We start from the raw sequence: 144,179 nt of genomic DNA, 5'->3' as shown, positions 1-144,179 counted from the left end.
TCGCACAGAGTCGGACACGACTGAAGCGACTTAGCAGCAGCAGCAGCAACGTTTCATTAGGTTCCCTAATGACTTAGGGTTTCATACACTTTCTGATTGAAAACTCTAGTTCTTTCGTTCACGCCTAAGTAGGTTCCTGATAATAGGTGCCAGTACTGTGCCCCTTCATGTCCTGAGACAACTTGTACTTTGTAGAAGAAGAAAAACAAAAACATTTCATTTTTGGTGGGGGGTGGTTATGTTGCTGTGATTTTGCTTTGTATGAGAAAACTATGTGTTGTCTTTATTCAGTGTTTTCTAACCATCAACACAGTAAATGAGAATGTTGTTACAAACGCTCTCCTTTATGATATATAGGAATCCCGACTTGACATACAGTCCTCATTTAATTTTGGTTGATTGTGTCATTATCATTTTCTCTCTAAAAAGAAAAGAGAGAGAATACGAAAGAGTGTAGGAATTTCCCGGGCAATTGATAAATAATTTTTAGCGCAAATGCCTAAATGCAGGATTGTCCTGGTTATGGCCAAGCTCCCTCCCCACTTAAGTGAAATTTAGCCATCAGACCAGTGTCTAAATCCATTTAACAGAACCCCAGGCCAGAAGAGCTAGAAAATCTAATTTTACTATTTTTTGATCCCCTGTTGGCAGTGTCAAGCAGAACTTTAACTGACGGAATGGATTAAATAGAACATGTAACCCAAATCAGCCCATATCCTGTTCCCATTGGCTTGTCCTTTGCTCTGCTTTGCCACCCATATACCTCCTTCCTGTATTAGGCAGGACTCTTGGGCAAATCAGAAATAATAGTGTGTGTGTGTGTGTGTGTGTGTGTGTGTGTGTGTGTGTGTATAGAAATTAATTATGAGGAACAGACTCACATAACCATGAAGGTTGAGAAGTCTCACAATCTATGCAAGCTGGAGACCCAGGAAAGCAAGTGACGTGATTCATTCCCCATCCAAAGGCCTGAGAATCAGGGGAGTCAGTAGTGTAAATCTCAGTCTGAGAACAGGAGAAGGTGAGATGAGACATCCCAGCTCATCTCTGAGGCAGGAAAAACAAGAAGTGACTTCCTCCTTTGTCCATCTTTTGTTTTGTTCAAGCTCTCAATGGATTGGATGATGTCCACCCACACTGGGGATGGCAATACTTTACTGAATCTACCAATTCAAATGCTAATCCCATCTAAAAGACTGCACAGGCAGACCCAGAAATAATGTTTAATCTGGGGACCCTATAGTCAGTCAAGTGGACATACAAAATTAACCATTACATTACTCATTCCTCTCACGATATATTTTGGTTTTCTTTCTTTTTATTTTTATTTTTTCCAATTTTATTTATTTATTTTTTTCAAGTTGAACAGACTAAATTTCTTTTTTTTTTCTTTTCTTCTTTTTTTTTATTTTTCTTTTTTCTTTTCTTCATTTTTTTTTTAGAATTTTTTTCCCTTTATTCTTTTTTCTTTTGATAAAATAAATATATTTTTTTCTTTTTCTCATTTTTTTTTCTCTGTTTACAAACCCTTGTGTTGAGGGCAGACTTTAAATAGATCGCAGCGAGGGAGCTGCTCTGCTACATACGAAACCCCGACCCAGAAGCAGGTCGTCTACCAATGGTTTAGCACCAGGTTCCCCACGAACCTGCGGTGCGTGACGGGCGAGGGGGCGGCCGCCTTTCCGGCCGCGCCCCATGTCCCGGGACGAAGGGCTCTCCTCACCGGACCCCGGTCCCGACGCGCGGCGGGGCGCGCCGCGCCGCGCCCCGAGGGACGCGGGCGATGGCCCGCCGGCGGGGACGGCGGGGGACCGGCTATCAGAGGCCAACCGAGGCTCCCGCGGCGCTGCCGTATCGTTCAGCCTGGGCGGGATTCTGATTTAGAGGCGTTCAGTCATAATCCCACAGATGGTAGCTTCGCCCCATTGGCTCTTCAACCAAGCACATACACCAAATGTCTGAACCTGCGGTTCCTCTCCTACTGAGCAGGATTACCATGGCAACAACACCGAACAGACTAAATTTCTTTAAACAAACTTACTTATACTCCAGAGTCCTTTAAAAACTTAATAGCATTTATACATTGAAGGTATTTGATTTTCTTGTAACTAGCACTTCAAATGCAACAAGCATTTGAAGCAACAAGCATTTGACCCAACAAGTAAAACTTTCTACAGTTCATAACTTTTATAAATAAAATAAATTAAATGTACAGTGAATAAGTTCTCTGAAATATTTCAATATTTCTGCAGGTTTAGTAACATCGTAAAATACATTTCAACTAAAATTCACAAATCTAAAAACCTGTTAGGCATTTTTAGGCATTTTAAGATGGAAATGAAGACCAATGTTACATCGTAATATGCCAATTACAAATAGTACTTCAAATAGCAAATACTATAGTTTGTCCCAAACTTTAAAAACTATTCATGAACTCAACACTGAACTATTGATGGCTATGAGAATTGTTTCCTAGCCTTTTTGAAAATTTCAACCCATTTACGTTTAAGGTAATTATTGATAAGTACGATCCCGTAGCCATTTTCTTTATTGCTTTGGGTTCAAGTTTATACACTCTTTCTGTGTATCCTGTCTATAGAAGATCCTTTAGCATTTGTTGGAGAGCTGGTTTGGTGATGCTGAATTCCCTCAGCTTTTGCTTGTCTGTAAAGCTTTTGATTTCTCCTTCATATTTGAATGAGATCCTTGCTGGGTATAGTAATCTGGGCTGTAGGGTATTTTCTTTCATCACTTTAAGTATGTCTTGCCACTCCCTTCTGGCCTGAAGAGTTTCTGTTGAAAGATCAGCTGTTATCCTTATGGGAATCCCCTTATGTGTTATTTGCTGCTTTTCCCTTGCTGCTTTTAAGATTTGTTCTTTGTGTTTGATCTTTGTTAATTTGATTAATATGTGTCTTGGAGTATTTCGCCTTGGGTTTATCCTGTTGGGGACTCTCTGGGTTTCTTGGACTTGGGTGATTATTTCTTTCCCCATTTTAGGGAAGTTGTCAACTATTATCTCCTCAAGTATTCTCTCATGGTCTTTCTTTTTGTCTTCTTCTTCTGGGACTCCTATGATTCGAATGTTGGAGCATTTAACATTGTCCCAGAGGTCTCTAATATTGTCCTCATTTCTTTTAATTTGTTTTTCTTTTTTCCTCTCTGTTTCATTTATTTCTACAATTCTATCTTCTAGCTCGCTTATCCTGTCTTCTGCCTCTGTTATTCTACTGTTTGTTCCCTCCAGAGTGTTTCTGATCTCATCTATTGCATTATTCATTGTATATTGACTCTTTTTTATTTCCTCTAAGTCCTTATTAAATCTTTCTTCCATCTTCTCAATCCTTTTCTCCAGGTTATTTATCTGTAACTCCATTTTGCTTTCAAGATTTTGAATCATTTTCACCATCAAAATTTGAAATTCTTTATCAGGTAAATTCCCTATATCTTCTTCTTTTGTTTGTGTTGGTGGGCAATTATCTTGTTCCTTTACTTGCTGGGTATTTCTCTGCCTCTTCATCTTGCTTATATTGCTTTGCTTGGGGTGGCCTTTCCCTCTTCTTGCAGTTTGTGGAGTTCTCTTTATTACGTAGTTTCTTCGCTGTGTGTGGGGTTGGACGGGTGACTTGTCCGGGTTTCCTGGTTAGGGAAGCATGTGTCGGTGTTCTGGTGGGTGGAGCTGGATTTCTTCTCTCTCCTTTAGAAGACAATGGGCTGCTTTTCTGGGAGCCTGATGTCCTCTGCCAATATTCAGAAGATGTTTTGTGGACTTTACTCCGCGTTCAAATGTTCTTTTGATGAATTTGTGGGGGAGAAAGTGGTCTTGCCATCTTATCCCTCCGCCATATTGTTCCTTCCTCCCCAGAACACTGGATTCTTATATTCCACTTGGTCGTGGAGTATCTCTTCCCAGCTGCTCCAGCAAGGCGCAGCCGCTGTACCTTACCTTGGACGAGGGGTATCTCCTCAAGGCCGCGCCTCCTGCTTTGAATGTAGATCAGCTCCTCTCGGCCCTCTGGTGCCCAAGCAGCCACCGCCTCCTGAACGTGGTACAGCTCCCCTCGGCCACCGCCCTAACCCTGGGCGTGGGGTAGCTCATCTCAGCCACGATTCTGCACGTGGTCGGTTGCGCCGGAGCCGGGCGTCTCCCGCGTCTGCCTCTTTCTTTCTTTTTAAATGAAGTATAGTTTACAATATTATGTTAGTTTCATGTGTAGAGCAAAGTGATTCAGTTTTTATATTCTTTCTCATTATAGCTTCTTACAAGATACTGAATACAGTTCCCTGTGCGCTACAGTAAATCCTTGTTGTTTATCTATTTTATACACAGCGTATATCTGTTAGTGTGTATCTGTCAATCCCATACTCCCAATTTATCCCTCTACCCTGCCTTCCCATTTGGTAATTGTAAGTTTGTTTTCCATATCTGAGTCTGTTTCTGCTTTATGAATTAGGTCATTTGTACTATTTTTTAGATTTCATATATAAGCAGTATCATTTAATATTTGACACTTCAGTTAGTGCAATAATTTTTAGGTCCATCCATGTTGCTGCAAATGGCATTATTTCATTCTTTCTTATGGCTAATATGCCATATATATATACACACACACACACACACACCCCACATATTCTTCATCAATTCACCTGTTGATGGATATTTAGGTTGCCTACATGTGGCTATTGTAAACAGTCCTGTTACGAACACTGGGGTGCATATATTTTTTTGAATTAGAGCTTTCATCTTTTCCAGGTATATGCCCAGAAATGGGATTGCTGGATCATATGGTAGCTCTATTTATAGTTTTTAAAGGAAACTCCATACTATTTTCCATAATGGCTGCACCAATTTATGTTCACATCAACTATGTAAGTAGGAGGGTTCCCTTTTCTTCATGCCTCCTCCAACATTTACTATATGTAGACTTTTTGACGATGGTCATACTGAACAATGCTACTTCACTATAGTTTTGATTCACATTTATCTAATTATTGGCAATGCTGAGCATCTTTTCATGTGCTTATTGTCCACCTGTAGTCTTTGACTATACCACCCTGAAAGTGCTCAATCTCATCTATGCAATGTTTTTTGTTACCTTTTGAATGAAGGATGCAGTGAATATGGCCCACTGAACCTTCCTCAGACAATTTGACTTTACCATGAAGTTATGTAATAGCTCTAGGCATGGTCCTTCATGTATTAATACTATGTGACTTGTGAAAATTACATAATTTCTAAATACTTCTATTCTCTGATTTCTAAACATGGGATGATAATGACAGCACTTTTTCATAGGGTTTGGGCGGAGATTAAATGAAAAACAAGAGAAGCTCTTAAAACAGGGTGTGGTGCATAGTAATTGTTCAACAAGTGCAAGCTATTTTATTAATGGTTCTTCCTGGAGTAGGTACTAGAACATCAAATCTGAATTCAGCCAGTTTCTCCAAAATACTGTTACATGGCTTGGAAGAGTTTTATAAATTTGACTTTAACAATGATTTTTTTTTTCAACACAGAATTATATCAGTTCCATATTGAACAGAACATCTTTCTTTCTTTATCAGACAAATTCATTATCTGAATTGTCCATAATATAACAATCTGTGCTAAATTTAACTATAAAAATGTTATTGTATGGCAAGATTATATTTATTCACTAATTGTGAATTTCTTCACATCAAGGACAAATTTTTATTCCTTGTTATCTGCCACAGAAGCTGTGCCAGATAGCACAATGCCTTGCACACAACATACAATCAAATATTTAAACAGAAAATGACATTATCATACAAATTCTTCATTCTAAATGACAATTCATTGTAATCTGATAAAACTCTATGGAAGTCAAAAACTAAAAGCACAAGTTTTATTTTCAATAAAGTTTGTAAAACAAAAAAGTGTCACAGAAATACATCATGCTACTTATAGAATAATAGAACATATATATTGTAACTTTTGGAAATAATAATTCACATTTTCATTACCCAAATATTCAGGGCTTTTCATTATGTACAAGCAGTATTACACAATTGTAATTGTATGGTAAAAACAATCCTGTATCCTGTGTTTTACGTGGTAAACTCTTGCAATGTTATTCCACAGTCCCTTACATATGAAAGTAGTCACAAATCATAATTTACTTTTGTTCCTATACCGTTCGATAATTATTATCCAGTGTATCATTTGTATTTCAAACAACATTGTAATGATCAAGTCTGTCATAAAGCTTTTTATATTTAGAATTATTTTTCTAAGACCAGTTTCCAGGAGCATATGTTGTTATTTTCAGTTGCTGAGTTGTATCTGACTCTTGGCAACCCCATGGACTGTAGCACGCCAGCCTCCTCTGTCTGTGGGATTCTGGAGAATACTAGAGTGGATTGTCATTTCCTTGTCCCGGGGACCTTCCCAGACCAGAGATTGAACCCACATCTCCTGCATTGGCAGGCAGTTTCTTTATTACCGAGCTATTAGAGAAGTCATATATATGTATGTGTGTGCGTGTGTTAAGTTGCTTCAGTCACGTCCGACTCTTTGTGACCATATGGACTGTAGCCCACCAGGGTCTTCTGTCAATGGGATTCTCCAGGCAAGGATACTGGAATGGATTGTTATGCCCTCCTTCAGGTGACCTTCCTGACCCAGGGGTCAAACCCACATCTTTTACATCTCCCACATTGGCAGGAGGGTTCTTTACCAGTAGTGCCACCTGGGAAACCCATATACATGAGTGTGTGTGTGTACACATATCTTGAGAAAAGATCTACACTTTTGGCTGGAATTTCCTTTCTTACTATACAACATGCTTAGGACAGTGATATTCTTCACTGTATTATGTAAAAGCATTGTCTTCCACCAACTTATACGTGAAAATTATGGGCTTAAGAAATGTCTGAATGTTGAGGGGGAAAAAAAAGAAAAGATCTTAATATTATGCAGCCTTGCTTTCCAATGCCATAATTTTTATCATTCTTCCAATTATTCCCATTTCCCTGGATACTTCCTTTGCTTTCTTTAAAGGAAATAACTACATAAATTCTGAAATCCTGAAATTCTGAAATGGGATTAACAGATATAAACTACTATACTCATACCAGTCAGAATGGCCATCATCAAAAAAATTACAAATAATAAATGCTGGAGAGGGCGTGGAGAAAAGGGAACCCTCTTGCACTGTTGGTGGGAATGTAAATTCATACAGCCATTATGGAGAACAGTATGGAGATTCCTTAAAAAACTAGGAATAAAACTACCACATGACCCAGCAGTCCTACTACTGGGCATATGCCCTGAGAAAACTATAATTGAAAAAGACCTCAATGTTTCTTGCAGCACTATTTACAATAGCTAGGACATTAGACCAACCTAGATGTTCATCAACAGATGAATAGATAAGGATGTTGTGGTACGTACAGACTATGGAATATTACTCAGCCATAAAAAGGAGCACATTTGAGTCAGTTCTAGTGAGGTAGATGAACCTAAAGCCTGTTACAGAGTGAAGTAAGTCAGAAAGAGAAAAACAAATCCCATACATTAACACGTGTATATTGAATCTAGAAAAATGGTGGGCTTCCCAGGTGGCTCAGTGATAAAAAATCCACCTGCCAATGCAGGAGATGTGGGTTCAATCCCTAGGCTAGGAAGATCCCCTGGAGTTGGAAATAGCAACCCTTTCCAGTCTTCTTGACTGTGAAATTCCATGGACAGATGAACCTGGCAGGCTATAGTCCATGAAGTCACAAAAAGTCGGGCATGACTTAGCAACTAAATGACAACAGCCAGGGAAATGGTATGATGAACCCATTTGCAGGGCAGGAATAGAGACGCAGACAAGGGAAGGAGAGGGTGGGATGAACTGAGAGAGTAGCTTTGGAACATATACATTCAGTCAGTTCAGTTCAGTTCAATTCAGTTCAGTCGCTCAGTCGTGTCCGACTCTCCGCGACCCCATGAATCACAGCACGCCAGGCCTCCCTGTCCATCACCAACTCCCGGAGTTCACTCAAACTCATGTCCACAGAGTCGGTGATGCCATCCAGCCATCTCATTCTCCGTCGTCCCCTTCTCCTCCCGCCCCCAACCTTTCCCAGCATCAGAGTCTTTTCCAGTGAGTCAACTCGTCGCATGAGGTGGCCAAAGTATTGCAGTTTCAGCTTTAGCATCAGTCCCTCCAATGAACATCCAGGATTGATCTCCTCTAGAATGGACTGGTTGGATCTCCTTGCAGTATAAGCATTACCATATTTAAAACAGATAGCTAAATGGAAGTTAGTGTATGATGCATGGAGCTCAGACCTGGTGCTCTGACAACCTAGAGGGGTGGGGTAGGAGAGGGGGTCATTGGAGGGAGGTTCAGGAGGGAGGGGACATGTGTATACTTATGGCTGATTCGCATTATTGTTTGGCAGAAACCAATACAACATTGTAAGGCAATTATCCTCCAATGAAAAATAAATTAAAAAAAAACAGGTAAACAGCAAGGTTCTACTGTATAGCATAGGGAACTATATTCAATATCCTTTAATAAACCATAATGGAAGAGAAAAAAAAATCAAGGAACACATGTTATACAATCCAGACACGTAAAGTAGGCTTCCTGCTATCACTCCCAAGCTAATAGCAGTTATGAATACTAAAAAACTCTTCTCACATACATTCCACTCATAGAGCCCATGACAACACCTTTCTGGATTTAATTACCAATCTTCCCATGCCTCAAGGCTATGCTGAGAGCTATCTCACTCAGAAAGTAGCTCTGAAAACTGCCTATTAAATCATTCAAACATATTCCAGCTCAGTAGTTTTAACAGGCCTGAATTTACTTATAAGAAACTGTTGAAATATATAACAATTGTTGATTCAGGTTGGTTTTACATTTTCATGAATTTGAACTGCTTTCCTTGGCACATGGATGGAGACTATTTTAAGTACCCTTTCAACAACAAAACATGCACCTCAAATATTCATCCTCTCTAAAAGAGCGGCATTTAGCATTAATCTATGTGATTGTTTTTAGGGAAAAGGTCAAATGTGGATATATAGGCTCTCAGGAAAAAAAAGGATGTCTTCAAGTAGCACAATAGATGCCTGAGAAAAGATCTCAGTTCTGCTTTTTAAACACTGTCATTTTGAACCTGAGGAAACATAGAGAAGTAGTTACAGATGTGCACTCCAAGTTCAGATGGCTGTGTGGGATTCTGAATGCAAGTTTCTGTCCTATTGGTCACTGACTGGGTGTTACTCTACAGCTTTTTTAAACATCACTGAGTCTTAGTTTTCTTTAAAATAAATATAATGATAGCACTAATTGTGTAAGCATTGTGTAAAAACATCTGATTTACAGCTCAATAAACATTAGTTATTATTTTTACCTTCTTTCCTCTGATACATTAGGAGCTCTTTTGAGGGCAAGGGTTAACTCATTTCTCTTTATACCTAGAGTGTTCAGTACAATCTCTCAATAAATATTTGTTAAGTTTTGTTGTTATGGGATTCTTAGGTCTGAGAGAACCATCTGCAACACCGCTATAAAAATTTTTGTAAATAATGTATTTCTTGTGGCACCAGATTTCCATGGTAAAGCAGGTAGTGACAAAGAGCAGAAAATTCTTTCCATTGCTAGTCACAAATCTTGAACAGTTAACAGTCTCCAGGAATTTCCCAGTCTTTCTCTTCAGTAAAGGTGATTTGCTCTATGCGTAACTAAACTTTTTTTTTTTTTTTTTTGGCCACACCACATGGCTTGTGGGATCTTAATTCCCCAACCAGGGATTGAACTCAGGCCACAGCAGTGAAAGTGCTGAGTCATAAACACTGGACCATCAGGGAATTCCCCTTTTATAACATTTTTTTTTTTTAAATACAAAAAGTTGTAAACCAAAAATTATTATTTTGTGAATGATTATTTTATTTATTTATAAGTAAGTGAATATAATATGTCCTGATTTTTATTTGCAATATGTACACAAAACTGAAAATCAAATCTATTGATTGATACATAGTTCAAAGAATTTTGGACACGCCCTAAGCATTTTTTAAAATATATTAATGGCCTATTTTCTTCATAAAGGCTTCTCCCATCACTTGGAGGGTAAAAAGTCTGTCTGCAATGTAGGCGACACAGGAGACTCGAGTTCAATCCCTGGGTCGGGAAGATCCCTTGGAGGAGAAAATGGCAACCCACTCCAGTATTCTTGCCTGGGAAATCCCATGGACAGGGAAGCCTGGTGGGTTACATTTCTTGGGGTCAAAAAGAGTCAGACACGACTGAGCACCCTAGCACACATGTCTTTTTCTTCACAGTCTAAGAAAGATGGGACTCTTTTAGCTTCACTGAGTCTTAGTTTCCTCATCTTTAAAGGAATCTAAGAATGTTAAATGAATGTAGAGATCTTAATCAGCTAAGATCTTTCAAACTTGTTCTACAAATGTGGAATGATGATTCAAAACGAGGAAGGCCCAGTATAAAGAGGGGATGAACAACAATATTAATTTAGCCATTCCTTCATTCAGTAAATATTTGCCGTGTTCACTATCCTTCCTTTGTTGGGAAACAGAAGAAAAAACCAGAAATGGGCTGCCCTTACAGGGTTTATATCTCAGTGGGAAAGACACATTTTGAAATGAGCAAAAATTGCAATTGTGATGTTTAATAGGAAGGAGAAGTGCAATATACTCTGTGAACTACTATCAAGATGACTAAATTGAACCCGGAAGCACAGGGAATATTTCTGTGAGGAACTGATGTTTGAACCAGAAGAATGAATCAATTAGCCACCTGCTGGTGTGTGTGTGTGTCTGTGTGTGTGTGTGTTTCCATGCAAATGCATGTTGGCCACTTGTAAGGGGTAGGAGGGGGTAGAGGGGTAGAGAAAGATCACTCCAGGAGGGTGGGCAAGAGGAACACCGTGCACAGTTAAGCTCCAAGGAGCTGATAGAGGCCAGTGTGCCTGGATCATGAAGGAGCAAAGCGAGAAGTAGCCTGTAGCTACAGAGATGAATTGGGAATTGAACCTGAGAGCAACGGAAGGGCACTGCAAGTCTTTACATGGGTGTGTGACATGGCCATATGTGCATTTTTACAAGTTACTTTGCCTGCTGTGGAGAGTGCATTAGAAGCGTCCTAGAATGGATATGGAGAAGCTTGGTAGGAAGCTCTGATAGTAACCCAGGTAAGAGAGGATAGTAGTTATTATGGTTTGACAAAATTGCATGCGTGCCCATGTGCTAAGTCGCTTCAGTCATGTCCGACCCTCTGTCCATGAGACTCTCCAGGCAAGAATACTGGAGTGGGTAGACCTTCCCTTCTCCAGGGATTACAAGGCTATTAGCACTGTTGAGGAGAAAATGGATTCAAGTCTGACATAGAAAGTAGGGGAGAAGCAGGTGCCGAGGTTAACTGCCGCTTTCCCCGGGTTTCTGATATGAAGTGATGGTGCTGACTCAGATGTGCAACTGAAAGAGAAGCCAATCTGGTGACAGGATCAGAAGTTCAGGGCTTGGGGACTTCCCTAGTGGTCCAGTGGCTAAGACTCCACACTCCCAATGCAGAAGGCCCAGGTTCGAACCCTGGTACGGTACTAGATCCCATATGTTGCAACTAAGAATTCACACGCCCAGCTAAAGATCCCACGTGCCATAACTAACAGCTGGCACAGTCAGATAAATAAATAATAAAAATAAAGAAAGCAAAAACAAGTCCAATACTCAGTGTGAGATGCTTTGAGCCATCCAGATGGCAATTTTAAAGCATGATCTTTGGAATTTACTGTATTTAAGATTAACAAAGATAACAGAGAGCAAGAAAAACTAGACTGCAGAATAGCAAGAAGGTTCATCTTTGTCATGTGATGAAATGGCAGTAAGATAAAATACTTGGCTTGTTTGCTCAGTTGCTTCAGTTGTATCCAACTCTTTACGACCCCATTACTGTAGCCCTCCAGGAGCCTCTGTCCATGGCATTTTCCAGGCAAAAACACTGGAGTGGGTTGCCATGACCTCCTCCAGAGGATCTTCATAACCTAGGGATCAAATCCACATCTCTTAGCATCTCCTGAACTGACAGGCAGGTTCTTTACCACTAGCACCACCTAGGAAGCCCCAATATACTTGGCTTGAGGGAGCACTATTTGACTGTAATGCATAATAATCAGCAAAATAAAAGGAATAAAATTAGAAGTGATAGCAGAATATTAATTGCAAGCTAAATTTCCAGTTCCTGGGAAAGAACATGCAATATGACGATGATTCCAGTGTTCTTGCCTAGAGAATCCCAGGGATGGGGTAGCCTGGTGGGCTGCCGTCTGGGGTCGCACAGAGTCGGACACGACTGAAGTGACTTAGCAGCAGCAGCAGAAGCAACACAAGAGCTACAAGGTCATGGCAGGCTATGTCAAGTAACAGAGACAATGCAGTCAAAAATTCAGTTGAACTACAGAATCCCTCACTGGGAAGGACTAACACAAGGGAAACCAACTATAAGATAAGAGTCAGAATTCATCAGTGTCTCAAGAAAGGGTCATGCGATAAATGACAAGTTTTGCTATTTCTTTTACACTACTGTGGTTAGCATTATGTCCTCATTTTCTAATAATATGAGAAATGTTAATATAATTTAATGTATTTTAATATATAATTTTGAGCTACAACAAAAATGCAACTTGTAATGAGCAATATTTCTTTCATGCATTTTCAAGTATGTGCAACAAAATAAACCCCAGGTCTCAGTTGGCCAGCTTTAGAATCCCAGAAAACTGGACTTCAGATACTACTAAGGCAGAGTGTACCTTCGAACTATAGCCCTTCTCCTGGGTCCTGAAAAATGGTGATTAAAACAGGTAAGTCTAAATGAGGCAGGCTAGGACCTATGACCAGGACCGTTTGCTGCAGTGCTTGCATCTGGACAAGTATCCCCTCGAGTAACAAAATGAAAACAAAATATAAGAAACTAAAAATAATCATGTGCAAGTGTGGTTGGGGCAAATTATGGACAACATGATATGAAGAGACCAAAAACCTAACTGTCACTTTTGAAGAGCGGGAGGCAAAAACAAGGTACTCTGCATGCCCCCTGCATACAATATCACCAAAGAAGTGAGCAAACTACCTAAGCCACCCCTTCAGCCTGAGCCCTGGACCCACCCCTTGTTGTTGTTTAGTCACAACAACAAGTCCTTTAAGTCCTGTCTGACTCTCTGCAACCCAATAGACAATAGCCCAGCCCACCAGGCTCCTCTGTCCATGGAATTTCCCAGGCAACAAATACTGGAGTAGATTGACATTTTCTTCTCCAGATGTTCCTGACACCCCTACTGTCACCCCATATAAGGAACCAACTTGCCCCACCTCGGGGAGCAAGCGAGCAAGCAAGGGAAGCTGTTATTTGTTTTCCCTCCTCTTTGCTGCAGCATGAGTCCCAGTAATAATGCCTTGTCTAAATTTCTTGACTGGCCTCTCATCAATTTCGATTGATTAGGAAGGCCGAGAACCCTAGTCAGTAAGGGCAAAAATAAAATCAAGTGAGAGAAACTTGCCACAAAGGTGAAGTAAAACAGCTAGAGTCTGATTGCACCTGTGCCCCTAACGTACACCCTACAGTAGCCAATCTGAAATCTTCACCGTTAGGATCCCTCTCAACATGATAGAAAGAACAGCAAACTCAGTGTCAGAAAATCTATGTTGTCAACTCGACCCTTGCTGATTATATGGCCTTCAGTCAAGTGACTTAGCATTTCAGAGACTTGGTGTAATAAAAGACCTGCATACATTGACCTCTAAATTCTCATACAAGCGTAAACATCCATGAATCTAGAAGGAAACACTGGAGCGTGAGAATTACCCTACAGCAGAAACCATTTGACAAAAATAATTTTAAAAGCATTAATATTCAGTTTTGAGTAGGATGACCTCATGTGACTGAGACAGAATCTAGGATTCCCAAGATCTTAACTCCACCACTGATAACCTTCCTCAGCTCCATCCTGTCTCGGACCTCATGTGACCGAGACAGAATCTAGGATTTCCAAGATCTTAACTGCCTCATGATAACCTTCCACCATCCTGTCTCGGTCACATGGGGTCATCCTACTTAAAATTGCAATCTTTTCCTGACTGGCACAGTCCCCTTCCAGGATTTACCACAAAAGATTCATGGGAAGAAGAACCTCCTGAAGAATGAAAAATTCTCTTCTTAGGAGAAGAAGGAAAGTAGGTGACAGCATAAAAAATAAATTGTAAGAGTAGCTTGAAAAGGTAATGAAGGGTTGAGGGAGCTAGGATATAAATAGTCATCTAAATACACATCCAGAGAGCCTGGACATTCCTCAAAATCCATTTTTAGTCAGTGCTTGTTGGTTGATAAAAACACATGTAATGGATTTTCTATTAATGGCAGAATTTAAAACTTCTGAAAATTCTACATTAAAGAAATAAAAACATTTATTAACAACACATTTACAGAAATTAAAATGCAAGGAGTTGGAATTAAGGTTCATTTGTGAATAGTTTAATAGGCTGTAAGATAAAGCCAACTAAAGAAAGGTAGCTAAAACGCTGGTTGTTCCACGTCTAATATCTAATTTTTCAATGCACTGAGTGAAGCTCATCACTTATGAGACTCACATGGCAAATACTCTTCACATTTAAGATTGAGTCTCTGAACATGTTGGTGAGGACATGGAGAAAAGGGAACTATTGTGCACTACTTGCTGGAATGTAAATTGGTACTATCATTATGAAAAACAGTACGGAGGTTTCCTCAAAAAATTAAAAACAGAACCACTATATGGTCCAGCAATTCCATTTCTGGGTATTCACCTGAAGAAAACAAAAACACCAACATTAAAAGATATATGCTTGCTCATGTTCATTGAAACATTATTTACAATAGCAAAGATATGAAAACAACCTAAGTGTCCACTGACACATGAATAAAGAAAATGTGGCATGTATACATAAAATGAATATTGTTTAGCCATAAAAAGAATGACTCTTACTATTTTCAACAACATGGATGGATGTTATGCTAAGGGCGTTATGGAGGGCATTATGCTAAGTGAACTAAGTCAGACAGAGAAAGACAGATACAATCTGATCTCACTTATATGTGGAATCTTAAAAACAAAAACAAAACAAGCTCATAGATCCACAGAATAGACTGGTGGTAGCCAGAGGTGGAAAGTGGGAGTGGGACAAACGGCTGAAGGGAATCAAAGGAACAACTTTTCAGTTATAAAATAAATGTCATGAAGATGTAATGTACAGCAAGAAGTTAACAATACTCAATAACATATTTGAAAGTTGCTAAACCCTGCTACTTTGGCCACCTCATGCGACGAGTTGACTCACTGGAAAAGACTCTGATGCTGGGAAAGGTTGGGGGCGGGAGGAGAAGGGGACGACAGAGAATGAGATGGCTGGATGGCATCACCGACTCTGTGGACATGAGTTTGAGTGTACTCCGGGAGTTGGTGATGGACAGGGAGGCCTGGCGTGCTGTGATTCATGGGGTCGCGGAGAGTCGGACACGACTGAGCGACTGAACTGAACTGAACTGAAACCCTGCTTATTTAACTTATATGCAGAGTACATCATGAGGAACGCTGGGCTGGAAGAAGCACAAGCTGGAATCAAGATTGCTGGGAGAAATATCAATAACCTCAGATATGCAGATGACACTACCCTTATGGCAGAAAGTGAAGAGGAACTCAAAAGCCTCTTGATGAAAGTGAAAGAGGAGAATGAAAAGGTTGGCTTGAAGCTCAACATTCAGAAAACAAAGATCATGGCATCTGGTCCCATCACTTCATGGGAAATAGATGGAAAAACAGTGGAAACAGTGTCAGACTTTATTTTTTGGGGCTCCAAAATCACTGCAGATGCTGATTGCAGCCATGAAATTAAAAGACGCTTGCTCCTTGGAAGGAAAGTTATGACCAACCTTGATAGTATATTAAAAAGCAGAGACATTACTTTGCCAACCAAGGTCCATCTAGTCAAGGCTATGGTTTTTCCCGTGGTCATGTATGGATGTGAGAGTTGGACTATGAAGAAAGCTGATCGCCGAAGAATTGATGCTTTTGAACTGCGGTGTTGGAGAAGACTCTTGAGAGTCCCTTGGACTGCAAGGAGATTCAACCAGTCCATTCTAAAGGAGATCAATCCTGGGTGTTCATTGGAAGGACTGATGCTAAAGCTGAAACTGCAATACTTTGGCCACCTCATGTGATGAGTTGACTCACTGGAAAAGACTCTGATTCTGGGAGGGATTGGGGGGCAGGAGGAGAAAGGGACGACAGAGAATGAGATGGCTTGACGGCATCCCTGACTTGATGGACAGGGTGAGTTTGAGTGAACTCTGGGAGTTGGTGATGGACAGGGAGGCCTGGTGTGCTGTGATTCATCGGGTCACAGAGTCGGACACGACTGAGCGACTGATCTGAACTCAAGAGAGTAAAATCTAAAGGTGCTTATTACTAGGAAAATAAACTCCATAACTAGACATAGTGACAGATGTTAACTCGACTTACTATGGTGATTATTTCACAGTATACACAAATATTGAATCATTACGTTGTACACCTAGAATGAACACTGTTGCTTAGTTGCTGAGTCGTGTCTGACTCTTTGCGACCCCACGGACTGTAGCCCATCAGACTCCTCTGTCCATGGGATTTCCCAAGTAAGAATATTGGAGTTGGCTGCCATTTCTTTCTCCAGAGGATCTTCCCAACCCAGGGATCGAACCCAGGTCTACCACATTGCTGGCAGATTCTTTATCATTTGAGTCACCTGGGAAGCCCAAAACTAATACAATAATGTATATTAATTATATCTCAATAAAAAGATATAGTTTTTTGGTAGAGTTTTGCATACTAATTTTGCTTGACATTGGGTAGAAAGGTGTGTTTCAGAAGAGGTTAATGTTATTTTGAATGGAAAATAGTTTCAAAGAAAATAGGAAAACTATCCTGACAATGGCATTTCTGGTATCTCTACCACAGACAGTACAGTACCATATGAACTGTACTTTTCAGCACTATATGAACTGCAACACAACCAAAAAATAAAACACACGATCCCAGTCTATTTGGGCCAGAAGAACTTCTATGAATAAAACAATCTACAATCTCCCTGAAGGCAGAATTTAATGTTTATACCATCTATCACTATAATTTAGCACCTCTATGACTGTTGAAAATCTTGTTATTGTTTAGTGGCTCGGTCGTGTCCTACTCTTTTGTGACCCTGGGGAATGTAGCCCACTAGGCTCCTCTGTCCATGGGATTTCCCAGGCAACAATACTGGAGTGGGTTACCATTTCCTTCTCCAGGGGATCTTCCCAACCCAAGGATCAAACCCATGTCTCCTGCATTGGCAGGCAGATTTTTACCAGAGTCACCTGGAAAGCTTGTTGAAAGTAACAGAGAATACATAAATGTAGCTACATACATGAGTGGTGAAGAATAGCAAGGAAGGGCAAAAATAGACTGAGAAGGGGGTTTTATTACTAATATATAACAATTATTGAGTGCTTAATGTGTTTCTTTACCAACTGAGCTACGAGGAAAACTTCCCTGGTGGCTCAGAGGTTAAAGCATCTGCCTGCAATGTGGGAGACCTGGGTTCAATCTCTGGGTTGGGAAGATCCCCTGGATAAGGAAATGGCAACCCACTCCAGTATTCTTGCCTGGAGAATCCCATGGATGAAGGAGCCTGGTGGGCTACAGTCCACGGGGTCGCAAAGAGTCAGACACGACTGAGGGACTTAATGTGTTTCAGGCACTGTACAAGCCTTTTTTAATACAAAAATCACTTAATATTGCAATAACTTTATAAGGTATCATTATTATCTCCTTTTACCAAAGGGACAACTCAAGGACTGAAAAGTTAAGTAAATTGTTCAAACTTACACAGCGAAAGGGCTTCCCAGGTGGTGCTGGTGGTAAAGAACCTACCTGCCAATGCAGGAGACCCAAGATGTAGGTTCCATCGGGGTGTGAAGATCCCCTGGAGGAGGGCATGGCAACCCACTCCAGTATTCTTGCCTGGGAAATCCCATGGACTGAGGAGTCTGGCAGGCAACAGTCCATATGGTCGCTTAAGAGTCACACGTGACTGAAGCGACTTAGCATGCATGCAGTAGTTGAATCCAAGTTCGAGTTGTTTGTGGAATTCGGTACCATAAAAGAAAATTGCTGTCAATTAAAGATTTACATGTGGAAAGGCACAGAGAGACAAAAAGCAAATCATCTGAGAGGTGAGTTGGGCCAAAGTGGAGTGAACACGCATGTATGTGTTGGGCTTGAGGGAGAGTGTAAGGAAGCGAGGCGGATGAAGATGGTCAGAGAGGCAGTGTGTGCCACAGCCCTTAAAAGTCAAGGGGAAACTCTTAGATACCATACAGTTGGTGGTGAGGAGCCATTGAATGATTTCTAAGATAAAGTCATAAGATGAAAATGTTTCATGGGGCTTGAAAAGGCAGTGTAGGAGAGTGTACTGTAATAGCGTACCATTGCAGGCAAGTGGTTAAGAGTGTAGTTATGAGGGCTGGGAGCTGGATTGCTTTCAGGTCCTGGGTCAGAGGCTCACCAGTTGTGTGACTTTGGGCATGTAATGTCAAACCTCAGTTTCTGTGACTGTAAAATGGGAGTAACAATAAAATCATACATGTCAGAGGATAATTGTGAGGATTAAATGATTTAATCTCTTTCAAATACTTGGGATAGTTCCTGGCATACAGCCAGTGCTTAGTCAATGCTGCTGCTGCTGCTGCTGCTAAGTCACTTCAGTCGTGTCCGACTCTGTGAGACCCCATAGATGGCAGCGCACCAGGCTCCCCCGTCCCTGGGATTCTCCAAGCAAGAACACTGGAGTGGGTTGCCATTTCCTTCTCCAATGCATGGAAGTGAAAAGTGAAAGTGAAGTCGCTCAGTCGCGTCCGACTCGTAGCGACCCCATGGACCACAGCCCACCAGCTCCTCCATCCATGGGATTTTCCAGGCAAGAGTACTGGAGTAGGGTGCCGTTGCCTTCTCCTAGTCAATGCTAGTTATTATTATTCCCATAGCTATGTATTATTATTCCTGCAGGTATGTAATTAACTGTGGCAGGGATGCTAATTTTGAATGTTGGGAGAGGACATTAAAGCCTGTGGAAGGACTACATACCAGTGGAAGACAGGAAGGTACAGATTATGGGGAAGCACATTTCAAAAAGGAAAAACAGCTGCTTGAATGAAGGTGTATGAGTCAAGACTTGCAAAGGGGTTGCTTTCCAAAGGGTTTCACCAGAAGTTAATGAGGTTCATAGTGGAAGTGCCTAGTCCAGCTGTTCAATATTACCAGGAGTGGCTGGCAGTAATGTGAGACAGGAGTCAGTCTTTAAAATCAACTGTTATGGCTTGGGAGTAGCTGAACCATCCATTGTTTTAGGTCCATTGTATTTTATATTCATATCTTCATGCCAGTGGAGGAAAACAACTAATATATATATATATGTATAAGAGCTTTATTGAAAATTCTGTGCGCTATTCTGATCCTTAAACCGTGTATTCCTTGACAGAGATTATCACTTGAAGCTCAAGCCTGTAGAAATAGTGCAATCAACATAATATATGTTATACTTTTAAAAATATCCTGTTACTCAGTCATAAAAAAGAATGAAATAATGCCATTTGCAGCAACAAATGGATGGACCTAGAGATGATCATACTAAGTAAGTCAGAGGGAGAAAGACAAATATCAAATGACATCAACTTTATGTGAAATCTAAAAAACTGATAAAAGTGAACTTATTTACAAAGCATAGAGTTGCAGACATAGAAAACTTTTAGTTACCAAAGGGGAAAGGGAGCAGGAGATAATTAGGGGAATAATTAGGGGATAATTATGGGAATCATATATACACAGTACTATATATAAAATAAATAACAAGGAATTAATGTATAGCACAGGGAACTATATTCTATATCTTGTAATAATCCATAATGAAAAAGAATCTAAAGAAGAAAATATATATATATAAAACTGAATTACTTTGCTGCACACCTGAAACTAACACAACATTGACAATCAACTATACTTGAATTTTTAAAAAATCCTGCATTGTTTTAGGGAGGATATAGGGCATTTTCAAGGATATGTAAAATATTGAATATATGACAAGATCACATAAACTAAATGAGGGACAAGGTAAAACAAAAGTGGAAAAAAAGAGCAGCAGCATGAATCAGATTAAAAACACGTGGGAGAAAAGGGAAAGCCTTATACATTTGCCCCAGGTGGAACAAAGGGTTGGTGTTAAGCCTTTAAATGGTTGGGCTGATGCTGTACACACACATTTCCAGTTAGAACACAGAGAATATGAGTGGTCTGTTAGAAAGGCTAATTAACAGTTTGTAAAAAAAGAAACCTGATTGTATAACTAAGCAAAAAAAAAAAAAATCAAGGCAAAGAAAATCTGGAATAAAAGATGGAAAGAAAATTATGGCTTTGAAATATGAGTTACTTAAAGTACAGAAAATACACTATGCAGTAAAAACTAAAGATTTTCTTCTTTTAAACTTTTGCAGTGAGCTGAGAGGTAACTCCTCTAAGTCAGAGAACGCAGAAAAAAAAGTTACAAAAACAACCATTTCCCCTGGGTTGACAAATATGAAAAGCTCTGATGTGAGTTAACACTGCTTTATAAATTTGAATTGTGAAGATTGCACTTACTTTTCATCAATTTGAGGAAAAGAGAGGACCAGAAAAATTGTAAATGGTAACAGTAGATGTGGCATTAAATTAAAACTAAAGTAACATGTTAAAAAAAATGATACTTTTAGAATCCAAATAAAAATATAAGAGTTTTAAAACACCTTGAGAAAAACAGGGAATTCACCTGATGGCTAAAACCCACAAATATTACACTCTTTTACATACATTTCTACCTTGAAACGTCCGTTTCGGCTTATATATTTAAGAAAAAATCTTCCTATTTATTTTTTGAAGCAGAAAGTGTTAGTCGCTCAGTCATGTCCGACTCTGCAACCTATGGACTGCAGTCAACCAGATCCTCTGTCCATGGAATTCTCTAGGCAAGAATCACTGGAGCGGGTTGCCGTTCTCTTCTCCAGGAGATCTTCCCCACCCAGGGTTCGAACCCCATCTCCTGCATTGCAGGTAGGTTCTTTCCCATCTGAGCCACCAGGGAAGACCATTTATTTGTATGTCTCTTTAAATAAAGGATAAACATATACACCTTAGAAACTGTCAAACATACTGAAGAAACACTTGCAGAAATATTTCACCTGGCCTTTCTAAAAATGCTGCTTGGAAGGGAATTTTCTTTTTTCACCATATCTTTAATTTGTTGCTATAAAGACAAAAATAGGTGACTTTAAAAAAACAAGTAACAAACGACGTGTAATGAAAAACAAAATATAAGAGAGCGGAAGGGAATTTTAACTATAGACTGGGCAAAGCTGGAGATTGTTTTATTAGAATATATTGGATGCGATATCAAAGAAAAATTTCCCTTAACTACTCGAGTCACAAGAAGCGAATTGTATAGTGACATTTATATCTATCTGTATAGTCATAATTTCGTGGACTTGTACAGACAAGGGCTCTATAAACGTAAAAGTCCTCGCTGATTCAGCTGATAAGCGTTCCCCTGCTCGCCCTTTTGCTGAGGGGCAACAGAAGCAAGAACATTCCTCCCACCATTCCAACCTGTTCTCGTAACTTGGCGCAATCAGGATTCAATAGGCCCGGCCGGAGCTGTCCCGAGCCTGCGGCTGATTGGCCGAGCGCAGAGCACCGGGCGTGGGCTTTGCGCAAGTTCCCCGCTCCCGGCTCCCAGGGCCACGGGGAGCCGGGGCGCGTTCGAGCAGCGGCTCTTCAAGACTCAGGGGAACCGAGACCGCTGTTCGCATCCGCCGCGTCTTTCCGCTGGAGTCTGAATCTCTTGTTCCAAGATTCACGCCTTAATGAAATCTAAGAGGGAAATCTAGTGAAATCTAGAGGGAAAGCCCAAGGTGGGGCGCGGGCAGCTAGGGACTAGACGGAGAAGGTTCGGGGGGAGGATGAGTGGGCTCTTAATTTCCTCAGTTGGGTCTTCTGGGGCGGAGGGCTTCGGAGGAGAGGGAAGGGGAGATTCCAATTGGCAAGTCCAAGGGGACCAAAAAGGGTGAGGCTTCTTCTCAGTCGGGGAGCTCTTGAGGCACCCGTCTCTAGTTTTTTGTGGAGTTTTTGCGCTAGTTATGCGTCCTAGATCTTCGCTGGTGGCTCACGGTAAAGCGTCTGCCTACAATGCCTAACATGTGGGAGACCCGGGTTCAATCCCTGGGTCGGGAAGATTTCCTGGAGAAGGAAATGACAACCCACTCCAGTATTCTGCCTGGAAAATCCCATGGATGGTGGAACCTGGTAGGCTACAGTCCATGGGGTCGCAAAGAGTCAGACACGACTGAGCGACTTCACATGCGTCCTGGAGTCTGCTGCCCCGAGCCCGCAGAGCCAGCGCTGTGCGGGCAGCCGGGCGCCAAGCCCGCGGGCAGGTGGGTGGCGTGGGGACCCGGGAGGCAGAGCCGCGGTGGACGCGGGCAAAGTTGGGGCCGGGCCGCCGCGCTGCCCCTCGGCTGGCGTGCGGAGGCTGGATACCCGGCGCTGAGGCTTGTCCCTGCGGCGACCCTCGCGGCCACGAGCCACAGGAGCATCAGGGCGAGCGCTCCGCCCTTCAGCCCGGCGCGCTGTACTAAAGTCCAGTTTCACCTTAGCCTTCTGAGGATCTTACGTTTGACTGATTGGCTGTGGTTGCTCCTCAGGTCGCCATGGATCTTGAAGACGGCCGCAATGGAAGAGCAGGGGGGAAGAACTTCTTGAAAAGGGACAAAAAAAGGTAGTTTTTTTCACTTTCATACCTTACATGGCTTGAAAAACTTGGGAGATTTGTTTCCGGCCTCCAACTCTGAAATAAATGAACTAATGATGGTGGTGGTGATGGGTTTTATTTTTTTATCTTAAATGCAGGCAGTTGCGGAGGTTCGCTGGCTTGAGTTGAGCCCAGCGTCTGCATGGTGAGCTTCTTCCTCAGCTTTCTGGTCCCACACAGACCAAGGCTCATTTATAACCTTCTGCTTTACGTGTGACGTTGATCGTGCATGAGCCTGAACCGTGCGCTGCTTGTGTTGTGCTTTGTGGTCCAGTCTGTTCGTTCTGGTAAAACAGTCACATAAACGTTGCATGTTTGTGGCACGCAGAACAAACATGCAACAGAAGGCCACGACTACTTTTAAGTATTCTTTTTTTTTCTTTTTAAGGCAATGAGTATCTGACTCTGGTAGAAGTAATTGTGAGACGAGTGTACTACCAAAGAATTATTAGAATGGTGTAAAATTATCCTGACTGTATATAGAATTGGTTCTGTAATCACGTAGGAAAAATAATTATCGTAAGTAAATTTTGATCACAGTTGCAGTATCTGTACAGGAAATTTTTAGTTTCACTCAGTAAGCTCTTTGTTAGTAATAAATGGTAAAATTAAAGTAGTAAAGTTATTAGAAACCAAGCTTTTCAGTGTAAGAGAAAAGAAATACAAGTGTGGACATTAAGTAGACTTTTTAAAACGTTGAATCTGAATGTGATTTCATGATGTTTTTTAATAGGTCGTCTTCTGTCCATTGAAATGGATCGTGAGTGGCAAAGAGCACACTCATTGTTAACCTTGGTTTCTCAGTATGGTTCCTTACAAAAAAGGAATCTTCACCCCATAGAGAAAGGGTTAATGCAACTGAGCCTGAGCTTGGAGTATCTTGTGGTACCTGAAAACAAGAGGTGGAGGGCGATTATCGAAAAGGACACAGGAACTGGCTTGAAGGGGCTTTCCCTGGCCCAAATCTGGGACAGTTTGAGCATCAACAAGAATAATGACTGTACTTGATTGTGAAATACTGAGTAAATTAATTTTTAATAAAATTCTGAGAGGAGGAGGAAAACTAAGGGGGAGAGAGAGAAAGAGAGAGGGAGAACCTTCTTCACAGAAAAATGTTGAAACCTGCATTGTTATAATTGGTTCAGGCAAGGATTGTTAATGGGTCCTAAACCACTCAGAGAAAGGTTGAATCTATGCATTAGCCACAGTTCTTAATTGGAAAAAGGAAAATGTGATTTTTCCAGTAAAGATACTGCAGTTCTCCACCTTAACCAAGTGATCATACCTGGCCTGGCTCCTGGTGGAATAGACTGCATTAGTGACACGACGCCACCTAGGAAGTATGTTTGCAGAATCATTTAGTGAATCTAACTTATCAAGCTTTCAGACTAATGCTGTCCAATAGAAATATGATGCGAACCACATTTGTAATTATTAATTTTCTAATAGCAACTTTTAAAAAGTAAAAAGAAACAGGTGAAATTAATGTTGGAAATACATTTTAAGGATTCAAGTATATTCAACCTATTATCATTTCTACATGTAATGAGGATTATTAATGAGATAGTTTGCATTCTCTTTTACACTCCATCCTCAAATCTGTATTTCATACTTACTGCACAATTTGGACAAAGATTGAAACAGACATATCCAAGATATGGGACATTCTATAAGACACCTGTTTTTATTTCTATAATAAGTCAATGTTTGGCGGGAGGTAGGTGGGAAGAAGAATTTCTAGATTTGAAAGAGAGTAAAGAGACAAATGGAGAAGGAAATGGTAGCCCATCCACTCCAGTATTCTTGCCATGGACAGAGGAGCCTGGCGGGCTACGGTCCATGGGCTGGCAAAAGAGTCAGACACGACTTAGTGACTAAACAACAACAAAGAAACAAAACCACCACATATGATTCATGAGCCTTAATTACACCAGAGTTCTAAAAAGGAAAAACCTATAGAAAACATTCTTGGAAATTTTGAATGTGGATTGATATCAAAATTGCTGTTAATTTTATTGTATGTGATAATGGTAGGAAAACATGTGAAGTGCTGTGATCTTTGCAACTTATTTTCAAATAGTTTGACGATTAACAGTTATAATGTAAACTTCCTTATGCATTAAAGAAAATATGGTCAAAATGTTCAGTTATTGAATCTAAATTTTTAATGGGTAGTCATTATTAGTATTCTTTTTTTGTTTGTTTGTTTGAAGGTTTTCATAATAAATTTTCATAAAATAGATTATATAGAGTGGAAGGTAGATACATCCCTTTTTGTTTTTAAGTTTTTAAACTTGGTACCTTAAATACATATTTTTTGACACAAACACTTAGGGACATTGAAATAAGAAGTATTAAGGCTTTGTGGAAGGAAAGAAATTTGTTTGACAGATTGGTGGTTTCCAGAGGTGGAGGAAAGGGGGACAAAACGAGTGAAGGGAGTCAAAAGGTCCAAAGTGCCAGTTATAAAATAAGTCCTGGAGGTGTAATGTACAGCAGTGTGACTCCAGTTAATAACACTGTATTGCATATTTGAAAGTTGCTAGGAGTAACTCTTAAAAGTTCTCATCACAAGAAAATTCAGTGACTGTGTGTGGTGACAGATGTTAACTAGACTCGTGGTGATGATTTCCCAATATATACAAATATCAAATCATTCTCTTGTACACCTGAAACTAACACAGTGTCAGTTATACCTCAGTTTTTAAAAATTTAATTGAAGGACAGTTGCTTTACAGTATTGTGTTGGTTTCTGCCAAACATCAACATGAATAGGTATACATATGTCCCCTCCCTCTTGAACGTTTTTGAAAAAGGTGTTCAATAAATATTTGTGGGATATTTGCTTATTTATTCTTCTGTAAGAGCCCATATTTTGAAAACAGTATTTCTTTTGAGCTTGCACATTCCTTCATTTTATTGTTGATTGGTCTACAAACTTTTTTTTCAAACTAGAAATTTTGTTTTTTTAGTTAAGTAACTCTTATTAAACTGTGCTCACCATTATTGATGTGAATCTGTTTTTTATAAAGCTATGTATTTTTCCAGTTTTATTGAGTTATAATTGACCTATGATACTGAAAGTTTGTTGCTGAACCACGAAAAGACCCCGGGATTCTTGGCCTCTGGAGAGACTTCAATCTGGGGCCAGATGCCCAGAGCTTTTGTGTAATAAAGTTTTATTAAAATATGAAAGAGACAGAGAAAGCTTCTGACATAGACTTCAGAAGAGGGCAGAAAGAGTACCCCCTTGCTAGTGTTAGCAATGAAGTTATATACCTTTTAATTAGTTATTCAGTTCAGTTCAGTTCAGTTCAGTCGCTCAGTCGTGTCCGACTCTTAGCGACCCCATGAACCACAGCACGCCAGGCCTCCCTGTCCATCACCAACTCCCGGAGTTCACTCAAACTCATGTCCATTGAGTCGGTGATGCCATCCAGCCACCTCATTCTCTGTCGTCCCCATCTCCTCCTACCCCCAATTGCTCCCAGCATGAGAGTTTTTTCCAGTGAGTCAACTCGTCGCATGAGGTGGCCAAAGTATTGGAGTTTCAGCTTTAGCATCAGTCCTTCCAAAGAACACCCAGGATTGATCTCCTCTAGAATGGACTGGTTGGATCTCCTTGCACTCCAAGGGACTCTCAAGAGTCTTCTCCAACACCACAGTTCAAAAGCATCAATTCTTCAGCGATCAGCTATTACAATGAATCAAAAGAATGTCTCAAGTTTGTGAAAATTTTACCAGACTCACTCCCACAATTTACATTTTAGGATAACAAGATTAGAATTTAACAATAGAAAGATCCTACCAGACCCACTCCCATAATACATTCTAAGATATCAGGATTAGTCAGAAGGTTTTCAGGAAGGAGAAACTGTCCTCAGGCCGGATACATTGTTGTTGTATAATCCCTCAGTTCAGTTCAGTCACTCAGTCGTGTCCGACTCTCTGCGACCCCATGAATCACAGCATGCCAGGCCTCCCTGTCCATCACCAACTCCTGGAGTTCACTCAAACTCATGTCCACAGAGTCGGTGATGACATCCAGCCATCTCATTCTCTGTCGTCCCCTTCTCCTCCCGCCCCCACCCTTTCCCAGCATCAGAGTCTTTTCCAGTGAGTCAACTTGTCGCATGAGGTGGCCAAAGTATTGCAGTTTCAGCTTTAGCATCAGTTCTTCCAATGAACACCCGGGATTGATCTCCTTTGGAATAGACTGGTTGGATCTCCTTGCAGTCCAAGGGACTCTCAAGAGTCTTCTCCAACACCGCAGTTCAAAAGCATCAATTCTTCGGCGATCAGCTTTCTTCACAGTCCAACTCTCACATCCATACATGACCACGGGAAAAACCATAGCCTTGACTAGACGGACCTTTGTTGGCAAAGTAATGTCTCTGCTTTTTAATATACTATCTAGGTTGGTCATAACTTTCCTTCCAAGGAGTAAGCGTCTTTTAATTTCATGGCTGCAATCAGCATCTGCAGTGATTTTGAAGCCCAAAAAAATAAAGTCTGACACCGTTTCCACTGTTTTTCCATCTATTTCCCATGAAGTGATGGGACCAGATGCCATGATCTTTGTTTTCTGAATGTTGAGCTTCAAGTCAACCTTTTCACTCTCCTCTTTCACTTTCATCAAGAGGCTTTTGAGTTCCTCTTCACTTTCTGCCATAAGGGTGGTGTCATCTGCATATCTGAGGTTATTGATATTTCTCCCGGCAATCTTGATTCCAGCTTGTGCTTCTTCCAGCCCAGGGTTCCTCATGATGTACTCTGCATATAAGTTAAATAAGCAAGGTGACAATATACAGCCTTGACGTACTCCTTTTCCTATTTGGAACCAGTCTGTTGTTCCATGTACAGTTCTGACTGATGCTTCCTGACCTGCATACAGGTTTCTCAAGAGGCAGGTCAGGTGGTCTGGTATTCCCATCTCTTTCAGAATTTTCCAGTTTATCGTGATCCACACAGTCAAAGGCTTTGGCATAGTCAATGAAGCAGAAGGAATGTACTTCCCTGATGGCTCAGATGGTAAAGTGTCTGCCTACAATGCAGGAGACCCAGGTTCGATCCCTGGGTTGGGAAAATCCTCTGGAGAAGGAGATGGCAACCCACTCCAGTACTCTTGCCTGGAAAATCCCATGGACAAAGGAGCATGGTAGGCTGCAGTCCATGGGGTCACAGAGTCGGACACGACTGAGCGACTTCAAGGAATGTAGAGAGAAAGAAACGTTTGTCCTTTTCTCCTCCTTGAGTATTACAGACCCCTATCTCCCCTTCAAGAGCCCCACACCCCTTTCTCCTCCTTGGGGACCCTGAACTTCAATCTGTCTAGGAATTGACTCTCTCAATATCTTGTAAGTTTAAAGCATAGTCGTTTGAATTACAAATATTGTGATACACTACCACAACAAGTTAGCCAACATCCTTCATCTTCTACAGATTAAAAAAAATATATTTCTTATTGTGATGAGAACTTTTAGGATCCTCCCTCTTAACAGCTGATTCATCTATATCGTACAGCAGTGTTAACTGCAGGCATCTTGTGGCACATTGCATCTCTAGCACTCTTTTATAACTGAAAGTTGGTAGCTTTGGACCAGCTTTCTCTCATCCCATCTTCCCCCTCTAGAAACCACAAATCTCACTTCTTTTTCTATGAGTTTGTTTTTTAAATTGTATATTCTAATTCAAAGTCATAAAGAAATATGTGACTTGCTGATAAAGTGAATAGGTATAATGCCTGGGTAATAGTACCCTTTGGCATATTTGTATTTGTAAAGATTCTTATTAAAATGTGATTGGATAAGTAGCTTCCTATTTGTCAGCACTGTGTTGGAGCGAATGGGGACAAATGAGTCTCCTAAGAGGGGTGACAGTCAGTGATCCCAGCAGGGCAGTGTCAGAAGTCTGACACTGCACCAGATAGCCTGGTGTCTGGGAGTTAGACTTCTCCGTGGAAAGCTTGGCTTCTTTCTGTGTGACCTTGGACAAGTGAGTTAACTCTTCTCACCTGCAGTTCTCTTGTTTGTAAAGGAAGGATAAAAATGTGCCTGCCTCACAGAGATTAAGATGAAATGAGTTCTTGTATGGGAAGTGTTTACTTAGCCAGTATCTGGAACATTATAAATTCTTCAGAGTAGCTGCAGTTTTGGGGAATAAAAAAATAAAAGCTTAGAGCTAAAACCCAATTCTTTATGGCTATTTTTCTCCTGTCATCCTGATTCCAGGGGTACTGAAACCGTGCCTTTACTGGGAATAGGGTGGAACCGAATCTGAAGACTTATGTTTGTGTATTTTGTGTGTTGTTCAGTAGTGGAACATTGCTCCAAAGCCAAATATGGAGTAGACTCTGGATTTTTTTTCTTTAGAAGTTTCTTCAACTCTTTGACCTTGCTTAGCATAAAGAACAAGACACAGATGAATTTACTTTTTGAACTTGAAAAGCTGTGTAAAAATAATGTACTTCTTCTCTGAGATAGTCTTTCTTTTATAAATAGGAAAATACTGATGTGGAGGTTATGCTCATATGCTGGATGGCAGTTAGAGTAGAACACTGGTTAGAGAGTTCTGAATCTGCACTCGAAATAATTGACCTTTCTCTGCGAGAGGATAGCTTGTTTTTTTGCAGTTTAGAAACCATCTTTTTTGATGGTGCTTTTTCTAGGTTGTGTGTATTGCCACAATGGCCCATTTAGGGCTCCAGACATCTTTTCAGAATTAGATTTGCTCACGGAGAGTGATTGAATTATGTTTTTTTCTTAGGACACTTTATGCCCTGCATGTTTGCCACTACTCTCCCTGAGGTAAGGACTAATATCTAGGTAGATAGAAGGATAGACTATCTGTTGCTAAAATCACTGAGGTGATAATTAAGGGGATTAACTCTGGGGAGCATGAGTGAGCTCTAAGTAGAAGAAAGACCGGAAGCTCTCTTTTTTTAGTGTTGGTTTTTGTAATTCCAAATTTGTGTGTCTCTGTGTATTCATCACAGAAAATTAGGAAATACCAAAGGCACAAGGAAGAAAATAATTTGAAATCTCGACAGAAATCTCAACACCCAGTGATAGCCCTGTGTATAGATTTATAGGTGTATGTAAACATACTTGAACTTTATAAATGGGATCATATTATAACCTGTTTTTTTAATGACACTGTAGACATGTTTCTTTGTCCTGTTTGTTGCTAAATATAAGCCCTACGTTGATTGAATATAGATTTACATAGTTTTTAAAGTTTTATGTAACTCTGTTGCTAGGTTTTTCAGTAAAAAAGATGAGAAGAAGGAAAAGAGACCAACTGTCAGTACTTTTGCAATGGTGAGTTTGAATGTATTCACTATTCTATATATATATGCACACAGCTGATTCAGTTTGTACAGCAGAAACTAACACAAGGTTGTAAACCAATCTCACGCCAATAAAAACAAAGCAAAACAAAAGAAAAAGTGCTGTGACTTCTCTTGATCTAAAAAAGAGGTATTTCATCTGGTATAATATTTTCTGGGGGAGTATGTTAATGAAGAGGTAAAATGAACTCATTTAATTCAGCTTGTGTTCAGGGAATGATGAGCATTGTACACAAACTTGCTGTGTGCAATGAGCTTCCAGAGTCCCCTGTCCTGGCCTGGGTTTCGGTATTCTCCTAACCAGTTATGTCACCAGTGATATGTCCAGTGATATGTCAGCTACGCAAGCACTTCTTCCATTGGTGGTCTCAGTCCTAAACAGAGGAAACCAGCCACATGGAGTGTGGTTCAAACAAAACCTGGGGTACCCTGTCTCCAAGAGCTCTAATCCTGGCAGGTTTGATGTCAAAGTCCCAGGCACTCATAATAGAAGTTAGCAATGGGTTATTAATTACTATGGCTTAGTACCTGTCACTATGCTTCTGTGCTGAATAACTGAAAATCTGGAATTTGAAAACCTTAATATACTTCTTTGTCTTATTTTCTGGTTTCATGGTGGCCACTCAGAAGATTTTCTTTAATTAGATTTGGAATAAGACAGGCTGGTTGATGAGCCCTCTCTACCTGTAATCGTTTTTGTTTTTTCTCCTGAGAATGCAGATTTAGGGAACTGTGCAATTAGAACCTGGAAAACTTACTGAACCCATTAAGTCTTATGGTACACACTTTGTAATTCAGACATAACACAGCAGACACTTGTAAAATTAGTGTGTGGGGGGGGGTAGGCTATCTTATAATATGAATATTAGTAAAATTGAATATTAAGTATGGTTACAGGCATAAAAAAGAGCTGCCCTTTATACTCGAGTGATCTTATATGAACTTCATCTTCTTGCACTCCAGTTGCTCTTGATAAAATTTCACCTTTGAGTCTATCTTTACTCTCTTGGAATTTTGGGGAAATGAGACTGTGTACTCGAGTTATACTCACAAATAACCAAGTGACAGTTTTACATTTTATTTTATATTCTTATGTTAAAAGAAGCTTTGATGTTAAAATAGGTTATTCCCCAGATTTAATTTCCAATTCTGTCATTTTGAGACCAGAATATTTCTGTCTTTTGTAATTTCATTTATATATATATATAATTTATTTATTTTAATTGGAGGCTAATTACTTTACAGTATTGTAGTGGTTTTGCCATACATTGACATGAATCCACCATGGGTGTACATGTGTTCCCCATTTTGAACCTGCCCCACCTCCCTCCCCATCCCATCCCTCTGGGTCATCCCAGTGCACCAGCCCTGAGTACCCTGTCTCATGCATCGAACCTGGGCTGGCGATCTGTTTCACATATGATAATATACATGTTTCAATGCCATTCTCCCAAATCATCCCACCCTCTCCCTCTCCCACAGAGTCCAAAAGACTGTTCAATACATCTGTGTCTCTTTTGCTGTCTCACATATAGGGTTATTGTTACCATCTTTCTAAATTCCATATATATGCATTAGTATAGTGTATTGGTGTTTTTCTTTCTGGCTTACTTCAGTCAGTATAATAGGCTCCAGTTTCATCCACCTCATTAGAACTGATTCAAATGTATTCTTTTTAATGGCCGAGTAATATTCCATTATGTATATGTACCACAGCTTTCTTATCTGTTCGTCTCCTGATAGACATCTAGGTTGCTTCCAAGTCCTGGCTATTGTAAACAGTACTTCAGTGAACATTGGAGTAAATGTGTTTCTTTCAATTCTGGTTTCCTCAGTGTGTACACCCAGGAGTGCAATTGCTGGATCATATGGAAGTTCTATTTCCAGTATTTTAAGGAATCTCCACACTGTTCTCCATAGTGGCTGTACTAGTTTGCAGTCCCACCAACAGTGTAAGAGGGTTCCCTTTTCTCCACACCCTCTCCAGCATTTATTGCTTGTAGACTTTTGGATAGCAGCCATTCTGACTGGCGTGAAATGATACCTCATTGTGGTTTTGATTTGCATTTCTCTGATAATGAGTGATGTTGAGCATCTTTTCATGTGTTTGTTAGCCATCTGTATGTCTTCTTTGGAGAAATGTCTGTTTAGTTCTTTGGCCCATTTTTTGATTGGGTCGTTTATTTTTCCGGAATTGAGCTGCAGGAGTTGTTTGTATATTTTTGAGATTAATCCTTTGTCAGTTGCTTCATTTGCTGTTATTTACTCCCATTCTGAAGGCTGTCTTTTCACCTTGCTTATAGTTTCCTTTGCTGTGCAGAAGCTTTTAATTTTAATTAGGTCCCATTTGTTTATTTTTGCTTTTATTTCCAATATTCTGGGAGGTGGGTCATGGAGGATCCTGCTGTGATTTATGTCGGAGAGTGTTTTGCCTATGTTTTCCTCCAGGAGTTTTATAGTTTCTGGTCTTATGTTTAGATCTTTAATCCATTTTGAGTTTATTTTTGTGTAAGGTGTTAGAAAGTGTTCTAGTTTCATTCTTTCACAAGTGGTTGACCAGTTTTCCCAGTACCACTTGTTAAAGAGACTATTTTCTCCATTGTATATTCTTGCCTCCTTTGTCAAAGATAAGGTGTCCATAGGTGCATGGATTTATCTCTGGGCTTTCTATTTTGTTCCATTCATCTATATTTCTGCCTCTGTGCCAGTATCATACTGTCTTGATGACTGTGGCTTTGTAGTAGAGCCTGAAGTCAGGCGGGTTGATTCTTCTAGTTCCATTCTTCCTTCTCAAGATTGCTTTGGCTATTTGTATTTCCATACAAATTGTGAAATTATTTGTTCTAGTTCTGTGAAAAATACCATTGGTAGCTTGATAGGGATTACATTGAATCTATAGATTGGTTTGGGTAGTATACTCATTTTCACTATATTGATTCCTCCGAACCATGAACACGGTATATTTCTCCCTCTATTTGTGTTCTCTTTGATTTCTTTCACCAGTGCTTTATAATTTTCTACAGATAGGCCTTTTGTTTCTTTAGGTAGATATATTCCTAAGTATTTTATTCTTTTCGTTGCAATGATGAATGGAATTGTTTTCTTAATTTCTCTTTCTGTTTTCTCATTGTTAGTGTATAGGAATGCAAGGGATTTCTGTGTGTTGATTTTATATCCTGCAAATTTACTATATTCATTGATTAGCTCTAGTAATTTTCTGGTGGAGTCTTTAGGATTTTCTGTGTAGAGGATCATGTCATCTGCAAACAGAGAGAGTTTTACTTCTTCTTTTCCAATCTGGATTCATTTTATTTCTTTTTGTGCTCTGATTGCTGTGGCCAAACCTTCCAAAACTATGTTGAATAGTAGTGGTGAGAGTGGGCATGCTTGTCTTGTCTTGTTCCTGACTTTAGGGGAAATGCTTTCAATTTTTCACCATTGAGGATAATGTTTGCTGTGGGTTTGTCATATATAGGTTTTATTATGTTGAGATATGTTCCTTCTATTCCTGCTTTCTGGAGGGTTTTTATCATAAATGGAGGTTGAATTTTGTCAAAGGCTTTCTCTGCATCTACTGAGATAATCATATGGCTTTTATTTTTCAATTTGTTAATGTGGTGTATTACATGGATTGATTTGCGAACATTGAAGAATCCTTGCATCCCTGGGATAAGGCCCACTTGGTCATGATGTATGATCTTTTTAATGTGTTGTTGGATTCTGATTGCTAGAATTTTGTTAAGGATTTTTGCATCTATGTTCATCAGTGATATTGGCCTGTAGTTTTCTTTTGTTGTGGCATCTTTGTCAGGTTTTGGTATTAGGGTGATGGTGGCCTCATAGAATGAGTTTGGAAGTTTACCTTCCTTTGCAATTTTCTGGAAGAGTTTGAGTAGGATATGTGTTAGCTCTTCTCTAAAAATTTGGTAGAATTCAGCTGTGAAGCCATCTGGTCCAGGGCTTTTGTTTGCTGGAAGATTTCTGATTACAGTTTCAAAATCCGTGCTTGTGATGGGTCTGTTAAAATTTCCTATTTCTTCCTGGTTCAGTTTTGGAAAGCTGTACTTTTCTAAGAATTTGTCCGTTTATTCCAAGTTGTCTATTTTATTGGCATTTAATTGCTGATAGCAGTCTCTCTCTTTTTTTTTTTTTAGGTTTTTTTTTTAATTTATTTATTTTAATTGGAGGCTAATTACTTTACGTTATTGTATTGGTTTTGCGGTACATTGACATGAATCTGCCCCAGGTGTCCTTTGTATTTCTGTGTTGTCGGTTCTGATCTCTCCATTTTCATTTCTAATTTTATTGATTTGGTTTTTCTCCCTTTGTTTCTTGATGCGTCTGGCTATTGGTTTGTCAATTTTATATATCTTCTTAAAGAACCAGCCTTTGGCTTTGTTGATTTTTGCTATGGTCTCTTTTGTTTCTTTTGCATTTATTTCTGCCCTAATTTTTAAGATTTCTTTCCTTCTACTGACCCTGGGGTTCTTGATTTCTTCCTTTTCTAGTTAGGTGTAGAGTTAGGTTATTTAGTTGACTTTTTTGTTGTTTCTTGAGGTAAGCCTGTATTGCTATGAACCTTCCCCTATGCATTGCTTTTACAGTATCCCACAGGTTTGGGTTGTTGTGTTTTCATTTTCATTCATTTCTATGCATATTTTGATTTCTTTTTTTATTCTGTGATTTGTTGGTTATTCAGCAGCGTTTTGTTCAGCCTCCATATGTGGGAATTTTTAATAGTTTTTCTCCTGTAAGTGAGATCTAATCTTACTGCATTGTGGTCAGAAAAGATGCTTGGAATGATTTCAATTTTTTTGAATTTACCAAGGCTAGATTTATGGCCCAGGATGTGATCTATCCTGGAGAAGTTTCCGTGTGCGCTTGAGAAAAAGGTGAAATTCATTGTTTTGGGGTGAAATGTCCTATAGATATCTGTTAGGTCTAGCTGGTCTATTGTATCATTTAAAGTTTGTGTTTCCTTGTTAATTTTCTGTTTAGTTGATCCATCCATAGGTGTGAGTGGGGTATTAAAGTCTCCCACTATTATTGTGTTATTGTTAATTTCCCCTTTCATACTTGTTAGCATTTGTCTTACATATTGCAGTGCTCTTATGTTGGGTGCATATATATTTATAATTGTTATATCTTCTTGGATTGATCCTTTGGTCATTATGTAGTGTCCTTCTTTGTCTCTTTTCACAACTTTTGTCTTAAAGTCTTTTTTATCTGATATGAGTATTGCTACTCCTGCTTTCTTTTGGTCTCTATTTGCGTGGAATATCTTTTTCCAGCCCTTCACTTTCAGTCTGTATGTGTCCCTCATTTTGAGGTGGGTCTCTTGTAGAAAATATTTATAGGGGTCTTGTTTTTGTATCCATTCAGCCAGTCTTTGTCTTTTGGTTGGGGCATTCAACCCATTTCCATGTAAGGTAATTATTGATAAGTATGATCCTATTGCCATTTACTTTATTGTTTTGAGTTCAAGTTTATACACCATTTCTGTGTTTCCTGTCTAGAGAAGCTCCTTTAGCATTTGTTGGAGAGCTGGTTTGGTGGTGCTGAATTCTCTCAGCTTTTGCTTGTCTGTAAAGCTTTTGATTTCTCCTTCCTATTTGAATGAGATCCTTGTTGGGTACTGTAATCTGGGCTGTAGGGTTTTTTCTTTCATCACTTTAAGTATGTCCTGCCAAGAGTTTCTATTGAAAGATCAGCTGTTATCCTTATGGGGATCCCCTTGTGTGTTATTTTTTGTTTTTCCCTTGAGGCTTTTAATATTTGTTCTTTGTGTTTGATCTTTGTTAATTTGATTAATGTGTGTCTTGGCATAATTCGCCTTGGGTTTATCCTGTTTGGGACTCTCTGGGTTTTTTGGACTTGGGTGATTATTTCCCTCCCCAATTTAGGGACGTTTTCAACTATTATCTCCTCAAGTATTTTCTCATGGTCTTTCTAAAAAGAAAGACCTTTATGCTACATTAAAAAGTCGTCTTCTTCTGGGACTCCTATGATTCAAATGTTGGGGCGTTTAACATTGTCCAGAGGTCTCTGAGGTTGTCCTCATTTAATTCTTTTTTCCTCTCTGTTTCATTTATTTCTACCATTCTATCTTCTAACTCACTTATCCTACCTTCTGCCTCCATTATTCTCCTGTTGGTTCTCTCCAGATATCTCATTTATTGCATTATTCATTATATATTGACTCTTTTTTATTTCTAGGTCCTTGTTAAACCTTTCTTGCATCTTCTTGATCCTTGTCTCTAGGCTATTTATCTGTAACTCCATTTTGTTTTCAAGATTTTGGATCATTTTCACTATCATTATTCACAATTCTGTATCATGTAAATTCCCTATCTCTTCCTCTTTTGTTTGGTTTGGTGGGGACTTATCCTGTTCCTTTCAGTTCAGTTCAGTCGCTCAGTCATGTCCGACTCTTTGTGACCCCATGAATAGCAGCACGCCAGGCCTCCCTGTCCATCACCAACTCCCAGAGTTCACTCAAACTCATGTCCACAGAGTCGGTGATGCCATCCAGCCATCTCATTCTCTGTCATCCCTTCTCTTCCTGCCCCCAATCCCTCCCAGCATGAGAGTCTTTTCCAGTGAGTCAACTCGTCGCATGAGGTGGCCAAAGTTTTGGAGTTTCAGCTTTAGCATCAGTCCTTCCAATGAACACCCAGGATTGATCTCCTTTAGAATGGACTGGTTGGATCTCCTTGCAGTATAAGGGACTCTCAAGAGTCTTCTCCAGCACCACAGTTCAAAAGCATCAATTCTTCGGCGATCAGCTTTCTTCACAGTCCAACTCTCACGTCCATACATGACCATTGGAAATACCATAGCCTGGGATAGACGGCCCTTTGTTGGCAAAGTAATGTCTCTGCTTTTTAATATATTATCAAGGTTGGTCATAACTTTTCTTCCAAGGAGTAAGTGTCTTTTAATTTCATGACTACAATCACCATCTGCAATCATTTTGGAGCCCAGAAAAACAAAGTCTGACACTATTTCCACTGTATCCCCATCTATTTCCCATGAAGTGATGGGATCCTGTTCCTTTACCTTCTGTGTATTTCTCTGCCTTTTCATCTTGCTTATATTGCTGTGTTTGGGGTGGCCTTTCCATATTCTCACAGTTTGTGGTTCCTCTTTATTGTGGAGGTTCCTTGCTGTGGGTGGGGTTGGATGTGTGGCTTTTCAAGGTTTCCTGGTTAGAGAAGCTTGTGTCGGTGTTCTGGTGGTTGGAGCTGGATTTCTTCTCTCTGGAGTGCAGTGAAGTGTCCAGTAATGAGTTTTGAAATGTCATTGGGTTTGGTGTGACTTTGGGCAGCCTGTATATTGAAGCTCAGGGCTATGTTGCTGTGTTGCTGGAGAATTAGCATGGTATGTCTTGCTCTGGAACTTGTTGGCCCTTGCGTGGTGCTTGGTTTCAGTGTAGGAATGGAGGTGTTTGATGAGCTCCTGTTGATTAACGTTCCCTGGATTCAGGAGTTCTCAGGTGTTCTCAGGATTTGGACTTAAGCCTCCTGCCTCTGGTTTTCAATCTTATTCTTACAATATCCTCCAGACTTCTCCATCCATACAGCACCAATGATAAAACATCTAGGTTAATGATGAAAAGTTTCTCCACAGTGAGGGACACCCAGAGAGGTACGCAGAGTTACATGGAGAAGAGAAGTGGGAGGAGGGAGATAAAGGTGACCAGGAGAAGAGGGGGAATCAAAAGGGGAGGGAGCAAGCTGGACAGCAATCACCTCCCTATGTGCTCTCCACAGCCTGGATCCCCAGAGGTGGTCACGGAGTCACACAGAGAAGAGACGACAGGGGAGGGAGATAGAGGTGGCCAGGAGGATAAAGGGGGGAATCAAAAGGAGAGCTACAGATCCAGCCAGTAATCAGTTCCCTAAGTGTTCTCCACAGCCCGGAACACACAAAGAGAGTCACAGAGTTGGGTAGAGAAGAGAAGGGGTAGGGAGGAGATAGAGGTGACCTGGGGAGAAAAAGGAGAGTCCAAAGAGGGAGAGAGCAGTCAAGCCAAATAGTCACGCTCCCAAGTAAAAATGGGTACTGAAGATTGGGTTCTTAAAGGTACAAAATTGATAATAAATACCAAAAAGCAAAGATTAAAAATCTAGAGTAGAGGTTCAGTTCAGTTCAGTCGCTCAATTGTGTCCGACTCTCCACGAACCCATGAATCACAGCACGCCAGGCCTCCCTGTCCATCACCAACTCCCGGAGTTCACTCAAACTCATGTCCACAGAGTCGGTGATGCCATCCAGCCATCTCAGTCTTGGTCGTCCCCTTCTCCTCCCGCCCCCAACCTTTCCCAGCATCAGAGTCTTTTCCAGTGAGTCAACTCTTCGCATGAGGTGGCCAAAGTATTGCAGTTTCAGCTTTAGCATCAGTCCTTCCAATGAACACCCAGGATCGATCTCCCTTAGAATGGACTGGTTGGATCTCCTTGCAGTACAAGGGACTCTCAGGAGTCTTCTCCAACACCACAGTTCAAAAGCATGAAAGATGATGCTGTGAAAGTGCTGCACTCAACATGCCAGCAAATTTGGAAAACTCAGCAGTGGCCACAGGACTGGAAAAGGTCAGTCTTCATTCCAATCGCAAAGAAAGGCAATGCCAAGGAATGCTCAAACTACCACACAATGCACTCATCTCACACGCTAGTAAAGTCATGCTCAAAATTCTCCAAGCCAGGCTTCAGCAGTATGTGAACCATGAACTCCCAGATGTTCAAGCAGGTTTCAGAAAAGGCAGAGGCATGAGAGATCAAATTGCCAACATCCGCTGGATCATGGAGAAAGCAAGAGAGTTCCAGAAGAGCATCTATTTCTGCTTCATTGACTATGCCAAAGCCTTTGACTGTGTGGATCACAATCAACTGTGGGAAATTCTGAAAGAGATGGGAATCCCAGACCACCTGACCTGCCTCTTGAGAAACCTGTATGCAGGTCAGGAAGCAACAATCAGAACTGTACATGGAACAACAGACTGGTTCCAAATAGGAAAAGGAGTGCGTCAAGGCTGTATATTGTCACCTTGCTTATTTATATGCAGAGTACATCATGAGGAACGCTGGGCTGGAAGAAGCACAAGCTGGAATCAAGATTGCTGGGAGATTTATCAATAATCTCAGATATGCTGATGACACTATCCTTAAGGCAGAAAGTGAAGAGGAACTCAAAAGCCTCTTGATGAAAGTGAAAGAGGAGAGTGAAAAGGTTGACTTGAAGCTCAACATTCAGAAAACAAAGATCATGGCATCTGGTCCCATCACTTCATGGGAAATAGATGGGAAAACAGTGGAAACAGTGTCAGACTTTATTTTTTTGGGCTCCAAAATCACTGCAGATGCTGATTGCAGCCATGAAATTAAAAGACGCTTACTCCTTGGAAAGAAAGTTATGACCAACCTTGATAATATATTAAAAATCAGAGACATTACTTTGCCAACAAAGGTCCGTCTAGTCAAGGCTAGAGGTTAGATTCTCAAAAATACAATATTGAAGAAAAAAACTAAGTCACAAAAATTATAAAATATATATAGAGTTTGCTTTAAAAATAGGGTCTTTTTTTGCAAAGTAATAGTAAGTTATAAAAATGAAAATTAAAGGAGTAATAAAGGACTCAAAATTTTTTTAAAAATTAAAAATGATAATAGTCAAAATATTTCTAGCACTTTCTCTGGAGTTGTTGCAGACAGTGTGGGGTCAGTTCATTTCCAGATAGTTCCTTGATCCAGCTTATACTTCTCAAGATCTATAGGCCCCTTCCTATGTAGAAGGTGCTAACTGCAGGGTTTTAATCTATTGCACCTGTTACTTCCAAAGCAGTTCCCTCCGTTTATTTTAGCTTCTTCTGTTTGCTGGTCTCTTCAGTGTCTAATTCCCGCCCTGACACAAGGGGGCGGTGGTGGTCACTTTTTTAGTCTTGTTCAGTCGTGCTGTGGGGAGGGAGGAACACTGCAAACAAATATCACTGGCATGTGTGGGAAGTGCTTGCAGTGTCTCCGCCACACTGGGTTTGCCCCTGCTAACGGCGTGTGTGCTTTCCCAGTCTACACTGCTCAGGCTCTAGGTTGTTCTGCTGGGCACTGTCTGAGGCGGGCCCTGGGTTGCATGCATTTCCCAGGTCTAAGCCTCTCAGGTTCAGATTCTTGGGTACTCCACAAAGGCGCAGACTTGGTTGGCCCTGAATATTTGCCCTTCCCTGGTCTGAGCAGCTCAGGTGACCAGGTGCTTTGCGAGTGCAGTTGCCCCCAGTTGGGGGCTGAGTCTTATCTCCTCCCCCATCCCAGCTGCTCGCTTTTCTGGGTGTACAACAGGGCGCGCCTTGTCAGGTGTGCCGTGTGTCTCTTCTGGGGAGTTGATCTCTGGCTGTGAACCACCCGACAGAAGTCAACCGTCCAGAATCCCAAGAAATCTTGGTTAGCAAGGAAGCCTGCTTGCAGTTTGGTAGCGGATGCCTCTCTGGGGCCAGGATCGCCCCCTTCTGGCTCTGGCTGCCCTCCCCTACCTGTCTCCTGTGGGGGATGGGCGAGTCCATAGCTGGCTAGCTTTGCTCAGTCCTTTGTTCTGTGAGCAGGCCTGGTGGTATTTTTGGTTAGGGCTTTTCACAGGATAGCTATCCCCCAGTCTGGGTTGCTATCTCAAGTTAGTTCCCTCAGATTGCCCTTGGGGCATTCAGGCCTGGTCCTTACCCTAAGCAGTACAGCCTGCGCCTCCCTGTCCAGTCCCTGCTTGCTAGTGGCGGATGCGAGCCTCTGCACTGCTTCTCCGCTGGGAGTTGCCGTTAGGGTTTTAATTTATTTATTTTTCCTGCCAGTTATGTTGCCTTCTGAGGTTCCAAGGCTTGCACAGACTCGCCAGTGAGAGTGTTTCCTGGTGTTTGGAAACTTCTCTCTTTTTTAAGACTCCCTTCCCGGGATGGATTTCCATCCCTACCTCTTTTGTTTCTCTTTTTATCTTTTATATTTTTTCCTACCTCCTTTCGAAGACAATGGGCTGCCTTTCTGGGTGCCTAATGTCCTCTGCCAGCATTCAGAAGTTGTTTTGTGGAATTTGCTCAGCATTCAAATGTTCTTTCATGAATATTTTGAGGAGAAAGTGGTCTCCCCATCCTATTCCTCCATCTTTGGACCGCCCCTCTGTAATTTCGTTTTTTTATATGTAAGTTTAAAAAATTAGTCTTATGTTTTAGAAAATTTAACAGACCTAATATATAGAGGTAAGACTATTAAACCAATTCAGGCCTCCAAAGAATAAAAATCTGGAGTTTGAAGGCTAGGTAATAATTACAACACAATATGGCTTTTTATGCCATGGGTTGCAATAAATACTTTCTATGTGAATGCATCTAATCTTGACAACTCCCTTGGGGATAGATACTATTATTGTTCTAATTTTGTAGATGAAAGGGAGGGGAGACTTACTAACTTGACCAGAAATACTGGTCAGGGCCAAGGTTCAGACCTGAGAAATTCACACTGTAAATCATAGTGCTCAGGTTGGCATAGGAAGGAAGGAATATATTCTTAGCTTTTTGATGGAAAGCTATACTAAATATTTATGTGGCTTTTCCCCATGCCTTTCTCTTAAAGGAGATGACACAGACAACTGAACTTGTGTATAAAACCTATATAGACAGGGACATATTAAGAATGTTTGACAGTAAAATGCTGGTGCTGTTAGCATTGCTGATTAATAAAAATTGCCAGCTAGGGTAAAAACTCATGTGTGTTGGGAGTTTCCAAGAACCCCAGGTTGGATGATTTACTTGGGGGTATTCATAGGACTCAGCTTATTGCCATACTCATGGCTAAGATTTATTACAGCAAGAGGACAGAAAGCAAAATCAGCAGTGGGAAAAGAAAGGAGGGGAAGGTCCAAGAGAAGCGTCCAGTGTCCTCTTCAGTGGAGTCGACTTGATTCCTCCAGCAATGAGTTGTGCCAACTCATTGTGTGAAATGCTGTCCGGGAAGCTCAGTAGAGACTTGGTGCCCGAGGGTTTCTGACTGGGAGCTGATGATGTAGGCACAGCATGTACCAAAATTCCAGACTCACAGAAGGAAGGCAGACTGTCAGCATAAAGCACGTTGTTTGTACAAATCATTCAGCCACTTCTATCAGTTAGGGTGATGGTTACTCTTCCCAAAATCCAAATTCTAGATGCCAGCCAAGGGCTAACCTTGAATGCAGTCTCAGGCTTGCAATGTTAACTGTTTTCTGTACACCCTGTTAACTTTTTTCTAGTAGAAGACTTTTTTTTTAGCAGTCTTGAGAAAATGATGACAAAGAGGTAAGAAATAGATTCAAATTTTTTCTACGGGCCTTTTATTTTCTATCAGGCTTTGTTGCAACATTTTGTTGTTGTTCAGTCACTCAGTCGTGCCCAACTCTTTTGTGACCCCATGGACTATAGCCCGCCAGGTTCCTCTGTCCATGGGATTCTCCAGGCAGGAATACTGGAGTGGGTTGCCTTGCTTACACTAGAGCCAGAGCCTTTAACAGCTTTAATCATTTATGATAGTATATGATTGGTTAAGTTTTTATTTGCTTGGAATTGAAAGGTTCTTTGATGCAGTTCCCTTGTGGCCACCTGGTCATTCTTCACTGGAGGCTTTACCATCTGGCTCAGTGTCTCCCTCTCCGCCCCTGGTGCTCCTGCTGTCTTGGGTGACTTCTGTGGTGTCATAAGGATAACCGCTCTTTCCTTCCCCTTTATTCCAGCCACCATGCACACACTTAGATCCTAGATTTTGTTATTTGAAACTGTTCTCCATCCAAAGTGCCTTTATGAAGCAGTTAGAACTAGCCAGCTACTCCTCTGTCTCCAATCTGCTCACCGTTTCCCTTGGATCCTGAGTCCCCTGACCTGTCAATTTCCCATCAGCCCCTTCTTGTTTCCCTTCTCTTACCACCTTAGAGCAATGATCGTCACTTTGGTTATGCTCTTGCCTGAGCTGAAGACTTCCTTTCACCTGTCACTTGTCAAGCCCAGCCCAGACAGATCGACCTTCTGCTTTCTTGGTGCCTGAACATCTGATGGGTGCTGGAGAAAAACCTCATGGCAGCGTGTATCCCACACAGAAATATTACTCTTCCTCTTCTTGATGAGCATGTTAAGCCCTTTACAAATTTCCCACGTCTCCCCACAAGCCCCAGCTCTTCGTGGATGACTTCTTTTTTTTTTTTAATTTCACAAGCCAAATGGAAGCCACCTGACAGAAGCTGCTCAGCTCTTCTCTCCCAGTCTACAAACACACCGGTACCCAGGTCAATTGCTTCCTCCTTCCCTCCTGTTATAACACAGGAAGCATTTGGTTCTTCAGTCACCTTCTTGCACACTGTGCTTTGGCTCCTGTATCCTCTACTTTCTCAAGGACCTTACATTATTATTATTGTCCTTTCTCTTCTGTATCCTCCATCTCTCCCTCTCAACTGGATCTTTCCGATTGGTATTTACATGTCACCTATCTTTAATTTTACCAATGCCCTCCTTTATTTCACTAAGCCTCTTCTAGCTTGCTTCACAAATAGGAGGTGACTTTGCTTTCTGTCTGTTTCATCTCCAAATCACTTCTTACATTCTAATTTGGCTCTGTCTCCGCCACTCACCGAATTCAGTGGACAGTCTCTGCTGACTTTTAAGGAGCACTTGACGCTGTTCACCATATTCATTCCTCCTGTTTGCTTCTGTGATGCCAGAGTCTGCTCGTTTTCCTCCCAGTTCTCTGGTTCTTTTCTTGTGTCACCTTTGCCTGTGAACTTAGAGCTCCCCCACCCGAATCCTTGGAGTCAGTGGTATTGTTGGCATTTCTCTGGTTTCACATGGCCATTTCTAAATCATTTTCATGCAGAACTCCTTTCGTATTTGTTTCATTCTGCACAGTTATAATACCTTCTCTCCGTTGGCAGCGATATACCTTCTACTGATTTCTAGTCACTTCTGCTTCTCCATTGAGAACCTTGGCATTTGATTGCTTCTCCTTTGTTCACCTGTGCTCGCCTCATTCTTTTATTTTGGTCACCTTGTTAACGTCTCCTAGGTGCCACACTTTTTTACCTCTTCAGTTCCAACAGCCTTCATCCCTACCTTCCTTTAGTAAATTACATTATGAACAAAGACCTTTGGTTTATCATCTGGGTGAACTCCCATCTCTGCTGTTGCAAACTCAGATGAACCTCTTCCCCCTGCTCCGTGCCACTACTTCTGATCCTTCTTGCTTGGCCATTCTTCCTTAGTATCCTTTTTTTTGACTTTGAGTATTTATTTTCTATTGCTGCTGGAACAAAGTACCGCTAGCTTAGTGGCTTAAAACAACACAAATGTATCGTCGTATAGTTCTGGGCCTCCAAGTCTCACTGGGCTAAAGTCAAGGTGCCATCAGGTCTGGATTCTCCTCGTGGCTCCAGGAGGGACGGTTTCCCTCCTTTTTCAGCTTCTACAAGCGTCCTGCCTTCCTGGACTCCTGGCCCCTTCCTTACTTCACTCATCATTTCTCCTACTACTGACTCTGATCCCCCTGGCTCCCTCTTATAAGGACCCTTATGATGACAATGAGCCCACTTGGATAACCCAGGATAATTTCCCCATCTCAGTATCCTTAATGTCTGCAAAGTCCTTTATATCGTGTAAGGAAGCCTATTCACAGGTTCCTGCAGTTAGGATGTGGTCAAGCTCTGGAGGTGGGGCACTGTTCTGCCTCCCACTCCTGTTCCGGACTTGGTTCTGTCAACCACTGTCTACCTCGTAGTCCCCTTCCTCCACGTTAGCTCTTCTACAATTATCCTACCCACAGTAGTCACATCAAGTCACCTCAGTTCCTGCCTGAAAACCCTCCAAGGAAGGCCTTCCTTTTACACTCAGATGGGAGGTTTAGCATGAAAACAAACTCCCTCCTCTGGCCATCAAAGGCCATCTATAACCTGACCTCCCTCTCATCTCTAATTTCACATCAGTCAGGTCTCCTTCACCTTCTTCTGGCCACAGTGATCATCATGTCTGGTCCTTGAAACACACAGGGCTTGTATTTATCCCAGGATCTTTTTTTATTTTTGTAAATGCAGATATAAAATTTATTATTAGAGACATAGCATAACAACAGAGGGGAGAGCACACAGAGAAATGGTTTGTTAAGATAGAAGCAAGGCAGAGAAAGGGTGTGGGCATACCCCCCAGCGAGCAGGAGCGCAGTGAAGAGGCAGCCAAGTCCTTTAGGGCAGTTCCTCCGGGTCTTTGTCTTCCTCAGCCCACTTATCTGGCTTCTTTTCCCATGCCTGACCTACCCCGCGACCCTTCCCTGGGTGCACACTCACCCCTCAGCCAAGATGGATTGTGAAGTGAAGGCTTCTGGGAGGAGCAAGGCTCATTATGGCCTGGCATTATGTCTTGAGTTTGACCCACAAGAAGCCTTTCTGTGCATATGCAGTGTCTCCCTTGTCCCAAAAGTCTGGGGAGCAGAGATATCTTAATCCTTTATTCACACAGGCTTTCGCCCCCTGTTCATCCTTGCCATGACTATTACCTTACGGTGTTTGCAAGAGACAAACACTGGCTATTTGCTCTCATTTGTTACTTTCATTTCAGAGGGCAGATAGGAGGCTGGGTGTAAATACCTAGGCTGAAGCCACCTATCTCTTCTCAGAAATGCTAACAGTTGTAAGCATCCAGCCTGAAGCCCACTTCATGTCCCATGAAATGCAAACAGAAGGCCAGTTATAAATGTCTAATCTGGAGCCCATCTATCCCCTACATCAATAATACACTAAAATCAACACATGATGAGACTCAGGTCTGATGGAGGTCAGATTCATGGCCATCTTGGTCCTAATGAGGTAGAAAAATATTATGTAGTCAGTGTAGGGTCAAAAGAAAAAAAAGCCTCAGTTTCTTCTTCAAAAAATCTAATTCCAATCCCCACTTATTTTTCACATAAGCATTTCACTCCAGTAATCTTTAACCATACTGGCTGTTCCAGTTTCTTAACATTCAAAGAGAATGCCTCCATGTCCCATTGACCTGAAGGCCATGAAACACCCAAACCCATGACAGGACAATCAGAAACTGATCAAGGTGAAAAACACCAGGTGATCCATTAACCTTAGAACATTCTCTGGTCCTTGGACAATGGTCTGAAGTCACAAGAAAAGGTCAGGTCACCCCAAGATCTTTGTGTTTGTTCTTTCTGCTGGAATCCTCAGTTCCTAGATTGTCACATGACTTTTTCCTTCCTATCACTGATGACTCGGCTCAGATGTTGCCTTTTCATAGCGACTTTCCCTGCCCTACCAATCTGAGCCAGCTACTTGTCACCGTGAACCTCACTCCGTGTGATATTTCTCCTGAATAATTAACCACTGTCTGGTTTCTTGTTTATGTTTCATCTTCTACTTGAATCTAAGCTCCTTGAGGGCAGAGGGGTTGGTGTGTTTTCCTCATTGCTGTGCTCCAGGTGCCTAGAACAGTGCCTGAACTTTAATAGGGACTTACATACTGAATGAATGTTGAATATTGTGAATGAATGTTGAATATGTCTATTTTCTCTTTAATTATTTGCATATTAGTAAAATATAAGCTTTATGAGGAGAGATACCTTCTCTTAGTCACTGTTGCTAGTACCTAGAACCATGCTTGATCCTTACTAGGTGCTTAATAAATATTTTTCGAATGTTGAATGAATGCATGCATGAATGAATTAAATCATTGACTTTGGCCTCCAGCCAGGTACCATGGTAAGATCATGTTCGCCATCTTGCCTGCTGGATATTACCTAAGCCTCTCCCCTACCAGCGCCTTCTACTTCTTTGCCCTGGGAAGTCCACCCCTTGACTTTTACTGATCACCCTGTCTCCTGTGTGGTTCTGGTTCATCCCCTCTCTCTTCCCTGTATCTGACCAAACAGTTTTCATTTCCTAGTATTTAAAGGGCTCTAATTGTAAATAAACTTCTGTCTTACATTTCCCTGAAGAAGGAAATGGAAACCTACCCCAGTGTTCTTGCCTGGAGAATCCCATGGACAGAGGAGCCTGGTAGGCTACAGTCCACAGGGTCCCAAAGAGTCGGACATGTGTGAGCGACTTCACTTTCACTTTCTTACATTTCATCCTGTGTTACTTTTTTTTTGTCTACTTGATCCCTCACTGTAAGCTCCTGAAGAATCTTATATTTCTAAAACCGATGACAGTACCATCGGTTTTATATTGTATTTATATTGTATGTTAGTATTATATCATATGCCTAATAAACATTTCTATTATGAAGTACCATGTTTAGCCTCATAATAGCTATATGAAACTTTCTGTATACGAGTATTTTCCTCATTTTATAAATGTAGAAACTGAAGATCAAGGTTATTAAAAGATTTTTTTTCCCCTCCAAAGTTTCCTTTTGAGTAAATGACAGAGGTGGGACATTGCCCTGAGGCTCTTGTCCTATTCAGCAGTGTTACTACTGCCCCCAAATTGAAAGTTTGTTGCTGAGCCATGAAAGATGCTGGAATTCTTGGCCTCCAGAGGAGAGGAATTCAATCTGGGGCCAATGATGAGGCTTAATCACTCAGAGCTTTTGTGTAATAAAGTTTTATTAAAGAATAAATGAGATAGAAAGCTTCTGACATAGACATCAGAAGGGGGCAGAAAGAGTGCCCCCCTACTAGTCTTTAGCCGGATGTTATATTGCTACTAGCAGTCCAATACTTTGGCCACCTCATGCGAAGAGTAGACTCACTGGAAAAGACTCTGATGCTGGGAGGGACTGAGGGTGGGAGGAGAAGGGGACGACCGAGAATGAGATGGCTGGATGGCATCACTGACTCTGTAGACATGAGTTTGAGTGAACTCCGGGAGTTGGTGATGGACAGGGAGGCCTGGTGTGCTGTGATTCATGGGGTCATGAAGAGTCGGACACAACTGAGCGACTGAACCAAACTGAACTGAGTTAGAGAAAGGAAATGTCTCAAAACTCAGAGAGTGGCACCAGGCCCCTCACCTACAACATGCAGTTTGAGATAACACTGGCACAAGGTGATTTCCCCAGGCCATAAAATGATTGACATGAATCTTGAAGAAAAGTAGGTTTCCAAGCAAATACAGTCTCATTAACATAGCTTAAGTGAACATTTGCATGAGTTTGTCAAGTCCTTCTGAGTCTTAGGCAGAACCAACTTGAAGACAGAGTCTAGGGTAAGTGCATAGTCCATTAACATAGCTTAAGACAAACATTTCCGTAAGAAAAACCCATTGGTTAGCTCAAGGTTTGAGAAAAGTTCAGGTGGAGCCAGGTGTCATCATGGCAACACAGAATTTTAAGAGAAACCTCTTTAAATTTGTATAGAGAAGGGGAAAAAAATCTAACACTTGTTTGTTTCCTCTTGCTGCTTAAGAGAGTCTGACACTTGCAGCCTATTTCCTCCATTTGGAGACCCCTGGCCTTCCTACCTGTTACCCTCTCAAAATCTTCTTACCACATGCCCTCCAGAAATCAGTCTTGCCTCACGTCACAAATAAATATGAGGTTTTGTACTTTTTCAACTTTTTCCTCCTTCTCAGACACTTATTTGTATCTGTGCTCACTTTTAGCTCATTCCTTCAAGCCTGAGATGAAGAGACATACCTTTCCCTATTGGAGAACATTTACTCCTTTTAAAAACTTTTACTTTGATTTTTCATCCATGTAGAAAGGTGGAATAGAAAATGCATACTCATATAACCATTGTCTATAACTAGTAGTTGTTAACATTTTTTACGTACATTTCACCTGAAATTATAGATTTCATGATATTTTCTAAGTACCTCTGTTTCTGTCTCTTAAAAATTTTCCTACCAAACATTTTCCTCTAAAATGTAATACAGTGATTGTATTTAACAAAATGAATGTTAATTCCTCAGTATTATCTAACAGTTCATATTTGAACTTTCACAATTACCTCCCCTAAGTGTGTCTTACAGTCAATTTGTTCTGTTTTCTTCTCTTTTTAAATAACATTGACCTGTTGAAAATATGGTACCAGTTTTCCTATAGAATGCTTCACCCTCTGGACAATTTTTATTACTTTGTTCTGGTGTCATTTAACTTATTATTCCACATCTTGCGTTTCTTATATGCTAAAAAAAAGTAGAAGTCTTTCAGTTATCTCCGACTCTGTTGTAACCTCATAGACTGTAGCCCACCAGGCTCTTCTATCCATGGGATTTCTCAGGCAAGAATACTGGAGTGGGTTGCCATTTCCTTCTCCAGAGGATCTTCCTGACCCAGGGATCGAACCCAGGTCTCCTGAAGCGTAACCAGATTCTTTACCATCTAAACCACCAGAGAAGCCCTATATACTGAGAATTAAGTCTAGAGATTTTAAGACATTCCTGCTAAATATTTTTGGTAAGAAAATTGCATAGGGGATGCTGTGTACTTCATGTCTCATCATACCTGGAAACATCAAATGTCAGTGTACTTTACTTTTTTATGGTACTGAGTTTGATCGCTTGGTAAAGGTGATGACAGATCGGATTCCTCCACTGTGGAAGGGCTCTACCCCCTTGCAGATATGAGGGGTCTTGGGGCATCAGGGAGTATCTTATCTCTCCTAATAGCTGTCGTGCCTGCTGATGATCCCTCACTCCAGGTTCTCAAAATAGTTATTTCCCTTATTTTCTAGGACATTGTCGCATCTCACTTTCCCTCCTGTATTTTCACCAGTGCTCTCTTTGACTCATTTACCTACAAACATGTAGAAGATTTCTTTACATAGTTACCCGTTGGCATTACAACCCTCTCCAGTAACCATCATCTCTCTTGTTTTGTCTTAAGGTCATAAAAGAATGGTCCACATGCTATCTACATTACTTGGTCTCCAAATTATTCTTAATCACACTCATTGTTTCTTGCTAGACTACTGGACCACCAGGGAAGTCCCCCTCCTTGCTTTTCAACCCGTGGTAAACTTTCGAATCTGGGAGGAAGCATCACCTTCTTTATGAAGCCTGTCCACAAAGGACAGACTGACCCATTCGCTCAAGTTTGTGTCTTCTCTACTCTGTGTACCATGCTGTCAAGGCATGAGAATGTATATTGAATATCCTTTTATTTTTAATTTGAATTGTATTTTCGGTATTTATCACTGGATTTCTTCAGTCATTGAATAGCATTTAGTAAATGTTTATATTCATGGCCCTCTTACTTTTATTCAAGCCAGTGACTAGTTTTTGAGGTAGACAGTACTTTGGGAGTGGTGATGAGGGAAATCCTTGTATATCAACTCTCTTTTCTTCCTCTGCTGAGGAATTCGATACTTTTCCATTTTATACTTTTTTATAGAAGGTAAATCCACCTGCCAATGCAGGAGATGCGGGTTCGGCCCCTGGGTCAGGAAGATCCTCCCATATGGGAGAAGTTTTCATTGCTTCCCAAGTGGGCCTGTCACAGCCCAAGCCCACTCCCCTTACTGTGTCCTCTTCCCATCAGGTTTGCGTCTCAGGAGCTCACTCTTTTATTCTTGTGATTTGCCTGCAATTAAAGAGTTTATGCAGATCTGCTCTGGTCTTTGGGAAACACGTATCTAACTCATTGCTTTCCCTTTCCTTCTCATTATGGAGGCCTAATTGGTTTCCCAGGTGGTTCGGTGGTAAAGGATCCACCTGCTGCTGCAGGAGATGCAGGTTCGATTCCTCTGTTGGGAAGATCCCCTGTAGAAAGAAATGGCCATCCACTCCAGTATTCTTGCTTAAAGAATTCCATGGATAGAGGAGCCTGGTGGGCTACAGTCCATAGGGTTGCAAAGAGTCAAACGTGACTGAGAATGCACGCAGGCATGGAGGCCTAATTAATACCACTTAACATTTATGCTAGTGCTGTTAGGCAGCAGATATTTGACCCAAGCCACTTTCTGAAAGCAGCAAAACATGTTTCCTCAATGTTGTCCTCAGAGGGAACTTTGGCAGTCATGGTGTTTTAACCAAGAAAAATCTTGAGCTGAAAAATGGCTTCCACACTTGGGAATCAGAGTCACAAATACTATATTTCTTACATGAGCTGTTATAGATCTCTGTAATCTTCTGTACATGGAACAACAGACTGGTTCCAAATAGGAAAAGGAGTACGTCAAGACTGAATATTGTCACCTTGCTTATTTAACTTATATGCAGAGTAAATCATGAGGAACGCTGGGCTGGAAGAAGCACAGCTGGAATCAAGATTTCTGAGAGAAATATCAATAACCTCAGATATGCAGATGACACCACCCTTATGGCAGAAAGTGAAGAGGAACTCAAAAGCCTCTTGATGAAAGTGAAAGAGGAGAGTGAAAAGGTTGGCCTGAAGCTCAACATTCAGAAAACAAAGATCATGGCATCTGGTCCCATCACTTCATGGGAAATAGATGGAAAAACAGTGGAAACAGTATCAGACTTTATTTTGGGGGGCTCCAAAGTCACTGCAGATGCTGATTGCAGCCATGAAATTAAAAGACGCTTACTCCTTGGAAGGAAAGTTATGACCAACCTTGATAGTATATTAAAAAGCAGAGACATTACTTTGCCAACAAAGGTCCCTCTAGTCAAGGCTATGGTTTTTCCAGTGGTTGTGTATGGATGTGAGAGTTGGACTGTGAAGAAAGCTGATTGCCGAAGAATTGATGCTTTTGAACTGTGGTGTTGGAGAAGACTCTTGAGAGTCCCTTGGACTGCAAGGAGATCCAACCAGTCCATTCTAAAGGAGATCAATCCTGGGTGTTCATTGGAAGGACTGATGCTAAAGCTGAAACTGCAATACTTTGGCCACCTCATGCGACGAGTTGACTCACTGGAAAAGACTCTGATGCTGGGAAAGGTTGGGGACGGGAGGAAAAGGGGACGATGGAGAATGAGATGGCTGGATGGCATCACCTACTCTGTGGACATGAGTTTGAGTGAACTCCGGGATTTGGTGATGGACAGGGAGGCCTGGCGTGCTGTGATTCATGGGGTCGCGGAGAGTCAAACATGATTGAGCAACTGAACTGAACTGAATGTTCCAGAATGTCCTGTGCATCTCATGATGCTCTCGTATGTAAGAGAAGAAGGAAGATGAAATCAGGCACGTTCAAGGTGGTATGGCTGTAAATTGGTACAGCCAGCATGGAAAACAGTATAGAGGTTCCTCAAAAAAATAAAAGTAGAACCACACTTCTACTCTTGGGTAGAAGTTCTTATACTCTTATACTCTGGGGTATAGATCCGAAGAAAATGAAAACATTAATTTAAAAAGATCTCTGCACCCCAGTGTTCTTAATAACATTATTTACAGTTGCCAAGATGTGAAAGCAACTTAATTGTCCATCGACAGATGGGTGAAGAAGATGTGGTATACACACACATACATTCAGCCATAGAAAGAATGAAGTTATGCCTTTTGCAACAAAATGAGTGGCCCTCGAATGTGTTATGCTTAGTGAAATAAATCAGAGAAAGACCACACTGAATGGTATCATGTGTGTAATCTGAAAAATAAATGAATATAATAAAACAGAAACAGATTCACAGATACAGAGATCAAGAGTATTATCTGTAGGGAAAGGGGAGGTAGGAGGGGCAAGATAGGGGTAGGGATTAAGAGGTATAAACCAACTGTATAAAATAAATAAGCTACAAGGATGTATTGTACAGCATAAGGAATATCGCCATCATTTTATAATAGCTTTAGAGTATAATCCATTAAATTATTAAGTAACTGTTGTACACCTGAACCTAATATATTATAAATCAACTATAGTTTAATTTTTATAAAGTGGATAGACTAAGTCCAATATAAAGAAGAAGGTCAAAACTAAAAAAAAAAAAAAAAAAGAAGTGAATGCCTATGTCTCTTAGGTTATTAGGCCAAGGTGGTTGCAATAGTAGTCTGAGAGCTAACTATTTAGATTTTGGATACATTTGGAAAGTAGAGTTAACCATCCATGACATCGTGCTAACTGTTCCTATTGTCTGTATTTTCTCCTTTTTTAGTTTCGCTATTCAAATTGGCTCGATAGGTTGTATATGGTGCTGGGAACTTTGGCCGCCATCATCCATGGAGCTGGATTCCCCCTCACGATGCTAGTGTTTGGAGACATGACGGATAGCTTTGCAGGTGCTGGAAATTTTGGAAACATAACTTTTTCAAACATGACTGATGAAAGTAAGTGTTGTTTGTGGTACTGACTTTTTTGAAAGCTCGATGAAAAATCATTGACTCAGTGAAGTTTGTGGAGTCCTCACTAAGTGTGCATTAGTGTGTTTAGTGCTGCGGGAGATGGAGGGGTCTGAGCTATAGTTCATATCTGTAATGAATTTGAGAAGATGATATTCACAGTCATTAAAACATACTGTGGAAGTTCTGGTAGAGATAGATAGGAAAAGAGAGCTCTATGAAGTCAGAAATATCCCAGACAGTTTCAGGAAAAGGTATTGGAACCTAATCTGGTATTTGAATATTAAGTAGGAATCAGTTACACAGTTCCCTGACATATTGATTATGGGTACAAGAGACAGGAATCCAAGATGATTCTAAAGATTTTAGTCTGAGAAACTGCATAAACTGGATGCAGTTACTATCAATTGAGATGAGGGAGATCAGTTTTGGCAGTAAATACCAGAAATTTAATTTTGGGCATCGTCACAGGTTGGGCTTTTTGGAAACATGAAAATGGAGAAATGGGGACAAGAGAAGTTGTGTGTGTGTTTAGGATGGGAGATTAACAGCTTGTTTGTATGTTAATAGAAATTATCCAAGATAGAAAGTGATGCTTTGGGAGAGAGGAGAGAGATTCATTTGAGTGTTGTCCTTGAGAAAGGAAGGAAACTTATGTTTAAGAGGAAATACTTGCTTGAAGTACAGGCATGAATAGTTCACCAACAATAATGGGTGAGAAGACAGTATTTGAGTGTCAGTGCTCAAAGGCTGGTATACTTGGGCATGAGGACTTGTAGAACGTGTCTTCTCAGTAAAATAGGAAGCAAGACATTTGGCTGATCAAGAAAGGAAACCTAAAATAAGTTCTGGGAATTCCCTGGCCATGTAGTGGTTAGGACTCCACACTCACTGCTGAGGGCCCAGATTGATCCCTGGTCAAGGAACTAAAAAAAATCTCCTAAACTGCATGGCATGGCCGAAAAAAGACTAAAACGAGTTTCTTAGCAGAGTGAGAAAGTGAGTGGACTAGTGTGTCACACACTTTCACAGCCTTGAACTTGATTGAGGAGAAACTGGTTCATAACTGTGAGCTCCCAAGTCACCTTTGGTCAACTAAACTGCACAAAGACTCGGAGAAGGCACTGGCACCCCACTCCAGTACTCTTCTGGAAAATCCCATGGATGGAGGAGCCTGGTAGGCTGTAGTCCATGGGGTCGCAAAGAGTCGGACACGACTGAGCAACTTCACTTTCACTTTCCTGCATTGGAGAAGGAAATGGCAACCCACTCCAGTGTTCTTGCCTGGAGAATCCCAGCGATGGAGGAGCCTGGTGGGCTGCCGTCTATGGGGTCGCACAGAGTCGGACACGACTGAAGTGACTTAGCAGCAGCAGCAGCGCAAAGACTTAGAGCCTGATGTGCACTCAGTCATGGAAACCTTGAAGAGGCCTGTTTGTGCACTCCAGGATTTAGTGACTTAGATTTTGCAGGACCTTTAAGTCTCTGATGATTGCTATGAATCCTTTCCCTCAGAAATAAGCACGTAGATATGCATTCCATTTGGGGGTCTTTATGGATCCTCTGATACCTGTCTGTGGATCCTAGGAACTTTTTTTCTTTGGTGTGTGTGATCCTGAAGAGCACATTCTTTACCCTGCGGCAGGACCACTTCAAATTTGTGAATGCCAGTAATGAATTGGGCTAGAGAATCTTACTGTGTGTCTGAGCTCTGTAAAGTTCTCATGTGTTTGTTAAGCCCCTTCAAAGGGACCGGCCAGAAGATGTTGCCCCACATTTGGACGGGTACCTTTCTTTCACACCAGTCAGCGAAAGGAAATGTTTAGGGCTTTCTGTGTTCATTGGTTCCCATGCATGCTGTAATTTAACAATATTCTTTGGAGTTGTGTTACCACCTTACAATGCCAGAATCTTTCAGTGCTCTGTGGTAGCTCAGCCGACTTTATATGTACATCTGTGACCCATTTTGATCTTGCTCCTTTTTTAATTAAGTCCAGACACACACATTGATCTAACTGTGGGAGGTGTTCTTCTTACCGCGCTGTGCACCTGCATGTACTCGATGGAGGGCCGTGCTGAACTCAGCTTCAGTTCAGTTCAGTTCAGTCGCTCAGTCGTGTCTGACTCTCCACGACCCCATGAATCACAGCACGCCAGGCCTCCCTGTCCATCACCAACTCCCGGAGTACACCCAAACTCATGTCCACAGAGTCGGTGATGCCATCCAGCCATCTCATTCTCTGTCGTCCCCTTCTCCTCCCGCCCCCAACCTTTCCCAGCATCAGAGTCTTTTCCAGTGAGTCAACTCGTCGCATGCGGTGGCCAAAGTATTGCAGTTTCAGCTTTAGCATCAGTCCTTCCAATGAACATCCAGGATCGATCTCCCTTAGAATGGACTGGTTGGATCTCCTTGCAGTCCAAGGGACTCTCAAGAGTCTTCTCCAACACCACAGTTCAAAAGCATCAATTCTTCGGCGATCAGCTTTCTTCACAGTCCAACTCTCACATCCATACATGACCACGGGAAAAACCATAGCCTTGACTAGAGGGACCTTTGTTGGCAAAGTAATGTCTCTGCTTTTTAATATACTATCAAGGTTGGTCATAACTTTCCTTCCAAGGAGTAAGCGTCTTTTAATTTCATGGCTGCAATCAGCATCTGCAGTGATTTTGGAGCCCAAAAAAATAAAGTCTGACACTGTTTCCACTGTTTTCCCATCTCTTTCCCATGAAGTGATGGGACCAGATGCCATGATCTTTGTTTTCTGAATGTTGAGCTTCAAGCCAACCTTTTCACTCTCCTCTTTCACTTTCATCAAGAGGCTTTTGAGTTCCTCTTCACTTTCTGCCATAAGGGTGGTGTCATCTGCATATCTGAGGTTATTGATATTTCTCCCGGCAATCTTGATTCCAGCTTGTGCTTCTTCCAGCCCAGCGTTCCTCATGATGTACTCTGCATATAAGTTAAATAAGCAAGGTGACAATATACAGGCTTGACGCACTCCTTTTCCTATTTGGAACCAGTCTGTTATTCCATGTCCAGTTCTGACTGTTGCTTCCTGACCTGCATACAGGTTTCTCAAGAGGCAGGTCAGGTGGTCTGGTATTCTCATCTCTTTCAGAATTTCCCACAGTTGATTGTGATCCACACAGTCAAAGGCTTTGGCATAGTCAATGAAGCAGAAATAGATGCTCTTCTGGAACTCTCTTGCTTTCTCCATGATCCAGCGGATGTTGGCAATTTGATCTCTGGTGCCTCTGCCTTTTCTAAAACCTGCTTGAACATCTGGGAGTTCACGGTTCACATATTGCTGAAGCCTGGCTTGGAGAATTTTGAGCATGACTTGTTGATCAGGAAATACTGGGCTGTTAACACAACTGTTGAAGGCTGGCCCGGTCTGGGAAGAATGGACTGTTACATGGCTGCCTAAAGCTAGCAGAGCTGAACTCACATGGGCCACAGTGAACTCACCTTGAGCTGTGTGGTTTGGTCTTTTTCAAATTTTATTTTTTAAAATGTTTTTGTATAAGTTTATTTCATATAACGCTTAAAGGTTATTTTCCATTTCCAGTTATTATAAAATACTGACTGTAGTCCTTGTGTTGTACGACACATCCCTTGCAGCCTGTCTTATGCCAGTAGTTTTGTACCTTCCCCTCCAATCCCTGTGTTGCCCTTCCCCTTCTCTCCCCCTCTCCACTGGTGACCACTAGTTTGTTCTTATATCTGAGTCTGCATCTCTTTTATTATGTTCACTAGTTTGTTCTTTGTATCTGTGAGTCTGCGTCTTTATTATGTTCACTAGTTTGTTGGGTTTTTTCTTTTTAGGTTCCACGTATAACTGATAATATCATACAGTATTTGTCTTTGTTTTTGACTTATTTCACTTAGCATAATGCCATAGAAGTTCGCACATGTTGCTCCCAGTGCCAAAATTTTGTTCTTTTTTGTGGCTCAGTAGTAATCTATTGTATGTGCATATATATACACCACATCTTCTTTATCCATTTATCTGTCAGTGGACACTTAGGTTGCTTCCATATCTTGGGCAATTGCAAATAATGCTGCTATGAACATTGGGAAGCATTAACATTTACATACATTTTATCTCTATCACTGAAAAATTACTTGGCCCTTACTTTCATAATTAAATAATCGATCTCTTTAAGTAGGAGTACTAACCATCACTGTGTCTTGGCTTTGCCTGGTCCATATTTACATGTGAGACGGACCGTAACCTGACTTAGTTACCTAGCAGCGTATACAAGTTCTCAGAATGGTCCGGATGTGGAGACGTGCTCCTCCTCGGCATGCACCTTCAGAGGTGTTCGGATCGCAGAGTTTCCACCCAGGGATGTAGTTCACGTTGCGTTCCTTGCCAGTCCTTCCCATTCAGCTCCCTCTTCCAGTCTTGGGGAAATTTAGAGAAATATTGGACGTTTTGTCTCTGTCTCTGCTACCTTCTTAAGAGATACTGTGTTCAGTAGTTAAGGTGCAGGCTCTGGAGCGTAGGACTGCCTGGCGCTGAAACTCCACGTTTGTCACTTTTTAGTAAAGAAGAATGGGGGATTATTTTCATACTTTAGTTTCCTCATCTTTGCAACAGTTAGCAGTAGAACCTACTTCATAGAATGATTGTGAGAATTAAATGGTTTCCTCACTTAAGGCTCACAGAAGAGGGTTTAGTCATAAAAAAGTGCTCAATAATTGTTAATATTTGTTATAATTATCAACAGGAAGCTCATGCTTCCATGTTCCTTGCACATGAACCTTCATAACTTGCAATGATATGGTTCCTTATTTCATCTTTCAGAACTCTGTGATACTCAGTTTTTATAGTTGTTGAAAGGCATACTGCAAGTCACTCAGTACTTGTTATAAATGTGAAGTCATCCTTTTCAGGTGCATTTCCTTAGTAACTATGGACTGCTAGCCATGCCTTTCAGGGAAGACAAGGGCCTCAAACCATGGCCCGTGGGCCATATCTGGCCTATTGCCTCTTTTTATGCCAATGTGAGCTTAGAATGATTTTTGCATTTTTAAATCACTGGGGAAAAAAATGAAAGAAAAACATTTTGTGACACATTACAAAATAATATGAAATTGAAATTTCAGTGTCTATACATAAAGTTCTAGTGGAACACAGACACGCCCACTTGTTTGCATGTTATCTATGGCTGCTTTCATGGAAGCCACAGACATTATTATACTATTTATGTGGAGTTTAGGATGGAGATCAGAAATGAGGCACTCTGTGCCCTGGTGAACTGGCAGAACAGGTCTTCAGATAGATGTTTTCAGGATTTGATCTTAGGAGCCCAGTTCTTGCATCTCCTCATATCTAGAAAAGCTCTTATTTCTTTCATGGTGACATTAGTTTCTCTTGACCAGCAGAAAACCTTTGCAAAGAGAAGTGCTTGATTGCATGAACTCCCCTTTATGAAAATTGAATATATACTGTCGTTCCCTCGCCACTTCTTTGGAGCAGTTTCTCAGAGCTATCTGAGGTGCTGTCTCCCAGACTATAGCCCTCATTTTGCCTAAAATAAAACTTAGCTCATGACTCTCTCGTGCATTTTTTACAAAATTGACAGAGTGCTGTATGTACCAGCAATCGTATGTGTCCTAAAGAAGCATTTCCAGCCCCCAGGAAACTTGATATAATGGGTGGAATGGACAGGGAGCCAACCAGTGCAGTTGGATGTGAGTAGTGCTATGATACAGAGATACACAAAATACTTGGGAAGGAAAGGATGGTGTTTGGCTCCATCTAGGAATCATGGGAGGCTTCCAAGTGGAGATGATAACCAAGTTTGGTCAGTTGGTATCTCTCTCATGCACAAAGTAGACATGTTCTGTGTAACAAGTGAAAACATTTAAAAAGAAATGTTAAATAGAAAAGCTAATACCCTTCTCTCACCGCTACTCCTGATTGCCTCTCCCCTGTCATATATTCTTCTGTGTCTTTATGATTTATCCCTACAGTAATTTTTACCCTAGGTCAGTTAGTATTCTGTTATAAACCTGTTTGCAGATTCAGACTTCCAGATGTCCTGAAATTTGCCTGGATGGGAATGATTTCAAAGGTTTCAATGTTGGTCCTGGAGACGAGGGCGAGCAAGCTTTCTGATGCTTCTGGTGGGAGAGTCAGACCTTTTTTCTTGTCCTTCTCCAGGTAGAACCTCGTGACCTCTTCATGGGGGCAGACTAGGTACCAGAGCTTCCTTGTTGGACAGGAAGTATTCCTCGCTTAAGGAAGCTTGGATTTGCTAAGGCTCTTGAAATTCTGGGAGTTTTATGATAACATAGGCTTGAACTAGACAGTCGTAAAAACTTGAGTGAGCATGTCCTTCTCTGCTGCTGTAATAAGCTTTCTCCTCTCGTAACACCTTTCTTTAATTATCTTTTTGTTGTGGACCTGATTTCCTGATATCCTACTCCCTTGTATCTCCATCTTGTTAGATTTTGCCTTTGCTTTAAAATCTCTGTTGACTTGGGCCTGTGAACTCTGATTGACTTGTGTGGACAGATCTTAACCAGTGCTGAAGTTCTGTAGTATTCTGAGTTCTCATCTTCCTCATGAGCCTATGCCTCATATGAGACACTGTCTGAAAATGAGCCTGAATAAAGGTGATTGTCATTTTTAGACATGTTGTGTTAAAGGTGACAGGTTGGGTACAAGTGTAAACGATACCCAGGCAGTTGAAGGTAAGAGACTGAATGTTGGCATAAAGAGTAGGCCTAGAGATTTGGCATCACTTGAGTTGAAGGGATGATAAATCTCCTGGGCCACGATTTATTGGGCATTTAATATCTTCTGGGCACTCTTCTTAGTGCTTTATGTGTATTAACGCCTTTATTTCTTTCACGGACGTGAGGTTGATACTGTTATTATCTATACATTACAGATGAGGAAACCAGGGCTCAGAGGGTTGAGTATATTTAAGTGACTGAGGTTATAGAGTTATTCACTATTTGAACCCATGCAGACCAGCCCCAAGTCCAAGGAATCAGGTGGACAGAGGGAGACCCAGAAAGGAAGACACTGAGGATTACATGTTAATCCAGAAATGAAAGTTCGTGGGGGAGATCTGTCATGTCTCATGGTGTGAATGTCACCCAGAGGTACCCTTAAACTAAACTCTTGATTATTTGTCTCTAGTGGTTCAACTGATGGTACATGGATGACTTTTCTTTTTCTCCATAACTATATCTTGGTTGGTTCTGTTTAGTCTCCTACCAGACTATGGGCTGAGGAAGGGAGAACAGGAGACACTCAACTTCTAAAGCAAGTTAATAATTCAGGCAAAAGGGAACAAAAGTAGAGAGACTTTTCTATTTATCTTTTACCATTTCTACTCTTACCTCACTAAAACTCATATGAGGAACATGAAAACTATTTGTGAAATGCCAGTAATCAAAATAATATCTATATACTGCTGCTTAAACTATGAACATATAAAGAATGTGCAGATCTTGAGTGTGTGACCTTGGTGTTGAAAATATAGAAAACGCTGCCGTCAGTGTCGTCAAGGCCAGCATGATGAGTGTGCTTCCGACTAGAATGATAGCTGACATTTCAGTTCTAAGTACTTCGTAAAAATGTCCATGACGGTTTTTTTTTTTTTTTATTAGCTCAAGGATTTCCTCTGTTCCCAACTATTTCATTGGAAAAATTCTAAGAGATAAGTTTCTGGAAAAATAAAATACAAAATAATGGCAAAATATTTTGCAGTATATTGTTTAGTGTGGCAGTGTATTTTTTAAGTTTGAGTAAAAACTTAAACTATGTCTAATTTTTCTAGAATAGTAGTAGTAGTGTAGAATAGTCAGATTTTTTATTGTTGTTGTTACTATGGGGGAGACACTTTTTTTAAAAAGTAGGTTAGTTACAAGGTAAACTCTATAATATAAAAAGCAGCAAAAAATGAAAATAGGTAATACTTGACCCATTCTAGGTGCTTAGGAAGTGAGATGAATAAATGAGAGACCAAATCACAGAATTTTATAGGTGAAAAACAGCCCAGAGAATCATCTGGCCCAAACCCATAATTTTATAGATGTAGGAACCAGTGCTCAGGAAGTTGAGCCAACATGGCCAGAGTGGAATTGCTTGCTAGTGGGCATTGCTAAATTCCTGGGCCAGGAATCCTGCCTTTTATTCTGGTATTTTCCCCACTCCATTGTTGGTTTCAAATTCTGCCTAAAATTGAAGCAAACGCTTCAAACCCAACTTTTCATTTGGTCTTTTCTCTCCCTAAGATGCCATCCTGTGGACTTACATATCAGTTTATCAGGCAGGGCAGCCCCGAGGTGCCGCTCTTCAGGCCAGGAGTGACTGTGGCTCCCAGAGTCACCTCGGTCACCTGCGATGAGCCCAGCCACCCTGAGTGGCAGGCAAGTGCCAGAGGGGAGTGATCATCTAAGCAGAAGGTCCAAGTTCCTCTTGCTTGTGTCTGATGGAGCTTCCTGCACAAAATGACGGGAAACATTGAGTCAGAGCATTCTTGAGCTAGAACGGACCTGACAGGCCATTGAAGGCAGTGGTTTACTCATGTCTTTAATCAGAGAATCCTCCTGTGTGAATGATGTCTGTCAGATGCTGCCGGGGGAAACAGCTCAAAGAGAGGCTTCCTTGGTTGAAAGTGGTGGAGGGGAGGATCTCTGCTCATTGTCTCTCCGACCACTCGGCAGCAGTGCTGAAGTCGCTGCATATGTTGCCACCACATATGTCCCAGCTGCAGCCTGTGTCAAGTCATGCTTTTTCTTCCCAATTTCTCTCTGTGCTTCCACTCACCCCCACCCACTAGTATCCAGTTATCCACACACTCTCAGATGAGCTTTAAAAAAATTTTTGAAAAAATTTGTTTGGCTGTTCTAGATTTTAGTTGCAACATGCTAACTTTTAGTTGCTGCATGTGAGACTAGTTCCTTGACCAGGATTGAACCCAGGCTTCCTGCATTGGGATTGCTGAGTCCTAGCCACTGCACCACCAGGGAAGTCCCTAAGAATGAGCTTTCACAAACATATGACAGGTCACATCTGTCCTCAGTGGTTTTCCGTAGCCTGGAATAAATACGTCTTCCATTGGCCTGTCTGGCCCCCTCCTGCCTCATCAGTCTCATTGCTTATTGCTTTCTGAGTACAGCCCACCCACAGTGACCTCCTCACTGTTCCATGAATACTCTCATTTCCTTCCTGGCTCGGGGCCATGTAGAACCTGCCTCAGCCTCTTATCATTCATTTCCCCCACAGAAAGACCTTTCTCCCTAGTCCACTCCATAGTTACTATAGCATCACTGCTTTATTTTGCTTTTATGAGTTATTACACTTATCTTGTTGATTTATTGATTTACTTGTTTATTCAGTTCAGTTCAGTCACACAGTCATATTTGACGCTTTGCGACCCCCATGGACTGCAGCCTGCCAGGCTATTACAGCTTCTCAAATGGGAAGAAAGGTATAGCAGAAGAACAGTTCGTCTCTGAAGTTGACTGTCTCACTGTTTCAGCAGTGGGACCCTATCACATGACGTCTGGGGCCTGACAGTGGAGGGATGTCCTGCTTGCACAGAAACCCAGTGAGGTGAGAGACAGTGGCACTCTCCGTCTAGGTCTGTCCACGTATCTAGAACAGTGCCTGATGTGCAGTATGGTTTGAAAACCCCTTTATACCATAATCTCATTTTACCAGTTAGGGAATCACAAATGTATCCATGTCAAATGCTTGTCGTTTATACTGTTATTAAGCGTTCAGTAGTTAAAACGACTAAACTTATTGAGATATTTGGGTCAGATAAAAATGCAATTAAATGTGATTCCAAAATGGTATGAAGCCTTTAGTTGTGGTGCTGGACACTGTTTGGTGGTTTAGTCATTAAGTCGTGTCTGACTCTTGTAACCCTAACCCCATGGACTGTAGCCCGCCAGGCTCCTTTGTCCATGGGATTTCCCAGACAAGAATATTGTAGTGGATTGCCATTTCCTTCTCCAGGGGAACTTCCTGACCCAGAAATCGAACCTGAGTCTCCTGCAGGTGGTCTCCTGCATTGCAGGCAGAAGTCTGTTTAGTTGTAGGTTTCTTTGCAGTCTTGCTTGGTTTTAGAAAAGGCCTTCCTTACCCCCAGGTAGTAAAGTGGTGGTCTGCTGTATCTCTGTTTAACCCTACAATATGCAAGACACGTGTACAAAATAGAATGATTGTTGGAATATTCTTATAAACGGTCTCCGTATTGCTGGCTCTGTGAAATCTTTGAACGTCTTTGGAGCAGGCTCAGGTACAGCAGACAGAGCAGCAGGGTGTATACCAAGGGTACAAAGATAAATGACATAGTCGTGTTCTTTAGGCGCTTACACCAGTGGGAATGGGAGGAGGAGATGGATATGAACCGTGGCGTGTCTGTTCTGGGGTTGACTTAGTTGAATCATGTGTCAGTTACCCTGGAACCCTATGAGTCTCCCTGCTGGAGATAAGCCACTTGGGAAGAGGTCACACTGAGCTCATGCGTGAAGGACCAGTGTTTTCCAGGAGAAAGACTAGGAAAAGGCTGAGAGAGGAGAATGAATAAAGACTTAGAGGAGGAAAACTCTCAGCACTTTTCCCCTCCATCTCATCTCAGTACGTGGAAAGTAGCTTTTAGTCTAAAGGGACAGAGTTTAGTCTCATGAAATTTAAGCAACATCTTTTGTCGTGCCCAGTTTCCTCTCCAATCCCAAGGGCAAAGGCTTCAGGAACGTGATGATCAAGCAGACTTGGGCACTGTTTCCTTTTATGCGGTGGTATCCTCGCCCCCTACCCCCAACCCAAGCTGGTGACTGCACAGTGCCCTAGCTACTGGGATGAGGAGAAAGGGTGGGGATAAAAGAAAAATCAGGAAAGTCATTGTGTGGCTTATTGTGTAAGATTGCAAAGGGACTAATAGGGCATGTTATGGCTCTTGGACTTTGTCCTTTATTCAGTGGACTGTTGTTTAAGGTTATTCACAGAGGCAATATAATTATATTTTTGTTCCCAAAAATGGCAAGATAAAGACTTGATGGGATTAGAAGAGCCAGTTAGGAGGCTCTTGTTAGAGCAGATGTAAGAGGTGCTGGGGACCTGAACCACATTGGCTGTGAGGAAAGAGAGGATTTGAGTGGCTCCCAGACAGATGCAGGAGTCACTGAAGCTGCACAAGTGGTAGCGGCCACCCTGGGAGTGAGTGTGAAATCCTGAGAGGCAGCAGCGAGGAGGGAGCAGAGGGCTTGAGGAACTGGTGGATGAGACTGAGGGAGGGATCAGAGTTATGGGAGGACGAGGAGAATGAGGCGCTGGAAGCCGGAGGAGAAAGTGGTCAAGAATCTAAGCAAGTGTTTTATTAACATAAAAGCTACACTTAAATATTGGCTTTTCTTGTTGGGGAGGGATTAATTAGGAGGTTGGGATTATCCCATGTGCGCTACTATATATAAAATAGAAAGCCAGCAAGGATCTACTGTATAGCACAGGGAACTCTACTCGATATGTTGGAGAATCGGAAGGAAAGTGTGTATAGGTGCATACATACACACACATGTGCTTGTGCATATGTATGCACACTCATAGACACACAATGTCTACACACAATGTCTACTACTACTACGCCATTCCTAGGGAGCCTGGATGATCTTTCAACCATGTGTCCACCTCCTTCCATCCACACAGCACACCCAGACTCCTGCCAAAGCAGCTTACTCATTCTTCACACAGGCAGTGTTGTTCTCTTTGCCAGAGAAGCTTTTCCTCTTCTTTCCCATACCTATCAAGAGCACACTCACCTGAACTAGGCCCTCTATGTTGCATTGTAACTTCTGAAATGACTACAAGATTGAAAGTGGGCTCCCCGCATTGATCCAGCCCTCTTTATTGTGATAATGTATCCTACAAAAATATTTACCATATGTAATATATGTGGACAAGTGTGTTTCAGGCGGCATTGCATGTAACAGTAAGACTGGAAGCAACTGAAATAGATGCAACTTTGAAAAAGCAAAGATACACATATACGCACATGTGAAAGTCACTCGGTTGTGTCTGACTCTTTGTGACCCCATAGTCTATAGCCTGCCAGTCTCCTCTTTCCATGGAATTCTCCAGACCAGAATACTGGAGTGGATAGCCATTCTCTTCTCCAGGGGATCTTCCCAACCCAGGGATCAAATGCAGGTCTCCCACATTACAGACATACTCTTTACTAACTGAGCCACCAGGGAGGCCCCATATACGCACATACTGACATGGAAACTTGGCCACTGAATGTGAACTGTGATTCTGTCTTTTAAAATAAGCATGTATGTGTATACTTGCATATAGAAAATAGAATCTGAAAAAAATTCACACCAGAATATGAACAGTAGCTAGTGCATATGTGTGTGTGTGTGTGTTTGGAGGGAGGTATTAGAGTTTTAATGTACTTTGTCCCAAAACGTTAACATCTGCTAATACTGCATAATGAGCTCACTGGTGTTTATTACATTCTTCTTTGTATCTTCAATTCAGTTCAGTCGCTCAGTCGTGTCCGACTCTTTGCGACCCCATGAATCACAGCACACCAGGCCTCCCTGTCCATCACCAACTCCCGGAGTTCACTCAAACTCATGTCCACAGAGTCCGTGATGCCATCCTGCCATCTCATTCTCTGTCGTCCCTGTCTCCTCCCGCCCCCAATCCCTCTCAGCATCAGAGTCTCTTTCAGTGAGTCAACTCTTCGCATGAGGTGGCCAAAGTTTTGGAGCTTCAGCTTTAGCATCAGTCCTTCCGATGAACACCCAGGATTGATCTCCTTTAGAATGGACTGATTGGATCTCCTTGCAGTCCAAGGGACTCTCAAGAGTCTTCTCCAGCACCACAGTTCAAAAGCATCAATTCTTCAGCGACCAGCTTTATTCACAGTCCAACTTTCACATCCATACACGACCACTGGAAAAACTGTAGCCTTGACTAGATGGACCTTGGTTGGCAAAGTAATGTCTCTGCTTTTTAATATACTATCAAGGTTGGTCATGACTTTCCTTCCAAGGAGCAAGCGTCTTTTAATTTCATAGCTGCAGTCAGCATCTGCAGTGATTTTGGAGCCCAAAAAAATAAAGTCTGACACTGTTTCCACTGTTTTCCCATCTATTTCCCATGAAGTGATGGGACCAGATGCCATGATCTTTGTTTTCTGAATGTTGAGCTTCAAGCCAACCTTTTCACTCTCCTCTTTCACTTTCATCAAGAGGCTTTTTAAAATAAAAACTGAAGAAATGTGGTGCTCAGTTTGAAATATTAAATGATTTAGAGACAAGTCTTCACTGATATTTATCAGGACAAAGCCCACAAAAAGATTTTTCTCCGTGTCATCTTGGAGTGGTATTTCATAAAACATTTTAATCCAGGGACACTAGTATCTCTGCTGACATACTCCTTCTTAATCAATGCAGCTTTCTTCTTGCAAATAAGCTTCACTGAATTTAGTGTGTGTGTGGTTGCACACAGCCAGTAGTAAAGCATTTGCACAGATGCCCTCTGATGCTTATAGATAATCACAATTAAATTAGTTTGACCTATTTTTGCGTAAGTCGTTAAGTGACACAAGTTTGATTCATTTTTATATGCTTATCTTTTTGAAATGTCCTCATTTGTCTGTGTCAGGTCTTAGTTGCAGCATGTGGGATTTTTTTTTTGGGGGGGGAGGGTGTGGGCTTTTCCTGTTGTGATGCGTGGGCTTTTCCTATTGTGGCATGCATGCTCCAGAGCGTGAGGGCTTAGTTTTCATGCACAGCATATGGGATCTTAGTTCCTTGACCAGGGATTGAACCCACGTCCCCTGCATTGGAAGGCAGATTATTAATACTGGATTGTGGAGGACATTCTATTTATATGCATATTTTTAATGGAAAATAAAGAAATATAACAATGTATGTTTGTTTTGCGGTGAACTAGGTACTATAGACAAAACAGAGTATGGCAAGAAGCTGGAGAAGGAGATGACCATGTAAGTAGACATCTTTCTACTATTGCTAAGCCTTTCTGTCTTAATCCAGTTGTAATACGGTTTAAAATTTTGCACTATTATAATAAAGATTCAAAGTTGTGAGGGGAGCAACATCATTGTTAGTTTTTTAGGAGGATACAATATAGGTTTTTTTCTTAAAAGAATTTGCTGCATAAGACATTCTAAAGTGAAGGCTAAGCCTGGATCAGACTGATGTATGCATTGGTAAATATAGAATATCATCTGCAGGGAACTTAGAGGGGTTCAAAGTGAGCTTATTTAAAATGCAGTTAAGAATCACATTATTTACAATGGCTTTGTATTACTAGTTTGCTTCATGGATAGCTTTAGTCATGATATAATAGTTAACAGGATTTTTTTAAATATAGCATCTTATTCTGAACAATGAACCAAGGCATTTCAGAATAAATATAGTCCTTTTAACCTTAACTCGCTTTGGAAGCTTTCGTTAATGATTTATTTACCTTGAAGTTTGCTCTCAGAACAGCTTATAAAACATGTCGAAAGGCATGAGTTGGTGATTCAGAAGAAAATGATTTCACATTACCCTGTAAGTACTCTAGTAGGTTTGAAGAAAATGGACGTATTTGCAGGTACTCTTGTGGAGAGGCACTTTTTTTAATATTGACGAAAAACAGTGTCTTATAATCATCTTGAAAGTGAAAGTTTCTCAGTCAGGTCGAACTCTTTGTGACCCCATTGACTGTAACCTGCCAGGCTCCTCTGTCCATGGAATTCTCCAGGCCAGAACACTGGAGTGGGAAGAAGTTACCTTCTCCAAGGAATCTTCCCAACCCAGGGATCAAACCTAGGTCTCCCACATAGCAAGTGGGTTCCTTACCATTTGAACCGCCCAGGAAGCCCGTAATCATCTTATAAATGCTTAAATACAGGTATTTTTTTCTGAGTAAACATAGACTGGTGGCTTACAGTACATTAGCTCATTTTCAAAGCACACGTTCCACTTGTTAAATGAGGCTTCTTTTTAGCTATCTCTTGCTGTATCATTAACACTTGGATAATAAATATTGAGTTATCTATTAACTAGAATTTAGTATTCTGTCTTCCCTGATAAATACATTATACATTACCATGTATAACTTGGGGAAGATACGTTTACATCAGGCTGTGAGCATCGACATCATCACCTATCTGGTTATTACATCACCATTTTTATAGTTTGTGCATGATTCATACAAGTTTTTTCTTTGAGGGTGGCAAGTTGTGAACTTTTAAAAGTGGGAATATTGGAATCCTGTATTTCACTTGTGAATGTTTGTTTTTACCTAAAAAGTAATTGCTTAGTGAAGCACATGAGTTGTTCACTTTTTCTGTATGAAGACTCAGATAAGGAAATAAAATTTGGCATTTCTAGTTGATCAAGGGTCTAGTTTTAGAAGATGCTCATGTTTTTTTATCATTAGCATTTAAACTAGAGGCCCTGCTACTTGATTCATTAAGCATTTCAGGATAACTCATGATGGCCAGTTGGGAAGATGGTATAAAAACATCTTTTATTCTCAGTTGTCTCTTGGCAGATTAATAACCCAAAAGGTCAGGTGACCAATTCCATCTCTTGGTTTCACTTTCTGGCAAGTTCTGTCCCTTCTTTCCATTCCCCAATGTGCAGAAAGCATCCCAAGGGTTCGTCAGCTGATACAGGGGTGATCCAGGTGTGCAGGATGACACTGGTAGACCTTACCTAATGCTGTGATGTTTTTAGGCACCACTCACATTTTTCACAATAACTGGCATTCTCTACATGCTCACTGTGTGCCAGGCACCGATGTAAGTGTTTTTATATATTATTGTGTTACAGTTCTTTTTCTTGGCCATGTTACGAGGCAAATGGGATCTTAGTTCCCCAATCAGGGATTGAACCCATGCCCTTGGCAATGGAAGCACAGAGTCTTAACTGCTGGACCACCAGGGAAGTCCCACTGTGTTACAGTTCTTATCTCCATTTTGCCAGTCAGAAAACTGGGACTTTGAAAGGTGAAGTCAGCCTGAATAGCAGTTAAGAGCTGGGATTTGAGCCAAAACAGTAAGGACACTCTTCACCATGGCATTCTACCAGGGTGGCCATAGTTGGATGCTGATCATCAGCTCTGCTTTTAAGGAGGGCAAGGTTGCCAGATGACTGAAAGAGCAGGGCAGGTGGTCTGCTGGGGACAGTGCATTGAGGAGAAAGTGGCACGTGTGCAGCTTTCTTCTTGTTTTTCAGGTACGCCTACTATTACACTGGAATTGGTGCTGGCGTGCTGATTGCCGCTTACATCCAGGTCTCGTTCTGGTGTCTGGCCGCTGGAAGACAAGTACACAGAATCAGAAAACAGTTTTTTCATGCCATCATGCAACAGGAGATAGGCTGGTTTGATGTGCATGACGTTGGAGAACTTAACACCCGGCTCACAGAGTAAGTACCTGGGTCTGTGTTGAACTCTGACATGTGCTTATTCTTTTAGAATAAGGTCATAAAAGCTGTCAGGAGGTAAGCCCTGGAGGTAATGCCCATCCCTCAGAAGTAATTCTGAAACTAAATTCCTTCTGAGTCTTGATCATGTGTGCCTCATGCGTCTTTTCGTTCCCAGAACCCTGGCAGGGCATGAAGTGGTCCCGCATGACTGGCAGTGAATGAGGGGCTGGACTTGCCAGACCCAAGACATCCTGTGGGAGTGAGCCTTAGGGCGGCGACATGATGCTTGCCTGGGATGTTCCTGAGCAAAATCCTAGATGTACACTGATTTACCCCACACTGAAACAAACAAACAAGCACTCAACTAGATTCAGGAAAAAAGTTCTGGTGTTCATAATCCTGATGTTTATTTCTAACACTGTTCTTTCTTTCAGTGACGTCTCCAAAATTAATGAAGGAATTGGTGACAAAATTGGAATGTTCTTTCAGGCAATGGCAACATTCTTCACCGGTTTTCTAATAGGATTTACACAAGGTTGGAAGCTCACCCTTATGATTCTGGTCATCAGTCCTGTTCTTGGCCTGTCAGCTGCTCTCTGGGCAAAGGTAGGTGTGAAGCCTGTGAATCCAGGCTATTAAACTGCCTCCACCCTCAAAAAACACCCCACAACTCCTCCAGTAGAAGGCTGATTTTGTCACATGATGACCCTGACACTGACGGTGACATTAAATCTTCTGATAAATCTTGGTGTTAAATCTTCTGTTCACAATCAGTGGGAATAGGCAGGTGTGATCTCACTGAGTTGTCCCCACCCAGACTCTGTGCTGTTATTGGGGGAAGGGAAAGATGGAGTTCTCCCATCTCCTTCTCTGCCTTCATGTAAAAGGCATGCTCGGCTCTCGGAGAGTTGTGTTCCCCGGTAGACAGTTCCATGTTCACAAATAGAGCTTCAAGTTCAGTGACTAACACATAAGTCCAATTCAGTTACCATTATTGATGTCACTGTTTTTGTAGACTTTATTTATTTTGTTGGCAGAACAGTTTTGTCAGCATTATAAATGGCTCTGTGTTTATACATACTTAAGTCCATTGGTGTGAAGACAATTTTTTAAAAAGAGGTATTTTCTAGTCCCTTATGCATGTGCATCTGAGTCTGCAGTTCCCTCTCTGTCTCGAAAGCAAAGCAATGCAAATAGCCCTCCCCACCTCCGCTCAGAGGCCTTTCTCTTGAGACTGGGGGTGGTGTTCATTTTAAATTGATTTCGTGTAAGTGTAGGTGGTCATGGAGAGATTGGCCTGGTATGTAGTTTCTTAAAGAAAAAGAGAAATTAGAGATAGCACTACACATTCACATAGCAAAAGGATGTAAAATAACGGAGGGCCAAGCAAACCCAAGCCTAACACAAAACAAATCAGGCTGTATTAAGAAATTAAAAAAATTTAACCCTGTAGGATGGATATTATTTTGCTATTATAAACGGTAACTGCCATTTTTTAAAGTATCTACTGTGTCAGGCAAATACATATTTTTTTTTCTTTTTTAAAAAATTTGTTGAAATGCAGTTAGTTTACAATGTTGTGTTAATTTCTGTTGCTCAGCAAAGTAATCCAGATATATATGCATTATTTTTCATATTCTTTTCCATTATGGTTTATCACAGGTTCAGTTCAGCTCAGTTCAGTCACTCAGTCGTGTCCGACTCTTTGCGACCCCATGAATCACAGCACACCAGGCCTCCCTGTCCATCACCAACTCCCGGAGTTCACTCAAACTCATGTCCACAGAGTCGGTGATGCCATCCAGCCATCTCATTCTCTGTCATCCCCGTCTCCTCCCACCCCCAATCCCTCCCAGCATCAGACTCTTTTCCAATGAGTCAACTTGTCGCATGAGGTGGCCAAAGTATTGGAGTCGCTCCTGTGCTATACAAATAGGACCTTGTTACCCAGATTCCACTATTTTAAGGTTAAAAAATCCCAGGGAGTTTCAGAGTATAAAATAACAACATATCTTAATCTCCCCCCAAATTAGTAAATGTTAGTTACACTTTTTGCATATTTAGCTATAATATTTTCTACATATGAAGCAGAAGTTTGTAGAATATTACAGAATATTTTCCCCCTCATTCTATCATATTATCTTCTTCTTCAAAGGCATGAAGTACATGTTCTTGTAAAGTGTAGACATCATCTCATTTAACAGAGGAAGAAATTGAAGTTCTGAAAACTCTTATTAATTTATTGTTCAGACTAACACAGTGTTTGAATGGTGTTCTTGGTGACTAAACTGCATCTCTGTTGAAATATTTGGCAAAAGCCTTTGTGTTGATTGATTTTTCTGTTTACTAGCTTGTTAGGCAAGTCAGGTGGCAGTTCTTCATATCAGTATTTGCTGAAAAACTGTTCTAAAATGTATTGATGTTTGTTCTAGTTAAGTTAGGGGGAAAAGCAGTAAGTTAATCTTTAAATAATTAGTTGTGCATTACTTCAGATACTATTTAATATTTTTTTAATTATTTTTTTAAATATAAATTTATTTTAATTGGAGGCTAATTACTTTACAATATTGTATTGGTTTTGCCATACATTGACATGAATCCACCCCGGGTGTACATTTGTTCCCCATCCTGAACCCTTCTCCCACCTCCCTCCCCATCCCATCCCTCTGGGTCGTCCCAGTGCACCAGCCCCTAGCATCCTGTATCATGCATCGAACCTGGACTGGCGACTCATTTCACATATGATAATATACATGTTTCAATGCCATTCTCCCAAATCACCCCACCCTTGCCCTCTCCCACAGAGTCCAGAAGACTGTTCTATACATCTGTGTCTCTTTTGCTGTCTCGCATATAGGGTTATCATTACCATCTTTCTAAATTCCATATATATGCGTTAGTATACTGTATTAGTGTTTTTCTTTCTGGCTTACTTTACTCTGTATAATAGGCTCCAGTTTCATCTACCTCATTAGAACTGATTCAAATGTATTCTTTTTAATGGCTGAGTAATACTCCATTGTGTATATGTACCACAGCTTTCTTATCCATTCATCTGCCGATCGACATCTAGGTTAATTGTCTGGTTGTCAGTCTTATTAAAAAAGAAATGAGACTGGGTGGAGGAAGCTGCTTTGTCCCTGTGATCCTGAGGCTCTCTTCTGTAACTCAGAGGCACCGGGACGAGAAGGCAGAACAGGAAGAGGCTTGGCCCCAGCAAGCTTCCTACTCCAAAAAGCCTCTTTTGATCTCTGCACGCAATTCTCTAACCCTGCCCAGAGACACTGGGTCAGCTAGGGGCAAAGGGATGGGAAACTACCATATCCTACTCCTACATGAGGTGGTCCAACCTTAAGAACCACTTTCACTCCCTCAGGTAGCAGAAGCAGGGGCCCCAGCAACTGCAGACAAACCATGCTGACGAAAATAATACCACAAACACTCTGAATGTAAAACTGCTGCTTGACCCACTACTCACAGAAGTAGGTTAAGAATTATATGCTAAATCCCAAAAGGGTAACTGCTTGCTAAAATGAAAGACTTTAAATAGGACCCAGAGTCTCCTAACATAATAGACACCATGCCCAGAATATAGTTAAAAAAAGACCACTTGTCATACCAAGAACTACAAAAATCACAACTTGAATGAGAAAAAAACACTTAACTGACAAGTGCTGATATAATTCATATGTCAGTATCGTTTGGCATGGATTTTGGAATAGTCATCAGAAAAATGCTTCTCTAATCAATTACAAATTATCCTAAAACAAAAGGAAATATAAAATATCAGTAGTGAAAAAGAAATTAAGAAAAAAGGACAGAATGAAATTAGATAACTGAAGGTACAGCCGTAGAACAAAAGTCATGATGGAGGGGCTTAATCTTGGTGAGTGGAGGTGACAGGATAGTCAGTGGACCTGGAAATAGAACAATACAAGTCTCCCACCGTGAAACAGAAAATGAAAAGTGCCTCAGGGACCTGTGGGACAGTAATACGATATAGAACATTTGTGACCATCAGAGTCCCAAAAGAAAGGAGAGAAGTAAGGCTGAAGGAATACTGGAAGAAATAATTGTGAGAATGTCCAAGGTTTGTGAAAGACAAACCTTCAGGTCCGAGAAGCTAAGCTAACCTCAAAGAGGATAAACTCAAAGAAATCCATGCTAAAGCACATCATAGTTAAATCATTGAAAACCAAAGACAAAGAAAAAAGTTGAAATTGGCTAAAGATGAACAGCCCATTACCTACAGGGAACACCAATTTGAATGACAATATATTTCTTATCTGAAACCATAAAGACCAGAAGGAAGTGGCAAATTATTTTTCAAGTGCTTAAAGAAAGACCTGTCAACTGTGGATACTTGGTTAAAGTATTTTTTAGGAATGATGGGGGAGACAAAAACATTCCCAGATGACTATAGAGGAACTTTCCATTAGCATCGTTCGTTCCATCGCTCAGTCGTGTCCGACTCTATGCGACCCCGTGGACTGCAGCCTACCAGGCTTCTCCGTCCATGGGATTCTCCAGGCAAGAATACTGGAGTGGGTTACCATTTCCTTCTCCAGGGGATCTTCCCGACCCAGGGATCGAACCCGGGTCTCCCACATTGGAGGCAGACGCTTTAACCTCTGAGTCACCAGGGAAGCCCTCCTATTAAAGATTGGCTAAATGAAGTTCTTCAAACAGAAGGAAAGTGATACAAGGCATATTGGAGCATCAGGAAGGGAAAAGGAACAACAGAAAGAGCAGGAATTTGGGCCTTTCTTTTCCCAGGAGATTTCTAAATCATATTTGGTGATTGAACCCAAAATTATAAGTGGTAAAATGTTGATACCAGTAGATTTTCATGTCGCCTATGAATATTGTGATAACTAAGATGAAATAGTGATTAAAGAAATCTATTTTGTAAATTCTGAGCTTCTGAAAAAGAATTCTCCAGACACAGACAACTTTTACTGGAAAAATTTACTGGACATTTAAAGAGGAATTGACACCAATTTTATATAGTCTCCCCTAGAAGAAGGAAGACTTTATCTGCTTTCCCCCAAAAGCAGGAACTCTTGCTCTGTGAAAACCATGTAAAGGAGATGAAAAAACAACCTACAAGCTGGGGAAAAAATAACATGCAAGTCACATATCTGACAAAGGATTAGTCTTTATCTAATATGTATGCAGGTCAGGAAGCAACAGTTAGAACTGGACATGGAACAACAGACTGGTTCCAAATAGGAAAAGGAGTACGTCAAGGTTGTATATTGTCACCCTGCTTTTTTAACTTAAATGCAGAGTACATCATGAGGAACGCTGGGCTGGAAGAAGCACAAGCTGGAATCAAGATTGCCAGGAGAAATATCAATAACCTCAGATATGCAGATGACACCACCTTTATGGCAGAAAGTGAAGAGGAACTCAAAAGCCTCTTGATGAAAGTGAAAGAGGAGAGTGAAAAGATTGGCTTGAAGCTCAACATTCAGAAAACAAAGATCATGGCATCTGGTCCCATCACTTCATGGGAAATAGATGGAAAAACAGTGGAAACAGTGTCAGACTTTATTTTTGGGGGCTTCAAAATCACTGCGGATGCTGATTGCAGCCATGAAATTAAAAGATGCTTGCTCCTTGGAAGGAAAGTTATGACCAACCTAGATAGCATATTAAAAAACAGAGACATTACTTTGCCAACAAAGGTCCATCGAGTCAAGGCTATGGTTTTTCCAGTGGTTGTGTATGGATGTGAGAGTTGGACTGTGAAGAAAGCTGATCGCCGAAGAATTGATGCTTTTGAACTGTGGTGCTGGAGAAGACTCTTGAGAGTCCCTTGGACTGCAAGGAGATCCAACCAGTCCATTCTAAAGGAGATCAATCCTGGGTGTTGATTGAAAGGACTGATGCTAAAGCTGAAACTCCAATACTTTGACCACCTCATGCGAGGAGTTGAGTCACTGGAAAAGACTCTGATGCTGGGAAGGATTGGGGGCGGGAGGAGAAGGGGACGACTGAGAATGAGATGTCTGGATGGCATCACCGACTCTGTGGACATGAGTCTGAGTGAACTCCAGGAGTTGGTAATGAAGGCCTGGCGTGCTGTGGTTCATGGGGTCACAAAGAGTCGGACACGACTGAGCGACTGAACTGAACTTAATACGTAAGGAACTCTCAAAATTTGATAGTTAAAAAAAAATCACCAAAACTACTATTTCATAGAAAAAACTGTAATCACTTTTTAAAATCCAGATACATATTAGAATTATCTTGGAATTCTTTTAAAAATACAAATGCCCAGGTTTGCTTTCTTTCTCCAGAGTTCCAGATATGTTTCTAATAAGCAACCATGTTTCAAAACAACTGGACTATATAATGATTTTTTATTTCAAAACTGGGCTGTATAATTTTATTTAGTTTGTTTCACTTTTCTATTTCTTATTCAGTGCTGGCATTTCATTTAGTTTATGTTTTCCAATTTCTCCATCTTTTTTTTAAATGTTCTTTCCCAAGCCTTTATCAAGCATAATATAAAAGCTTTTTTCTACATATATATAAATAGTATGTATAATATATATTTTTTAGAAAACTTACAAACTTTTTGTCTAACTGAAAATAATTTATGACATTTTGATTCCATTTGTTTGACTTAGTATAAATAGAATGCTAGATTTCTAATTTTAAATTTCTAATTTCTAATCTAATGCTAGATTTCTTAAAAACTAGATATGCCATAAGCAACAAAGGTTTACTGTATGGTACAGGGAACTATAGTCATTATCTTGTAATAACCTGTAATGGAAACTAATCTGAAAAATAATGTGTGTTTCTGTGTAACTGAATCACCTTGCTGTGCACCTGAGACACTGTAAGTCAGCTATACTTCAATAAAGTATATATATATATTAAGGAAAAAGAAAAAACCCCGAATAAACCAGTTAAAGAATGGGCAGAAGAGGTAAACAAACGTCAGCAGAGAGGTTATACAGGTGGTAGGTCAGCCCATGAAAGGTTGTTTAACAGCATTAGTTGTCAGTGTAAAGCATATTAAACTGCAATGAGATATCATTATACATCTACCAAAATGGCTAAAATAAAAGTGAAACCCCAAATGCTGAGATGCAGAGAAACAGGGTCACTCATGTATTATTCGGAGAAGGCAATGGCAAGCCACTCCGGTACTCTTGCCTGGAAAATCCCATGGACGGAGGAGCCTGGCAGGCTGTAGTCCATGGGGTCGCTACAAGTCAGACATGACTGAGAGACTTCACTTTCACTTTTCACTTTCACGCATTGGAGAAGGAAATGGCAACCCACTCCAGTGTTCTTGCCTGGAGAATCCCAGGGACGGGGGAGCCTGGTGGGCTGCCGTCTATGGGGTCACACAGAGTCGGACACGACTGAAGTAACTTAGCAGCAGCAGCAGCATGTATTATTGGTGGGAAAGTAAAATGGTATTCAACCTGAAAAAAAATAGTTTGCGATTTCTTATAAAACTAAACATGCAATTACCATAAAATCCAGCAGTTGTATTAGACATTTATCTAAGAGAAATTACGTTCATGTATTCCCTCAATCTGTATTCAGGTGTTCATAGCAACTGTATCAGTAACAGCCCAAAACTGAAACAACCCGACACTCTTGCACAGGTTACTGGTCGAGCAACTGTGGTTCATCCCCTGGTAGAAAGGGAAGCAGTACTGACACACACCCTGATGAGTCTCTGGAGACTTGAACTTGGTGAGAAAGGCCAGTCCCAAAAGGCCACATACCTTATGCTCCATTTATAGAATATTTTTGGAATGACAAAATAACAGGCAGAACAGATTAATGGTTTTCAGGTGTTAGGGATGGTGTGGAGGGGAGGAGAAATGAGGAGTAGGAAAGGAGGTGGCTGTACCTACAAAAAGTAGGCCTGACGGATCCTTGTGATGGAGTTGTTCTGTATTGTGACTGTCGTCACATGAATCTAACAGATGATAACATCGCTTGGAACTAAACACACACACACACACGAGCGCATGTAAAACTGGTAAATCTGAATAACATTGAATTAATGTTAAGTGTTAAATTTTTGGCTGGGATCTTGTTCTGAAGAGATGTTGGAGATGTTGTTTTGGGAACACCAGATAAAGTGTTTATGGGATCTATCTTCCTTAGAACTGCCTATGTGTCTACAATTATCTCAGAATAACAAGTTTAAAAAAATAAAGCATGTATAAATTATCCCAAACAAAATGAAATAAAAACCTACACTGAAAACTGGGAAAAAGGGACAAAGATGAAGGCCAAAACATCTGTCGTGGTCACAACTATTGCTTCTAAATGTATTATTTTGAACAATATAAAGTGGCCTGTGTTAGCTTTTAACTTAAGAGAAATAACAATTTCATGTGTCTGGACCAGTACAATTAGGCTTTGTTAAAAAAAATTAGCAGCCTTTGGAAGAAGGGATGAGTTAGTGAAATTAGATACTGTTTAGGTGAGTGATTGTAATAATGGAAGTATCACCATTCTGTTATTTTATATTAGAGGAACAGTAAAGTTGACTTTTCACATCCCTGAGAGGATTTTAAGTGTTGTTTTTCTTTCAACAGACATGATCTGTTAAAAAGCAAAACTCTTCATGAACATTCTACCGTCGTCTTGCCTAAGGATATGCTTATTATGGAAGGTCATAGAGAAGCCAGGTTTATTGAATCAATTGGAATGGTACTTGATATTTCAACAATAAATTAGAATAGCATGTTCTGAAACTCCTCATTCAAACATAGTTCTGCTAATCTTCCTGTTTCAGCTGCTTCTGGTGTGGTTGATGGTTGAGGTTTTCAACAAGAACAGAGAAACAGAGCTAAGCAGTATTGTAGGCACCTCTTGCCTGATGCAGACTTGTTTGTTCAGGGATGACAGTGATCTCCCTGGTTCAGGCCCAGCGCTGTGAGCAATTCTGGCAGATGTGATAGGGCAGCCCTAGGCAGGTCATTTTGAGAGGTCAGGAAGGTCTGGAGCATCAGTGGGTATTTGTTTGGGGTACCAAAGAAGAAGGTGCATACAGTACAACATCTGCACATAGAACCTGGTTAATAAAGGTTCGTTTGCCCTCACCCTCCCATTCCTACATCTGTCTTAGCTCCTTTTACTTTCGCACACAGCAGAGGAAGAAATGCACTCTTAAAATCCAAACAACTTTTAACTTCTTATGACAAGAAGGAATAGACTGTTATTACTTATGTAAATGAGTCCACAGATGCTGCAAATTATTTATTGAAAGAGTATCAGTTTGATTTGAATTCTTGTGTGCAATATTTAGTCAAGCATTTCAGGTAAAAATAGTGGTCCTTTGCCCACGCCAGTTGATTCAGTTTTAATCACAGGGCCCTCTGGGATTCCACACATGTCAGTGGCTGGTTTTAGAGAGAGATTCACTCCAGTGGCCATTGATTCAAGCTGTGAAGCCTTAAATCCTGGATATTTATTAGCAAATGACTTGACCTCTTTCTCGGTCCATCTCCTCATGTATTGAGGCAGGAAAATAATGCCTACTTATTGGTACAATTGAGAAGAATCAGTGAAGGAGATCCTGTGTATATAAAGGACCCGGTACTGTTCACTCCACAGAACAGATGCTTCAGGGACCAAACAGAAAAAACAAAGAGCATCCATAAAAGAGACCTCCATGGTGGCCTAATGTAGTGCTCAGAATCCCTAGTAAAAGGAACTCTGCTTCTCTGCCATTTGAAACTTTCTTGAGGTCCTGTCACTAAACAGTGCTTGGTCCCCTGTGTTTTCCTGGCCTCCTACCTTGGTATTTCAGAACCAGAGTATCATTCGCGATTGCTATGTTGAGTACACCTATTTTTTTTAATATACTGCCCCATTTTCTGTATTTATTGATGTTTAGACGGCGGAGCCTGGTCGGCTGCCATCTATGGGGTCGCACAGAGTCGGACACAACTGAAGCGACTTAGCAGCAGCAGCAGTAGCAGCAGAGTATATACTTCTTTTTAAGATGTAAAATGTCCTCCAAAGTCCCAGATTTATTTATTTGTATGAGAATCCATGGGGTATAGTGAGAAAGTTGAAATTTTACTTTATTATATACCATCTCAGCCCAAAAAGAAATGGCTACAATATGTATACTAAAAAATAGGACTTCATAACCACAGATGAGTAAAAGATTTATATACAGTATTCTATGTACCAGCAGCATTTGTGTACAAAAGGTAAAATTAACTTGTTAAAAAATTTAAATTATCTGCAATTGCATTTTTAAACAGATACTGTCTTCATTTACTGATAAAGAACTTTTGGCATATGCAAAAGCTGGAGCAGTAGCTGAAGAGGTCTTAGCGGCTATTAGAACTGTGATTGCATTTGGAGGACAAAAGAAAGAACTTGAAAGGTTTGAGTCTCCTTTTTTAAGTTGGCAGAGATGTTAAATTGTGTCATCTTCAATGCCCTTCAGGTTGACGTTGATGATTATAAGGGTATTCTCTGATGTATATGTTTCCTTAAATAGCTTCTTGGGTATATTACAGCATAATTAATATTCTGGAAAAGTTGTGATTCTAGTTGTTGTAATTCTTCTTATATCTGCTAATTCAAAGTGTTTTCTAGAGTCTCCTAGGTGGGTAGTAAGACAAAATAGTTTCTTAAGGCTGAAACATAATTAATATCTCTGATGATAATTTTTCTCCATCAAGTTAATTCTTGATTCTCTAAGAATGAGTATTTTGTGGTAGCTGGGTGGGGTCATTAAGTCAAAATAATGGTTACTTCTGGGGGAGGTGAGGGGTTGGTGATAAAAGTGGGGCACATGGCAGGGGCATCTTGATTCTGATATTGTTTTATTTCATGACCTCAGCTGTGCTTACATGAGTGCTCACTGTATATTCTTTAAACTGTACATACTGTGTTTGGAGTATACTTCTCTCATATGATATATTTCATACCTATAAAGATATCCTCTGAGAGAATGTGTGATGGCTATGTGCCTATCATAATTCAGAGGAAAGCAATATCTGTGCTCTGTCTCACTTTTTGCTAAGGTTTTTGCTTTGCCTTAACATGAGTCTGACTAACAAGTGGGAAATAACCAGTCAAATGAAGCCCCTCTTCTCTTGGAGCTTAAATTCTGGCAGGGGGAGGGGACAGATACAAACAGCCAGAGGTCAACAACATATCTAATATACCAGCTGGGGTAAAAATTGTTTGGGGAAGTTAAATACTCCATTAGAGTCATGGAGGGTACTGTTTCAAGAGTTTATTCAGCAAAGCACTTTCTGAATAAGTGTCTGAGTAAAGACAGAATGAAATTTTTGGTGTTCATTTCCGGTTTTTCTCTGAAAGAGGTGTATCAGAAAGTTTTTCTCTGGAGAGGTGTATCAGAAAAAGAATCTGTTTACCAACATGAGGCAACAAATCTTATCTGATTCTGCCTACTCCTTGTGCCAAGGGAAAGCATCTCTCCGTAGAAATCAAAATCGCAATCCTCACCTTCATGTGCTGCTAGAGTCTGAATTTATAATACTCTGAGGACCAGGGAACTCTCTCTTCCTAAAGCTGAGGGTTTCACATTAAAAATGAATCCGAGTCCAGTGGTAGCACTAAGGTGTTTGGTAAGAAATTTCAAGAAATTGAAAACTTGCTAAAAATTCATGAACTAAGCAGCTAAAGTAAGAAGTTAGAAAAAGAATAACCGAGAAAAGGAAGTATAAGAAGGATAAAGGATTAAGAGCAAAAACATTTTAATAGAAAATAAAGATAAAGAAGCAAAGGGTTGACAAAAAATCATAAGCTAATTTTTATGAAAATATGGATAAATAATGAAGTAGTGTTTTACAGGTTTAATCAGGAACAAAATGAACAAGGAAAAAATTTGCTACAGATTTTTAAAAATATATTTTAAGAGTTACAGTTTTATACCAGTAATTAGAAATCCCTGATGAGACAGATGATGTCCCAGGAAACCATAGGTTAAAATTCTCACTTAAGATGCAAACTTGACTAGAACCATAATCATTAAAGGAATTGAATCCAGTTTTAAATCTCCGTCTTTTGCCTTTCGTATACATACACGCATAAACACGCAAAAACCACCAGGTCCAGATAATTTTCCAGACAGATTTTACCAAAACTTCAAGAAAGAGATAACCCCATCTTACAGAGATTGTTTGTGAGAATGAAAAAAGCATATATATAAAGTTGTGAGTTCATTTTATGAGGCTAGTATAATCTTGACATCATAAAAAGATAGCAGGTAAATGAGAAAGGAAAATTATAAGACAGTTTCATCTAAAACATAGATACAGAAAGCCTAGATAAATTATTTGCTAAATGAATCAATGTAAAAACTATCATCAGATTAAAAAAATTTCTGATGGCTTGATCCCATAAGTGCAAAGATGATTTAACTTAGGAAATCCATGAATATAATTAACCACACTAGTAGATTGGAAGAAAGACATTTTGTTTTGATGGATGAGGTAAAAGTATTAATTACAGATGATTCATGACAAAAACTTTCTTAATTTAATAAAGAGCATGTACCCAGATACCCACAGGAAATTTTATTAAATGGTAAAATGTTAATAGCATTCCTTTAAAATAATGAAACAAATATGTCTGCTAGCGTCATTTCTATTTAGCATTGTACTGGTACAAGATAATACAATTAAGGAAAAAATAAAGAGTAAAAATAATAAAAATAAAAAATAAAAGTTATTCAGTTGGTAAACAAAAAGCACATCTGCCATTCTGTAGAGTACCTGATTGTCTACTTAGTAACACCAGTGACAGTGTGATAAGATCTGCAGACCAACACTGTACGGGACGGCCTCTGGGTACCTGATGACAGTTCAGGGGTGAAAACGGCATTCCTGTGAACAGCAGTGAACAGTTCAAGAACATGTAGTATTCCGTCAATTCTCTTGCATTTCCTCATCTCTGAAATTGAGACAAATCCTACAATCAGAGCCATCTTACAACTGCTGTGGGTCTGGATTGAGAAGCTGAATTCTTGCGGGAAGGATTTGTGTTTGCTTCTGCCACCCACTGGGGCACTATAAACCTGAGCCCATGTACATTCTATCCTTTGTCAAGGAGTTCTTGAACCACGCTGGAGAACTCATATTTTTCAGACCTGTATAAGCATTGCCTTTTATGGTTCCAGTTCCCGGGGGACATGTTCCCCCCACCCTGCATCTGTTTTCAGGGTTGAGACCAGCAGGTTCTCCTGCTGTCAGTTTCCATGGTGCACGTGCTTATTATATTGAGGCTGTAGCCGTTTGGGTCCCTGCTGTATATGCAGTGTTCTATTAAACTCCTTAAAAGAAATGCAAAAAAAAGGAAAATGGCTGTCCAGGGAGGCCTTACAAATAGCTGTGAAAAGAAGAGAAGCAAAAGGCAAAGGAGAAAAGAAAAGATACAAGCATCTGAATGCAGAGTTCCAAAGAATAGCAAGGAGAGATAAGAAAACCTTCCTCAGCGATCAATGCAAAGAAATAGAGGAAAACAACAGAATAGGAAAGACTAGAGATCTCTTCAAGAAAATTAGACATACTAAGGGAACGTTTCATGCAAAGATGGGCTCGATAAAGGACAGAAATGGTATGGACCTAACAGAAGCAGAAGATATTAAGAAGAAGTGGCAAGAATACACAGAAGAACTGTACAAAAAAGATCTTCACAACCCAGATAATCACGATGGCGTGATCACTCACCTAGAGCCAGACATCCTGGAATATGAAGTCAAGGGGGCCTAAGAGAGCATCACTATGAACAAAGCTAGTGGTGGTGATGGAATTCCAGTTGAGCTATTTCAAATCCTGAAAGATGATGCTGTGAAAGTGCTGCACTCAATATGCCAGCAAATGTGGAAAGCTCAGCAGTGGCCACAGGACTGGACAAGGTCAGTTTTCATTCCAATCCCAAAGAAAGGCAATACCAAAGAATACTCAAACTGCCTCACAATTGCACTCATCTCACACACTAGTAAAGTCATGCTCAAAATTGTCCAAGCCAGGCTTCAGCAATATGTGAACCGTGAACTTGCAGATGTTCAAGCTGGTTTTAGAAAAGGCAGAGGAACCAGAGATCAAATAGCCAACATCCACTGGATCATGGAGAAAGCAAGAGAGTTTCAGAAAAACATCTATTTCTGCTTCATTGACTATGCCAAAGCCTTTGACTGTCTGGATCACAATAAACTGTGGAAAATTCTTCAAGAGATGGGAATACCAGACCACCTGACCTGCCTCTTGAGAAACCTGTATCCAGGTCAGGAAGTAAAAGTTAGAACTGGACATGGAACAACAGACTGGTTTCAAATAGGGAAAGGAGTACGTCAAGGCTGTATATTGTCACCCTGCTTATTTAACTTATATGCAGAGTACATCATGAGGAACGCTGGGCTGGAAGAAGCACAAGCTGGAATCAAGATTGCCGGGAGAAATATCAACAACCTCAGATATGCAGATGACACCACCCTTATGGCAGAAAGTGAAGAGGAACTAAAAAGCCTCTTGATGAAAGTGAAAGAGGAGAGTAGGAAGGAAGAAAAAAGTCATCAGAGACATGAATTAAATCACGAATTGTTTAAATGTGTTTTGAAGGAGTCAAAGAATGTGCTGATGAGGGTGAGCAGGACCAGTTTACTTTAACCATGGTGGTCAAGGGAGGCATGCATGTTGGATATCTGAGGTTTCCTGGAGGCTGGTACTTGAGGGATGAGAAAAAGCCTGCTGTAGTAGGGTAGGGACACAAGAGTCTTCCAGGTTTCCCGAGATGGCAGAGACTTTGGTATATTCTAGAAGATATCCTAAGGCTTGTGTGACTGGAGCTTGGTTTAGTGAGAGGAGATTGAGGTGCAGAGGGGCTGTTGAGGGTGGTGGGGGCCAGAACATGGGGACTTGCATGTCCTGGTAAAGAGTCAGGATTTAACTCCAAGGGCATAGGAAGCAGTTGAGGGTTTTAAACAAGGGAATGACTGTCTACTTTATGTTTTAAAATCATTTCTCTGTAATCGGTCCGGTGAATGGATGAGAGCCGTCAAAAATTTGAACTGCTCAGAAGACTGTCGAAGTGGTCCAGGAGAAGGATAAGTCCCTGGATTTGGGATTTAATTTGGAAGTAGAATTATTAAGGGGCTTCCCAGGTGACTCAGTGGTAAAGAATCCGCCTACCAATTCAGGAAATGTGAGAGACACAGGTTCGATCCATGGATCAGAAAGATCCCCTGGAGAAGGAAATGGCAGCCCATTCCAGTATTCTTGCCTGGAGAATCCAGTGGACAGAGCAGCCTGGTGGACTACAGTCCATGGGATGGCAGAAGAGTCAAACACGATTTAGTGACTAAACAATAGCAATAATAGAATTATTAAAGCTATTCTTAGACCAAATACAATTATGCAGTTTTCCTTCTAGTTCTTACCCTTCCCTTTGTTGCTTCTACATAGATAAGAATTAAGGTCTTACTCTGATTTTCCCTTCAAATTAGCAGGTATAGTAGGATCTCTCAAATTCTCTCAGAATTTAAAGTGAATTTAATTCAGTAGTATTCAGTGTGGCTTCCCTGGTGTCTCAGACGGTAAAGAATTTGCTTGGAATGCAGGAGACTGGGTTTGATCCCTGGGTCGGGAAGATCCCCTGGAGAAGGGAGTAGCTATCCAACCAGTATTCTTCCCTGGAGAATCCCAAGGACAGAGGAGCCTGGCGGACTATAGTCCATGGGGTTGCAAGGAGTCGGACACAGCTGAGTGACTAACACACGGACACACAGCAGAAATTTTTCCTTGCTCTCATAGGTGGCTATTTGCATCATTGATAAATGTGTTCATATTACTTAAGAAGAATAGTTTTTTCTAATTGTCAGTGTTTTGTTATGTAACTTTGACCCCTTTTAGGAAATCCTACTTTACCATTTTGATACTATAGTTTTTAATGATTTGATGATTTTAATATCTGATTTTGTACATGTGACATTTTTGTTGACAAGCTAATCAAAAAGCCTATGCAAAAGGAGCAGTGTTTGCTTCTCCTCCTTCCTTACCCCCTTCTTTTTTTCATTTATCTTTTCTGGCATCTAAGTGATTTCCTTCTTTGTTGCTTCTTCCTGTGCAAAAGTTTCCTCTGGCTGCTTGGGACACAACATATCACAATGATTTCTACGTTAGTCTCGGTAAGCAAGAACTGAAATAAAGGCAAAACAAAGTGTGAGTCTTAAGCATTAAAGTTCCTTAAATGTAATCATGTATAATTTATGTCCAGTGGTAATTTTCATATCACAGCAGCTCATAAAGTAGGAGACATGTATATTCAACCATCGAAGCACATTTCTCAAAAATAATTTTCTGGTCAAGGGTTATAACTGGCTAGTTGGAGATTTACATTTTTTGGAGGGAGAAACTTTAATAATGTATTACTATTTTATCACTATAAAGTTCTGTTTAAATTTACTGTTTAGGAAGTAATCACGTAAATTTCACTGGGCCATGCCATGCTTTGGTAACTGGTTATTGGTGAAGTAGTTTTTAAATGTCATGAGGGTGTGAGAGAATACGTGCTCATATCTGAGCAGGGCTTGACCTCGGCTTGTACATTCTAACAAATGGAACAAATCCTCCAAAAAAATTAATACTGTATAATGTTTATACCATCATATGTTTATGTATCAAAATATACATCCTATTAGAAATAAACTCTTTCATTTCAGCAATTATGAGCTCTTTTTTCTGCAAGGCAATGCTCTGATGTCCTGTAGGGAGTTGTATTAAGAGAATAAGGACAGATTTAAGGCTCAATTACAGTCTGTTCTCTCTCTCATAGTTTTACCATGGTTCTGTATCTGCAAAGATCCTTCTTTTTCTTTAAATCTGATCTCCATTCACTTATCTCCATATCTCTCTTCTTAAGCGGAGCAGTCTGCTATGCACCTGTCTCCTTTAATTTGAACATCAGAAATTAACCACTTCCCCAGGGTTTAAAAAGTGCTCAAATTATGTTAAGTGATTAGAATGAGAGGGAGATGTCTATCAATGGTCTCCAACATTGCTTTGGGTTTTGTTTTCTTCCTTGGTTTTGCCCTCTTTTGTGTAATCCCCTGTTTTTGCTGTAAGAATTATTCATGGGTGCTTCTCTGGTGGCTTATATGGTAAAGAATCTGCCTGAAATACAGGGGACCTGAGTTCGATCCCTGGGTCAGGAAGATCCCCTGGAGGAGGGCACAGCAACCCACTCCAGTATTCTTGCCTGGGAAATCCCATGGACAGAGGAGCTTGGCAGGCTACAATTCTTAGGGTTGCAAAGAGTCGGACACAACTTAGCACAGAACACAGTTTATTTACATGTAAAAAGTCTTAGATGGCAATTCAGAGCACTCAGATTGCTCCTATGCATGTGTTTTTCTCATTTGGTCCTTCCAGCAGGCCCAGAGGGAGGCAGGGCATGGAGCAAGCTGCCTTCATCCTTGATGTGCAGAGGTTTCAAGGACTTAACTTGTATTGAGTACTTTCTTTTTTTAAAATTAATTTTTATTGGAGTATAGTTGCTTTATAATGTTGTGCTAGTTTCTGTCACACAGCAAAGAGAAACAGATACACACACACACCCCTATATCCCCTCGTTTTTTAATTTCTTTCCCATTTAGGCCGCCACAGAGCACTGAGTAGAGTTCCCTGTGCTCATTAGTTACCTGTTTTATGCATAGTTTAAGTAGTTGTTTATGTGTCAGTCCAGACCTCGGAATTCATCCCACCCCATCTCTTCCCCCGCTTCATGTCTATATGTTTGTTCTCTACGTCTGTGTCTTTATTTCTGTTTTGCAAATAAGATCAGCTATATGTTCAAGCTGGTTTTAGAAAAGGCAGAGGAACCAGAGATTAAATTGCCAACATCCGCTGGATCATGGAAAAAGCAAGAGAGTTCCAGAAAAACATCTATTTCTGCTTCATTGACTATACCAAAGCCTTTGACTGTGTGGATCACAATCAACTGTGGAAAATTCTGAAAGAGATGGGAATACCAGACCACGTGACCTACCTCTTGAGAAACCTGTATGCAGGTCAGGAAGCAACAGTCAGAACTGGACATGGAACAACGGACTGGTTCCAAATAGGAAAGGGAGTACGTCAAGGTTGTATATTGTCACCCCGCTTTTTTAACTTGTATGCAGATTGCATCATGAGGAACGCTGGGCTGGAAGAAGCACAAGCTGGAATCAAGATTGCCGGGAGAAATATCAATAACCTCAGATATGCAGATGACACTACCCTTATGGCAGAAAGTGAAGAGGAACTCAAAAGCCTCTTGATGAAAGTGAAAGAGGAGAGTGAAAAGTTGGCTTGAAGCTCAACATTCAGAAAACTAAGATCATGGCATCTGGTCCCATCACTTCATGGGAAATAGATGGGGAAACAGTGGAAACAGTGTCAGACTTTATTTTGGGGGTCTCCAAAATCACTTCAGGTGCTGATTGCAGCCATGAAATTAAAAGATGCTTACTCCTTGGAAGGAAAGTTATGACCAACCTAGATAGCATATTAAAAAACAGAGACGTTACTTTGCCAACAAAGGTCCGTCTAGTCAAGGCTATGGTTTTTCCCGTGGTCATGTATGGATGTGAGAGTTGGACTGAGAAGAAAGCTGATCGCCGAAGAATTGATGCTTTTGAACTGTAGTGTTGGAGAAGACTCTTGAGAGTCCCTTGGACTGCAAGGAGATCCAACCAGTCCATTCTAAAGGAGATCAATCCTGGGTGTTCACTGGAAGGACTGATGCTAAAGCTGAAGCTCCAATACTTTGGTCACCTCATGCAAAGAGTTGACTCACTGGAAAAGAGTCTGATGCTGGGAGGGATTGGGGGCAGGAGGAGAAAGGGACGACAGAGAATTAGATGGCTGTATGGCATCACGGACTCTGTGGACATGAGTTTGAGTGAACTCCGGGAGTTGGTGATGGACAGGGAGGCCTGGCGTGCTGTGGTTCATGGGGTCACAAAGAGTCGGACACGACTGAGTGACTGAACGGAACTTAACTGAACATCATAGGGTCAAAGGGAGAAAATACATGTGAAGCACCCACCAAAGGCCTTGGTGTGTCTTGAGTACTCAACAACCGTCATGCTGTATTGACCCGTTTTGTAAGATTTTACAAGCCTGTGTGATAATTTGGTACTTCTCCCAGGTACAACAAAAATTTGGAAGAAGCCAAGAGAATTGGAATAAAGAAAGCTATCACGGCCAACATCTCTATGGGTGCTGCTTTTCTGTTGCTCTATGCATCCTATGCCCTGGTTTTCTGGTATGGGACCTCCTTGGTCCTCTCAAGAGAATATACCATTGGACAAGTGGTTGCGGTAAGAGATGAATTGCTTAAAATGTCAATGAAATTTAGTGGTATTGGTTTGACTGTTAGAGAATATATTTTTGAAGAATTATTAAATAATGTCCAAGAAGAGTGAGTGAGAGCCTGGGATTTGATATCAGGCCGATCTGATTCAAATTCTGGCTGTGCCATTTAATGACTGTATGATTTGATTCAGCCACCTAGACTTTTGAAGACTGTTACGTCTTCCGCAAAATAGAAATGACAGGAGTAAGATGCCATAACTTTTAGTGTTGTTGTAAGGACTATGGGAAAGTGAATATAGAAACACTTAGCAAAATTTCTTCATTGTAAGTTGTTGGATTATATAACTACTGTGTGATTTACAAAGAAATGAACAGTGACTTTAGTCCTCTTTAAACACCTGTAGAGAAACAGTGTCAAATGTACGATAAGAAACTGATTTGGGCAAATGAAAAAAAAAAAATCTGTTCATCAGACCGCAGAAAGAATAGAGTTTGGTGGCTGCTGCTGCTGCTGCTGCTGCTGCTGCTGCTGCTAAGTCACTTCAGTCGTGTCCGACTCTGTGTGACCCCATAGACGGAAGCCCACCAGGCTCCCCCGTCCCTGGGATTCTCCAGGCAAGAACACTGGAGTGGGTTGCCATTTCCTTCTCCAATGTGTGAAAGTGAAGTGTGAAAGTGAAAAGTCAAAGTGAAGTCACTCAGTCGTGTCCGACCCTTAGTGACCCCACGGACTGCAGCCCACCAGGCTCCTCCATCCATTGGATTTTCCAGGCAAGAGTACTGGAGTGGCTTGCCATTGCCTTCTCCGCTAGTCCCACTACTACCATCCTATTCCAGGTAACCACCATCTCCTGCCCGGGTAACTCCTAACCCAGTTCAATCTCAACAGTAGCCACTGATGTAAAAATGCAGGCCTCCATACCATTATCTGTAGGCATTTGAACTGAAGACCACTGCATCTAACCCTATCAATCACGATTACCTTGCCCTTTGCCCCATTCTCCACTTAACCAAGTCCCTTAACTAAAATGCCCCCATAAGAAGCATTCTTGAAGCCCCAGACTAGGTTTAGGTTAACTCTCTCTGTGAACATACTCCTACATCATCTACTGAGCGTCTATTATGCATGAGACACTAGAAAAATGGGGAGAACAACACAAACAAAATTCCTGGTCTCTTAGAGTTTATATTCTAATGTGGACAAGTAAGTGAGCATGAGTGGGAGTTTATGCATGCATGTGTCTGCAGAGTAGGGCTCAGACAAGAAGCAAGCAAACATTAATGGGACTTCCCTAGTGGTGCGGTGGTTAAGATCTCGCCTTCCAATGCAGAGGATGTGGGTTGGTCAGGGAGCTAAGATTCCACATGCGCCACCAAAACATAAAACAGAAGTATTACTGTAACAAATTCAATAAAGATTTTAAGGAGACAACTCAGCAAAACTTAGAAAAATATACCAAATTTACAGAACAGTGGGTTCAAAGTCCTAAGGTGAGAAGAGTTTGCTTTATCTGAGGAACAGAAGTGTGGCCAGGTAGAAACAGCTAGACTGAAGGAGCAGCACACAAGAACCAGATGATAATTACTGTGTATTTCACTCCCCACTTCATTCCTTCTTCATCTAGCTCCTTTTTCCATTCCATGTTTTCCTTACCTGTCTTTTGTCTCTAGCTTAGCTTCAAGGCCTAGTCAGTTAATGGCATAAAAGTTAATGGCTACAGCTCTACTAGCTTTTAATACCATCTATTAAAAAAACAAATCAAAACAATAAGCATTTACTAAGAGCCTGGGTGGAAAAAGGTAACCAATTCATTCCAGCTAAAGCATTGAAAGTTTCTGAAAGTTCCACATCACAGGAACCCCTTCGACCCAGGCAAATGGAACTGCTGGACCAGAGTAGCAGATCTGCAGACTCACAGAAGTACAGGCTTTTGAAAATGTCATAAGGGTTAGTAATAACATATAACTTTTGCTGAATACTGAACACTTAATGCATAGAAAGGCACTTATTTCAACTCTTACAACAAACACTATTAAGTCCATTTCACAAATGAGGAAACTAAGGCTTTCTGAAGTAAAGGAAAATTCCCAAAGTCCCTCAAGGATAAGACACAGAATCAGGACTGTAAGATTAAAAACATACAAAAAAGTACAAAAGCAACTGAAGTTCATTTTCATTTCAACAGAAGAAGTTTGGTGGAGGGGGAAAAAAAGATTCCATCTGACGGAGAATGTGTGCTTTATCATTCACAAAATATTTTCCTACATACCGTTCCACTTGATACAACAACACTAAGATTGCTTGGTAGGGAAAACAGAATCTTGTCTCTTTTTGCGAATAAAAAAATTGAAGTCCAGACTGTCGGAGAATCACCTGAAGACATACAGCCATTTAGTGCTTAATCCAGGGTTCACACCTCAGGTTTCTGACTCTCACAATAGGGTGTATCTCCACTATACCCTGCTGATGCTCTAAACCAAAATTCTTGGCCTTTGAAGACATATGAAAATATTCCACTCATATAGAATTTATTATTTCACGGATCCAGTAAGACTAATTCAGCATTTTCAACTGAAAAGTACTTCAATTTTAAAAATAGTTTTAATAGTCAGCATTCATATGTTATCTTGCCATGTAAAAATTTAACTAGCGATGTTAAAAGTATGAGAAAAGCACACTAAATACTAAGTAACTCGATGCTTTTACTTCACATTCCTCAGGTCATCTTTTCTGTATTAACTGGAATTTTTAGTATTGGACAGGCATCTCCAAACATTGAGGCATTTGCAAATGCAAGAGGAGCAGCTTATGAAGTCTTCAAGATCATTGATAACGTAAGTCTGGGCTGGCCATTTATCTATCTGTCTAAAACAGTCTATTTCTTTATCACTTTTATTCAGCTTTCCACAAATGTAATTGAAAGTATTTATTGTAACCTAGTATTTGCTGTAACCTTCTGAAATTTTATTCTGTTTAGAAACCAAGCATTGACAGCTATTCAAACGCTGGGCACAAACCCGACAATATTAAAGGAAATCTGGAATTCAGAAATGTTCACTTCCATTACCCATCTCGAAACGAAGTTAAGGTACAATGAAATGATTACTCAACAATTCAACAGTGTACGCAGTCCTGAAATCTGTGGTTTATTTCTTGTTCATTCTTATAGATCTTGAAGGGCCTCAACTTGAAGGTAGGGAGCGGGCAGACGGTGGCCCTGGTTGGAAACAGCGGCTGTGGGAAGAGCACCACCGTCCAGCTGATGCAGAGGCTGTATGACCCCACGGAGGGCATGGTGAGATGACTCTTGTTCAACCAGATGCTGCAGCACTGACTTACCTTAGCAGATTGCACATCACAAATCTGCGCTATGTCCATATCACAGCTCCATTTTATTTTAGGTCAGTATCGACGGACAGGATATCAGGACCATCAACGTAAGGTATCTGCGGGAGATTATCGGGGTGGTGAGTCAGGAGCCTGTGCTGTTTGCCACCACGATAGCTGAGAACATTCGCTATGGCCGTGAAGATGTCACCATGGATGAGATTCAGAAAGCTGTGAAGGAAGCCAACGCCTATGACTTTATCATGAAACTGCCTAATGTAAGTCCTTCTCCATCTTTGTTGTGCTGGAGGGTCATGGCATGCTGGCCTGATGCATCGGAAGTCAGGAAAGGAATATAAACTGGAGGAACTTCCCAAGGTGGCAGATCAAGATGACTCCAGATTTTAAAGCTCTAGTAGCATCAACTAGTAGTAGACATACTTTTAAAAAATATTTACTTACTTTTTGACTATTCTGGGTCTTCATTGCTGCCAGCCTAGTTTCTCTAGTTGCAGGGAGCAGGGACTACTCTCTAGTCATGGGCGAGGGCTTCTCATTGTGGGGGCTTCTCTTGTTGTAGAGCACGGGCTCCAGGCACCCAGGTGCCAGTAGATGTGGCTCTGGGGCCCTGGAGCAAGGCTCAGCAGCTGTGGCACATGGTATTAGTTGCTCCTTGGCATGTGGGATCTTTCTCGACCAGGGTTCAAATAGGTGTCCCCTGCATTGCAAGGAAGATTCTTAACCACTGGACCATGAGGGAAGACCTGACCTTTTTTTTTTAAATTAGGGTTGGTTATTGCTAAGTTTGAGGCCTCCCAGGTGGTGCCAGTGGTAAAGAACTCACCTGCTAATACAGGAGACAGACGATCCCTGGGTTGGAAAGATCCCTGGAGGAGGGCATGGCAAGCCACTCGGTATTCTTGCCTGGTGAATTCCATGGACAGAGGAGCCTGGTGGGCTTCAGTCCGTAGAGTCACACACACACACACACACACACACACAGACACAGACACACACACACACAGGCACACACACACACAGGCACACACACACACAGACACACACACACACACACACACACACACACACACACACACACCCTGGACCATACTGCCTGTGAGGTTTGGGTTGTTTATAGGATTACTTCCCATCTTAAAAATCTGAGTTGAGGCTGCTTATTCTGTTGTTTAATCCTCCTGTGGTTTCGGTGTTGTAGAAATTTGACACCCTGGTTGGAGAGAGAGGAGCCCAGCTAAGCGGTGGACAGAAGCAGAGAATCGCCATTGCCCGGGCCCTGGTTCGCAACCCCAAGATTCTCCTGCTGGATGAGGCCACCTCAGCACTGGACACTGAGAGTGAAGCAGTGGTTCAGGCGGCTCTGGATAAGGTGGGTGAACCTCAGTTCAATCCTAGCTGGTTTATAAGCATAAGAACATTCCATTGTTAATTCTTCTTAATATTATTTTTAAAGAAATCTCTCCTAAAGTAATTCTTTAAGCTATTAAAACCGTCAGTCCTCTGTGGATCTGTATAACTTTTATTTCTCTGGTATATTTTTAGGTAGAGATGAATAAACATTCATTGAAAGATACTTGCACATTTTTTTAAGTTAAACAATGTAGAACTCAGATGAAAGTTGGTCTTCATTGTGACTTAAAAACTTAGCCTTAGAGATCACCCTGATACTTAGGTTTTAGGAGTTCCAGCATGAGGAAGGTTTACATCTGTTTCTCAAGAGGTCAGATGCCTATCAAGACAATGGGAAATGAGAAACCTCTTATCTTGAGGAGAGTGCCAGAGAGTTGATGACGCTGGGGATGAAATGAAATGTCCTTGACCATCAACAGAGTTCGACCTTCCTGCAGTACCTGAGTCTGTGTGACTCCTTCACTGGCCAGACTTGAGTGTGTGTGCCCTGCCAGTCACTATGTGCTCGGCCTCTGGTGTCTGATGATAACTAGGCTCGCTCTGTAGGGACACGGAACGCAGAAACCTTTTCACCCTTAAGTGCTGTGAGTTGAAGAGCTCCCAGCAGAATTGAAAGATGAACTCATTTCTGCTCCAGCTATCCCCCGCTTCTAAGAACAAAACAACTCTGTTTCTCTAAACATCCTGGCAGAGCGCATAACAGATTGTTGAGAAAGGAAAGAGAGAAAAGGTCCCTAACAATTGTGTGGACCAAAATAGAAGGAGATGCGATTGAGTCTGCTTTTCCCTCTTCACTCTGCTTGTCTGTTTTCTTTCTATTCTACCATGTTACTATGTATTAAATTATTAATAAAAGAATTTAGAAAGGTTGCATTTAAAAATACCTTTTCCTTTTAATGCACATTTTAGAGGGGGCATTCCACATCTCATCCTTTGAAAACATCCAAAGAATTGATCCATTGTCTTCTCTGCTTTCTAGTTGTTTCCACCTAATTTTTCTGATTTGCATATTTTTTCTTCCTAGACTTTTTCTCACTTCTCTTTTTCATACTGATCCTTATACCTCTTTTTGCTAGCTTATTCTGAGAATTTTATTGCTAGTTCCCAGAGAGAAATATGAATAAGAAAAATTATAAGCACTGGGAAAGTTACAAAGGTTAAAGAAATCTCAGACAAGTGCTGATTATCTGGCTTTGTTCCATGTGAAAATAAAAATGAGATTGGCTGTTTAAGACATTTACTTAAGTCCCTAGTTTTTTCCATAATGCTTCTCCCTAGAAATAAGCATCATTTATTAAGCACTTACTGTGTACATCACAGTGCTACCTGTGCATTATTGTGTATCACAACCACTCCAGAAAGTAGCATTGTACTATTATCCCCATTTGATATGTGAAGAAGTTGAACCTTGCACAGGTTTAAAGACTTGCGTAAGATCCTGGAATTCATGTAGAGCAGAAGTAAGATTTGAGTTCAGATCAAAGTAATGCTGAAGTCTGGCCTTTGTTGCCTCACATTTATTGTTTGTCTTGGTCATCCAGATGTCTGTGAGAGAGCACAGGGTGACTTCCAGGGGAACTTGGTGCTGGCTGGCTTGCATGGGATAGCAGCGGGCCTGTACCTGCTCCAACTGACTGATTCCTGGGCTGTCAAGTGTTTTACCTCTGTATAAGCCCTTGATTATTACGTAAACTTAGGCTAGTAGAGATTGAGTAAAATCTTAGAGGCTTTCATAGTATTAATATGAGACTATCGTATTTGTGTTTATACTTATTGAAACATAATTTTAAACCATTAACAATACATTTGCTGAAGCCAGAGACTGCCTCATATAGCTTACACAGGTTTGCAATGTCCAGGGCATTGGTGGTCAATAAATATACATTGAATTACTGAATTTTTTTCATATACTCGTTCATGTATTCAAAATTGAGATTTTTTTCCCTTTAGGCCAGAGAAGGCCGGACCACCATTGTGATAGCGCATCGTCTGTCCACGGTTCGTAATGCTGATGTCATCGCTGGTCTTGATGATGGAGTCATTGTGGAAGAAGGCAATCATGATGAGCTCATGGGGAAGAGAGGCATTTACTTCAAACTTGTCACAATGCAGGTATAGTCTTAACTCTAGCAGTGTCCTCAGGTATCTCAGGCATGAGCTGATTTTGCTGTATTTGGTGCTATAAATAAATGTTACTATTGATTATCTTGAGAAGAGGGAAAAAATTTGGGGGTGGGAAGCAGGGGCATTGAAAATCATAACAGGTTTTAGACATTTTTTTTTCCCTCTTGAAAGGAGAGAAAAGAAGAAGGATAGAAAAAGGTAAAGTTAAAAAGGCTTAGAAGTTAGCTAACCACTCTAGTAGGGGCTTCGCAGGTGGCTCAGTGGTAAAGAATCTGCCTGCCAAGCAAGAGATGTGGGTTCAATCCCTAGGTCAGGAGGATCCCCAGAAGGAAATAGCAACACACTCCAGTATTCTTGCTGGGAAAATTCCATAGACAGAGGAGCCTGGCAGGTTACTGTCCATGGGGTTGCAAAAAGAGTAGGACACGACTGAGCGACTAACCAGCAGCCGCAGCAGTATCCACTCTAGCAGCTGCTAGCCACACATGGCTATTGAGCACTTTAGTGCTGGTTAATCTGAATTGAAGTTGTTTGTAAGTTGAAAATACATACCAGAGTCCAAAGACTTAGTCCAAAGAAAAATGCAAGATATCTCAAAATGTTTTTACACTGATTACATGTTAATCTAATATCTTAGATACATGAAAGTTTAGATAAAATACATAATTAAAATTAACTTTACCTATCACTTTTTTTGACATGTCTACTGAAAACATTGTGTCTCAGAGTATGACTTGGACCATTATTTGTGTGATGTCACTGGTCCAAAGCAAATCTGATTGAGCCAAAAACACTCACACAAAGGAGGTGACTAGATAAGATACTTGGAATGGATGCCATGTTGTTTCAGCATAGTTTGTGGGGATCCTTGTTTAATGGTTTTAATTTTCAAATATAATCACACCAAAAAAATGGCAGTTCCACTTCATCCTTTCCCATAACTTAAATTACCGTTTTCCTTGATATCTGCTGTTGAGCTATTAGATTTCGTTGGTTAACTCCACCTAACCATCTTATGCATATTTCTTGTTTATTTTAGACAAAAGGAAATGAGCTTGAATTAGAAAGTACCCCTGGTGAATCCCTAAGTAAAACTGATGACTTGTACACGTCCTCCGAAGATTTAAGATCCAGTCTAATCAGAAGAAAATCAACTCGCAGGAGTATCCGTGGATCCCAAAGCCAGGACAGAAAGCTCAGTACCGAAGAAACTTTGGTACAAAAGAGGCTGCAGACTGATGTCTTTAACAGTGGGCTAAGGCTGGGATAGGAGTGGGAGCAAGAAAGGGTTATCCAGAATTCCCCATCCTGTCCCTTAGCTTGGTCCACAGACCCAGATCTCAACATGTTAACTCTGAGGTGGAATTTATGAGTGATAATTTATAGATAAGAATTTTAGAATCAGAGCTTATAATGTAAAGAGATAGTAGTGGGTCTTCAAGTACAAACATTTTTGTCCCTTCATCCTTACAATATGCTAGTCACATTCCAGATGTCAGGTCAGACTTAAATATTTTTGGAATCATCATGTATTTCTTTAAAAATGAAGGCACAATGTAACGGAATCTGTCAGCGCTCTTTACAAAAAGTTACATAGCCATCAACTGATAAGGAAGTAGGAATGAGATATATTTGTTTAAAAACTGTTGTGCATACAGAAGAACTGTTCGTCAGTTAAATCCACTAAGATCAGTTATTTTCCTAACTGGTTTGTTGTAATATTTTGTGTTCTCCAGGATGAAAGTGTACCTCCAGTTTCCTTTTGGAGGATTCTGAAGCTGAATATCACTGAATGGCCTTATTTTGTGGTTGGTGTATTTTGCGCCATTATAAATGGAGGTCTGGAACCAGCATTCTCAGTCATACTTTCAAGGATTATAGGAGTAAGTGTCTATGTTCATTTTGGGGACTTACCTGTGAGTCCTGACTAAAGAATGAACTGTTTATATTTGTAAATTTATATAAAAGCCACAAAAACATGCATTGCACCTTCATATAGCAGCTTGAAGATGTAGGAGTGGAAGTTTTTTAGGAAAACTGATTTTTCAAACTTCCTTTGTCATGGCAGTTGGTTTCTATCCTAGGGCCCTGGGAATGAGACCCTGGAAATCAGTCCCTGAAACTGACTAGGTGACTGTCCCCTAGCTGCCATCACTGGACTCTGAGTGAACCTCGGGAACAATTCTGTGACTGGTGTACAGAGAGGGTTCCTCGCGTGTTCATCACACCAGCTCAAGGGAGAGCCACTCTCTGACTCGTGTGCTTGTCAGGATGGGATGGGGCTGAGCACTTGGCCTCTGTGGGATGTCCGTCCCACATATTAAGATGAAAACAAATGTGATGGCTTGCAAAAGATTCAGGTTGACAGATATTGGTCACACCTGCTTTTCACGATGGAATTTTCAACCATAAAGTTACCATCTCACAAGTCAGATTTTGGCCCAGTGTGAAGGAAGATGGTTTTCTTTCCCTGTGAAGTGGTTGTTCTCTGCATGCTTTTTGAGCCCAAGGCATCCTGTTTAGCTCTTTTTCTTTTTTTTTTTTTTTTATTGGAGGCTAATTATTTTACAATATTATATTGGTTGGTTTTGCCATACATTGACATGAATCTGCCCCAGGTGAACATGAGTTCCCCTTCCTGAACCTCCCCTCCCACCTCCCTCCTCCCCTTATCCTCCTTCTGGGTCATCCCCGCACACCAGCCCCGAGTATCCTGTAACATGCATCGACCCTGAACTGGCGATTCATTTCACATATGATAATATACATGTTTCAATGCCATTCTCCCAAATCATCCCACCCTCACCCTCTCCCACAGAGTCCCAAAGACTGTTCTATACATCTGTGTCTCTTAACCAAGGTCTCCCAGTGTGGTTCTGGGTCAGCTGGCTGTAGTTCCCCACTGTCTAACAGGCCACACTACAAAGAAGGTTGGCTGAAGAAGCCTCCTTTCTTCAGAGAGACCTGGGCTGAATATATGAGCTTACCTACTGGGCTCACCAAAACCACATCAGCAGATGTGCCTCCAGACACCTTGGGACAGTTGGAAATGTCAAACTTGTGAAACAACAGACTGCCATAAATGTAGTTTCCCATCAGTGGAATAAGACAGTATTTGTCCCCAGTTCTGCTGTAGTGGGTTTGGTGCTGACTTGAACCACCCATTACTTCACGAAGGAGTCTTAGCAGAGAAAGAGTTGGATAGATTAATGAATGACAGGCCTTGGCCCCTAGGGAAGGCACGATACTGCCCATTTAAGTCTGGCGTTAGGGAAGCCTGCCTGACCTCCACATGCTAAGGCCCTCTTGACCCCAAATACTATATAACTAGATGTAAATTGGGTCAGACTGAATGATTTCTTCAGTGGTACTGAAAACCCTTTAAATATTTTTTTTTGCCAGATTTTCACCAGAGATGAGGATGATGAAACCAAACGACAGAATAGTAACTTGTTTTCACTGTTGTTTCTAATCCTTGGAATTATTTCTTTTATTACATTTTTCCTTCAGGTAAGTGTCTACATTTTCACTTTTTTTTTTCCATTTGGATCAATGGAAATGTATCATTACTCAACTGGGGGAATTTATTAAACATCTGTGTGATTTGCTTTTCAGTAGAGTCATTCTTCTAGTCACTGGGCTCTTAGCAGTCAGTTTCCTTGACTTAAAGATGTTTTCTTACTCTGGCTTCCTCTTACATCCCAAGGGAAGGAACCCTTGCTTCCTTCCTTCTCCCTGACTGGAAATGTTCATGAAGTCAGAGGGAACAGAGACTGTTTGATCTAACACAATGATTGGAAGTAAAAGCAGGGGTCTTAAAAATGGAATCTAGGGGAGCTGTGGACACAGGTTTGGATATATAAGAACAGCCATCCAGTTCTGATACTCAAGTATCTTCCAGTGTTCTAAAAGCAAGAACAAACCTTAGAGACCCACAAGCCAGTCATGCTAATTTTAAAAATATTTGAAGGGTTTGTCTTTCTTTTCCTGAAGAAGAAGGAACCTTTCTAATGATGGAAGAGTGTCAGTCTTCAAACAAAAACTGTAGTAAGCATATGTAAAGTATCAGATTTTACAGATTGCAGATCATTTGGCTGAAATGAAATTGCCAGGAGTTTAAGCACCCTAGAAGCTCCGCATGGTAAGGCAGTAAAGGCTTTGGTGTTACGTGTAGGGTCAAGTATGAGTTGCACCAGTTCCTAATTTTGTGTCCTTGGACAAGTAAATAACTTGAACCGTTAAGCCTCAATTTCCTCATCTGTTAAAATGGGGATAATGGTAGCTGACTCTTGATGATGAGGAAAGGTCCTAGTTGTATGTGAGATGATTATAAACATAATCACTTATTAAATGAATGAGTGATTGCTGCTGCTGCTGCTAAGTCGCTTCAGTCGTGTCTGACTCTGTGTGACCCCATAGATGGCAGCCCACCAGGCTCCTCTGTCCCTGGGATTCTCCGGGCAAGAATACTGGAGTGGGTTGCCATTTCCTTCTCCAACACATGCATGCATGCTAAGTCGCTCCAGTTGTGTCTGACTCTGTGCGACCCTATGGACAGCAGCCCACCAGGCTCTTCTGTCCAAAGGATTCTCTAGGGAAGAATACTGGAGTGGTTGCCATTTCCTTCTTCAGAATGAGTGGTTAGTCACATGGAATTTTTAAAGATAAAACTCACAATAGATCTTTTTATTTTGCATGGTGTGAGCATGTTTATATATTTTGAATAGACAGGACACTTTTCTGGACATGATAGGAGATCCCAAACCCTGGACTCTTTTGTTACTGAGTCCTTCAGTCTCTTTGGGGAATCAGATCATACTAGAATAAATGTGACGCTCTAACTTGTATACAAGATTGTTGTACCAGAGAAGTTGGGAGAATGTAGAGGTTGCTGAGGGTGCAGTTGGTTAAGGAGTTTGGAGCGGGATAGGCTTTGAGCTGGAAATCTGAATTGGTGACGCAAAGGCAGTTAAAGTGGTACCTTTGTCACACAGTGATACCCAGGCAAAGTGGAGCCTGGCTCGCCTGGCAAACCAAGGTGAGAACAAAGGCTCTGAATTCCAGGACCTCAGAAGTGCAGAGGTAGCACTGTGCCAACAATGATATTAGAACATGGTGTTGGATGGTGTCAGCCCCTCATTTAGAAAAGCAAGGAAGGAGCTCACTGGGGGATTTTAGCCCAGGCTCTGGGTGCTCATTCAGGTTAAGATTCTCTTAGACGCACATCAGATTCCAACTCTGCCACCTTAGAACTGTAGCCTCTGGCCACCCCAGCCTCCCTCAACCTCCATTTCTTCTGTAAAGTGGTAATGACAGGTTTGTCCTGAGGACTTGTAGAGATAATGTTCCTGACATACTTATCAGTGGCTAGTTCTCAAGCAAATGACAAGAGTAGTATTCTCACAGTGGGCAGGATAGTTCAGGTTTCATTCAGTTTAATAAGCGGAGACCTTTATCTGGTCATTTCCTAGTTAAGTTAATCATTTTGGTTAACTTTAACTTTTGGTTAACATTTTGGTAACTGCAGGCTTCAACTCAGTTAATGCAGGGTCTCTTTGTCTCCCCCTTATCCCTGGCTTGGTGTATTAGCAGAGAGGGTACTCAGCATTGCAGCACTGGGTGGGGGCTCTGGTCTGTGTACCCCCCCTGCCCCCCACTTCACATTGGTGACCGGAGGGGCTGGTGGCCTACAGTTTCACAGTCCAGCCTGGCTGTCCCCCTTGATCAGGACCATGAGGAAGAGTTCGCTTTCTCTCCACTTGGGCTCTTTGCCCGTGTTTCTTCTCTGTCTCTCTCGATGATGTCCAGCCTGCCGCCTGGGAGTGTGGAGGAGCTGTGGTTGCCTTCCGTCGTGTCTCAGATGCTGCAGGAGACTCAGGGCTCTTACTAGGGCTTCCCTTCTTCCAATGCACATCCAGCCATTTCCACTCTGCTCTCCCTGGGCCATTGTGTGGCAGGCTCCATCTGTGAGCTTCCCCTTCCCAGAGCTCCAGACAGAAAGTGGCACCGTGCATCAGTCTGGCCCTATGTATCCCCAAGTTCCCAGGATGAGGGCCCGTCCCCCTTCCTCCCCAGATGTGGCCCAGCACGGCCACACAGTCACATCTTTCTTCTCTCCTCCCAGGCGTAGGTCATATCCTTGGGGAAAGGGGGAGATCAGTGCAGAAAACTCTCTCTCCAGTAAGTCTTCCTTTCCAACCTATTTCTCTCCTAGACTTTGGCTTTTCTTTTAACTTGGAAACAAAGAATTTGATATCTTTGTTCTCTGCATCTTTTTTGGCTGGAGCGGCTGCAGAATCCTGTTTTCCAGATTGCACCTCAGGTCTGGTGTAATTGTGACCAGTGCCCGTCCCCCTCCCCCCCATTCACTCTCAAAAATTTCCTGCTTGGGATGATTCGTAATATAAACCCCTGGGTTAGAGTCGAATTCCCCTTGCCTTGGGAACAACTCCGCAGCTTCCTCAGTGACAGACCCTGGATCCTGAGAGAGAGAAGCGGGAGTGGGAAGGGAGACAGAGGAACCACTTTCTTGTAGATCCGCGATGGGCCCGCCAGCTGGTTGGGGAGCAGCAGTGTTGATTTCAAAACCAGATCCTCCCAACTCTGCTGGTGGTGTGGCCACGCACATGGTATGCTGTTTGAGAAACAGAACTGCGAGCCTTGACATCGGGCTTTCTGACTTTGGTGTCCTGCCTTGGCACTGACCCCAGGTCCCTTTCCTGTGGTGTCATCAGCTGTGGTCTCTGACCAGCCTTCTCCCTTGTGGCCTGTCTCTCTTCACAGGGCTTCACGTTCGGCAAAGCGGGAGAGATCCTCACCAGGCGGCTGCGATACATGGTTTTCAGGTCCATGTTGAGACAGGTATGTCTGTGGGGGATGGTGCCTGGGAGGTGTGCACTGTGCCTCATGGGGAGGCGGTGGGATTGCTGTTGGGTGACGTAGAGTGAGCCCCTGGGTGCTGTGCTGGGGATGGGCACGGGGCCCAGGGTCCCCGCGAGACAGATGGAGTCTCCAAGGCAGCTTGCCCTCCACCCTCCGTCTCAGCCGCTGTAGGCAGAGGAGATGGAAGCACTCTTCCGTGCCCCCACACCCCTTCCTCTCTTTCTTTCCTTCTCTCCCCGGGAGACCCGTGATGCTCATGCTTATTCCTGCCAAGAAGTGCCCTCTGAACCCTTTCTTTCCACAGATCAAAAGTCATCCCCGTGGCCCACTCCCTGCTGCTTGGTTTCTGTGCTGGGGCTTGACTGACAGACTCATTCAAGCTGCAGTGTTAGTAGCCGATAATGACTTAGGTCTCTCACCCTGGGCACCTTCCAGACCCTGACAACACATGGATGTGAATGTTTTTTTAGGGGAAGGGGGAGGAGGGTTCTAGACATGTCACTCAAAGCAGATCAGTTCAAAGGGGAAAGTGTCTAACAGTCACTCACATTTTGCCTGGGACTTTGTAACTTTCCATTTTAAAATCACTAATATGGTTATACTTCAGAAGAATGCCTCAGATATACCTGGGGGGAGGGGGCGGGATTTGACCCCTGGCTCATAAGCATGGTGACCCCCTGCCGCTTAAAACCAAGACGTGTTTATGGGGATTGCTGGCTTGGGGCTGACAGAGACAGAACCAAGTCCAATGAGTGAGAGAGCACTGTTTGCTGTGGGGCCTCTTGTCAGGATCTCCAGTCAGACAGCATTTATAACTGAGATCCGAATTAGACTCAGGGCCTGGGCCCAGGGCTAAATGCCCCACTCCCCTGCCAGGCCGTAGGCCAAATCCTAGGCCCCTTGCACTTTGGAAGCTGAGCTGAGGATTTGTGTCATACTCTCTCCACAAATTATTCAGTCCGGCCATCGTGCACTAAGTGCCTTCTGCTTACAAGGCATAATACTAGGTATTGTAAGGTCTTCAAGTCAGAGTGGTCCCTGTATACATGGCAGTTGTGTTCCATTGGGGAGACACTTAAGCACTTAACAATTTTAAAAAAGCAAATGGATGTGTACTATAGTAAATTATAATGCTTTATAATTAGCTTTTTCTTGAATATTTGATAAATGCTGCTTTAACTACAAATCACGGTTGAGATAACTTCTTAGGACCTTAGTTATTTTTGTAGCAGACACAACTGAGACTTCAAACTCACAATATTTTTAGTATTTTTGTATTTAAAAGTGTAAGTGGTTTTATAAAGAAAATCCTTTTATATGTTGAATGTTAAACTTCAATCTAGATTTCTTTGGTTGATTTTTTTTAAACCCAATTCATTTATTTGGCCATAAACCATTGTCAGCTATTTATTTGACTTCTCTATTTGAATGTCTATTAAAAATTTCATACCAAATGTCTCCAAAACTGAGCTTTGGACACCCCTCCCACCCTTCACCGAAGGGCTTGCTCCTTACCTAGACCTCCCCAGTATCAATAAATGGCACCTCCATTCTGCCAGTCGCTCAGGTGAAAGTCCAAGAGTTGTCCTTGTCTCCTCTTCTTTGTCCAGTATTAGAACAGCCTCCTAACCCGTCTCACTGCCTCAATCCTTATCCTAGTCCACTAGGTTCATTGCCCAAGAACCAGAATCATTCTTCTAAGATAAAAGTTAAATCACATCCCTCTGCTTGAAAGCTGCTGAAAGCTGCCCATCTCTCTCAGGGTAAAATCTGGAATCTTTTTTTTTTTTTTTTTTGTCTACGTGATGCAGCTTGTGGGATCTTAGTTCCCTGACCAGGGATTGAACCAAGGCCCTCAGCAGTAAAAGCATGGAGTCCTAGCCACTGCACCACCAGGGAATTCCCCAAATCTGGAATCTTTGCATTTGCCAGTAAAGTCACAAACTCTGTGTCCCCACTTCCTCCCCAGACCTCATCTCCTAGAGCTTCACCTCATTCCCCAAACACAGTCTACTCTGTACATGTTGGCTGATGTAAGTGGATATGGGGGTAGGGGAGAGGGAGAGCCCAGTGAGAGCGGATGTCTGTTCTGAGGAAGAGCAGCTTCTGTACATTTACGAAGAGGTGCTTTTAAGGCTGGGGACGACATTTACGCTTTCTTGCTTGTATGTGAGCAGATCAAAAATGCCTCTGCCTCGGGGCTTTTGCACGTGCTCTTCCTTCCTTGTCCAGACACTGTCAGCCCTCTCTGTACTCGGGTCTCTGCTCACAGGTCACCTGAGCAAGGCCTTCTCTCTCACCTCCCCAGTCTGTAACATGGTGCCTCCCCCCACTTTTTTTCCCTTCTTACCCCATTCTGGTTTTCTTCCTTGTGTTTATTACCCCTTGGCATGGTGTATGTTAATTTGTGGCTTCTGTCCCTGGAATCTGGGCTTCATGAAAGCAGCAACTCTGTCATTTTTGTTCAGTGTTGAATAGGTCCAACACGTAGCAATTATGTTTGAAACAGAGTAGGCATTCAAAATAATTTTTTTGAGAAATGATCTCTTTATGACTTTATTAAGTCCCTTTCTTATCTGCTGCTGCTGCGTCACTTCAGTCGTGTCCGACTCTGTGTGACCCCATAGACAGAAGCCCACCAGACTCCTCCATCCATGGGATTTTCTAGGCAAGAGTACTGGAGTGGCTCGCCATTGCCTTCTCCCCCTTTCTTATCTATTCAGTGTCAAATCCTAAGTGCTTAATGTAGGAGAATAAGGGCACCCTGTCAGTGCTCTTGAGCTGAAGGTCTCATGCATCAGACTTTAAGATAATGAAATGAGTTTCTCTGCCACAGGATGTGAGCTGGTTCGATGATCCTAAAAACACCACGGGAGCATTGACGACCAGGCTTGCCAATGACGCCGCTCAAGTTAAAGGGGTATGACAGCCTCCTTTCTGCTGTGATTGTCCTAATGGGCCATTTAGAATTTGAGCATGAAACTAATTCTTTCCCTACAGTTAATTCTCATCATCATTTGGAAAATGTCAAACCTTTAACCTATGCGATATATCATGTGCCTTACGGAAAAAATATTATCTGTTTAAATATCATATGCTGTATCACTATAACTGTGATAACTTTTGAGCTTTGTTATTTTCCATCTTATTCAAGCTATTATCTAAATACATGTAGAAGGATAAATATTTGAAAAGGAAGTATTTATCAGTGTGTCATGCAAGCCCAGTCTTTTTTTTTTTTTTTATCTTTTCAGTCTGTTTTAATGCTTTGCTAATCCCCAGAAAATTGTAATTGCTACTGAAAAAAAGTGTGTGTAGTTGCTGTAAGAAAGTTTAGGGGCACTGAATTCAGAGGGGAAGGAAGAAAATTTAGACAAAGGTTGAAAGAAATGAAAAGAGTATGAAAAAATTAAAACAAGGGTAAAAGGAACAATTTTATCAGACTATAAAACTTAAATTCTGCTACTACATGAATCTCTTTAATTAATATAACTAGAAACTATTAAACCAGCAGGTTTTGATTGGTGGGTAAAGTGACAATTTCTTCTTTAACTGCACCATGTATGCAAGCTAAGTTGCCTCAGTCGTGTCTGAGTCTTTGCAACCCTATGGACTGTAGCCCGCCAGGCTCCTCTGTCCATGAGGATTCTCCAGGCAAGAATACTGGAGTGGGTTTCCGTGCCCTCCTCCAGAGGATCTTCCTGACCCAAGGACTGAACCCACATCTCTTATGTCTCCTGCATTGGCAGGCAGGTTCTTTACCACTAGTGCCACCTGGTCTATTTATGACAAAAATCTACAGGATGATGTGGAATTTGGGTGGGGGAAACGTGATCTCTGCCATGTCTTTACCTCCCTTGAACCATATCAATCTTTAGCTTTTAATCTTTCTGTAAGAGTACTGTGATTATACTTCTTTTAACTAATACATGGGGCTTCTGTAAGAATAAATTCAATTATGAATGTCGAAGCACATACAGAGTTATAAAATCACAGTAAAATCTTAGGCATTGTTATTTTAATACAGATCTCTGCTTAAAGCAAACACATCAACAGAAATTGAGGTTTAGGTCAAACTATACAGAATCTAATAGAACAGAGTGTAAACATCACTGGAAATAACTTTAAACTTCCTAAACAGACAGTAATCTTGCCCTTGTGAAGTCCTCACAGGATGTCAGATTGTTGTAAGTGCTGTGGGAAAATGGCTGCAGGATACACTGTTAGGGCATGGTAGGGAAGGAAGGCCTCAGTCTCAGTGATATGGTGACGTACTCAAGAGGCATGAAGGAAGGAAAGATGCCAGCCCTGTAGATGTCTAGAGTGGCATGTTCTCTAACAGAAGGATCAGCAAGTGCAAAGCCCCTGAGGCTCCTGGAGCCTTTACTTCCATAACTGGTCCTAAAACAGCAAGGAAGATAGTATGGCTGGGAATAAAAGGGGTGAAAGGAAATGTCGTAAGTTGACATCAACAGCATATCTGAAATTATATGAGAAACCATTGTAGAGTTGTAAACATAGTAGGTACATGATCTGAAATTTTTTAAGACTGTGTGTGAATAGGCTAAAGGGGCCAGGGAGAGGCAGGGGGATTATTGCAGTAATCCAGGGGCAAGGGAAGATAGTGTTTTAGACCAGGATAGTCATAGTGAAAGTGATGACAAAATGAAATTGGATATAGTTTGAAGAAATAGCCAACAGAATTTGTTGAGTGGCTGAATGTGGTTATAAGATATAAGAGAAAGGAGATTTAAGGATGACTCCAAAATTTTGGATCTGCACAACTGAAGAAATGGAATTACTGTTTAATGAAACCAGGAAACCTGTGAAAAGAGTTGTGTTTGGGACATGGGAGATGCCCACAGTAGATGGGAGATATCCTGATGGCAAATAGGTTTGCAAATCTGGAGGTTAGCAGAGACGTCTGGAAATAAACATTAGGAGATTTTTCAGCCCATGGGTGTCTTTTAAAGCCACGAGTCAGGAGGATATAGCCAAGGGAGCCAGGGTAGATAGAGAAAACAGCATAGTCTGGGCTTAGCTACGAGGAAGACCCAGCGAAGAAGAGCAAGAATTCTTGGCTGTTGAGGGAGATGGGCAGTATCCTAGAACAACGTGAGAAAGCATTTTAAGGGGAGAGCAGTCTAGGGTCTTGATAAGCATGCAAGACAAGCAAACATTGTAGCCACGTGGAAGTGCTTATGGTTCAAACAAGACCTGTTTCCATGGTGTGACGGGAATGAAATCCTGATGGGAAGGAATTTAAGACAAAGAGGGAAGGAGGAATAGGACACAGTTGGACAAATCGTTATAGGACTTTCTGGTAAGTGGGGCAGGGAAATGGGGTGGTAGGTGGAAGAAGATGTAAAGTATAACTCTATTGTATTTTTTATTTAAGCTAGCATAAGATGATAGCTGATTCACACTGTACAGTAGAAATGAACACAACATGGTAAAGCAGTTATCTTCCAGTTGAAAAAAAAAAGACTAAAATTTCATAAATGCAAATACCCCTAACTTTCAAAATAAAATGTAGAATGGCAATAAATAAATAAATTAGCACAAGAATCTGTCCACAAGCTTGGGATTAATCCATTGTACTGGCTCCTTGGAAGGGCGATTCCTGGGGATAATGATCTCTGGGGACAAATTGTGTCCTGAAGTTTCCTAAAGCCAGTATTCCCTAGCTAAACTTTGCTCCCATAACTTCAGTGTCTCTTTCACAGAGACGTTCTCACATGTGTTCATGTGCTTCCCACTGACACACACGCCAGACATTCCATCTGGTGTGGAGGACTTATTCTGGAGGAAGCCCACTAACTCAGTCCCTTGCAGCCAAACGTTGAGCAGATGCTCTCTGGATGCTGTGCTGGCGGTCAGGCCTTCATAAATTCCTCTGGAGTCAGGCCTTTCCTGTATTTGTAGAATTGTGCTCAGTCCTTCCCCTCTGCAGTGTTGTTGGCTGGGCCCTTGGCCACATCCAGGAACTCCATTCTGTCTAATTGCCTGTTGGGGTCAGCCGTCTGCTTCTCACTTGTTTCCTCAAAGGCGTCCCAAACTCCCACTGTCACGGCCCCAGTAGCAGGAGCCACTCTGAGTCAGAACTGCTCTCCAGAGTGTAAAGCAGTGGCTGAAAAAGACCAGGGAAGAGGAGGCAAGAAGATAGGGGAGCTTCACCAGAACCAGGAAAGCTCAGAATAGCTGTTGTCACAAATTGGCTGAGAGAGGACAGTTGAATCCCCTCCATGCCACCAACTGACCTGCTTATGATGGTGGATATGTGTGTTGTATTTGTATAAATGTATACACACACATACACACACGGGGCTCCCCAGGTGGCCCAAGTGGCAAAGAATCTGCCGTCTGTAGGAGATGGCAAGAGATACGCGTTCGATCCCTGGATCGGGAAGATCCATTGGAGGAGGAAATGGCAGCCCACTCCAGTTTTCTTGCCTGGAAAAGTCCATGGACAGAGGAGCCCGTCAGGCTATAGTTCATGGAGTTGCAAACAGTTGCACACGACTGAGCATGCTCAAATACAGAATATATACATACATGTGTGTATCTGTTTTCCAGTAGGAAGTAGTATAATTTATATATATATAAATACATTAGGCAAGCAATGCTGTCAAAAGTCATTGCCACATAAAACAGGGCAAACTCAAGTCTGTGTGTATATAGTTAGTGATGATATTTATCTAATTTTTTCATATTTAACTTCACCATCAATGATTTTCTCCAAGGTATTGATGTTTTTGAGTAAGTAAGTAGCTTGCTTAATCCTGCTAATCATAAATCAGAAGAAAACTTTTATTTCCTTTCAAAAATCTCAATATTTTGCCTATGAAATGGTGGGCTGTTAAATTTTCATAGAAGGGTTAGAATTTTGAGGAAAAAAAGCAAATAAGAGCCATATAGAAGTCAAAAGAAACTACATATTTTAGGAAAAAATTTCTGGAGAAAGTGGATGAGAGAAAGATAAAATGTTCTTAATTTCAAAAGGAGGTTTGGGAAATAGGCTTTTTTTTTTTTCCTAGTAAACTCACATATTTTAAAATTGGGTTTCAAGCGATATGATGGTGCTCTGAGGAGGAAATAAATAACAGGAGAGGGAGAAACAGGAAAAGGTGGGTAGAAAAATGTGAAAGCATAGTGGGGTGGAGAGATTTCGAGGCGAGACTCTGTGAGTTTCAGATATTAAAGCATTTTTGTCCTAACCTTGTTTCACTCTTGGGCTCTGGCTTTAGAATGTCACCTACCCTCCTCCTCATTGTTGAAATGAAAAATTTCTGGCTTCTAGTAATCTGTGCTCTCCCATGGAGTGTTCTAGAGACTCTTTCTGTATGAGGAATAGATATTGGGACAGTGAATGTGTCATTAGAATAAAGAACAGTAACCAGTGCAATGTCACTGGAAGCATTTAATCATACTATTCCAAGGGGCTTACTTCCCTGCCAGCTTAAGGTTCTAGGTTTTCTGGATCATCTTTCATGTACATTAAAGAAGCATCTTTGATCCATTTTACTTGTTTCTGTGGCCTTGGCTGCCATCCTAAGTGAAACATTTATGTGTATGGAAGCTTAGGTACTGGAGTAATTTGTCTGCTGTGAACTTGGGGGATGTTCTGAGTGCTTCTTTCAGTCGGGTGCTGTGGGAAATGAGTTCTGAGTAGGGCTTGTGGATACTGAAAAAGGAACAGTCTCCACGTTGCCTGTGCCACAGACTCTTTTCAGATTATAACCCTTGACTTTGAAATTGAAAATGTGCAAATACAGAGCGGATTTGAAAGGCCATTCCACTCTGACTTATGCCAGATATGGCTAAACCTCCCTTTATATAAGCTCAATGATGGGATCAGATAAAAATAAATGCTCTGTTATATATGCTGTTTCGTGCAGCCCTGGTGCAATTCCTTGGTACGGAATTTAATTATAGAGCTATGGGTAGTTTTTTAATACTGTTTCCCCCCAGTTACTGCTTTGGTGTTTATACCAACATAAGTTTCAAATGATTTCAGAAGGTTGACATTGAGGCAGGGGGTTTGGAAAGAAGTCTGTCTTAAAACTCAGAGCCGCCAGAAGCTGTGGTTATTAATCAGTGTACCTGGTCATTTTGGGGTTGGGAAAAATTTGACCAGGGCCCCAGAGGTGGAAATGACCATTCTAGACTGTTCTCTATCATGAATCTTTCCCTGAGAATGGCCCCACTCAGGCAGAGGAAGTTTGGAGAGTTGGTAAGACATGGGCCAGAGCAGGAATTTGGAATGGCTTGAGGTTGTGGGGCGTTGCCAGGGTAAGGGAGAGAAGTGGAGAGTAGTGAAGTGAACTGACTTTGTATTTTGACTTCTGACTTTTCAGTTGGAAATAACTGAATGCTTCAGGCTCCCTCTGGCATGTAAACTGAAGGTTCTGATGCCTGCTTCGTATCATAAATTTAAATTCCGTAACATACAGCTCTGTGTATTTTTTCTGAACACAGTGTCTCTAGCTCTAGCTCAGTCATGTCTCTTTCGCGACCCCATGGACTACAGCTCACCAGGCTCCTCTGTCCATGGGATTCTCCAGGCAAGGATACTGGAGCGGGTTACCATTTCCTACTCCAGGGTATCTTCCCAACCGGGGGATGAAACCTGTGTCTCCTGCATTGGCAGATGGATTCTTGACCACTGTACCACCTGGGAAGCCCTCTAAATACAATAAGCATCTCAAATAAGCCATAAAATATTTGAATACTCTCAATGATCAATATTAGGCTTAAATTATGGGTAGTTATGCATCTAACATTGGAAATTTCCAACAGTTTCAGTTCAAAGTAATTGTCAGACTATTTTATCTTGCTAATTTGCAGAGCTTGCTTTTTATCATGGTGTAATTGTTTAATGAAAAGTTTTGTGGTATTAAAAAATCAAATGAGAAATACATAATTGAACTCTGAGTTTTTGACCTACTTTCAGTATTTATTCTGAAGTCATAGAAATCCTCATCTGGGAAACCACATAAAGTTACATGTAAACTTTTACTACTAACTTATTAGCTCATAACCAAGATGAGATTTTTACAAAGCTGAATTTTCATAATCCCTAAGAAAATGCATAAGTATGGACTTCAGAGATAATTGGAAGGTGTCTCTCTAACAGTGTTTTCTGTTTGTTTTGTAGGCTATAGGTTCCAGGCTTGCTGTAATTACCCAGAATATTGCAAATCTTGGCACAGGCATTATTATATCCCTCATCTATGGCTGGCAGTTAACACTTCTCCTGTTAGCAATTGTACCCATCCTTGCAGTAGCAGGAGTTATTGAAATGAAAATGCTGTCTGGACAAGCCCTGAAAGATAAGAAAGAACTGGAAGGTGCTGGGAAGGTGAGTCAAATGAGATAAAATTTCTGACCTGGGTAGAGTAACATATCTAAGCAGTGTTGTTCTGTTAGTCATGGCTACTTTCTGTGCTCTGAGGATGGCTTTTGTTTTTATTTATTTGGCTGTGCTGAGTCTTCATTGTGGCCTGTGAACTTAGTTGCATCATGTGGGATCTTAGTCCCTGAACCAGGGATTGAACCTTGGTCCCCGGCATTAGAAGCATAGGGGTCTTAACCACTGGACAACCAGGGAAGTCCCTGAGAATGTTTTTATAGCCATTCCTCAAAGCAGTCTTATTTGACACGTCTTCAGCAGATTGCAAACTGAAGAAAAGTAGCAAAACAAATTCTTAGACTCACAGACTGACCTCTAATTTTGTTGGACTTTTCTAGTTACAATTGCTTTCATATCACTTTTTCTCCTTCCCCTTTCTCCAGAAATCCATTGCTTTATTGAGGCAAGGAGGCCTATTTAATTAGATGTGGGGAGGGGAGATTTTAAAAAATTGAAAAGTCTTGAAGGTATTCACTCTGCCTGGCTAAAATATCGTCACTCTTTCCCTTTCATTACACCTCCTCCCTTCGTGTTATTTCTGTTTGCCAACTGTTGTTAGCCGCTCGGTTATGTCCGACTGTTTGCAACCCCACGGACTACAGCCAGCGAAGCGCCTCTGTCCAGGGGATTTCCCAGGCAAGAATAACTGGAGTGGGTTGTCATTTTCTTCTCCAGGAGGTCTTCCCAACCCAGGGATCGACCTGCGTCTCCTGTGTTTCCTGTATTGGCAAGAGAGTTCTCTCCCACTGACTGAACCGCCTGGGAAGCCCCGTTTGCCCTTTATCCTGACACACTTTGCTGGGGGTGGGCGGAGCATGTTGCATGCTTGCCGGTTTGTTATTGTTGCTTGATTTGCATTTGGAATCTCCCCTTTTTTTCCCCAAAAGTTTTTCTTTATATTGGAGTATAGTTGATCGACACTGTTGTGTTAGTTTGAGGTGTGCAACAAAGTGATTCAGTTGTACGTGCATCTGTCCTTTGTCAAATTCTTTCTTCATTTAGGTTATTACCGAGTTTTGAGTAGAGTTGTTGTTTTGAACAGATGCATATATGGCACTTGCTTTACTCCTCAGGGTGACCTGTGAGATAGGTTCTTCTATTAGCTCCTTTCTCAGGTGAGGCTGAGGCGCAGGCAGGTAATGCCACAGCCTTAGAGCTCATAACCTTCAGAGCCAAGATTCAAACCCAGACAGTCATGCTCCCAAGTTGTACCTCAGTTAAGAAACAGAGAGGTCTTTGACATATACAGACTACCATGTGTGAAACACATAGCTGGTGGGAAGCTGCTGTTGAACACAGTAACTCAACTCAGTGCTCTGTGCTGACCCAGAGGAGGAGGATGGAGGGGAAGAGGAGGCTCAGAAGGAAGGTGGTATACGTACACTGAGAGCTGATTCACGTTGTTGTACAGAAGAAACCAACCCAACATTGTAAAGCAGTTATCCTCCATTAAAGAACAATAAAACAGAGGTCTGCTGGTAGTGGAACATAGTCTGATATCACATGATCTGTATCATCGCAGAAATGAGCGGTCAGAGCCGAGCTCCCTCAGAACTAGGCCTACCTTCTAGGATAGGGATAACTCTACCCATGGACCCTCCAAGGTGCCTAGGAGTCAAGGCAGCAGCCCGGGCAGACCCAGTGGCCTTGAGTACTTTGTCTCTGGACCAGGCACCTCACCAATAAGGATAATGAAAGCTGTCCTTTTGGTTGGTTATCAGCACTCACATTTTTTCCGTTGCCTCCCTGCTATCTCCTCTGACTTTTTGTACCCTGTGTCCTTGGGATTCATTCAGGCAATGTCTTTGGATCAGCTTTAGTGCTTCTCGGTGATTGTCTGGGGGAGAAAGTCCTCATGTGAGGTTTCCCTTTAGGCAGTCAGAGGCCCGTCCTGAAGTCCAGAAGGATGGTGCTGGCCCTCAGACATTGGCTGTGGTCAGGCCCAGGTGACGTCGGCCCCTGGCAGGGAGTCCGTCCTGTGACCAGTCTCTTCATTTAATCCTGTACTTTGTGGGATTTTCCCCTATGGTGTTGATTCATCTGATGAGAAGATGAAAAACTGTGCATACAAAGAGAGTGCATTACTGTTTCTACTGTCATCGTTTATGGGGTGTTCAGTGTCCCAGAGAGGAGGTTTAGGTTGTTTGTAGGAGATGACCAGTCGGAAGCTGATTCATTGCAAGCCACAGGTTTTCACCTTCGAAGTACTGCGTTAGCTTTAAGACTCTGGTAATTTGTTGGAGGTGGGGCAGGTGAAGGGGTGCAGATGGAAACAGATATGTTTGAGTATAGCAGGTTTTCTGGATAAAGGTCGGGAGTGAGGTAAATGCTCTAAATCAGTGGTGGTTCGTGAGAGAGATAAAAGCAGGTAGGGGAAGTGATTGCTGCACCAACCAGTCTATGAAACGGTAAAAGTCAGCTCCCATCTGATCATCATTCTCAGGCTACCATTTATTGATTGTTTATTATATACCAGGCATCATGCTAAGACTGCTACATGGTCTCATTTGATACTCTAAAGAACCCTTTTGAATTACCCTGTTAGATCATAAAACTCAGGGTTCAGAGGAGTCAGGTAACTTGCCCAAAGTCACATAGCAGCAGCCTAATTGGTCTGTCTGTCCACTTTTTATATTTGTCTGACAGAGGCCACAGTCATCTCTTAAAGATCCTGCGAACCTCCACCCCTCTAGTGACTCTGATCACACTGGCAATAAAATCAGCCCTGGGTTATACAACTCCGCATGGCCCAGCCCGTGAGGCCTTCTCTGGCCGTCTTGCACTGCTGTCGCCCTCATGCACCCTGCCCTGGCCTCGGGGCCTCCTCTCAGTTCCTAGAAAACTCCAGCTGGTTCGCTCTGGTCTTCATAGCTCTTCTGAGAGGTCTCTCCTGACATTCGAGTTCATTCCTGACACTTTTCAGCACTTGATGTTTCTTTCCCACTTGTTTATTGATTAATGACCGTCTTCCCTACTAAGGTGGGGACCAGGACCATATCTGTTGGTTTCCCTCAGAAGGACGGAGCCAGTCCAGGGTTGCAGAGCAGGACTGTGTGACGTCAGAGCCGGCTCTTAAAACCTCTGCACTGCTGGTGATCTCTGCTGCAGTGATTTCTGTCACGTTTTCCACAAATGAACATTTTTATAGAATAGACGCTTTTTCTTTTTCAGAAATAAAAGCCATAATCACACTTGAGTTGCTACAAGGGTAGGAAGAGAAGTGTGAGGTTTTTCAGGAAACCTATGCATATTTTTTGCATTCTAAAAATTATTTAGTACATGATGGTTTCTGAGGGAAACCCAATGCTGTTGATATTTCCTCCTCTTGAATTACAACTTCTCTCTCCTCATGGTGGTTACTGAGTCTCTATGTAAAATTTGGAGTAAATGAAGCTGCAAGGATGCAGAATACTAATTAAGCCTTTTTCTAATTTCTTCTTGTGTGACAAGATGAAGATGATTGTGCAGTGTTTATATTATTTTACTCACTATTTGAGGTGTGCAGCTCATGAACTCTCACTTTTATTGGGCTGTCCACACACTATAAAGTGATGACGTTACAAACCAAACATTGCACACTGGCATTAGAAAAAGTGTGCCCAGAAAATAAGTGTTTCTTAAAATCATTACATTGAAATTCACAGTAAAGTCTGGTTTTTTTCAGCAGATAATTTTAAAGTTTGCTGAATTTTCTTAACTAATACAAAAAAGCCTCTTTTCTTTGTTTGAAGCCTCATAAATGAAAATATTTCTACCAATGATTATATCTGAGGGTTTGACTGTAGATGGATTTTTTCCTCTAAAATAAGTATAATTTTTATAATATGTAAATAACTGCATAAAGTATTTTAATATAAATTGAATCTGGACATTTCCCTGTATTTGTTAGTAGCTTATAGTAAACTTAGTTCAGTCTTGTTGGCCTGCTGGGTCAGAATATAATATTTTTAACTTTATTTTTAAAATACTTTTTTTGTTTTTAAGAATATGTTATTAATTTCTTTCTTCTAGTAGCCTTTTGCATTAGTCTTTAAAACCAACAATGTCCTATCAAATATTCACTATTATCTTTGAAGTTAGGTATTCCGGGAGTTGGTGGTGGACAGGGAGTCCTGGCGTGCTGTGATTCATGGGGTCGCAAAGAGTCGGACACGACTGAGCGACTGGACTGAACTGAACTGAACTGAATTGGTGTAGGATTCAGTAAAGAATCAGTGAGATTTTGGATTTGTAATTTTGTGTGCCATAAATCACTCTCATATAATTGAATTTGTCTGTATTAGAGTCAATTCTGACCAGGGAAGAGGCCAGAGAAAGGAAGAACATCTTAATATGGGTAATTTCTCTTAGTGATTTATAATTTAGACTTAAAATCAAAAAATTATTTGTCTTAAAATTAGAGTTAAAAGGGACTCCAGAGACCCTCTTGTCTATCCTCGTTTTATAGATGAGGAGAACAAAACAGAGAGATGTTTTAGCCACACTGAAGCAGGCTGAAATATCATTTTGTATTGTACACTGGTATTTTCTTTATTCTTTTTACCCACACTCTAAAAGGTGGTAAATGATGTACTTGTCCTAATGAGATAGCCTTGTTGGAAGTTAACTTTCAACTAAAACATAATCAAATGATAGAAACTTTCTGGAAAACAAATTGTTAATATGTGCTATACTTCTTAAAAATTAGTTTATTTTCTTTGACCTTGTTAATTCACTTTTAAGAATGTCTAAGAGAATAATTTAATAGGTACATAAATGTGCAAGGATGTTTTCACAGCATTCTTTTTAATAAGAATTGAAAACTTTGTTCAGTAAAAGTTGTCTCAAATGACAACTATGAAGAGAAAAATATAAACATTACATTACATTATATATTTTTAATAATAGCAATTATAATGATATTATAATTTACATATAATAATTATGAACTTAAAATGTGACCATCATAGAAGAAAGAGCACTTCAACAGAGGTAAAATACTGAGTTCTCAGGTTACTTTCGCTCATGTTAAGCTCTGTGGCTTTAGGTAAGGGCCTTCATCTGTTGACACTTGAGAATCTCTTTCTTCAGAGAGGAGTTTAAATTAGCTCATATTCTTTCCAGATCTAAAACTCAATTTGATAGCTTAATTAGTATCTCTTTCCATAGCAAAGAAACTCAGAGGTCATAATAAATGTTATTTAATGTATAATATTAATCTCTTTAGTGGAATTCCAACTCATTGCCACTGTTGACTTTTGTCCCTTTAGTGACGGAGTGTTCTTTGTTACAGATTGCCACCGAAGCAATAGAAAACTTCCGGACTGTTGTTTCTTTGACTCGGGAGGAGAGGTTTGAATATATGTATGCCCAGAGTTTGCAGGTACCATACAGGTAATAGCCACTGATGAGTAGGAGGGGAGTTTGGGGAGTTTTTCAGTCATCTGGTTTGTTTTCAGGAAAATTACTTTGACCAGAAGGTAGGAAGTAAGTGGAGAGACTTCTAGAAGGGAACCAACTGGGAAGCAGTTGTAATTCTCCCAGACAGGAGTCACAGGACCTGACCTAAGGCAGGGACGCCTCTGAGGTAGAACCTGTGAGAGCAGGTAACCGAGGGCAGGGGAGGGAGCGAGGGTATTGGGAATGCCTCTGACCCTGTGTTTGCATGGTGACCCGGCTGCACGGTCCTGCTGGGGATGAGCTCTTTGTGGATCATGGAATTTGGGGTGTCTGTGAGGCTTGAGGGGGTGGTGCTTCCTGAGGACACCCTCCCTTCCTTCTTCTCTTTACCCGTCTCTGGTGCAGACTCCCTGTCCTTTAATGAACTCACTGTGAGTGCTGTAAAAAGTGACTTGGATACGAGTAGGCCCAACCTCTTTGATTCGTTTCTTATACGATGAAAGGAGCAGATTTGGGTTTTATAGTAGAGCTTTTTTATAGGGAAAAAAATTGTTTAAATCTCAGTACTCGAAACAGAAGCTGAGCTGCTCTGCTTGCAACAGGCCTACTCACCAGTCTGCGCCCACATCACCCAGGTCCATGGGGCTCAAAACCACACATGTTAACTCCCTGGTGGCACCTTCCCTAAACCCCCTAGAGGGTTAGTGCCTCCTCCTCTCTTGCTGTGACGTGTTATAAGGTAAACTTCCACTGCATGAATAATCCAACTCAACTCCTGGGTCTCCAAGGAGAAGAACACTCCTGGCACCTCTGCGTGCCCTTCACGTCCCTGCAGCTTATGGGCGCTGGGTCAGCACGTGTTGCGCGATTGTCCAGTGTGGAGCACATATATGTTACATGTCCACAGAGGGGGGAAGGGAAGGAGTACATTAACCCCTAACAAATACCTCTTGTCCTTGGCTTGTTTTACCTTGACCTCGACACTTCGAGGTGTGGTTGGTTCTCCGTTGAAGTGGAGATGTGAGGACCAAACTTAGTGTTTTGAAAATGAAACGCATTTTTTCTGCTGTGCCACCATCCCCTACTGCTAGTGCATGAAAGATTATGTTTTAAGGACTGAGAAATGAAAGTCAAGTAAATGTCAGAATGTCTTCTTTTCAGAAACTCTTTGAGGAAAGCACATGTCTTTGGAATTGCATTTTCCATCACCCAGGCAATGATGTATTTCTCCTATGCTGGCTGTTTCCGGTTTGGTGCCTACTTGGTGGCACAAGGCATCATGGAGTTTCAGGATGTTCTCTTGTAAGTATGGGGATCCTACTGACAGTCGGGCTCTAGAAATGAAACCAAGGTGCATGTGCTTCATGCCTGGATAGGAAGCCTTACTGTGAAGCTTCATGAAGAGATTTTGGTGATTCAGAAGTTGGCATTTTGTCTCTGAGTCTCTGTGTGTTACTCTGAAAGCGTCCCATTTCAGCTGGGGAATTGGTGTCTGCCCTTCTCCCCAGTACTGACTCACACACTTGACCTTCTCAAATCCATGGCTAGGTGGGGTTGAGATTCAACGAGGGGTTTCCAGCAGGCCTGGGTGTTTGGGAAGAAGCCTCACCCAGAGTCAAGTACCTGGTTCCTTTGAAAAGATTCTGAACAGGGCAGCTAAAGAATAGATGTGGAGCACTGAGTTCTGAGAGCCCTGGAATGTTCTAGGATACATTTGCTTTGCTTGATAAGAGGAAAGGAATTAGAAGGTAAGAGCTGGAGAAACTGAGGAATGAAAAAGGAAAGCCCTATGGGAATATCTGGATCATCACCGTGAAATGCAGAAGATTGTACCTGAGTCAGAAAACAGGCCTGGACTTCCTTCTAAAATACTGAATATACATTTAAACCAAAATATGTGGTTTGGTGAGTGTCTTGATTTGGTGATGTCTGAGCTGCCCTTTGATAGCATACCATAATCATCAGTGACACAGTTTTATATTTAAACCAGCATCATTGAAACTTGGAAGTATGTGTCAGTATAATATTTACATCCTATTTAGACATCAATTTGTGCATGCATTCCAGGTTTCTCAGGATGACCCCAACAGAAGATTGTAAAATTTCCGCTCAACCTCTATCTGACAGATGATATGCAGGTGCTCTTTATAACTATGACCAAAAGATTGTAATCAGGTATCGCTGGTATCGGTGCTCTGATTAGATAATTACTTGATAATTATTGCTTTGAAAGTGAAAGTTTAGTCGCTCAGTTGTGTCCGACTCTTTGCGATCCTGTGGACTGTAGCCCACCGGGCTTCTCTGTCCATGAGATTTTCCAGGCAAGAATACTGGAGTGGGTTGCCATTTCCAAATCCAGAGGATCTTCTGGACCCAGGGATTGAACTCAGGTCTCCCAGATTGCAGGCAGACTCTTTACTGTCTGAGGCACCAGAGAATCCAAATTAGTGCTTTACTCTGAGGTTAAGGTATTCAACTGATAGAAGTTGCTGACTCTTGGATTATTAGATTCAGAAAATCAGTCTTCTGAGTAAGGGATAGGGGAGACCTGTCTGAAGAGCTATCTGTTTGAAAAAGATCCCACAGGTCTAGATAAGAAGACCAAACGAACCATCTGAGTGATTTGTTCAGAGGTGTTTAGAAACAGCGCTGTGGACTCCGTTAGCTCAGGCATAGAGCCCAAAGAAATGGACTTGATGGACTCACCATATTATCCTGGGAAGATCCCCAATGTTGTATTGGTTCTAGGCCCCTGTTTAAAAAGACATTTTGATCAATGTGTCCAGAGAAGGGCAGCTGAAATGTTGGGAGTGAAAAGAGTTACCAAAGATGCAAAGGGCTTTTTAAATAATATTCCAGTTCTTTGAAGGGCAGTATTAGGCAAAAGGATATATTTCTCTTTGATTTGAACTTTTTAACAAAAGACTTCCTCCAGCAAACTTACCCCTTCCTAAAACAAAGGATGGGAGCTGGCTTGGGGTGTGCACCCTGGCACAAACTTGGAGAGCTGGACTTGACATCCTGTGAAGTCCTTCCCGACTTGAAGCTGCTATGATTCTCATGTTGTAGATTAAGAATGGTACTGCAGGGACTTGCTTGGTGGTCCAGTGGTTAGGACTTGGTTGCTTTCAGTACTATGGCCTGGGTTTGATCCCTAGGGGGAACTAAGATCTCAGAAGCTGCAGCATGGCCCAAAAAAACCCAAAAAGAACTCAATACATCTTGAGAGCAGCACACTATCTGGCTGTTGAAGGAACTCTCTTGTTTGCTGCATGGCTCACAGGTTTTCCGAGACTCTGATCCAATTCCAACAAAACTGCCTATATCCATTATTGATGGCCACAGATACTGCTGCAAGACAGCCACCCACTAGCCCCCAGGAATGTACAATAGTGAACATTTGTTCTTGGCTCTTAAGTCTGTGGGTCAGCCAGACAGTTCTGCTGATTTGGGCTAAGCAGAGTAGATCTCAGCTGGCCTCACGCGTGTGTGCAGTGAGCAGTGGGCTGGTTGGCTGGGGCCCACACAACACTCTTCTGTCTGTGCCTTGTCCTCCATCAAGCCAGCCGGGCTTGTGGTTGTGACAGAATGAGAGAGACAGGAGCACGCAAGGCCCCCTGAATCATAGGCTTGGAGCTGGAAACCGTCACTTCCACCACATCGTGTTGGCCACAGCAAGTCCCAAAGCCAACCCAGATTCCAAAGGTAGGAGGACAAATTCCACTTCTTCTGTGGAGAAGCTACAAGGTCACATTATAAGAAGGCGAAAACCCAGAGAGAGATGAAACATGGGGTCATTCTGCAATCAGTTAACCACACTGATATGAACTTATAAGGAGACTGTCGTTTTATCTTTTGACTGCTGTGCTGTGATTCTTCGAGGTGGTGCTCTCAGGTTAAAGTGTCACCCTTTTGGCATTGCAGTCGTTAACTCCTGACATGTTTTATCTTTGTTGTTGGCAGAGTGTTCTCAGCTATTGTCTTTGGTGCCATGGCTGTGGGACAGGTCAGTTCATTTGCTCCTGACTATGCCAAGGCCAAAGTGTCAGCAGCCCACGTCATCAATATCATTGAAAAAGTTCCTCTGATTGACAGCTACAGCACGGAAGGCCTAAAGCCGGTCAGTCTCATGTTTTGATTATGTGACGTGCTCCTAACTGATGAATGAATGTATTCTAAGTGGAAGTTTAATAAAATCTGTGCTTTTACTTGCTGGTAGTAAAATGAAACTTCCTTGATCATGGTTTCATTTTAATAAATGCAGATAATATTGATGCATGTTAATATCTAGTACTTTTATATAACAAAGCCACAGGGATACAGGAATACTGCCCATTTTATACACAAATCCTCCAAATCAGGTTTTATTATGGGTAGGTTATTCTGTTATAGCTTTGGGTTATCACATTTGTATTTCAGCCATGAAATTAAATGACGCTTACTCCTTGGAAGGAAAGTTATGACCAACTTGATAGTATATTAAAAAGCAGAGACATTACTTTGCCAACAAAGGTCCTTCTAGTCTAGGCTGTGGTTTTTCCAGTGGTCATGTATGAATGTGAGAGTTGGACTGTGAAGAAATCTGATTGCCAAAGAATTGATGCTTTTGAACTGTGGTGCTGGAGAAGACTCTTGAGAGTCCCTTGGACTGCAAGGAGATCCAACCAGTCCATTCTAAAGGAGATCAATCCTGGGTGTTCATTGGAAGGACTGATGCTAAAGCTGAAACTCCAATACTTTGGCCACCTCATGCGACAAGTTGACTCACTGGAAAAGACTCTGATGCTGGGAGGGATTGGGGGGCGGGAGGAGAAGGGGACGACAGAGAATGAGATGGCTGGATGACATCACCGACTCTATGGACATGAGTTTGAGTGAACTCCGGGAGTTGGTGATGGACAGGGAGGCCTGGCGTGCTGTGATTCATGGGGTTGCAAAGAGTCGGACACGACTGAGCGACTGAACTGAACTGAACTGAACTGAATGAGACATGCTGTGGAAACACTGACCCTTTTAGATTTTCTGTATTACTTTCTAGCATTACAACTGAAGCTTAATTGGAATCCAAGATCGCTGTATTCTGATACCTGGCAGTACAGAGGGTTGGCTCTGAAGTCAGTTTTCAAGATTGCAGCAATCAAATGTACTGTTATTGTCCTGATTTTAGAGTACAATGGAAGGAAATGTGACATTTAATGAAGTCGTGTTCAACTACCCAACTCGACCAGACATCCCAGTGCTTCGGGGGCTGAGCCTGGAGGTGAAGAAGGGCCAGACGCTGGCCCTGGTGGGCAGCAGCGGCTGCGGGAAGAGCACGGTTGTCCAGCTCCTGGAGAGGTTCTATGACCCCTTGGCTGGCACAGTGGTGAGCACACTATTTTCTTTATTTTTCTGTGGAATGTAGTTGATTTACAATGCTGTGTTAGTTTCAGGTGTACGACAAAGCAATTCAGTTATGCATATACATGTATCCACTCTTTTTTCAGGTTCTTTACCCATATAGGTTGTTACAGAAGATTGAGTAGAGTTCCCTCAACAGCAGGTCCTTGTCAGTTATCTGTTTTATATATAGAGGATTGTGTGTGCTAATCCCAAGCTCCTAATTTATCCTTCTCCAACATGTTTCCCCTTTGGTAACCATAAGTTTGTTATCGAAATCTGAGAGTCTTCTTTCTGTTTTGTAAAGTTCATTTGTATAATTTAAAAAAATTAGATTCCATGTGAGTGATTGCATATGATATTTGCCTTTCTCTGTCTGAATTACTTCATTTAGTATAATAATCTCTAGGTCCTTCTGAGCATCCTTTCTTGTTCAGCTCATTCCAAATTTTTCATCTTCTTAATGCCTGCTGCTGCTGCTGCTGCTAAGTCGCTTCAGTTGTATCCAACTCTGTGCAACCCCATAGACGGCAGCCCACCAGGCTCCGCCATCCCTGGAATTCTCCAGGCAAGAACACTGGAGTGGGTTGCCATTTCCCTCTCCAATGCATGAAAGTGAAAAGTGAAAGTGAAGTTGCTCAGTCGTGTCCGACTCTTCACGACCCCATGGACTGCAGCCTACCAGGCTCCTCCATCCATGGGATTTTCCAGGCAAGAGTACCGGAGTGGAGTGCCATTGCCTTCTCCGATCTTAATGCCTCAGTTCAGTTCAGTTCAGTCGCTCAGTCGTGTCCGACTCTCCGTGACCCCATGAATCACAGCACGCCAGGCCTCCCTGTCCATCACCAACTCCCGGAGTTCACTCAAACTCATGTCTACAGAGTCAGTGATGCCATCCAGCCATCTCATTCTCGGTCGTCCCCTTCTCCTCCCGCCCCCAACCCTTCCCAGCATCAGAGTCTTTTCCAGTGAGTCAACTCGTCGCATGAGGTGGCCAAAGTATTGCAGTTTCAGCTTTAGCATCAGTGCTTCCAATGTACACCCAGGATCGATCTCCCTTAGAATGGACTGGTTGGATCTCCTTGCGGTACAAGGGATTCTCAAGAGTCTTCTCCAACACCACAGTTCAAAAGCATCAATTCTTCGGCGATCAGCTTTCTTCACAGTCCAACTCTCACATCCATACATGACCACTGGAAAAACCATAGCCTTGACTAGACGGACCTTTGTTGGCAAAGTAATGTCTCTTAGTGCCTAGATGTATTTAATTCTTGACTATAAGCCATGACTTTACAAAGCTTTCAACAATGATTCCACTTAAAGTCCGAGCTCCTTGATATAGTCTCAAAGCTGTGTCCACTGTTCCAGCCAGTTTGTCCAACCTTTCCCTCAACTGCCCTCCCTTCCTCTGCAGGCAGCCTTTTTGCCTGCCGTCCCCCTCCCCTTGGTCTCGGTGTACATGAGAGGATCCGGGGAGAGGAGGGTGGAAATCCAGAAAGGCGGAGGGGTGCTGAGAGAAACAAGATGGAAGCCAGGGGTGGCAAGGAGAAGGTGGTCCGCAGTGACAGACGCCATGGAGAGATGGGGTAAGATGAAGACTGAAGAGACACGGAGGGTTTGGCAGTTAATGGGCTGCTTCTGACATTTCACTCCTCGTGAAGTGGTGGTGGGAGAAAACAGTTGAGCATGGCTGAGGCGTGGTTAGGAGGGAGGCGGAGACTAAGTGTGTGTAGACTAGTGGCAGATCAGAGGAGGAGGGAAGGAAAATAAGACTGGGCAGAACCCAGGGAAGACGTTTATCATGGGGAGTCTTGAACATTTTTATGGCTGAAGATGGGATAAAACCATTGATGGAGAAAGGAAATTCAGACACCTTCTAGGAAAAAAAAAAGTGATAACAAATCTGGGAAACAGATAAAGAACATAAAGGGATTCTCTTTTCTTTCTAAACTGAAAGGGTAAGAGAAGGGTCAGATTTATCCATGGGACACTCAGTAAATTGTCAATGAGTGCTTTTCAGGGACTATCTTAGATACTGGGAATGAGATAGGCGTCATGAAGGGAGTAGGGACATTTTTTATTGTTATTTTCTGGTCGCACTGTGCAGCTTGTGGGATCTTAGTTCCCTGTCCAGGGATGGAACCTGGGCCATTGCAGTGAAATTACGAAGTTGTAACCACTGGACCACCAGGGAACTCCCCCAAGTAGTGAATTTTTAAATGGCTGTAGAAAAGAATCAAATTAGGAAGGAGTGAAATTTATAGCAAAACATTTCTATTATGTAGACCTTGAGTTATTGGTTATACTCAGGGGTGACATTCAAAATATTCAACAACTGGAATGGCCTGGGCACTGCCCAACCAGGATGGATACCTGCTTGTACAGTGAGACTGATGCCCAGCAGCTCCTTATGGGTCCTACTTGCATTAATGACTGACATGGAAATAGAATTTTCTACCTGTAGGCGAGGGCTCTTTTCACTTCTTCACAGTAGTCACAATGATCATAACTATTTCTTACTGTGTCCAAAGACACTTGTGCCTTTAGTGAGTCTGTTCTGTGACCGTTGTGTATGCTTTGTTCTTTAAGCTTGGCTCCTTATTTTTACTACCTTATTACATATTTTCCTGTGAATTCTGACTTTGTGCTTCAGTTTTATGGTTAAGGTTTGGACAGAGAACTCTCAGTGAAGACCTTCCTGACAAAGGAAACCATCAGAGGAGAAAATGTTGTCTCTCAGACAGTGATCATGGTCCTTAAGAGACATTTATTAAGCAGCATGTTATATGCTAATCTCTAATGAATTATAGAAAATGGTTAAAGATTTTAACTGAAGAGATAGGGCATATCCTTCCATGAGTTAAAGAAGGTAGACTTTGGGACTCCTCCAGGGGTCCACTGGTTAAGACTCCCTGCTTCCAATGTAGGGGACGTAGGTTTGATCTCTAGTCAGGGAACTAAGATCCCACTTGCCACCCGGCGTGGCCAAAATTTTTTTTAAAACAGATGATAGATCTGTTAGATCTAGGGAAAACTAGAACTAGAGGAGGCATAAGGCTATAAGGGTGTGCAATCAAGATGTTGTTTGATGAAAGAGATAATGTGAGCTGTGGCTGATGAGTGATTTGTTCCTAATGTAGCATAACATAAGTTGGGCTTCCCAGATGGGTAAAGAACCCGCCTGCCAATGTAGGCAGAAGGAAATGGCAACCCACTCCCGTATTCTTGCCTGGAGAATCCCAGGGACAGAGGAGCCTGGCAGGCTACCATCCACGGGGTCACAGAGAGTCGGACACAACAAAAGCAACTAATCATGCACACATGCAGCATAAGTTGGCTGAAATAGCAGATTTAATTAGAATAATAACTCTCAAACTTGTTTGATTATAACCCAGTTAGGAAAGGCAACAAATTTCATTCCCCATCCTGCCGTCCCAACTGCACTCGTAGTCCCTGTAGTGGGAAAAACTCTTAATAATAACAAAGTGTTGGAGTTGAAAACAGCAATAATGGTAAACAGTAAAATAATCAGACTACAATAAAGTAAAGAAATAAATGATTATTCTCCACATACATTAACACAGGGGAGCAAAATTAAAGACATGAACCATATCAGTTATGGTTCGGTGTAGAAAACAAAGTGCTGTGGATATTTCAAGCAGCTGCATATTTAAAAAGGGGAATTCAGTGCTTACATAATCATTGGAAGCGTGGAAGTCAAAGTCAGTGCTCCCAGCATTCAAATCATAGCACCGCAGCCGGGATCCTGTGGCCAGGAAGTTGCCAGAACTTGTGCCCATGTCACAGCTGCTCCAAACCTGAAGACAGAAGGACAGAATCTCACTGTTGCAAAAGCTCCTCTCTGCCAGAACACGTGTGATAGTTTATCACAGCTTCTGTTTTCCAGGTTTTGCACAGGGCATCTCTCTGGTAGAACCTCAGTTACTTCTGGCACGAGAAGGGAGCCTAGGAAATTTATTTTAGTCCTATAGTCCCTTGATAGGTGAAAGGACAGACACAGAAGAATATGGAAATGAGTGCTGAGTGTGTAGGAGAATAACCCTCTCAGGACCACAGTGGTGATGCACTGATCAGAAACAGTGTCCTCATCTGTTGGAGGAATACTGTGATCTGCTCCTGTGTGTTTGCACTAGAGCTTTGAAATACCACCAAGTGCTACACAGCAGCCAGACTTCTTAGTGGAAGTGCCCACAATAAAGGCTAGTAAATGTGCCGAGTTTTGTTTATGAACATCAGTTAGTGATCTTCAAAGACTAAGTCAATAGGTTATTAGCGATTAGTTCTTACTGCCATGAAAAAAAAAAAAAATGAGTCTGGAGACTGGAGTATCATTTGATTGTAAGAACTGAAGCAAGGATTTGACCCTGAGGTCAGGAAATCCTCGTGACCATCAGCAAGCCTCAAGTCACACTTAGCAACATTGACCTGAGCAGTGGTTCTCAGACTGGTGTGGGTCCGAATGGCTTGGAGAGCTCACAAAGAATGCAGCCACCCTGACTCATTCACAAAGATTAGGACCCGGCCTTTTCCATTTTTTTTTAAATTTATTTATTTTAATTGGAGGCTAATTACTTTACATTATGTATTGGTTTTGCCATACATTGACATGAATCCGCCCCGGGTGTACATGTGTTCCCCATCTTGAGCCCCTCTCCCACCTCCCTCCCCATCCCATCCCTCTGGTTCATCCCAGTGCACCAGCCCCGAGCATCCTGTATCATGCATCGAACCTGGACTGGCGATCCGTTTCACATATGATAATATATACGTTTCAATGCCATTCTCCCAAATCATCCCACCCTCGCCCTCTCCCACAGAGTCCAAAAGACTGTTCTATACATCTGTGTCTCTTTTGCTGTCTCGTATACAGGGTTATCGTTACCATCTTTCTAAATTCCATATATATGCGTTAGTATCCTGTATTGGTGTTTTTCTTTCTGGCTTGCTTCACTTTGTATAATAGGCTCCAGTTTCATCCACCTCATTAGAACTGATTCAAATGTATTCTTTTTAATTGCTGAGTAATACTCCATTGTGTATATGTACCACAGTTTTCTTATCCGTTCGTCTGCAGATGGACATCTAGGTTGCTTCCATGTCCTGGCTATTATAAACAGTGCTGCAATGAACATTGGAGTACATGTGTCTCTTTCAATTCTGGTTTCCTTGGTGTGTATGCCCAGGAGTGCGATTGCTGGGTCGTGTGGCAGTTCTATTTCCAGTATTTTAAGGAATCTCCACACTGTTCTCCATGGTGGCTGTACTAGTTTGCATTCCCACCAACAGTGTCAGAGGGTTCCCTTTTCTCCACACCCTCTCCAGCATTTATTGCTTGTAGACTTTTGGATAGCAGCCATTCTGACTGGCGTGAAATGGTACCTCATTGTGGTTTTGATTTGCACTTCTCTGATAATAAGTAATGTTGAGCATCTTTTCATGTGTTTGTTAGCCATCTGTATAGATCAATGGAACAAAATAGAAAGCCCAGAGATAAATCCATGCACCTATAGACACCTTATCTTGGACAAAGGAGGCAAGAATATTCAATGGAGAAAAGACAGTCTCTTTAACAAGTGGTGCTGGGAAAACTGGTCAACCACTTGTAAAAGAATGAAGCTAGAATACTCCCTAACACCATACACAAAAATAAACTATAAATGGATTAAAGATCTAAATGTAAGACCAGAAACTATAAAACTCCTAGAGGAGAACATAGGCAAAACACTCTCCTTTTCATTTTTTAAACTTTCCCAGTTGATTCTGATGCCCACCAGACTTTGAGAACCACTGAACTGGTAACTTTGCAAGTTTCAGGACACATTGTGGCAAGTCTTAGAAAATGCAGCTATGGGATTGTTCAGAGAGTAGAGGTTCTGAATTTTGTGGGGCCTGAAATTTGTACAATTTCAGGGACTATACTGGAAAGAGTCTGAAGTTAGGAACACAGAATTAGTCACAAGAGTAAATATTTACTTCTAATGAAAACAATTCACAACAAAATATTAAAGCCTTAAGGATTCTGGTCCCTCTGCTTTTTAGGCAAGTTATCCTAAAGGCTTACCCAGAAAAGCCCCCTGACCACAGCCTGGCTTCCCCTTACTCAGGTCATTGTTCAGCTCCCAGCATTTGCCTGCAGATGAGGGTCCTTGAATCTGACATTCATTGGCTTCACTGAGACTCACTCGAGTCTTGAGTCTTCCCCTGACCTTGCCTTTCTCCCCTTGCCTATCCTGCACACCACCATCAGAGTCCCCTCTCCTTCTTAGGACACAGCTAGAAGCCTGTCATCTGGCTGTTACCCACTGGGTGCCTGGGCTAAGATGGACATATCATTCTTTTGAAAGAAGACAGAAAGTATTTTTCAATTCTCAACCATTGTGTAGCCAAAATCTAACCAGTAGTGTGCAGATCTGATCTGAGCTCCCTTGGTCACTAAGAATGTGACCTTGCACAAGTGACTGAATTCCGTTCATGTCCTCATCAGTAATATGGGGATTAAAATCACACCCATCTTGCAAGTTTTGTCAAGATGAAATGAGAGAGTAAATGAGGCATACTTAATCACAGGACCTAAAATATAATCAGTGCTCAATAACTTATCTAAAATGATCATTTCAGAGTAAATACATACAGGAAAATGATATATATTTAACATTTGATTGTGCTACTGAAATCAGGCAGTAGATTTAAGTCTAGAATAGGGATAGCTCATCATTTTAATTTAGCCCTTCACTGTTACTGCCAGTGTGTTACTTGATATTTTCATTCAGGCCAGCATCTTTTGAGCAGTGTTCACAGACTCACTGGATTTCCTTGGTCTTCCTCAGATCACCACCGTGCCTCAGCCAAAGAAGATGTGCATTGATCGTTTTACATTTGGACTTTTAAACATGTTTTCCCTCAGGAAAGGATCCTTTAGGACACACAGGTTTTAAATAGTTAGCAGTAGCTGTGAATAGTGTAGGGATGAGGAGCTCTAAGCATCTTATTATATGTCTGATGGAAAAACTCATTGAAGCTTGCAGGGATCAGTCATATTCATCTGATTATATTAGTTAAACAGTGTCTTTTTTTCTCTTAGCAGTATATGTGTGTGTGTGTGTGTTAGTTGCTCAGTTGTGTCCAACTCTTTGCAACCTGGACTGTAGCCCCCAGGCTTCTCCGCCCATAGAATTCTCCAGGCAAGAATACTGGAGTGGGTTGCCATTCTCTTCTCCAGGGGATCTTCCCAACCCAGAGATTGAACCTGGGTCTCTTGCACTGAAGGCAGATTCTTTACCATCTGAGCCACCAGGGAAGCCCGCTAGGGGTATACGTCTAGAAAAAAGAATTCTTTTTCTTTCCTCAGGTCTCCATTTCTCAAGTACACAGTGTTCCGTCTAACATGACCTGCTGTATGGTTTTTAACCATCCTTGTATGGTTTTTCCTTCCTCTCCTCAGCCTCTGCTTTCCACTTTCACTTAACACCACAAGGAAACCTGGAGCATAGATGCTTGGAATGGTCTCCATGGCAACTGGGCTTGGTACTAATAAGGTCATGGCTGTGTTTTCCATCCATCTTTGCACCTCCTAGTTTCACAAATAGAAGCTATCTTCCTGCAGCAAAGCCCGTATGTACCCTGTCCTTGGCCAGCTGTCTCCCAGAGGCATGTGGCCAGGCACACGGGATTCAGAGTATATTTATAGCTCAGGATATACTCATCAGTATTAGAAAAGCTCAAAGTTGAGTCACTAATGTTTTCTTCCACGGTTATGGCAGCTCTCACTTGAATGCCAGCGTTCTCTTGCAAAGTAGATCTTTGGGGCAGATACGTCTCCAATTAGAGAGGAAGGATTTTTATCTGTGAGGGTATAATGGGCATGTCCCAGGTTTCTGCAGGGTGATCCAAGGGGAGCCAGATTCCTAGAGAAAGGCCGAGCTCTACCTCTTGCTCCTTTGGGTAAACTATAGATGTCTGTCCATCCTTTTATCCCCTCAGACATCTGTCCATCTGCTGTGGCTCCAAGTACATCACACAGGCACCGTTCCAAACCATAGACAGCACTTCACATACTGTGTGCCTAGCACTGTGCTCAGTGGAGTCCATGCTGACGTCACTTAATCCTCAATTCTGGAGTTTAGGGATTATAATCATTCCCATTTTATGTGCAAAGAAACTGAGATACTAACTCACTTTCCTAAGATCAACAACTACTTAGAGAGATAGCGGCATCCTCCCACGCTCACTTCTGTTTCATTTGAGTCCTCAAAAACCTGATCCTAACTAATAGGTCAGATCAGAAATGTGACCTCCAGGCCTGTCATGTGGTGACAGCAGTTAGTTATTTCCAATCGAATTGTGGCTACGTTTCCTGTGAAAAATCAGTAAATAGCAGTAAGAATGGGGGACTTCCCTGGCTGGTCCGGTGGTTAAGACTCCAGTTGAATTAGGGTTCAGCCCCTGGTTGGGGAACTGGGATCCTGTGTGCCACATGGTACAGCCAGAAAACTAAAATTAAAAAGTCATCTTATTAAAAAAAAAAAAGAATGCCAGAATACACTCCAGAAATAGAATATGTTATATGTTTCTGGTGGCTGCTACAACAAATTACAGCCAATTTAGGGGAGTAAAACACCACAGATCTGTCTTATAGATTCTGGAAGTCAGATGTCCAAAGTGGACCTCACGGTGTCGGCGGGGCTGTGCGCCTTCTGGAGGCCCTTAGGGAGAATCTGCTTGCTTATCTTTTCTGGCTCATGGCCCCTTCCTCCATCTTCAAAGCCAGCAACGACTGATCGAGTCCTCCTCATGTTGCTTCACTGTGGTCCCCAGTCTCCTGCCCTACACCCCCGCACAGTTAAGGACTCTTATGATTATGTTGGGTCCACCTGGATAATCCAAGATAAGCTCCTCATCTTGAGGTCAGCTGATGAGCAACCTTCCATCGTAATTCTCTTTCTGCGTGTGAATCACATTAGCAGGTTTCGTGAATTAGAGCGTGGATGTCTTGGGTGGAGGAGACGGGCATTATCATGACTTGTTGCTGCTGTTCACTCACCCAGTTGTGTCCGACTTTGCCACCCCATGGACTGCAGCATGCCAGGCCTCCCTGTCCCTCACCGTCTCCTGAAGTTTGCCCAAGTTCATGTCCATTGCATCGGTGATGTCATCCAACATCTTTTCCTCTGTCACCCCCGTCTCCTCTTGCCCTCACTCTTTCCCAGCATCAGGGACTTTTCCAGTGAGTTGGTTCTTCACATCGGATGACCAGAATACTGGAGCTTCAGCATCAGTCCTTCCAGTGGTGGTGGGGGGTTGATTCAGGGTTGATTTCCCTTAAGACTAATTTGATCTTGCAGTCCAAGGGACAGCAATTATTCTGCCTTCCAGATGCACATATCAGAAGCCAGAGTTAAAATTGAAGAAACGTGACAGTTCCCCAAAGCATGCAGTTATTACCTGATCCAGTTAACCTTGACAGTCCAAACTAAAAGCAACAACAAAAGTCTCAGAATAACTTGGCAGTCTTAACGTAGGAACTAACAATATTAATTTTGCTAAATTCAAAAGTGTTCTGGTTCTGAGGCTGATCCATGATCTCTTGTTTTCAGTTCATCGATGGCAAGGAAATAAAGCACCTGAACGTGCAGTGGCTGCGTGCACACATGGGCATCGTGTCCCAGGAGCCCATTCTGTTTGACTGCAGTATCGGCGAGAACATCGCCTACGGAGACAACAGCCGGCTCGTGTCCCAGGAGGAGATTGAGCGCGCGGCCAAGGAGGCCAACATCCACCCCTTCATCGAGATGCTGCCCGACGTAAGTCTCTCACAGATGTGGCGCCTGGGAGCCTGTGGTGTGATCTGTAAAGGGCTGGATCCCAAAGGTGAAGAGAAATGAGCAACCAAAACACACCCCCAATGTGGACAAGCATCTTCCCATCTATGTCATGTTTCCCCGACACTTCCCATCCCCGTCCTGTGTCATGTTTATCCAATCACCTGCCTGACTCCCTGTGAGCGGTCTCACTAAAAAGTACACGTCTGGGAGGCAAAGGGCATGGGGCCCACAGAAGCAGGCGTGACCCTCCCCCATCATTTCTCTCCCAACCTTCCTTCCCTCCGCCTCCTTGCAGCTCTCCCCCAAGCCTCGAGCCTCTCTCTGTGGAGTCAGGCCAGGCCAGGGGATGGGACCCATTCAGAAAAAAGGCTCTGAGCAAGGGTGTGTTCCTGGAGGGTCCGTGGTATGGTGTCATCTCTCAGCACTGCACGTTCCATGGGCCCCACGCTCCACTTGCAGGACTGATAGTGAAGCCTGCCCTGGGCTGTTGTCCCATGGATGCCCTCTGAAATCCTCCTAGGAAGTTAGCTAAATGGAACCTCTTACTCTCTCTTAAGCTGCTTCAGTTCAGTTCAGTTCAGTCGCTCAGTCGTGTCCAACTCTGCGACCCCATGAATTACAGCATGACAGGCCTCCCTGTCCTGTATTTTAAGTGCATCTAGACTGACTGGAGTAGGAAGTGGCGACCCACTCCAGTATTCTTGCCCAGAAAAATCCCATGGATAAAGGGGCTTGGCGGGCTACAGTCTACAGGGTCACAAGACTCAGACACGACAACACACATAAACTGGGTCTGTCTTATCTAATGCCCCCCCATCACAGGTTATGTTCTTTATTATAAGGAGTTGCCCCCTGAAAACAAAGCTCAACTTCAAATCGGCAGAGAAGGTCCTCTCCTCATGGGGAAAGATGACAATGCCTTATGGCCCTAGCCCGCTCCCGAGACTGCTTTTTCTTGAGGCTCTTCTCTGGTTTACTGCCATCACCACACATCACAGTCCCCCAGGAAGAAGCAGTGTCCCCTCTCTCCCCTCCTTTAACCTTCTAGCCCATCTGTGGATAATTGACCCCTCCCAAGGCTGGAACACTCAATGTATAACTTTAATCCCCTTCACTAATGATGAGGTCAGTTAGTCTGGGCATGGGCCAGCACCTCAGTGTCACCTGGGATCTTGTGAGAAATGCAGGTTTTCAGGCCCTACCCCAGACCTACTGCACCAGAAACTTGGAGCTGGGGTCAAGGAATCTGTGTTCTAATACCCCAGGTGATAACTGACGCAGGTACACTTAGAGAACCACTGGGCTAGGGGTTAACAAAGACAAATACTGAGAGTGAAAAGGCAAAACCCCTTAAGTCCTACTTTCTGTCCAAGGACCTACTTCTTCACCTTTGTGGTTCATACTGGGATTTACCTCATCCTGCAGCGGGGCTGGTCTGGTTTCCTTCTCTTAGGGTTTACAGTCCTGCCTTTGCCTGCCTCAGTGGGATCTGTATTGTGGCCATACAGCCTGGAGACCCCTCCACCTGCGTGGGACTCACTTCAGTGCATCGGCCTCCCCGGTGGCTGCAGCTCTGGGGTGGGCCTGTTGCAGCCATCTGACCAGACCTCCCCCAAGCTCGCTCACACCGTTTGCAGGTGGAGAGCTCTGTGTTGAGTGCCACAGAATTAGGGTTGCTAGAAATAACAAGCAAAAACAGGCAACCCTCCATAGGACATGAGGTTTTTTTCACTGAAGTACAGTTGATTTACATTATTGTGTTAAGTTCTGCCATACAGCAGAGTTATTCAGTTACTTATATATGTACGCAGTCTTTCTTAATATTCTTTTTCATTATGGTTTGTATAGGATACTAAATATAGTTCCCTGTGCCAAACAGTAAGACTTTGCTGTGTATCCATTCTGTATATAATAATTACTTTTGCTTTACCCCAGCTTCCCACTCCATCCCTCCCTAACCCCTCTCCCCTTGGTAACCACAAGTCTGTTCTCTGTGTCCGCGAGTCTATTTCTGTTTCACGGCTAAGTTCATTTGTGTCATATTTTAGGTCACACATATAAGTGATACCTTATGATATTTGTCTTTCTCTTTCTGGCTTGCTTCACTTAGGAAGATAATCTCTGGTTGCATCCACGCTGCTGAAGATGGCGTTGTTTCATTCTTTTTTATGGCTGAGTGGTATTCCACTGTGTGTATGGACCAACCTTTGTTAACTGTTCATCTGTCAGTGAATATTTAGATTGCGTCCATGTCTTGCTATTGTGAATAGTGCTACTGTGGACATAGGGGTGCACGTATCATTTTGAGTTAGAGTTTCATCTGGACGTATGCCCAGGAGTGGGATTGCTATATGGTAATTCTATGAGGAATTTCCATACAGTTTTCCATAGTGGCTGCATCAGCTTACATTCTCACCAACAGAGTAGGAGGTAGGACATGATTTAAAATCAAACTCTGGATGTCAGAATCAGAGCCCACAGTTTACAAAATTTCAGCCTGGCAAGGATCTGAGAATAAAAAAAGATAATGTTGTTTTCTAGGTTATACATTGCATTTCTGCTCTCACTTATTTATCCTATTAATTCCAGTCCTTATCATCGTATTTAACACTTAATTATCTACCGTGGGAAACAATATATGAAAAATTTCAGGAGAATTCTAAAAACAAAAGTAAATCAGGAGATTTCATCTTTTCAAGTTAGATACCAAAATAGAATTTCTTAGCATCCATTAAAATTGTTGACACTTTGGAAATAGGCTTATAAAAACAGACAGCAAAAGGTTAGCATTCTAAGAATCTTCCCTTCCTCACTTTTTGAAATAATGCAGAGAGCATCACCTACTGGTTATAAATAAAATGAGCTTCAATTATATTATTATGCATAGACTGTTAAAATCAAACTTCCTTCCTCTGACTAGTCTTTGTCCCAAATATAATGAAACCAGAAGGCTTGAAGAGCCTAACATTGCAACAGTAGTCTTCCTCGGGTTAATTTGTCCATACTAAAACATAATTTTTAAGACACAAATGTCTATTTTGAAGAAGAGAAATTAATCCTGCCCTTTACAGCTATGTTTTTCCTGTTAAACTCATCAACCCATTCTTAGCTTCTGAACCTCAACGTTTTTGTGTATATGGAAGGGGTTGTCCTATTTTCTGCAAGCAGGCTCTTTCTCACAACTTTATCAGTTCTGCTTTTCATAATAACAAACCCTGTTTACAGAAATACAACACCAGAGTAGGGGACAAAGGAACTCAGCTCTCTGGTGGCCAGAAACAGCGCATTGCCATAGCTCGCGCCCTTGTTAGACAGCCTCACATCTTGCTTCTGGATGAAGCTACGTCGGCTCTGGACACAGAAAGTGAAAAGGTGAGACTTTAAACTGGGCTCATTCACACTTGAAGCGGCTGCCCTCAGACGGTTTAAATTTGTGCCACTGTCTTCCACAGCAGAGAACAAAATTCAGGCTGATAACAAATTTTGTTACTTTCAGTGGAATTTAAACACTTTCTGTAGCTGTCATTCAAGAGAACTAAGATGAAATGAGGCAGATTAGTCTTATAGCGCGTGTGCTCCAAAAAAATAGCCCTGGATCACTTTGTATTGATCCAAGAAGCTGCATTCAGGAGGCACGGTCCCATCGCTACTGACAGCATCTCCTCAACATCCATATAAAAAAGTGGAAGCACAGAAAAATGTTTAAACCTGGCTGTTCCTTAAGGTAAATACTAGCTATTGTTTTTAATTTGAGAAAAAGTTGAGTGTTTGGGTATCTGAATAATAAACTCATTCTGAGATTTTTTTTAAAAAAATCTTTTATTGGAATACAGTTGTTTTATAATGTTGTACTGAGAATTGTTTTTTAATGTTAAAAATACCAAAATTCAAAGAAGCTGTGTTTGGCCCGTTCCTAGGCTTCCTGACTTAACTGTAGTGCTAGACCAGTAGGATGCTGCATGGCTAAGCCCACTACTGAATGCTTTTAAATGATCGCAGGGGCTGTATTTATAGTCACAACTTGGAGATAGCCCCTACCCGATAACTAACCCAAACTAGGATTTGGTATCTTCCAGTATAACAGATCCCTTGCTTTGTAAAATATGTATTATATTCCACTGACACTGTTAAAGAAGCACTTATCATTGGATACATTAACGGTGAGGCTTGTTATGAAGGAGGAGTTCAAGGGGGAGGATTATCCTGACCAGAGGTAATTTGTGTGATTATTGAACAGGTTGTCCAAGAAGCCCTGGACAAAGCCCGAGAAGGCCGCACCTGCATCGTGATCGCTCACCGCCTGTCCACCATCCAGAACGCGGACTTGATAGTGGTGTTTCAGAATGGCAGAATCAAGGAGCACGGCACACACCAGCAGCTGCTGGCACAGAAAGGCATCTATTTCACCATGGTCAGTGTCCAGGCTGGAACAAAGCGCCAATGAACGGTGACCATATAAGCTGTCAAATATTGTCTTATAGTATTTGTGTTAAAATATGGCATTTAATCAAAATTAAAAAGCGAACACTTACCAGAGAAACTACGTAGAGTTACTTATTTAACATTTCCTGCCGCAATGGAAGATCCATCCCACTCTGTTCTGGGTCTTCAGAGACTTTATAATTGAAAGAACAGAAAGGAGCATCATCAACGGGCGTAAACCAGTGGGTCTGATTGCGTTAGAAAGGTTACAGAATCATTCAAAGTAGATTTTGTTAATATAGTGTGTAATTTTTGTTTATAGTTTCTTATTCGCACTGTAACTGACTACCCTGCTAAAAGATTATGGAAGTAGCAAAAAGTACAGAATGTTTGCATATAGTGCCTGTAATAAAACTAAACTTTTATATGACTGGAGTCATCGTGTCTGAAGTGCCTGTAAATCTGTCATCTCTCACTTGGACTATTGAAGATCATTTCTGCACTTAAAAAAAGGAATTCTTTAAAAACTCCCATTAATTTTGTCAGAATGGTTAAACTGTGTATTGATGCCTGCGGTACATGTCTTTTCACATTGGGTTCATTGCCATATGGCTTTGTTCTTCTTGAACTTGATCCTGCTGATTCTTGTATTTCCACGTTATGCTGACTCTCAGACCAGTCACACAGATCAGTGCAGGATTGTAGGGGCTGAAATGGGGCAGAGGATGGACAGCTGTGAAGCATATACCGTCAGGTATGTCGACTATGTTGCATTGTTCTTATAAAGGGCTTTTACAGAATTTTCATCTTTTTGTACTTTTGAAAAATATTTGCAGGTATTTATTTGGCTGCGCTGGGTCTTAGTTGCAGCATGTGGGATCTTCGATCTTCACTGTGGCATGTGGGATCTCTCTTCTCGGCATTCATACTCTTAGTTGCAGCATGTGGGATCCAGTTCCCAGACCAGGGATCAAACCCAGGCCCCTTTGTCTTGGGAGCACGGAGTCTTAGTCACTGGACCACCAAGAAGTTCCTTTTTGAACTTTTAACAATAAAATTCTTCTGTTTTGATATTGAATCACTTTCCCCAGTAAACTGGTCTCTTCCAAATTGATCCTTCTGGTAGCAGATGATTAAAATGTGCCATAAGTTTAAATACAATCAGAAAATGGTGCTTTGACTACGAAAAGACAAGCCAAAAAGCAGTATAAACATGACTGAAAGGCACAAGCTGGAGCAATATTTGCCATATTTCTTATGAACAATTGGTATCCTGAAATATGAAGGATTTTAAAAGGAACAAAAATACCATCACCTCCAAGGAAAAATGGGAAAAGAACATGGTCCAGAAATTCCCAAAGAAGAAATGCAGGAGAAAGAAAGTGCACGGTCTCAAAGAAATGCAGATTAAAATGACAAACCCTTGAGAAGTGACATCACACCTTGTGGCAGAATAAGACACCCTTTGTTTTGCCCTCAGCGACAGTAATTTGGCATTGAACCACGAACAGAAGTACCGTCTGGGAGCTGTGGCTTCCAACACCCTGTGCCAAGGGGACTTGAGAGGAGTCTTGCTCCCCCACAAGTCGACTAATAGGGATACAGACTTGGGCTCTGGCTGGACCCTGAAATAGCCTCTGAACTGGCTCCAGCAGCCCGCGCCCCCTTCACCCGCCTTGGTCCAGTAGTCCCTGGAAAACACTGTCTAAAACAGCCACCCACTGACCAGAGAGGCTTTGAGAAGTCCGGGCTTCCAGAAGAGAAGTTTCAGCCCGCCTTTGGAGCCCAAAACTGAGTCTGGACGCACTGAGAGAGCGGGAGGTGCAGCTTCACTTGACTTGCTCCACCCCGCCCCCAGGGGGCACGGCTCAGGGCCGGGAGAGACCTCATCCTGCAGCTTCTCTCGGGGAAGGTGCGAGCTTGTGGGTGACACGTGGCTTCCCAGTCCACGCGGGAGGCTGCCAAAGAAACTCATTTCTCTCTCCCCACATCCGGAGTCCTGAAACATGGACTGCATGACTGGGAGGCAGGAAGAGGTGGAGGTGGCAGGTAGACCCCTCAGGGCATTGGAGGCGCAGAGGTCCAGCTGACTGCACGCAAGAAGCTTGTCCTCAGGCTGCAGGGGCTGCCTCACCTGCGGTGCTCAGCGTGTGCTGTGCTGTGCTTAGTCGCTCCATCATGTCCGATTCTTTGCAACCCCATGGACTGTAGCCTGTCAGGCTCTTATGTTCATGGGATTCTCCCGGGAAGAATACTGGAGTGGGTTGCCGTTTCCTCCTCCAGGGGATCTTCCTGACCCAGGGCTCAAACCCAGGTCTCCTGCATTGCAGGCGGATTCTTTACCATCTGAGCCATAAGCACTCAGGGTACCTCACCCACGAATAGCCCCTGACCCTGTGGCCAGCTCCCTGTGTGCTCCCGACAGCAGTGGCAAGAGCAGGATCCCACTGATGACTGGTGGGCACACACACAAGACTGAGCCAAACCTACCGGCTAGGGAGAAACCGCAGACTTGAGCTTTAGTGCCACATTTGGCAAAACAGAAGGAAGACAGCCAGCCAGCTGCACTGCTGATCAAGAGAAGGCGTATAAGCCTAAGGGTTCTGCCACAAGAGGGAGCAAGAAGTGTGGATGAGGTGTAATCAGAGGATGTCAGGAAGCCTCAGAATCACTGGCAGGGCTGATGGAAGATACTTCTGTCCTGAACCAGTTAATAAAGACAGGAGAAGGTGAATATTACTTCAGATGGGAAGACTGCAATGCAGACTTCAAGGGACATGAAAAATCAAGGAAATGATACCACCAAAGGATGACAATGTGGACAAAACTTTAGCTAGAAATAAAAACTGAGGAATCAAATAAATTGGAAATGAAAGAGTAGAAATTACAGCTGATACCATAGAAATAGAAAGGTTCATAAGAGATTACTATCAACAGTTACACACCAGCAAGTTGAATAACCTTAGGATAAACTGATAAATGCTAAGAAACATACACTATATCAAGACTGAATCAGAAATCAAAAATCTCAATAGACCAATAATGAGTAAGGAGATTAAGTCAGTAAACCAATACCTTCCAACAAAGAAAGGTCCAGACCAGATGGCTTCATTGGTGAATTCTACCAAACGTTTAAAGAATAACACCAATCTTTCTCAAACTCTTTCAAAAAATGGAGGAAGAGGGAACACTTCCAGAGTCATTTCACAAGGTCAGCATTGTCCTGATTAAAAAGTCAAATAAAAACATTACAAGAAAACTACAGATGAATATGTGTGTTCAATATAGGTGCAAAAATTCTCGACAAAATACTTGCAAACTGAATTTAATAGCACATTATAGGGATCATACAGCATGATCAAGGGGGTTTATCCCTAGAATACAAGGATAGTTCAACATAGGCAAATCAATAGTTTATTAATAAATTAATTCTATTAAATAAGATTAATAAAATGAAAAATAAAAATCAGATAATCTCAAGAGATGTAGAAAAAATTTGAGAAAATACAACATCCTTTCATAATAAAAAATTTTCAACAAATTGTTTATACAGGGAATATGTTGTTCGGTCACTAAGTTGTGTCTGAGTCTGCGACCCCATGGACTGTAGCCTGCCAGGCTCCTCTGTCCACGGGATTTTCCAGGCAAGAACGCTGGAGTGGGTTGCCATTTCCTCCTCCAGGGCATCTTCCTGAGCCATGGATTGAACCTGCATCTCCCATGTCTCCTGCGTTCCAGGAAGATTCTTTACCCCTGTGCCACCAGGGAAGCCATAGAGGAGATACACTTTAACAGAATAAAGGCCATATGTCGTAAGCCTGCAGCTAACATCATACTCATTGGTGAAAGATTGAAAGCTTTTTCTCTAAGATCAGGAATGAGATAAGAGTCCCCACTCTTGACTCCTAGTCAACATAGTACTGGGCATTCTAGCCAGAGTAATCTGGCAAGAAAATAAAGGCATCCACATCAGAAAGGAAGAAGTTAGATTGTCTTTGCAGATGATATGGTCGTATACACACATAGAAAACCCTAAGGATTCTACCAAAACATGTCTTTCTCTCCATGGCTTCTTTCACGTAGCATAATGTCCTCCAGATTCATCTGTGTTGCCACAAATGGCAGAATTTCCTTCTTATGGCCGAACAGTATTCCATTGTAAGTATTTACTGTGTTTTCTTTATCCACTCGTCCTTTGATGGATACGTAGTTGTCTCTATATTTTGGCTATTGTGAGTAATGTGACAGTGAATACACAGTGCTGATTTTGTTTCTTTCAGGTACGTGCCCAGAAGTGGAATTGCTGTATCATGTGGTAGTTCTAGTTTTAATTTAAAAAGATGTTTTGTTTTTTTTTTGGCTGCACTGGGTCTTCATTGTGGCATGCAGGCTCTGTGTTGTGGGGCTCAGGCTTTCTCTAGTTGTGGGGCGCAGGCTTAGTTGCCCTGAAGCATGTGGGATCTTTGTTCCCCAACCAGAATCGAAACCACATCCCTTGCATTGGAAGGTGGATTCTTAACCACTGGACCACCAGGGAAGGCCCTGGTTTTTATTTCTTTGAGAAATCTTCACACTGTTTTCCCTAATTTTAAGCCACCATAGTTGTGTTAATTGGTTACAGTAGCCTTGGGAAACTAATAGAAACCTCAGATCGGGGAAGCTAAACATGACACTTTTATTTTACTTTTGAAAAAGAAGGGTAATGAGGCTCTGAGTTGGGCTAGTGAGAAGAGAGAAGAATGGGTGGCTATAAGAAATATCCAGAGTCTAGATATGAACGGTGGAGGGAGGGGAAGAAACTGGCTAGGAAAATGCTGTGACACGGATGGAGGTCAACAGCTTTTTTAGGAGGAAGGTAGTTTGTTCGTATGGCTTGAAGGTAACATCACAGTAGAAGGTTTTTTAAAGTGTGGCCCCTGGTTACTAACTAAACACAGATGGGTCCCACTGTGTGCTGTTTGCTTGAAATCAGCTGTTTTATTTTCTGAGTTCCATCCTAGGATTACCCAGCTCTGTCCAACTTTAAACAATGATGATGATTTTTTTGTTCACCAGAATGAACTTCTGAATTTAGGCCAAAATGTGTTTCTGTTTCCTGATGTACACAGCAGCCGTTTGTTCCCAGGTCTCAGTAAGAAGAAGTGTTTTCGATTCCTTTTTCTTACTCACATCTTCATTTTAGATGCCTGCTTTTAGTTTATGAACCTTTTGAGGAAAGGATTGTGTGTTTGCATCACTTTGTTCTTTTGTCTGTCAGTGTCCTTAGTATATACTCAGGTTCAGGAAGTGTCTGCTCTTGTGCTAAGTTTTGTTAAAATCTAGTATGTACCTTCCTCTCTGTTAGTTTTGTTTTATCAAAAATTTAAGATCTGAAAAGTGATTTGTTAATATAAGAGATATTAAGAGTAGTCTTATGTGAGGCCATATAGTTTTACATAAAAATTAAGGAGGGAAGCCCATTGTTACCATAAGACCTGTGACCCAGCTTTATCTACTCTACCAAATAAAAGGGGAAGCCTTTTAGGAGTTGTGTCCATAATTTTGTAAAAGAAAAAATATCTTTATGAAGTGAGAGTAGTCCGTTAACAGTATGATACCAATATCAACGTCCTGGGTTTGATTTTGTATTCTCCAGGGGATCTTCCTGACCCAGGGATTGAACCTGGGTCTTCTGCATTGCGAGCAGATTCTTTATTGTCTGAGCCACCAGGGAAGCCCTGTTATAGTTGTTACCTGCTGTCATTTAGGGAGGCTGGATGAGGGGTACACAGGACTCTGCAATTTTTGCAACTTGCTGTGGGTCTATGATTATTTAACAACAAAAGGTTAAAAATAGAATCATATGTTGAAACTTAAAGATCTGCTGCTCTTCAAGTGCTAATTATGTGGGCTAAAACGAAAAATGAGTTATCCAAAAAGTGGTTTGAGTGAAGACAGGCCCTGGGGATGAAGGGACAGCATTTCAGGTGGAGGAATTTCAGCCTCTAATTTCAGTAGAGCCTTTCAGCCTCTACTTAGAAGCATTTGAAGTACACATAGAAGGATGTTGTGGTTGGAGCTGGCTGAGCAAGGCAGAGAGTGGCACGAAGGCAGGAAGCACTGGCCTGCTTCCTCTGGGAGCCCTACTGACAAAATGGAGTTCGGGAGTGTTGTAAGCTGAGGATCAGATCTTGAACTGTGATCGCCTTTCCCTCTCAGAACCTAGCCAGTGTGCCATAGGAAGCAGCCCGAGATACGTGGGCAGGCCACATGACTTGACTCAGCAGAGCCCACAGCCATTATCAAGTGGCAGCCACGTGAGGGGGTACCACAGACTTCAACCCATTCAAGCCTTCAGATAACCAGCTCCAGCTAGCACCTAACTGCATCCTCAGGAGACGAGACCCACCGCTATGCCCAGCCAATCCACAGAACCGTGAGTCATAAAAACCCAGTATTTTAAGCCAATTGATAACTAGAGTGAGTGATAGCCCTCTGAGTTGGAAAGCCTGTAAAGGACTTTCACTTACCTTAACTCTTGAAAACTCCAAATGTATCCTGTAGGCTGAGACAACACCCCAGTCAGCATCTTACACATTGTAAGTACTCACTAACAATATCTGTTAAGTGAAAACAACACAAGATCTGTTGATGTTAGGAAAGAGACTAGACAAGGGATTTTCAGGAGCACCATCTGTAACTGTAGTCCTTTGTCCCACTTGGAACTTACAACACCAAGGTGAAAGACCTCTGCTCTTGGCATTGGGAGGAATCAGGATCACAAAGAGAAAAGCAGGAATGCTCACTG

General features: G+C 41.8%; 1 protein-coding gene across 1 annotated transcript; it reads left to right on the top strand.

Annotated features, from left to right (window-relative positions):
• Positions 1-22,817: 22,817 nt before the first annotated feature.
• Positions 22,818-138,110, top strand: LOC129552314 (ATP-dependent translocase ABCB1). The gene is made up of 27 exons (XM_055420594.2): positions 22,818-22,885; positions 30,177-30,237; positions 53,250-53,421; positions 67,377-67,428; positions 69,674-69,865; positions 70,300-70,471; positions 80,128-80,252; positions 89,030-89,201; positions 91,918-92,031; positions 92,175-92,285; positions 92,367-92,492; positions 92,599-92,802; positions 93,741-93,911; positions 95,903-96,064; positions 97,116-97,292; positions 97,813-97,959; positions 99,479-99,586; positions 102,860-102,937; positions 105,795-105,878; positions 112,116-112,319; positions 117,643-117,743; positions 118,911-119,051; positions 121,713-121,869; positions 122,917-123,114; positions 132,743-132,949; positions 136,196-136,342; positions 137,208-138,110. Exons 1-27 carry the CDS (start codon positions 22,818-22,820, stop codon positions 137,412-137,414), a joined length of 3,858 nt encoding a protein of 1,285 aa, XP_055276569.2. The 3' UTR covers positions 137,415-138,110.
• Positions 138,111-144,179: the final 6,069 nt, after the last annotated feature.

The sequence above is a fragment of the Moschus berezovskii genome, chromosome 3 (genome assembly GCF_049115385.1).
Source record: "Moschus berezovskii isolate FMDL1 chromosome 3, NW_MosBer_1.0, whole genome shotgun sequence".
In the NCBI taxonomy this organism is placed as follows: Eukaryota; Metazoa; Chordata; class Mammalia; order Artiodactyla; family Moschidae; genus Moschus; species Moschus berezovskii.
This window is presented reverse-complemented; position numbering and strand designations above follow the sequence as displayed.

Bases quoted from the DNA above. Each gene is read 5' to 3' on its own strand.
- LOC129552314 (XM_055420594.2), top strand. From the start codon at position 22,818: ATGGATCTTGAAGACGGCCGCAATGGAAGAGCAGGGGGGAAGAACTTC. The intron at 92,803-93,740 runs GTAAGTCCTTCT...TCGGTGTTGTAG, and splicing joins TTATCATGAAACTGCCTAAT to AAATTTGACACCCTGGTTGG. The intron at 119,052-121,712 runs GTAAGTATGGGG...TGTTGTTGGCAG, and splicing joins GAGTTTCAGGATGTTCTCTT to AGTGTTCTCAGCTATTGTCT.